This window comes from Chroicocephalus ridibundus, chromosome 6 (assembly GCF_963924245.1).
Source record: "Chroicocephalus ridibundus chromosome 6, bChrRid1.1, whole genome shotgun sequence".
Taxonomy (NCBI): Eukaryota; Metazoa; Chordata; class Aves; order Charadriiformes; family Laridae; genus Chroicocephalus; species Chroicocephalus ridibundus.
This window is the reverse complement of record NC_086289.1, coordinates 28,797,683-28,901,167: the sequence shown is the minus strand read 5'-3', so window position 1 is coordinate 28,901,167 and position 103,485 is coordinate 28,797,683. Positions and strand designations below refer to the sequence as shown.

The 103,485-nt window shown below is 40.0% G+C and overlaps 2 protein-coding genes across 2 annotated transcripts; one reads left to right on the top strand and one right to left on the bottom strand.

Annotated features, from left to right (window-relative positions):
* Positions 1–18,034: 18,034 nt before the first annotated feature.
* Positions 18,035–57,365, top strand: LOC134517201 (rap1 GTPase-GDP dissociation stimulator 1-like). The gene is made up of 14 exons (XM_063338470.1): positions 18,035–18,039; positions 18,411–18,595; positions 33,850–33,963; positions 34,805–34,927; positions 35,102–35,227; positions 37,360–37,488; positions 38,729–38,854; positions 39,222–39,365; positions 43,426–43,560; positions 46,749–46,874; positions 51,149–51,288; positions 52,204–52,330; positions 53,401–53,529; positions 54,783–57,365. Exons 1-14 carry the CDS (start codon positions 18,035–18,037, stop codon positions 54,914–54,916), a joined length of 1,743 nt encoding a protein of 580 aa, XP_063194540.1. The 3' UTR covers positions 54,917–57,365.
* Positions 57,366–58,124: 759 nt separating this feature from the next.
* On the bottom strand, positions 58,125–101,167 carry TSPAN14 (tetraspanin 14). The gene is made up of 9 exons (XM_063338536.1): positions 100,808–101,167; positions 83,643–83,740; positions 74,312–74,362; positions 68,973–69,119; positions 68,009–68,179; positions 65,175–65,300; positions 63,457–63,501; positions 62,835–62,954; positions 58,125–60,937 (listed from the first exon to the last, which is right to left on the bottom strand). Exons 2-9 carry the CDS (start codon positions 83,721–83,723, stop codon positions 60,866–60,868), a joined length of 813 nt encoding a protein of 270 aa, XP_063194606.1. The 5' UTR covers positions 83,724–83,740; positions 100,808–101,167; the 3' UTR covers positions 58,125–60,865.
* Positions 101,168–103,485: the final 2,318 nt, after the last annotated feature.

The following is a 103,485-nucleotide window of genomic DNA, read 5'->3' as shown; positions in this document are numbered from 1 at the left end:
GCAGAACTGCATTTTCATTTGGATTTTACGACACAGGCATATAACCTACTTTAGCCATGTCATTTACATAAAAATATTCTGCTATAACCTACATACTACAGGGGAAGAAAGGAGGGAGGTAATGCACCTCTCCCCTAAAATAAAAGGATACAATTAAGAAAAAAAAACAATAAACAGAAAATATGCAATCCTATGTTTTCCAGACTGTGAACTCCATAGCCTTAACCAATTTTTTGTGCTCTGTGTATTTTTTTCTATTTTTAATTTTTTAAGAGGAAGCAGCGTACAGTATCTGAGTTTATCAAGTCCTGCCGTGTCAGCGTGAAAAGAGGAACAGTGGAATCCGGAATTGAATGGTGTGGGAGGGAGCTGAAAACGTGAAAGGGGAAAGGTAAAATTTACATTTGTTTGAGCCCTTCTGCACCCTACAAATCTGTCACTAGAAAAGCAAATACATTAGGGCACTCACCACAACAAACCAGTCCTGTGTCTTATTTGCACATTGCAGTCAATTAAAAACTAGGAAAAACTAAACCAATTGAGAATCATCCCCTCCCCACCTCCTCTATCACAGACAGATGTAACAAAACCTGCCTGTTTTCCTCCATTTCTATAGTCAAGTCTGTGGCTCCCTCTAAGGGCTAAAACGAGCTCCTCAACAGCACAACCTGCAGCTGGATCAGAATCATCATTTCCCCGAAGCTGCTATTCCATTGCAAAGTATCACAGAGAGCAAGAACGAGGGTACGTTCTTCCAGGCCTTCCTTTTCCATACAGCACTAATATCAGTAAATCAGACAATTAAGTGTTTTGGAGCATGGATGGACTTTGCGTGTTTGTCATCTTCTCTGTACTGGTTCAAGACTGATATTTCTACAAAGCACTGCCATAATAAAATGAAAAAAAAAAAAAAAGAAAAAACTTGAGGTCTGTATAGCAAAATAGGAATTAAATAGATAGATTAAAACCTCATCTTTAAGAAATTAAATGCAGCAAAAGAGCTACAAACCAATTAATGAGAAAAGATGTGTTATCATCCTGTCAGTCACATAGCTGTAAGTGAAGTGACGCTAATAAGATTTTAATGGTGTAATGATGATTTACAGCGGCAGAAGCCTCATCAGATAGATAGCTGTTTTTTTCGAATTTCAAATCTGTTACTCCTCAGCCCCCCACAGAAATCAGACAATCCCAAATATACATAGCACTGACAAGAGGGTAACAAAAGGGACAGGAACTAACCCAGAGAAAGCAGTATTTGAAGTCCAGGGCTGCAGACAATAGAGCAATCTGTCATTACTCTACTCTCCCAAGGTTAATTCTGTACTCTGCAACATTACTTGCCCTTCAGAAGAAGTCACATCAGTGATTATTTTTGCCTGGTGGCGTGGCAATCCTACCCAGCAAGATTACTTTCGGTCTATCCCTTTGTGTTCTGTGCTACAGCTGTTGTACACACGATTACACTGGAGCCTCTAATGCCTTCATGGTTCAGCACAATTTATCAGAGATTTAGGAAGCTGGGTAGAAAGGGCAGCACTCCAATTTTTCTTCAAGTTGATAGTAGATATTTGAAATTCTGACCTACGTTACAAAGGTCTGAGGTTAATACAAGTTTGTCAACTTTAGGTTTGGACTTGTTTTAATTTTAATACCTTTATAGTAATAGACATGGATGCAACCCAAACTAGAACATTACACACTTGGTGTTTATTGCTATTAATACACTCACAAAAGCAAAGTACATCAAAGAGCTGGCAAGTCTCATTGTAATTCTTCGAATGGAGAATGAAACATCCACCATTAAAATAATTCAGAGTGAAAACGAGTAAACCAAACAGAAAAAAGTTAAGCTTCCTTGAGAGAGTTCAGCGAGAAAACATGGTACATAGGCTTGCAAGCAACAACTAGTGTCCCGTAAGCCAAGCACTGTCGAGAGATGGGGCAGAGGAAGGGCAGGAAAAAAAAAGGCAAAACACTCACTCACACTGCAGTTAACTAAAACACCTCTCGGAACTCCACCATCCTCTCACTCAGATTGTGCTGTCTAATTCAATTGGTATATATCTTATTTACAAAACAGTAATCAAGCCCTTCAGGTCAGACCCTCAGCTACGAATGGGGTGTACTTGGTTGGCAGGCAGCAGGCTCTCCTTAGGAAGCAATTACAGCTCACTAAGTGTCTGTAGGGACATAGATTAAAAGGCCCACTGGCAACAGTCTCCAAGGAATTTCTTACTTCAAAGATATGCAGAATGCACTGCCCCCTGCTCTCCTATTTATGCTTCCTTGCTCATGTCAGATCCTGATGTTATACCTCACTGTATTAAACACAGCGTGTGCTTACACTGCACGCTGCAGTTCAGCTTTGTGCCGTTTAAGTACAGGGTACATCATCCACCTGTTTCTCAGCAGAAGTCTCCATAGCTAAGGAAGGCCATCCAGGGTTCTTCAAAGCAGAACTGGTTGCCTTTCAACTCCTGATCTTAAGGCTCTCCACACTTTTCCTTTTTATTGATTTACCCCTCCCCGATCTTTATAATGAACTGTTAACCTAGGACAAAACTCCATGTAGGCAGCTACCTAAGGAACAGTAGTACAGTCTGCTCTTCTTCCCCTGCTCCTCAGCACACACCTTTCCAAGACTCAGCTGTCTGCGTAGTGACAGGATACATATCTTCAAGCAGGAATTCAATATTCTCCTTTATACAGATTATTTGCTTTGTGTATCTGCAAAGCCCAAGAGAACTTCGGATTCCATGACCTAATTGCTACATGAAATTATTCCAGCATTTGCTACATTTTCAATGAAATTCATTACAATAAGCTACCCAAGAGAAATCACGCTCTAAATTACGTAAGTTTCTCCTCTCAGATATATATCAACTTATGAAGATGCTCAGTAAGTTCACCTTTTTCCATCTAACCGTAAGTGCATCAAAATGTATCATGTGAGAGCTAATTTTCTTTAATATACTCCCTGGTACAATTTAGCTGCATTATGTATAATGCAGCAGTCATATCCTATCAACTTCACATCATATTAGACACCGCATTATGGCAGCTAAATTGATTACTTGTGTAATTGAAGGCCACCAATAGGAAAATTTTTAATCATTTAAATGACTCATCAGCTTTATATACAAAATGTCTTGCTTTAGTGGCATCATGCAAGTGATTTTCTTTCAGGGCATAGCATTTTGCCCATTTAAGCCACTTCTTATTCTTGTCATCTTCGTTGGCAATAAAATCCTACAGATTTACAAACAGCAGAGCATATTCTGCATGCAAACTAGATAGGATTTCTTTTCACTATCAGACTCTCATTTGCAAGACCTGATCCAGCTACACAAAGCTAGTTGCCATTCTGGATTGCATCAACAAACTTTTGATGAATTTCTGTTTTGGTTTTTGTTTCTGGTGGGTTTTTTTGTGGGTTTGTTTTGTTTTTAATATTTAACTCACCATAAGAAGCCAGACTTCTCTCTGTTTTCGAGGGTCAGGTAGAAAAATCCACAAACGCTTTAGGCATCACGTTGTTCTTTAAAGCCCTTTAATTTTCAGCTTCACTTGCTGTCCAGTTCCTAAGGTGGCAACGCTTCTGGCTGCAGGAGACTCCTAACTTTCTGCTGCAGATCATGTTCAGCACTTTCCATGTCTTCACACTGAGGTGCTGTTCAAAAGGTTTAAAAAGCAGTACCTAAAGTATTCTGAAAATCCCTCCCTTTTACTTCATAGCCTTTTTAAGACCTTCTCCACTCCTGTTGTATACTGTGGGACAAAGAACAGCTCAGGACATTGTTAAGCCTTACTTGATTTTTTTTTTTTTTTTTTTTTACTCTAATCATCTTCACAGTTTCAAACCACAAAACCTGGATTAAGCCCGCTGACTCATTTTCACAATACAAGCCTTAACGGCTTTAGCATTCACGTCTGTGCTCCGTTCGCCTGACAGAAAATCCACTCTTCAAAGCTATTTGCAAAATCATGACAGACCCAAGTTTCACAACAGGGATGTGCCTCTATCAATCCCTTATGGTGGACTCACAAAGTAAGAACAATTCTATTTCACCTCATCCTCTCTCCTCTTGTCATATACTCAGTCGTGACAGTCACCTCCTCATTTTCCAACAGTGCCACACAGTGCAGTGCTTTGTGCTTTTGTTTATTTTCTCCCTTCCTCCAAGCTTCTGCAATTTAGATTTCTAATGCTGCTTCCAGCACTAAGCCTCTACCCACAGGCAGCAGCTACCTCCTGAGAAATTGGACCAGCTCCGTAAGTTTGTCCCCGCCCCTCTCACTGCAAGAGAGGTCTGTACTGTCCTTGTGGTATCCCACCTTTGCCCTCTCCCAACAGGAAGATTAGCTCCTCTACATTCCCAATGACTCAAATACACAGAGGTAATACACTTTATTATATGAAATACATTAGATAATATAGCCGCAAAATGACTAAAGGACTGAGGTGATTGAGGAAGTTCTTCCCACAGAAACTCTTGCTTTGGAAAAACTGCCACTATACTATACAAGCTAGTTCCTGCAAAGAGACACCTACCATACGTTGGCCAAATTTTCTAGCCATTCTTGACTAACACTGTATTCAAGCAGGTTATGGCTATTGCTCCAGTTCTTTCCTTTTACTAAGTCATCTTAAGCCACCTACACACCCTCAAAAGGATATTCAGAGATTTCCAAAAATAAGATTATCTCCAATTGCCACATAAGATTATTTTTATGTGCTCATCTTAGAATCCTAATTTAGGTACCTCTTTATCTTACCATCAGGCAGTGAGCATGCCATCCAGGCGGGAGACAGTATACTTACTCCTGTTTCACATTTTCCCCTCTCAGTGCTACCTGTAGGGATCAGCAGCAGTTCAGATCTCTTCCATTCTCTGCAAATTATTCAATGACAGAAACTGCTGCCAGCTGTCCTCAGAAATCCGGAGTAGGGCTCAGTTAGCTGCTGCACCTCGGTTATCAAAACATGCTCCAGTCATGGGCACAGTCACACCTGTAATAGTTAGTGTCTCCATTTGAAAGTCACTAACAGGTCACTGCAGCTGCCATTACAGCTGGAATAACGAGAGCTCCTTGAAATTTGTTAGCACATCACTGGTTCAGGTCCTGTGATATTTTCAGGATTCTGATGTCTCATGCCATAACTCCACACTAGTAGCTGCCATGCTAATAGGTCCTGTCTTCTCTTCCACAGCCCACTTGCCCTAACTGCACAACCAAGCAGCTCAGAGTAGCTCCTCCATCCCGATTGCCGTGAACTCCAGAAGCCTTAACTAAATGTTCTGCTCCAAACTACAAAGAAACTACAAAGGTTTTTTCCCTTAGCTTTCTTTCAGTCCTCTCCTCACAACTCCAATGTCGAGGCCAGGCTGGCACACAATCTTATGACCATTGTCTCCATACTAGCCACAAGGCTGGCCCTTCCATAGAAGCTGGGCTTACATTGCCCTTGAGTGTGTTGCTACCTCCCAGCTAAACCCATTAGGTAGAAAAGACCATTTATTCCTCATGAGAGCAAGCAAGTAGATCAGATCAGTTTATGGAAGTAAAGATGAGGCACCCCGGAATTTAGTCATTCCTCAGTTCTCATAGTTAGCATAATGAACTGCCACCTGGCTCAGAGTTTCAACTATGGGGGAAGACCTGGTCCCTCTGATTAGGCTGCTCAAATGTGATTTATTTACTAGAGGAGGGAATTTTTACATTAATACTGTTGTGAGTTTTGGCTGAGTCATCCAGTAGGTTACATCTTATAGATACAAGCAGTTCTTTGATTAAATTATACTGATAATCATTAGTCTCACAGTGAGACTAGTTATACACTAACGTGAAGCTGAAGGCCCAGGTTCACGGCAAGTTTTTGATTTTTCTCTACTGGCACCACAACCAGTTCTTTGCAAACTAAATTAACCATCAACTCTGAGTGTGAGAGTGCTCCAGCCATCCCCATGAAGCCACTTCATTTTCTCCTATGGAATTCAGAAAAGTCATAGATCTGTTATATCCAGCCTTAAGAACAAATGCCACATGGATAACTGGGTGAAGTTCTAACGGCCTGTGATGATCAAGATGATCTAATAGTCCCTTCTGGCTTATTTACTATGAATCTATAAACTCACCCAAGAGTAAGACAGACTGCTCCCCAAGTGGAATTGTCACCAAATAGCACAAAGGAGTTAGCACTTAAACATGATAACTGCCAGAAGGCACTGGAGTAACACAGTACTTGTGTTGATAATTTTATTTAGTCTTTACTTTGATCGTATAAATTAATAATCCTTATAACCGTAACTATTATAAGAAATTAAAACAAAGCAGCTTTCTATCCCTCTCCAAAATTTATTGGATTTGCTTGCAGATTTGTCACCAGCAGGGTCTCCTTCCTTTGTTGGCCCAGCTGTTAATGAAAATACAGACTGAAGGAAACACTTAACTTCATGCTGTACAGTCAACTCTAGTAAAGTCAATGGGATTAGCTAGAGTGTGTAATATTAAAAAGCTTTGAAGGTCACTGAAGAAATGGGATCAGACACTGCATCTTCCATGAAAAAAAGCCCAGTAAGTCCAAGGGAGTATTATGCGATATGTAGGGGAATAGGGAAATCCCAGCCAAATTCTTATCCCCAATATAGCTCTTTGGAAGCCACAGGGACGATACAACTAGTTTAGCTACTTTCTAAAGGACTCTCCATTCCATAGGTTGTGCTGCTCCATACAATCTATAGAGCAGCTCACAAAAACAAGCAAACGTATCAGCTGAAGGGCAAGCTACAAGGCATCGGCAGGATGCTATAGAACAGATGGCTTATTTAGAGAAAAGATGCATAAATGCAGGTCCCTTTGGGCCAAGAAAAAGTAGGTAGAGCATTATAACAACCTTGAGGCTTCTCTAAGGCTACACAGGAATTTGAACTGTCGCAACTTTGCTCCAGGCCCTTCCCACAGAGCCCAAGGCTATACAAAGAGTTCAGCTCAGCTAAACCGAAGACTAAGTCCTTGCGATTGTCATTTATTGCACTTTTTCCTTTCTATTTCAGACCCTTTTCATATGATTCTACAGAAATATTCAGAGAACATATTTCTTCAGCTGTCATTGTTCCATTACAAAAATGATGCATTAAAACTTCTTATTTTCTGGAAATAAAATCATAGAATCATAGAATGGTTTGGGTAGGAAGGGACCATCTAGTTCCACCTGCCCGGTCATGGGCAGGGACACCTTCCAATAGACCAGGCTGCTCCAAGCCCCATCCAGCCTGGCCTTGAACACTTCCAGGGATGGGGCATCCACAGCTTCTCTGGGCAGCCTGTTCCAGTGCCTCACCACCCTCACAGTAAAGAATTTCTTCATCATATCTAATCTAAATCTGCCCTCTCAGTTTAAAACCATTGTCCCTTGTCCTATCATTACACTCCCTGATAAAGAGTCCCTCTCCAGCTTTCCTGTAAGCTCCTGTTAGGTACTGGAAAGCTGCTATAAGGTTTCCCTGGAGCCTTGTCTTCTCCAGGCTGAACAACCCCAACTCTCTCAGCCTGTCCTCGTAGCAGAGGTGCTCCAGCCCTCTCACCTTTGTGGCCTCCTCCGGACTCACTCTAACAAGTCCATGTCCTTTTTATGCTGGGGACTCCTGAGCTGGACGCAGTACCCCAGGTGGGGTCTAGTAGAGCAAGATGGGCAATATTTGCAGTCTCTAGGAGTGATACTACAGACATTCATTACGTAGAACAGGTACTAAATAGCCTATTTAGAAGAAAAAAGCAAGCTGCAGGAAGATGCAGATGGTTGATATAGGAAGTAATTTTGAAGTCAGAGTTGCATTTTAAAAAAAAAAAAGAGGGAGAAAGGAACAGCTAACAGCGCTTACGAACTAAAAGAAAATAAAGGGAACAGACTAAACCCCAGTTTAATAAAGCTAGGTACTAGATTTTAACCACAAAAATAATACTGTAATCTGGACTTGCAATTAGAAACTTCTCTACTAGAGGGATCCCTTTGTGGCTTAAGGACTACAGTGCTGGACAGGTGGAAGCTCTGAAACTGCAGCCAAGATCCAGACTTCCATGATGTTTGCTTCCCAGAAATTCATAAACTTCTAGATTTACTATGGCCTGTTTTCCATTATGAACACATTCTCTTTTTTAATTCAACAGCAGGTTGAATACAAAGGCGGTTCTCCATTACTGATATATCTTTGTATTTTGCAGCTGTTATATTTGAACAAAATAACTCTTACCATTAATGATACCTGATCTTCTCGTGAGCAAGCGTATTTTGTGGTCTTTGCTAAATGTTCAATAAGCAAAGTCATATATAAGCATATGTTTCTGCGTTTACACACTCCTTTATCATACAGGTACTGTAAAAATTTATATATACAAGTCCAGTCTAAAAGAAAAAACCCTAATCTCAACTTTTTATCTTCAATGATATACAGTCATCACCAAAGTGGAATGAGATGAAGAAAATCCGCAGCAGTCTCAGAATACAAGCAGTTCTGAGCATCCTAAATACTTGCACATACCCTTCCTTTGCCTTTTCTAAGTTCACATGTACCAGCAACAAATCTTTTTTGTGGATTTACAATGCATTTTACAGGCTCTTCTACACCCTATGAAGTCAACGGTTCAGGTAGTCTCAATCATTTCACATGTTTCCTTTAAAAGAAAAATATATGAATACCAATTAAATTTTTTTAAATTTCCAAGTGATTTTATAATACCATAAGCATAATGCACCAGCCCTTTTCTCTGAAAAAAACCTGCTACTGCATTGCTTTATTGCTCTTCAGATATCTATTTAAAAATAGGCAATTATTCTCTCAAATCATTTAGAAGAGTATTCCATTAACAGACTCAGGAAGATGTCACAAGGAACAAGCTTGATTTGGGTCTCTGTATCTTCTAGAGTTCCCGCAAAGGTCAGCTGGAATGATCCTCCAATATCTTTAAGGAAGGACCCTGGTCACTTTTTATACACCTGAGTTGTAGGATCTACCTGCTTCATTCCCTTGATGTTACAAGATTCACTGCCTAACAAGGCAGAGAGCTGGGATAGAGCCCCTCAAGTCAGAAATCTGTCTCTTCAGCCTCAGCTTGTGCAACTGAAGAAGAATCAGTCTAAAAAAAAAAAAAATCTCTTAATGAAAACTACAGGAAGCAAACCCTCAAATACTCAGAGGACCTAAGAAAAGAATTGACACCAAAAATTAATCTCATCAGCGAGGTTCTCATTTTATGATGGAAATCAGAGGAAAGAACAGCAGGATTTACACAACAATAGGTAATTAAAAAGTAGCATAGAAGATATTCAATATTTCAGTAGTGTTACTTATTACAATGTTCTTTGAATTCTGGGGTCAAATATACAAGTTCTCTGAGCCTGACAGAGATAAAGTACAAACAACTGAATCTAATGGCTGCTTTTAAACCTTTTCCTTGAGCAATTAATGTACTAGTTGTAGAAAGCAGGATCTAGCTTTCCTTTTGTGCTGTACGTGCTGTCACACGTGGACAGAAATAATTAGAAATTATCAGAATGGTTTTGACTAAAAAGAGTTCTGTGAAAGACCAAATATTTCAGAGACTTATCAATAAACATTTCATTAAGAAAGGGTGGTTGGGGCTAGGTCTAAGTGTGAAAGGGAGACATTCTCATTGCATCGGCCCTAATATTGAACTTGTTCACGTACCTGGATGAATTCTTATTTAAAACCTACTTTCAGCAGAGAGCAGGCAGAACAGAAGTGTACATTTGCTCATTCCCAAACCACCTTTACCAGCCTAGCTGGATATGTACCCACAGTCTTCTAATATAAATCCCAAGGTTTCAGTTCCAGAGATTACACCCCAGTGTACAGGTCTGATTGTAGAAACATAAAAATGAAGCCAAAATCTTCCCAGCGTAGAAGAAAATGAAGTGTCAAAACCTCAAAAAAACTTTTCAAAAACCAAGTTGGTGTAGCAAGCTGCTATTGTAAACTTGTTAGGAGGCAAATTATCTTTTTACTGGACCAGATGTGAAGAATGAAAAATCTATAGCTAATTTAAAACCTGCCTGGTACACACAACACCCAGAATAGTTTGCAAACGCGTAGTGGCAGAACAGTTCTCCTAAACAAGGGATTTGCTCACTTACCCTCTAGATCATTAGCAATATTCCTTTAACCATTCCTTAGTCTGTAAAAAGGAATTAGAAAGTTCATCAATTTTCTCTCAGAAAGTTTCTTGACCAATGTCCTGAGGGAAAATGGATTTAAAAGTGATTTATATGGAAGGACATGACATCTTCCAGCCTCAACAATGCTAGAGAACCTGTAGAAAAGTGAATATCCCTTCTCTCTCTCTGCTTTTTTTCCCCTTTCTTTTTTATATAAATAAACTCTCACAGTGAACCAATGACAACCTAGGATTTCACCTATGCTATAAATTACAGCAAGAGAATCAAGGAATGGAAATCTGACCTGTATTTATGATAATAAAGGATTCCTAGGTAAAAGAAGGTTGCACTAGTTAGCAATTATACCTGTCCTTTGGTCACACAGTTCTTGTCTCACTAGCAGAGCTCAGGAGCATGCACATTAAGACTGCCTAGGCTTTACTACCTTAATGCAATTCACGGATTTCTAATTCACTACAAGTCAGTTTATTCACTGCCTAACTAATAAACCCTCAATATTCCAGGGAGAGGGGAAAGTATTAGCCCTGTTTTAACCCCTTTAACTAAAAACTGCAGAGAAATAAATCTTATCACAGAGCAGGTCAGGAGCAGCTCCCTGGGTGCAAGTCTATGCAATGGACTTTCAAGCAGCCTGAGAACTTCCACTGGCAGCCCCTGTACAAAACCACCAGACTGCCAAATAAACATATACAACAGCAAGAAACAGTATCGCAATAAAGGCTTGTGCTGGTCCACTATAACAGGAGTACAAGACTACCAAATTCAAGTGAAACTCAAGAGTGTGAACAGCCTTCTGGGCTGAAATCACAGCAACCATTTTGTCCCAATACCACTCTTTAAAATGGGAGTGCAGGATAATGAATCCAAATCCAGTATGCATGGAATAGAGGAACACACAATAATTTGGCCACCATGCTGATATTAGTGGCACTTATGACTTAGAGCTAAGTTGAATTTCTTCTGTGACACTGCTACAGCACCAAATAAGGCTAGGAATAGTGTTTTGACAACTCGGAAACATTAGTATGTGGGCCTCTTAAAAGTGACTCACATAAAATAAGAAAACAGAGCATTACATCACTACCACCAACTTGAATCTTCACACGCAAGCTTCCTGACTAAACTTAAATCCAGCCAGGGTCATAAACTACCACGTCTATTCCTGTTAGTGATTTCTTTGCCTTCCAGAAGCATCTCTTTAAAAATGAGGACTGAAATGACTGGTATTTTTCATCTGTCTTTTATTAAAAAGGAGAGTTCCTTTCTGGTCCCCAAAATCACGGACTTCAATTCCTTCAGGTCTCTGTCCATAATAGAAAAACTCCAGATAAGCTGCTTTGAAATGTGAGTCAAGAGAAAGGGAGGATAATGGTGGTGGGGTGGTTTTTTCTCAGTTGAAGATACTGAGGCTAAGTGACACGCCTCTGCTGCTTTTCTATTTTCATTTGGTATATTCATTCTGCACTAAAAAGCATAAAAATCTGTGGGCGCATGTATATTTTTATTGCACCAGCACCCCACAAAACAGGAAGCAAAAAGTGGTGCATAAAAACTGTAGCAAGGGAGAACAAAGACAGACAGAACTATTGAAAAGTGAATAGGCTTGAAGGATCTAGGTACTTCATGAATGCACAGAGAAGGACAACCCCCTGGTCCCTGAAGTACTACAGAGTGCATTCAAGTAGTAAAGAAGGAACAGTAAACAAAGACTGACTTGAGTACTAAAATCCAGCTTTTCACACTTAACACTTCATTCACTAGAAGATATCATCCTTTTCTACATCTTATTTTTAATCATTTTGGTCAAATGCTTTTCCTTGTAGAGTTCCCTGATTATTCATTGTCAAGACACAAACATTGAAAGGATTAGAGAAGAGTTGATAACATCAGCCCTTACTCTTCTCAGTAGATAGTCATAAGCAGACTTTCAAAAGTAATCCGATCTTCAGCAGAGACATTACCTAGAGGTATTCACTAAGGTTCTCAGTCAGTTTACAGCAGGTATAGACACCACCTTTTCCAAGTAAATATGATTACTAATCTGCTTAAAACTGCATGGCATTAAATGACTCCTGGACCCTGGATGATTATTTATACAAAAAGTACAGTCATACAACACAAGAAGATGAAACCGTATTACTACAAATTTATCGCCTCCACGTTTTCATATGATGGGAAGACCCTATTCCAGGGAAAAGTAAAACCTACCACATGGACATGGGACACAAAAAAAAAAAAAAAGAATCCACCAAAAAAAAGCCACCAAAAAGCCACCACACAACTTGAACATAACCGGAGAGAAACTTTAATGACCCAAAGTTTGAAGGGTGTATCTCTAAAGTGAGTAAGACACTTAATTACACATACAGAAGGAGAGGCAATCACCTTTTTCTTGGCAGCCAAGGAATAAAAAAGGTCCAAAGAGATTCCACGGACAGTTGAACTTGTTTACGCTGAACCGTGGCCCCAACTTAAGGCAATCCATTTTTAAGAAATTCATTTAAAATCTTTGATAGGAGTGTCTCCATTACGAGCATAAGAGTTGCTGCTTTTAATTTAAATTAGGAATACTAACCTAATTAAGTCTGAAAGAGAAATACGAGTATTCAGATGGCCCACTGCCTCAGTTTCATAAAGCCAGGACTTTTTAATGCATAGGTAAGCTTTCAGTAGCCAAATTCTTACCATAATATTGAAGGTATATCGGTAAACACTACTTGAAAAGAAGTAGCAGTGACAGCAGCAATTCATAGACTCTTTCATTGACATGTCCTTTTTTGCCATCAGGAATCATAGAATCATAGAATCATAGGGTTGGAAGGGACCTCTGGATATCATCTAGTCCAACCCCCCTGCCAGAGCAGGGTCACCTAGAGCAGGTTACACAGGAACACGTCCAGGTGGGTTTTGAATGTCTCCAGAGATGGAGACTCCACCACCTCTCTGGGCAGCCTGTTCCAGTGCTCTGCCACCCTCAGGGTAAAGAAGTTCCTCCTCATGTTTAGGTGGAACTTCCTATGTTCCAGTTTGTGCCCATTGCCTCTTGTCCTGTCCCCGGGCACCACTGAAAAGAGCCTCGCCCCATCGTCCTGACACCCACCCTTTAAGTATTTATAAGCGTTGATAAGGTCACCCCTCAGACGTCTTTTTTCCAGACTGAAGAGACCCAAATCCCTCAGCCTTTCCTCATAAGAGAGGTGTTCCAGTCCCCTAATCATCCTCGTAGCCCTCCGCTGCACCCTTTCCAGCAGTTCCCTGTCCCTCTTGAACCGGGGAGCCCAGAACTGGACACAGTACTCCAGGTGCGGTCTCACCAAGGCAGAGTAGAGGGGGAGGATGACCTCCCTTGACCTGCTGGCCACGCTCCTCTTGATGCACCCCAGGATGCCATTGGCCTTCTTGGCCACAAGGGCACATTGCTGACTCATGGTCATCCTGTTGTCCACCAGGACTCCCAGGTCTCTTTCCACAGAGCTGCTCTCCAGCAGGTCAGCACCCAACCTGTACTGGTGCATGGGGTTGTTCCTCCCCAGGTGCAGCACCCTACACTTGCCCTTGTTGAACTTCATAAGGTTTCTCTCTGCCCAGATCTCCAACCTGTCCAGGTCTCTCTGTATGGCGGCACAGCCTTCCGGTGTGTCAGCCACCCCACCCAGCTTGGTGTCATCAGCAAACTTGCTGAGGGTGCACTCTATCCCCTCATCCAGGTCATTGATGAATATGTTGAACAGGACTGGACCCAGTACTGACCCCTGGGGAACACCACTCGTCACTGGTCTCCAACTAGACTCTGTGCCCCTAATCACAACCCTCTGAGCTCTATCTTTCAACCAGTTTTCTATCCACCCCACTGTCCATTCATCTAACCCACACTTCCTAAGCTTCCCTATGAGGATGCTGTGGGAGACCGTGTCAAACGCCTTGCTTAAGTCAAGGTAGACCACATCTACCGCCCTCCCCTCATCTATCCATCTAGTCATGCCATCGTAGAAGGCTATCAGGTTAGTCAGACATGATTTCCCCCTGGTGAATCCATGCTGAGTACTTCTGATAGCTTTCCTTTCCTCCACGCGCCTTGAGATGACACCCAGAACGAGCTGTTCCATCATCTTTCCAGGGATGGAGGTGAGGCTGACCGGCCTGTAGTTCCCCGGCTCCTCCTTCTTGCCTTTCTTGAAGACTGGAGTGACATTGGCTTTCCTCCAGTCCGCAGGCACCTCGCCTGTTCTCCAGGACTTTTCAAAGATGATGGAGAGCGGCCCAGCAATGACTTCTGCCAGCTCCCTCAGCACTCTCGGGTGCATCCCATCAGGGCCCATGGACTTGTGAATATCTAGATGATCTAATTGGTCCCTCACTCGCTCCTCCTCAACCCAAGGGAAGTCGTCTTCTTTCCCTGTTACTTTATTCAATGCCTGGGACTCCTGAGGGCTGGGCCGAGCAGAAAAGAAATATTGTACTTAATTTGAGAACATGATTCTTAGGTATGCCCTAATACAACCCTGACCAAATTGCCAGAACTCCAAACATGGCCCCTAAATATGCACAAATTGAGTCTCCAGCATCTGCATTATGACCAGAGCGCTCCAGATACATAATACGTTTTTTCCTGGATTTAGGGATATCTGTAGTCCACTCATAGCTGGAATTACAAGAGAACTGTAAAGCACCATAAAATCCAAGACAAACAGCATGTTCAGGTCATGTCCAGCGTGCACAAGAGCATGTATAATAAATCCAGAGCACAGCAGATGTGTCTGCTTCTTTCCAGGATATCTTGGACAGAACTCCAGAAACTGTGGTTACTTTTTGTTTTTACAGATAAGAATAAATAACCATTTTCATAACAAATCAAAAGTGTACCTCTAAGTTCAGTAATGGTATTTGCTAATATGGATTCCCCAAAGTACTTCAGAGTAATCTGAATTGCAGAGAGTAATAAATCTTTAATGTCCTCTACACAGCTAGAGCAGCACTGCAGCACACTGGGAGAACTGCAGCCACATCTCTCATAGCACTGTGATGTTGTGCACTACTACCTGTGTGATGATATGCCCCCATGAAAAGAATGGGACTCACTGTGGATCTTAATGGGATGTTGTACATCAGCTTATTTCCAATTCTTTCCCCCCAGAAGTTTCCTGAAGCACAAGCACAGGCCTTAGCTCTACCCTCTGACATTCTCACCCTCTGATTCAACTCCTCTGCTTTCCCTTCTGCTCTGTTAGGTTTATTTTCATCATAATTACAGAAATTTCATGCTGAGGAAGTAAGCTGATGATAGTTCCTTTTCTAAAAAATCTTCCAATTTTCCCCAAATAACTGCATCTACTAGACCTGTGAACCAGATTAAAATACCCTTTCACTAGCATTGAAAGGCAGAGAAGAAAAACAGTACCATATACGGAAGCACTGTGTATTCCCCAGTGTAAAGAGTACTTTCCAATAAGTCTTTTTCTGGTATTTTATGACTCGGATCAACACAGGTATCCACTGCCTACTTTTTTTTTTCCTGAAAAGAGGTAAGTTTACTTGAAGCCGCAACCAAACAAATCACATTTCCACCTTGTAAAAAATTAAAGCAGTAAATTAACCTTCAGATGAGAGATACATCACAACTCAAAATATTCGGTTAACTTAACTTAAAGCAATCCATCAACTAAGAAAGAAACGCTCCTCCATTTATTCTAGATAATTTCTTTCACTGAAATTTTCTCATTGGCATCTGCAGAGAAAATAGTTTCTCCATGTCTGTCAGTCCTGGGACGTGCCTAGAACAGGAGGCATAAACATACCTCAGGTCCCCTAGGCAGAGTCCCTGATGGCCAAGCTTTATTTTGGAAGCTGTACAGGCACACGCTCAGTCTCACACCCAAGCACATTGTCCCTCTCAGCAGTACTGCCTACCTAATGCTTCACTAGAGCAGACCTTGGGCTTCCTTCACCTGAGGAACGCTGCTGGGTCTTCTCACCACTTCTACCACTGACCCTCCACCAGGTTACTGACAAGCTATCTTCTGCTTTTTCAGTTTGTTTGTAAACTTTCCCAGCACAAAAATACTGCTCACTGTGCATTTGTACAGCACCTAGCACGGCCTTCTGCAGTGTCTCTTACAACAGGTTTGCAGGATTATATTCAAACAGAAAAAGAGCATTTTAGCTCGACAATGCTGTTCTATAAATTTGGATTCCCATACTGTCTTATTTTGCCATAACTGATTAGTTTGCGTATAAAAATCACAGTTCATTTGGCACAGGATTTCCATACCTGGCTGCTTGTCAGTGCTTTGTGCGATATTACGAACCTCTGTTTTCCCATTAGTATTCACTGCAGCAAGATGATGAATGACACTGAAGATGGGTTTATCTGATGTGATTTCTTACTTGTCTTCACCCATTTACTGTATACCTCCTTTTGTTTCCTTTGTTGTCTTCAGTCTTTTACAAAGGAAAGCTGTTAATTTTTTTTTCATTATTACCATTTTCTACACATCCATGAGCCTGATCCAGTGTTCCTTTGAAAAAAAATTCCCATTGACTTCAAAAGACACTGGAACTGGCCCCTCTGGAGGCTGAATGCTTCTGACATACCTAATACTGCAGTAATACCACCTACTCACCCCCTCTGTATTTTGTCTCTTTTGGGGCATCACAGTTTACCACGTCTGCCCATGAAATGCTAACATTTACCCCTCTTGCTTGCATTTCAGAAATGTCACAACCTCTGCCCGTGCTGACAGCATGCGGCAATCCTGTTTAAGGCTCGGTCTGCACTCTAACCTCAATCAACAGCAGTACCTTTGATATCCACAAGTGCTCAAGAACCAATTCTTCTTGTCAATCCCTAAACTGGCAGGAAGCTCTCACCATTTTGTGACATGCAGTTTAATCCATGACTGATCCTGGCCCCTTTTAAGCAAAAATACAGGCTATATTTCTCCAGTATCTGTAGAACACTTTTTTCTGAGTGTAACAATGCAAACAACTGATACACACGTAAACAATTTTCCCCATTACAAGATGTAATGTAGCAAAATCTTTACCTTAGGATTTCTATTTTCCAATTCATTTGCAATTTTGCAAAACATGCCATTATAATTGAAAAAAAAAAAATCCAGAAAGCATTCAGCTCACCCTCCCTCTCCATAAGCCCAGCCAAAGGGACCAGCTTTTTAATTATCTAGCAACAGAGTCAGTAAAACGTCCCAACCTCCTTAACAGGATCCTCAGGCTCCAAACTCATTATCAGATCACGTTTTATCTTTAAGAGTCAGCGATTTAAACTCCCTCCAGTGTTATAATCACCACAGTGATTATAGCTCCGTGGTGCAGTGAAGTTTTAGAAGGCTCCAGACTTGGAGCCCACTGCTACTGCCGCAAACACTGCAACACACAGCCACCGCCAGGCAGCACCACACTGGGAAGCTCAATCTGCTTGCTGGAACAATCTTTAAATAGTATTAACCAGCAGACAGTGTTTCCTCTAACTCATACTGCAGGGGCACTAGGAGGTTGTAACGCATCCTGAAGAGAACAAAGCCCTTCCTTTGTAAGCCATCCTAAAAATGTCTATTTGTTACAGGTTCAACCCTCCAACAGAGTAAAGTGGGCTGACAAAGGCAACAGAAAAAAAAGTATATTTTTGAAACTATTGCTTGAAAAACAGCATTTATTTTTTTTTCTCGTAACAATTACCAAAAAAAATGGAGAACATTTAAGAAAACATTCTGCTTGATCAGAAACAGTAAGCCAGAGATGACAGCTTCAGGGTCTAATGTCATCTTTGTGGAAAAGAACACTCTCATATGTTTCAACCACCCAATTTGAAAGGTGAGCATGAAGTAGGATAAGATGAGTTTGGATCAGACTTTCTCAAGTCCTTAGCACCCACCCAGTAAGATTCAGGCATTGATATAGTCTAGTTAGACTTTAGAAGTAGCTTCTAGGAGCCAAACATTTTTAAAATGTGGCTAGTGTACCTAGATGCCAATGAGGAAACCTCATTCCTTGGAAATCTGTCCCTTAGATTCAATAATCACCCTCCTGAGTGACAGTAGAGGGAAATTCAATATAAATTATTTTGAAGATCTGAAAGGTTCTCTCCCAGCATGATAATGACTGTGTTTCCATTTCTGTTAATGACATGTAAGAACTGGAAACACAAGCAGCGGTGGAGGATTAAGTAATTACGGAGTATTAGATGCGTTTGAAGAGCAGGGTCACAGAAAAAGACAGAAGGAGAAGAGAGAGTGAGCGTGCTGTGGGCTGCTCATCAATCTGAAAGCTATAAAATATCCCCCCCTTATTCACTGCTTGCTAGCTGTAAAGGACAAAGGCTCCCAGTACAGATCAGCTATTCTTTATTGTCCCCATTCTGGAGAGCTACAGCTTTTATGGGTAAGTAAAGCTCTTGTTAACTATACATAGATATGATCTCTAATATGTGGTTAATTTTCTCTCTTATATAGGAATTGTATGTGATAGAAATAGAAAACTAATTTAGGATCATTTAAATACAGAAGTGTAGTTCTGTGATAAATGCAGTACTACAGGTGACCTGAAATTCTTCTGTGTCCTATTTCAAACAAAGCTTAACACAAAGTCACATGAAAATTAAGGTTTGTTTAAAGAATACTAGAAAATTATGAGAGTAGCAATGAAAAATTAACTTAAAGCATTGGAACATAATGTATTCTTATGAATTTAAGTATTTTGAAGGGAATTAAAAATTCATCGTTCTCTACTGACAGAGCAACGTACATCAAAGCAAAGCTGCTCACATATGCCTCTGTGTATTTATTCCACTTTGTCAAGCGCTACTGAAAAGACTGGCACTGCATTTAAGTGGCCTGGCCTTTGAATGTGTTTCTCTATGAGTCAACTGTTAGTCTAGGTAAAGCTGGACTAAGCCTTTAGCAACGATCATTCCATGTGAAAGGAATGACATTCACACTGGATTTAACATACACCTTTAGGATTTTAATTTCCATTATTCTCCAAATCATTCAAAGGTATCAGGTAACTGGATCAAAGGGTTCAGCCTTCCACCTTCATTCACATGATGGTAACTTACGCCACAATTAGACCTCATGACATCAGTGGAACTAATCTTAGTATTACTCAACATGTTTAATGGTGAAATAATCTGTCTCTAAGTAGAATATGACAACTAAGCAGCCATTTAGAGTAATTGCCTTCCTAGTCAACTAAAGAATTATTCAACCGAAGTTAAACATCAGTTTAGGGACACTGACAAAAAAAGCAGGTAAAAATTCAATTTACACACACCTTAAATAGTCAGAGAGATGGACACAAAGTGTAGGTGGACTAAACCAGTGTTACACAGGTATGTTGGCATTGCTTCTGGCTAAATCAGCTCTATTTGTACAAAATTATTCCTGTAGGATTGATTTTCTATTGTGATTCAGGTGGAGATAACTGAACTACTTCTCCTATTCTTACATTGTTTATGTGTACCTGTCCTACTTTCCAAATGATCTGTTCAGAAGGTTTATTCTTTTGAGATATTTGCCGATTGTGGCTCACACTTTATTTCCATTTTTGTTAGTGCCCTTTACAGCATGCATTTGGTCACACAGCACTGTTTCTGTTCCCCAAGTATGAAACTTTGGACAGGACAATAATAAATGACGAACAGAAACCCATACACTTCTAAGCATGGATTTGCCAATGTCTTTTACAAAAGAAACATTCATTCTCATAAAACCATGTAACAATTCAGGCAATTTTTAGATGTAAGCTGTGTTACCTTCCTTACAACTCAAAATATTAAGGCTAGCCTGCACAATATTACAAACTCCTTGCGGTTCTCGGCATTCCCCAGCATCTTGCTATTTGCTTCAAAAGCATTATACCCTTAATACGTCAATACCATAGGGAAATCCCACAGCTGCTGCTTGTAATTCAAGGTGGTTTTTTTCTTATAGATTTTTAAAGCATTGTGTCAGATGCACTTAAATAAACTGGAGTCAACAAAGCGTGTTGCTTTCCCGTACCTAATGGAAATTCAGCCACTCTTGTTCTGTAGAATTAGAATCTAGACTGCTCCAAAGCCAACGAAGCTATCCTGACCTGTATGGGCTGAAGAAGGAAAGACAGTCTCAAACAGCGCGGTTTTGAGCAAACTCCTCAAAGTCTTTCTGTGTCATTTCAGCTACATGTTCTTTGTGAAACAAAGCTCTTGCATTTGAGGCAAGACACCTGTTGAAGGCCCATACCCGGTAGCACTTCACTATCTGTGTTTCTATCTTTCCTTCTTTGTTTCTGAACACTTGTTTGCATCACAAGGTCACCTACAACCTGAAAACAACCACTTTTTTTGCTCTGTGGCAATCTGAGTAACTTTTAATATCCATTCACGTAGAACTATCGTTCCCATGCTTTGGGATCCCTCCACCCTCATTTAAAAAAAGCTAAATTAAGTAAATAAAATATAGTGGCACTTGGAAAGAGCTGAATTATCTTTTCATTTTTCTAATATAAAAATCTAATTTTGGGGGGGGAGCTTTTTACTAATGAAGAGCCAATTAAAAACAAAATCTATTCAGAAAAAGAGTACTTCATTCAGCACTCAGTCCAGCAAAAGTATAGTGACAGTATATTCCTATTTATAAACTGGTATGGGGACTTTGCTAGGGCCCTTTGTAGACTAGAGTGTAAAACTACTGTCCTGTTTGGTCTAAAAATATTTGGGCATAAAAGCTGCTCAGCTTTACTGAAAGACCCCTAGAAACTCCTTCAAAGACGAGAGTTCCAGAAAGAAAAAAGTAAACACTTATCCATTTAAGACAAATTAGCACATGTTACAAGTTAGAGAATATTTTACTTCTAAGACAGTAAAAAATACTAGAAATAAGTATTTGGAATCAGCACTGTCCAACCCATTTGTTGAAACATCTAGCAACCCAAAAATATTTCATCAAAAGCATTTTATCATTCTTTAACTTATCTGTGCAAGAAAAGTAAAACAGGAAGAAATCTAGTCACAAAAGTAGACCAAAATGCACAAGCTCACTACAGCAAAAGGATCTTATGACTTGTTCAAAGACACTCCCTTTCCCTCCTTTGTTAAATGTTCCCTTTTTTCCTTTCTCCAAATCCCCTCCCATACACTTTGATATACATTTTGATATTGAGATAATTTCTAATGATTGCAAGCATTTCTCCCAGGCTAATAAAGTGAGACAACCTGCAAAGACTTTTGGACCTGATAGTTCTAGGTACTCTCAAAAAATCGTGTATAGCATTATGTAAACATAAGTTTGTGCATGAAAACCTTATTGCAATATTCAGCCCAGGAAAAGATACCCAAGATAGAAGTTATTCATGTTACCTCGTACAGGCCGGAGCTATTGTAGACATTAACTCTGTCTAAAATGCTTTACTACTGAATGTGTGCTAACTGCTTTATTGAATTTTATTCATTAATACATTCAGGGTTTTCTTAAGATGTCAATCTGTAGCAGTCAGCTGCCTTTCAAAGAGAACTGTTTGATATAATCACCCTCTTACATTGGCAGCGGAGAACGGCTGCTGGGAGGTCCCAGAAGTGAGTCCTCCGCAGAACTCGGGCTGCATTCCAGTCTTCCCTGCATGCCCCTCCTTCAATGCCCAGGCAATGCCAACCCACTTGTGCAGCAGAGCTCAAGCCTATTCGTACAGCACAGGTAACTCTAGGTCAACCTAATTAAGCTAAAACAAAAAAAAATTACCAAAATCAAATTTTCAGAAGTGGTAGGACACCTGTGCCTTTCTACATACCTTTAAAGTCTGATCCTTCTCACTCCACTGGGAACGTGCACAAAAGTAACACTTTATAGGAATCAATAAAGTAATGTACCAATAAACAGATTCTGCTGAGCAACTCCAGTTTTGGAGCACAGCTCTAAAATATAGGTCATATATTACAGCAACCCATTACTTGTATTAAGCACTGACAGATCTTGTAAGGTCATAATTTTTAAAATGTGTGTCAGGCCTCAGAATGACTCTTTTTTCAGTATGAGGTATCTCATACTGCATAAAAATAGCCAAACACACTCACCCACACTAAATAGGAAAAAAATAAATCCTAGCACATCCATTATGCAACCAACTTCGAGGCTATCTTCCAAGGATCTTCACGTTCATATGAAGTTATAAAACAGATCAAATACACGTTAGGCTTGACACTATAATACTGATCACTACAAAAGATTCAGACAGTACTGTGGAATAAATACTAAATTGGCTAAAAAATACAAAAGTACAGCATTGTTCACACATTAAGGAAAAGTATAAAATCAAGAGGCTTCTGAGGTAGAAAATAGCCGCAGCTGGCATGAAGGACACAACACCTGTGGTTCCCTGATAAGCTACATGGGGTACGGGATGGGATGCAATTATTCCATGGCTTTACCTTATGATGTATAGCAGATACGGGAATGGGATGATACCATGAAACAGATAAGCTGCCAATTAACTGCCCGCTAGATGCTCAGAGCCAACATTTTGTCAAATTTTGATGAAATGCTGTCCTTTGTGCGAACTTTGCTCATTATAATGTCATTATAATACCAAAACACACCTCCATCCCGAAGGCTACCCGCCTCCAAGGTGCGACCACTCCTTCTTGAGTCTGCGCCCTGAATTTCTCGTAAACTATACCTTTAATTGTGAAGCGAGAAAAATTTACACCAATCATGATAGAAGTATGTATGACTAAAGTCACTCAAACTCCACCTTGAAGATAACACATAGTATAAAAATAGCCCGAGAGAGGGGGGATACCCAGGGAAGACACCATCGCAAAGAATTACATCACTGACTTCTGGGATCAGTCGACGGGCTGAGCCTCTCTTCCCCCACATAGGGACGCCTTTGGGTAAGACTTAGATTATACCGAGTGCTTCCTCGGGAAACTTAGAAATTTCTCTAGAGACTCTCTTTTCTACATTTAAAGCCAGGCTGTATCGTTTATAACTTTGTCGCGCATTTTGTATATGTAACAATACTTTCACTTGCACGTGCTTTGCAGACAGTGTATTTATCACTGGCAATCCTAAGAACCTATATATCTGTTGTTTAAATAAATTGCACTTTTTTAAGTAGCTAGTCATTTTGGTTTCTCACTGAATGCGACCAAAGACTCAAGAGTGGCTGTGCTAGTTCATGAGCATGACTAGACTGAAGGTGCAGTCCACTATTAGTGTATCCAAATCGTAATAGTTTAATACATATTAAACACGATTGGACTGATAGTGCTGAATTGGGCATCACTCAGAATTTAAACCTAGCCGCACCTAGCCTCCCACCTCGGTGAGGAGTGTTAGAATGCAAGGGGGTTTATCTTCTGCCAAAACCGCTTTGCCCCTTTTCACGCAACAAGTACCCACAGAAAAAATTGCCAGAATTTACGCAGTTTCCCACTATAGACTGCTTTATTCTGGAAACCTCTGAGATTAATAAGGAACCTCACTAACTGCACTGTAGCTCATGTGACACCCTTATTTTACTCAGCAGTGCAGAGACAAGATCCTCCTCTCTCAATGGCTTTATCCAGATCTTAAGTGAAGTCATACAAGCAATTAGCAAGGACAAGACAGGTATAGGTAGAGGATGAGCTGCAGACAAAAGCTCTGTCCTTTCGAGAACTACAGAAATATACTTTTTTTTGGGGGGGGGGGCATTGTACCAGAGACACAAAGGAGAAAGGAATGTACTTTCAAGTCTGACAACATAGCTTTGTACTACAGCCTCCTAAATCTACATTATTAGGTGAAGTCTAAGCATAAAAGGCCAATAATTGCGTTTGCCTCATTACTTGTCACCTGTCCATGTAGTTCCCACACTACTGGGCTCCCTGGTGGGGCCTTCTTGCTCCATCAGCCATGCCACGCAGCTGGGTTTCCCAATGCAGCCAGTTCCTATTTAAATAGCAGTTTTTATTCTCTAGACTCTACCTGGTGCTGCTCTCTTCACTGCAGACACGCATTCTGGCTTCAGCTGTGCATTCCCATGCCCCAGCAATACCTACACACCAACTAAAAACATCTACAGCCAACCAGCTGGCTTTGCAAGCAGTCCCTGTGGAGAACCAGATTACATGCGCTGCCATGGCCAGGGATGAGACAGCAGACAGCCGGAGGTCAAGGATGGCACATCATCTTAGCTATCTCCAGCCTACTGTTCTGCGGTCTGCCTCCAACACCTGCCGACATCTTTTCTTACGACAACACATGCTGGGGTCTGGACACCACCAGCTTTCTTGTCACTGTCTCTAACATCCACCTACACTCCCAACAGACCGTTTAGCAGCAATAGTTGAGGACTGGGCTGATGCTTTGATATCAGCACAAAGGCTTATTTTTCCACAGCTGTTCTTCTACTTGGCTGAAAAACCCCTTGTAGGAGTTGTCAGCCAAAGGAAATTAGTGTTTTCTCTGCTATGGAGTCTAATTGGTTTTTCCTCCACTGACAGCTCTTCAAGCTAAATCTAGGAAGCCAGGGAAATTAAACAGAATGCTATTTGGCTGAGACTATGGCCTACTTCCCATACAAACATAATGACGAAAGCAAAGGGCTCCTTTAATTCATTTTGTGCTGCAAAACTATAGAGTGTGAGCAAGTAGCAGGCCCATCATATAAAAGATAATCTACTTAAGATGTATATTAACTGTGTGATCAAAGGTGCTTTTAGGAGACCAACATCATTCATAACAAACGCAGCAAACTAGATCTCCAGTGAGCAAGGAAGACAGAGGGATTTCATTCATTTCCATAAATGAAGTCAGTCAGTTTATATGCAGCTGCCACAATTTGTCCCATTACTAATCTGCTCACATTGTTGTAGTCAGCACGTAGCTTTGCCAACTCTGACAATTTACCCCTGTGTTTCACAATACTTGGTCAAATCAACACCTTTCGGAACTAAACTATGGAAAAAGCTGAACTTTGATTTAAACCATTAGTTCCCTGACCCCTTATTTACGAAGAAAAACTTGAAAACATGACCCAAACACAAATTGTTGTTCATGGAGAAAGTGAGTAATTTTTAAGTACATTACTCATTGCTTTTGAGCATAGTACATTTGTTGCTATTCCTGCAAGTCTGACTTCCAAACCTGAAAGCTAGTTTTCCCCTTCCCTTGAGTAAGGAATTAAAGCATCTGGGAGCTCAGGCGAAGCTGACGTATGTCAAACAGGCCTATTCCATAAGCACTATCACAGTTAAATTATCAGGCACATAAGAAGGCGCATAGTCGTACACAAGATTACAACATTGATTCCTTTACACTAAAGTGAATTTTATTCCTATTCTCCATCTCTCAAAAAAAGAAGTAAGGTTAGCAGAATAAGATTAAGCAGCTTTTCATGCTACAGGTCACCTCACCAGCACATATGTTCTCCCTGACTGGACTCGGCTGGCTTTATTCTGACTTATCTCACTGACCCGTTTTAGGTTATCCTAGGATAATCACATTTTTCCTCTTATCTGTTCTCCGTCAGAGTTCTGCACCCAGCTTTCCTGTTGACTCCACAGAGCACAGCATCAGCCACAGGCCAGTAGGATCTGCTTTCTACCCCTTGCCTTCCACACACACATACTCTTTCCTGTATTCCCTCTTCGGTGGAATTCAATTATCCAAGAATAAATAGGCAAAAAAAAAATAGTTGTTTTCCCACTCCAAATCAATCTCCATATCACAATCAATTGCCATTTTTCTCACCAGCAACAATGTATCAATTTGTGTTACGACAAGGAATAACAGTATGACCCTTTTACCAGGGTCTCTTCCTCTGAGCCTGAATTTCTCTACTAGCTTTCTGCAAATATAATCTTATGATGAGGTGAAGCACAGCAGAGTCTCTTACTGTTAACAAAGAAAAAAGTCTTTGTTCGTGACTTACCGTTTTGCACTTCAATCACTGCACTGTGAAACTCTAAGCTTCAACCACGTAATTCCCACCCAAATAATACAACATTTCTACTCTTCTTTAACTGTTTACATTTTCAAGTTCTTCACTCACTTATGTTTTGCTCAAGTTAAAACTATGCACGGGTTCTCCAAGGATAAGTGTTATCAATTAAAACCCCTTGCTGCATCAGCACACTCCCTTCTTCTTAAATCTCTCAGCCATATAATGAAGTTATCTTTCACCACTCAGGGCAGTCACACTGTTAGTAAGACCCTTGCTCATACACAAACCACTCTGGTCACACATCTGTTCTCTGATACCCGCTCTAAACAAGCCTGGAAACAAGCCTGGCATCAAAGGCCACAGGAGAACTCAGCTTTCTAGCCAAACTGCAGGCCAAACATCAGAGAAATGGTAGGAAACCCTACAGAAATAAAGGCTGAGCAGTGGTGATCAACAGCTGAGAGAGTAAGGAATAGTCCAAGGCCAGCTAATGCACGTATTGTAGACATACCAACACCATCGTAAACTCCAATACCTTCAGCTCCCCATCCCCTTTGCCATGCTCTTCTGTCTAACAGCGGTGTTCAGGCACTGAAAATTCTCTCAGTATCCACCCATAGCAACCAGATGCTGACCATTTATGTTCTATATCTATTTTCTTTTTCTGCTTTACTGGTAGGTGGTTACTATTATTCTTTACCTTGTTTTTAACCATTTTCTGAAAAAAATTAATGCCACCCATGACAACATGTCAGAGAAAGAGCATTTGTGGCTGTCCTGGCTGATCTATGACAATTAAGAGAATTTTAGATGTGGATTATAGAAAGTTTTTTTTTTTAAATCCTTGCGATTAATAGAGAACATTTATGTAAGTACTAGACAGTCAGGCTTAAATTCCTGTTTTCATCATCCTTTCAACTTGCAGCTCAGGCTAAACAATAAAAATCTCCTTAAAACCCCGCCACATTCTCATGCTCTTTGAGTAGTAAAATGTTCAAAGGTGCATCCCACAGGATTACAGGCACTGAACAATGCTCTAAAGAGTTCAGGATGGGTCAACACAATCCAAAAATGCTGCAAAAGCAATGGGCAAAGGTTAGTTTTTGTGGACAAAACACAGTGGGCTTTCCTCTGTTTTCCAGTTATTGCCACACGTATTTTTAAAGCATGCTTAGAAACTGTATGCATTTGGCCATTAACATTGAGAATATTTACCAATAGTCTAGACAAGGAAAAAAGAATATTGGGGAAAATATGGCTCTTTTCAGAGTCTGATAGTGGGCAGAAGGAGAGATTTCAATTCCCAGATAATGACATGGCTCCAGCCTTCTAGGACTACCTCTACTAACCATCCATTTCTACCCCTTTCCTCTTTGAAGAGGGTTGCTGAGGGATGCAGGGGCAAGGAAGATACAAAGGTTATATACACCCACTTGATCGTAAACTACAGGACTGCCCAGGGCTGAACAAATTTGGAGTAGTGTTGGATGCCATTCCAAACAACATCTTGGATTTCAATCCCGTGCTACCATACATACTGGATCAAGGCTTAAGCTCAGTTCAGTTTAATTAGACCAAGGACATTCCAGTGAACATCCACCAAGAGAACTGCAAATTAAAATCCCGTCTCAAGCTTTCAAAAAAGTTTCAAAGTATTTCTTCCTGCTTTTCTAATTTTAATAAAGCAGATGTGTCCACAAAGCAGAATTCATTTTTTGTCCACACTTTCTGTCAAGCAACTTCCATGCAGAAAAGTTTTAAAAACCTTAGTCAAAGGAAACCTCAAAATTAACTTTTATTGTGAATTCTTTACAGCTACAGAATAGACATGAGTAATCTAAAACACTGTGTAGAGAAACAAGAGTAAAAAAAAAAAAGCCAGGTGAAGAGTTGTTCATAATTATATCCCTGTCATCCTTAGGATATTGGTTTTAAATTCTCTCCCCAGCTCCTTTTTAATCTAATGATTTTTCTCCTGCATCTCATCACCCTTCAGTGCAGTGACAAAGACACAAACCATATCTTTTAACATGGCTGTAAGTGGCTTTTCATGGAGACATAGATAATAGCTTATCTGATTTATAGGACAATTTTCTTGCCATGGGTTTGAAAGTCTGAAGAGATGGAGGATGTGTTCCTCCAATACTTCTCTTCATGCAGTGAGATAAGATAGCTCTATTGTAAAGAATATGTCAGCCCAGTCTCAAGACAGTTGCATGCCTTTCTAGAGATGGAATATAATAATTCACCACTGAAGAAATTCAAAAACCTTTCCTCACATTGAATTACACCTTTCTCCTCCCTTCCCTGATAGGGACACCAAAGTCAAAAGACGCAGCTTTTGCTTCCCTTGGTTACAGCAAACCTGCTATAATCATATAGCTGCACCATTAATGGGCAGCAAGAACATAAGCATTTGATCTTATAGACTTTACTTGCTCCTAACACACACACCCCCAGCCCTTCTAGATTTACAACTTTTTTATATTTAACTACGAAATAAATATAATATCACATTCCCAGACATGGAGACCTGGAGCTTTGCTTCTACAACTATTACTGACTCTTTTACTTGGCATGCAGGCTCATTTGTTACCATAGGTTTATATGGGAGATGCCATGGAACAGGAATTAGTTTTATTATTTCAGGGAAAAGCGTTAAAAATACTGTGAGAAAACAGAGACTTAGAGCTACATTATTTTGCAGGCAGCTACGTGAGTAAGATTGCAGGTCAACACTTCATTTTTATTTTTTTTTATTATTAAATTGCTAGACAGATCCAACAGCTATTTTACGGTATTATGACTTGAAATTTTAGTTTCTTCAGGACTCTTCTTATGCCTTCCAGCTAACTCGACCTGCAGAACTCCAGCAGTTTATCAACATGGACTCTTATCCCTCAGCTGTAACACATTATGTATTTAACGGAGACTTGTGTTCCCTGCCCTGGTGATACAGTATGTTTCCAGAAAACTAGAGCCAAGAGAAGGCCAGATTTCAACAGGAGAAAATAAGAATGAATTATTTTCTCTCTCTCTCTCTCTTTGTTGAGCTCATCACCAGTCTACATTCTGGAAGCTAAATTACAAACAAGATCAAAATAAATACTTTCATGAATTCAGGTGCAATTAAACAAGACGAAGCTTCCAGCAAAGAAAATCCCATAGGAGTTGATTACTAAAAGTTGAGAAAACATAGCAGGGAACAGATACGTACTGTCTTCTTTTAATGTTCTTTCATCATCTATTACCTGAGACATTACACTGAGCTGAATGGACCTCTACTGTAAACCATTACCATATCTTTATGTTCTGGAAAAACACATTAACTTGTTTTTCAGCTTTGAATAATAATAATAATAGTAACAGTCCATGGAGGAATTTTCTAAAGTACACTAAAAGTAAACAGCAGAAGAATCAATTTAGTATGTGAAATTACGGAAGGAAGAAGCAGCAGTAGACACACAAGGCCAGGCATTTAGCTGGCGTAAATTGTTTCAAAGCCCTCAAATTGGATCATACTGATTTCACACTGCTCAGGATCAGAATAGTAATAAATTATACCAAATGCAGCATTTAGTATTGTAAGAAAAAAAATAAAAAATAGTTCCTACACACGTGAAAGGCTATAAAATGACAAAAACCAAATCAGGTAAGGCATTGCCATTTTAGGGAGGGGCACAATCAGTCACTGAAAGAAAGATGTGTGGGATACCTTCTTCCTCACTCCCTGAGGGCTCTATAGGTCAAAACTTGTGCTGGGAACTGACACAGCAATGGTCCAAGGGGTCCAAAGAGCTCATGCCTCCTGGCTCTTTCCCCACTGCAGAAGCCAGATGAAATCTCTGTGGTGCAGCATGTTTTCTGCATTATTGTTTCTGCTCTCATTAGGATGATCAAAAACCAACTCCCACTGCAGAAGTCTGCTTCCTATGTCTCTATTCAGTAGCTTATACGCAGATTTATGCGTGACTTAATAATCTAGCCCTTCAAGCTCAGGAAAAAAGCCTTTTGTACGTCAATCTCCAGAGATTTCTAAATTCAGACCCTGCAGGTAATCAGTGAGAAAGTACCATTAGACTTTCCAGACTAGAGCCTGAGTCTGCTTCCCCTGCTTCTACAGCAATTTACTAAAGCTGATCAACAATATTCTGACAAAAATGCTGATTCAAGAGAAAGAAAAACATTCCTTGAGAACATGTTTATTCCGCTAAAACCCTCCTCAGAAGCCAGGTGGGCAGGCACTCCCCCGCTGCCCCAGCAGCTGGCGAGCCTGGCTGGCTTCTTTCCAGCTTGCCTACCAGCCAGGTGGGCAGCGGGCCAGCACGCCAGGCAGCATCCCCCTCCGGGGGAAGAACTACATTTGCAAAAAAAAAAAAACCAAAACACCAAAACAAATTGTTCTGTTTTGCCTCAAATTCCACCATGTCAACATTCTGTTTCAGCATGGGATGAAACAAAGTGTCAACAACCCAGAATTTTCTACAAAACAGAAATACCCTTTTCTGGACACTTTTAGTCACAACGTGTACGCGTGCTGTTAATTATTGCCTCCCCACAAAAATAACCGGGTCTTAGAGTGTCCGCTTCAATCCCACTTCAGAAGCATGGACTTAAAGACAACGAGTATTAAGGAATCAGTCCCATGTTGTTTAAATTAATCACATTTTTATAAATAACATACATGATAAAATTCTGAGCATCTGAGAAAAGTATTCAGTATTTTAAGAGTGTTACAGTTAAATACTGCCTTCTGCGAGACTTTTATAAAAATAGTCTTTAGTCAGTTACTTGGTCGATTCTGCTGCTTATAGCAATAATTTCACAACACTACAGACTGTAACCAGAGGGATATTTTTCAAGGACTTTGTCGTCATGCATATGGTGTTATTCTACTGATCTATTCCCTGGAGAAATAACAAAGCACCTGGATTTCTAATTACCACTATCCCAACCTAATGAGTGACCAGTAATGTAGACTGTTCCCTGCTATTTGTAAAACAACCTCCTCCAACTTAAAGAGATCCAGTTGCCTTTTCATCTTTCTGTATGTCCTAACTTCATTAGAAATGTAGCTGCAAATATGACTATTGCTCTAATTAGAGGATAGAGTACTGAAAAAAAAATAATCAAATGCATTACCTCATGCCAACACATTTTGGATCTTGATAAGAATGAAGTCATAAAGTTCAGTAAATAATTCATTCTCATAGGCTCCTAATTTATTTCAGGTTGCTCTATCAGCCGTTGTAACCTTCTGCCCACTCCCACTAGATCTAGTTTAAGATCAAAGCTTATTCGACTGTCAGGTTGCTCAGGTGATTTTTTTTTTCCCCCTAAGAAAATTGAATTCTACAGGTAATTCTTTCATACAAAATTATTCATTCAGCAAATTGTGGCAGGAGGACTGGACAGAAATGGAAACCAGAGATTAATGTTAACTTTTTTAAGCAGGTAAAAGGAAATCATCCTTGTACATCTATCTATTCCAGAAGTTTTCAGCCTCTTTTCATTAATAAAGAAGGCAACAAATTCAAAGTCATCTATTTTTTAGAAATACATTGATCTCCTATCAACTTTATGCCTGTGTTGCCCTTAGCACGTAATTTTGAAGAGGCCATAGTTACTTTCAACTACAAAGACTTTCCAAGAGACATCAATACATGCAGCCTCAGTTTCTTACTCTGAATAAAAAATATTGAAGCTTCCCCATATAGGTTTTTAACCTGATGAATCCAGACATTTTTCTAAAGATGGTATGTTGTTTAAAGCACAAAACCAAAATTGTCGCTGTTCTAAAATAATTGCTTTTAATTATTTAAGCCAAAGAATTTTTCTTCTCAAAGGACAGTAACAGCCTTTAATGATGTTCTACTTCCCCTCCCTTTAACTAATCCTCTCTTCAAAAGAGCTCAAGACACTTCTGGTTCTTCTGAAGTAAATTCCTGTATGCATGAAATTAATGCATTCAAATTTAAAAAAAAAATCTCCCATTAACTAACGGACGTATTAAGGAAAGAGAAAATAGTGAATCCAACAAACAACAAAAATAAATTATGCATTATCTTCAGCATCTCAGCTGAAGAATTTCTAGGTCAAGACTCACGACTCATCTTTTTCAATTAAATAGTTTGTGAAATAGAAATGCTATTTTACTATAGATTTGGTAACATAGAATCATAGAACAGTTCGGGTTGGAAGGGACCTTAAAGATCATCTAGTTCCAACCCCCCTACCATGGGCAGGGACACCTCCCACCAGACCAGGTTGCTCCAAGCCCCATCCAGCCTGGCCATGAACACTTCCAGGGATGGGGCATCCACAGCTCCTCTGGGCAACCTGTTCCAGTGTCTCACCACCCTCACAGTAAAGAATTTCATCCTGATAGCCAATCTAAATCTACCTTCTTTCAGTTTGAGGCCATTACCCCGTGGTCCTGTCATTACACTCCCTGACAAAGAGTCCCTCCGCATCCTTCCTGTAGGCCCCCTTTAGGTACTGGAAGGCTGCTATATGGTCTCCTCGGAGCCTTCTCTTCTCCAGGCTGACATTATATTCTTACTTAATAATACTGTAATACTCTCCTTACATTATATTCTACTATAGATTATCCCCTTCAGCCATCAGTTTTCCATTTCTTACATTCATTTCAGCCACTTTAGGTCTTTTTGTTTTCAGGAAGTAGGTGAAGGAACCTTTAGATTAAAAGGGCAGAAGATTGATTTAGAACAAGCCAATAAAATAAATGGTAGCCAGTTGTGAGGACTGGATGTTATTCCCCAGAGTTCATACGGAATTAAAAAAATGAATTGTCAGATCATTAGCTATGACATGCAGAATGCCATTTAAATCAACTACAGGATTACCTGGGTGGAAAGCAGCAAGAGTGGCATGAGTTTACAAAAACAGTTGCAAGGAATGCGGGAAATCACAGAAATCTGATCTCTGCATAAGGAAATTGTAGGATTATAGTAAAGCAGAGAATTACTAAACACAGACGTGATTAAGGAGAGTCTATGAGAATCCTGGTGGAGGAAAGTAATACTCAGTTTCTCTCTCTTTAAACATATTTTTAAGGAGCTGGCAAGAAGGTGAATAAAGGAGATACTGTTAACAATGCATTTCGATTTCTACAAACCTTTCAATAAGGTTTATTATTTAGGCTATCTCAGGATATGAGAGAAGGTTATCTCATGAAGTCTGAAGGGCAGAATAAAGATTGTTTTCACAATAAAGAGCCATAATTATTAGAGGTTACCTTTGCTGGAACCTATGTCATTCAATATATTCATAAACTATCTAAAAATAGCAGAATGGTAAAGAGGTTTTGGATTATGTGGAGTACTCAAAATTGAAACCGACTGTAGAGAGGTGCAGAAAAATTTTATCATCCTGTGTGACTTGGGCCACTATCAGAGTAGATATACAGCTAGTTGAACTGCAAGTATTATATACTTGCACACAATTATTATATGTTATTTTTTTTTCCCAGATAGAATTTATCTCTGCATATTTATGCCTGCCCAAGAGCTATGCACTGTCTGAGAAGTGGACCAAGCCTTTGCCCTCATGCCTTTGGATTAAATGAGTTATTTGATGAGCATATTTAGATCTGGACCCTTCAGGAGATGATCTTATGGTCAGCCATTGTTACTGAAAAGAAATACCAGAAAGAACTGAAAATGTTTTCCATACTGGCTCACCACATTTTTCCATCCCATTCTTTCTAGAAACCCTGAGTCAGCACCTGGAGTACCTTGGCCTCTGTGGAGATCACATAGAAGCTGAAGAAGACCAGATCCTTGAAAGTCTGAATGGGATTCTCCTGGCTCTTACTGAAGATAGCTAAGTATCGCTCCAGATCACTTTTTAACCATTTGCACAATCCAAAAGCACTCACTAGAGGTTTTCATCCATTGTGATAATGCGTAGTACAAGAAGTGATTGCTGCTGGAACTATAGCTGTCCTCAGCCTGTTTTGTTGTTTTCCTTCATATACTCACAAATCTACCTGTGACCAGATGAAGCTACTTGTCACTAAAGCACCTGAAGCTGCAGAGACATTCCAAATTTAACATTCTATTTACTACAAAGCAAACTCCTAGGATTAAACTGGAGGTGATCCTATCAGGTCAGGAATTTCAGAAGTATCTCAGTCTCCTTATAAGAAAGTCTTTAAGGTCTCTGCACATCCTCCTGAGAAGACCTGCATTTATTTGAATCTCCTGGCAGACGACAACTTACTACCTTAACGACAATTAGCTGTATTTTTGACACAAAAAAGGGAATTGATGGTTCTAATTGCTAGTCTAATAAAAGATGTTGTGCCTACCTACAAAGTTAATTGCTAGGCCATACCTCAGGAACAGAATCTTAATCCCTAACTTCCCATGCCTTACGCAAGCATCCTTTTACAGTCAGAGAAGATGAAACTGCTTTCCTCTTTGCTTTGCTGCTTGAGCTTCAATTCAGCACGAAGCAGAATAATCAGCTGGACTACACTTGCTGCAATTCAAGCAGATGACTGTTCCTATATATTTAAGGCTGAGACAGCCTTTAAGTGCCTTGTTAAATCAGAACCTTGAATCCCACAGATATCCACTCAGAACTCTAGGAAACAAAGCAACATGTAAATAATGAGTTGCAAACCAACTGCATATATTGTTAACATTCTTATCATTACAGAGCAGAGATCCTTCAGCCTACTTAAAGAGAGTGGGATCTTCCTAACTTTGGCAAAAATCCTGAAGGGCAATCCACGATGCGCAGTGAAAGCAGCCCAGGTGCTTTCAGAGATAGCCAAAAATGGTATGTTGTACCAAAGTGTTACTACAAGGCATATTACAGCACATTAGCTGTATGTTTCCACTCTTGTTTTGTTTCATGGCTACCAGCTATTGGTCTTGCACTTGCAATTGTTTTATTTAAACATGGAAAAAAAACCCCAAAACTACCACAAGTCCCTCTCCTTTACCCACACAGAGGAAATGAAGAAGCCATGTATTGAAGCAGATTTAGTTCCAACTTTGATACCTCTGCTGGAGAGCACAGACCAAGAAATGTTGCTTCATGCTGGGAGGGCTATTGGCCGTATCTGCTATGATAATCGTAAGTATTGACTTGAGAGAATGCTATTTTCCCTAGCTGTAAAGCATTATTTCATAAAGCACTGTAACCTGTAACTCATAATAATTTTTTTATGAAACCTGAGCACACAACGCACTTCAGCCTCCAGTTAGATACACAATTCACATAGCTCACAGACACCAGGCTGAATGCATCCCAAACACCTCCTAAACTCTGGGCTTCCCCCTATGTTTTTGACTTCAAGGTGACACATCTTTGTCAGAACTGCAGCTGCAACTACAAGAGTAGCAGAGCCTCATACATATCTTAATTTTGCAGAACTGCTTTGGGCTCAAATACTGAATCGCTTTCTCTTCTTCCAAAGTACTAACAGCATCTATAAAGCAAAGCAAATATTTAAGAACTGCATCAGAAAAAACATACTCTAAAAAATAAAAAATACTGAGATACCTATCTATGTAAGAAATGGTCTTCTCTGAGGACCATTCCTTGCATACAGATCTTTGTGCTACAGATTTTTCCATAAAGCCAGTACACTAGCTTGTCTGCAGGTCTCACAAATTAAATATTTATTGCATACAGGAGATAATATGGAAGTTTTAACCCAGTATCTTGTATCCATTTCCCTCTGCCTTCCACCTACCCTCTCTTATCTTTCTAGTGTGAACCTGTGTAGCTTTATCCAGAAAGCTATGGGTTTGCCTCCCTGCGCTGTTCCTATGAAAGCCAAGCATGATAGGTACCTGGTATAGATTCTACTAGCCCCCTGCAAATTAGAATGTATTTGCCAAGGAATACCACCTCATAGTGTAAAAAAACCCTTCCCCATAGGGCTACATGCAAGGCTGATACAACTACTATACAGCAGCACTACTACAGCATATGGCCATACTGCAAATCTGCTTCGCTTCTCCGAGAACACAGGCCCAGCACAGATTTGACAAGATGACTGACTTTTAATAATTTCTATTACTAACACAGCAATAAATACCTCATAGAAAAATTAATTTCAGTGATTCCCTGATTGAATTACAATTGTATATGCTACAATAGCACCCAGACACTTTCTGGTATCTGTCATACATGCTGTCACCCAAGTTGCAGTCTAGCTCTAAGCAAGACACTGCTGTAAAAGCGGTGTCACTGTACTGCTAAGCAACCATCACTTGTATTTCATAGTTGGCATTCTCAAAATCATTTTCGATATTAAGCTTTCATTCATTACAAGACAAACTACAAAAAGAAAGAAAACAGTTATCAGTGTTTTCCTGGGCAATTCTGCATGCGGATGGAGACAACTGTAGTTAGTATACTAGAACCAGGACCAAATTAATTTTTTTACTTACTGTACTTTTTTGACTTTCCTTAAGTCACATGAATTTACACCTGCTTGAGAACATTACTCAGCCTATAAAAATTCCAAAGATACCTTGAATTCAAGCTGCATGCTGAACAACTAACATTCAAAAAAAATGGAAGACGATGATTCCCCTAGATGAACTTTAAAGCAGTCTGTCTCTCAGTATCCTATAATAGCCCAGGTACTGGTAAATTGTCTTGTTTTACAAAGAATTTTTTAAGAAACAAACAAACAAATCATTATTCTAACATGCAAAAAGCAGGTATATGGACATTTGCTATGCAAGTCAGAACACTGTTGATCCCTGAAAGCGGAGTTGTCACTAGACTATGTTTTATCTTGGGTTTCCAGTCCCTTCCATCTACCTGCCCTTCAGAACAAAAGAAGCCATAGGATAATAAGGCTGAGACTCCAATTCCCTGAGAGAAATAAGCCAAAAGGCTGGCTATTCCTCATTCAATTTTCAGAAACATATCAAGAGATACAGTCCACCAGAACTTGCTTTAGAAGCTGCACCAGTAGTAGATATGCTTGTGCAATTGTCCATATAGGTTCTTACAGTGGCTTAATTCTTCAAGTCAAAGTAGAGCCAGGAGGTCTAGCAAAACTGTCCTGAACTAGCATTTCCCAAACACCTAATTAGCCTGAACCCACAGCACCAAAGCTGTACAAATTCTAACATTGTGAGAAACAACCAGATTATTTTTTGGCAAAGTACCTCAGTTGGATCCTTTTTACTGATTTAATTGGTCCCAATTTAATCTCCTTTAACTTCTATGCTTACTATTCCCAGGGAATCTTCAAGAAGACCTGGTGAAGGTAGGAGTAATCACATCACTAGTCCGAATATTAACCGATTATGCAGAGAGTGAACCACTTGTCCATGTTGATCTATTGGCCTTATGTAATCTTGCAGAACTTGGTAAGTAAATGTTTTCGTATCTTGGAGCAAAACATCATCTTCATGCTGTCACTGCCTTTCCATGTCCATGCAGAACGCCCACATGTTTATGGGGGTTTTTTGTTTAGTTTTTTGGAAGGTTTTGTAAGGGTTTGGTTTTGTTGGGTTATTTGAGGGGGTTGAGGTTTCTGATTTGGGGTTTTTATTTGTTTGTTTGGGGTCTTGTTTTTTAAACACTACTGATACCTAATCAGGGACTGGCCACAGTACCTGTGTTAGAGAAGTAACTACTCTTTCCTGGAGTACCAGCAATTGCTCATACTATATTAAAACAATTAACATTTAATAGACAGGTTTTGATCCAGAAAAAGGTATGGAGGCCGTAACTTCATGTGGTAAATGTACAGTTTCAACTACTTCAGATATGATACATTAAATACTTATTTATTAAAAATTTATTTCTATTTAATAATTAAGTTTATATACCTTAATGAAACAGCTTTCCTTTTCATTTACATAATTTTCAAACCAAAGCCATTTACACTGATTTAAAATAAAACTGTCCTTCTTTACACGAGTCGTAAGTAGTGATAGAAGAAAAAGACCAAGTAGAAAAATATTACCACACTTTGTGTATGGTCTGACTACAATTTGGTCTACTGCTTCTTGCATTTAGCAGGAGAGGCAGGGAAGGGGGTATGGTATCACACTGTCGCATCATCCTCTAGTGAGCTCTGTCCTTTACAGATCTCTTATATTACTTAATACCATATTCCATTCAAATGTGTTTTATGTCAGACAGCAGCAAGCTTTAAAAAAAAAAAATAAATAAAATTGATCTTTGTTAACATCCATCTTGTAGATGTTTAGGATTCCAGCAAGACTAGAACCATCTAATCAAGGCAGAAAATATACTACTACAGCAAACTGGAATGTGCCAATTTGATACATTAAATAATCATACTACAGATGGATTTATAAGAGCCGGTGGAATTAAGCCAGGATTAATTTGGCAGCTATTATAAGGTCATAGCTACAGGAATTACACAAAAATAGTGTTAAAAGAAAGAAGTGGGGAGGGAGAAGGGGTAGAGTTTTGCTGTCTCGGTGCTGTCGAAAGGAACAGAAGCAACTACAAAAGCAGAAAAAGTATTCAAAAACAAAGTAGTGTCTAATCACTTCAGATTATAGGGAGATATGCTTTTAACATTTAATCAGATAAAAAAATCCATTTAAAATCATGACTTTATCGTATACACAGATACAGCTAAGGAAGCTCTAAGCAAGACAAAGGTTGCTGAACAGCTGGTGAAACAACTGAGAAGAGCAGAGAACCATGAGAGGCTAGAAATTGTCTTTGAGGTCCTGCAAGCGCTTGCAGAAAATGGTAAGACTCCTTTCAGCTTGGGGGAATGAGGGGAGAAGGTGTACTGGTACTTAGCTTACGCTCTGGGTTTAGAGTTTGCCATGGGTTCCTACTAATGGAACCAGCAATCCCTTCAGTGGGAATAAGCACCGACAAGAATCTGCTGAAAATATCTACATACCTGATACAGACTTTAAAGAAATGAAAACTCATGACTGGCAACACAAGAAACGTCAAAAGATCAATGCAAAAGATTTGCTCATTCTGCCTTGGTGTCATCCTAGCACCAGAATGCCTGTTATGAACAAAACCGAAAAAGGTGTCTGTACCTGAAAAAAGACTGGATTTAGCTTCCTGCTTTGAAACGCTTCAACTGTGATCTCTACAGATGCTCTGAAAGTGCAGTTGGTGGAGGCGGGCGTGCAAGAGGTGCTGTCTGAGATCCTGCTGAGGCTCCAGGGTAGTTCACAAGCTGAAGATACATGCATTGTGAAGGCTGCATCAGATCTCATTGTCTCTCTGCTTCTTGGAGGTAAAAATGGGAATACTGACAGTCCAGATACATAAAGAAACAACATCAAAAAGTCCCCTTAGCAAAGGAGTTGCCATCTGCGCTGTCACTTTCATTTCCTTAACAGGGACACACCTGCAACCTGTTTCATAACCCTTAGGGGAATTCTTCTAAGACACCGCACTTTCTCTAGGAGTCTATTGCTTGCACTGCCATGCTTCCCCTTCAAGCACATTCTATGATTCTACGTACATACACTGCCTCAAGTCATCTAGTACCACTGTGACTGCTCCTGCACAGAACATAGACAGAAGCACAGGAACTTCAGGCCATTGTAGCTGTACCTCGGGTTGTCAGTTCGCACCCTGCTTCTATAACTTTACTTGCAAAGCTGGCCTAGGAGTCAGTTTAAAATTGAAAGCTAATCATCAGATTAAGTTCACATGGTATTGAACCACTCTTGTTTCCTCATTGACTATTCAAAATCTGTGTAGATAATTCAATCATTTGGATTAACAAGTGAAATATAAGAACTTTTCTTGTAATGCAAGTTCTGCATGTATCTATTAGGAACAGACTACATGCACTGCTGACCTAGATTTTTCACTAAGTCTTTAAGCTGGTTGCAGGAACACCACAAAAAGGCTAAAGATCTAACAGCAATTTAGTTTAGTTGGGCCTGCTATGTTGTATTTCGGGCAACCGATTAAAGAATAAAACATTAAGAACTGGACACCTACACTGCATCCCACAATCCCAAACACAAAGCAATCAACAATTTAAAGGTCTTAAATTATTCACCATCACAACAATCTTTAACACTCATCATTGATTTGAATCTCCCCAAAGTCAGACAGAACAGTTCACTTCAGGGATAATTATACACAGACATGAGATGTTCTCTCTATTTATCATGCAACAGATAAGTACATGCACAATTTTTTTGCTAAAGGATGTGGCATCACCTCCCAGAATATTGGTATTTCATCATATCCAAATACATGCAGCTACAGAGACAGGAGCAGAGGCTATTGCTAATTTTACAAAAAATGGTAAGGCTGGCTATTCAGTGTCCTTCAAAGATGGAAAGCCACTGCTTTTGAGTGGAGAGAAGAGCAATACTATTAGATTTCATTGCTCCCTGGCTCCAAAACATTAACATTCTTACTTTTCTGCAGACTGAAGAAGTGCATACCTTTAAGTCACAGATGCTAATGATACTGAAGTAGTTTGAGGGACACAATTGTGAAAAACGGGGTAGTCAGGTATGCAAGCTTTTGCACCTTTTATTTTTTTGCCTAAATCACACATTATTAGAGGGGAGACTCTGGAAGTGTTTCATGGCAAATACATTTGTCACAAATATAAAAAGTAATATATGGTTATCGACATTTTAGGTTTTAAATCACTTTTAGGAAGGGAGGGTTACTCAGACGCATCAGGGGGAAAAAAATAAGTCTCAAGATAAGCCATTTTATCTTTCACACTTTCCTATTACAGAAAGCAACGAGCCTTAGTACTATGCAGAGAAAAATACAGAAAGGCTCTTATAAACAGACTCCTGGAAGGCATGCTGTGCTGAATCAGTCAGCAGAAGATAACCCACCATGTTTTCTGTCCTTTCTCATTGATAGCTACCGCACTGGGTTCAAGTTCTGTTAACAAAAAGGAGCTTCTTCAACATTGTTCAACTTTCTGCATTAATATGTGATTAATTATCATACAAGATGCCCTCACATCTGTCTGTTTAGCTAGTCAGTCTCATCTGTTTTAGGTTTTTTGTGTTGTTTTTTTTTTTTAAAGCAAGCTATCATGCACATACCTCTCCACCTCCCCCCACATCCTTTCTAGACTCCCTTTCTCCCTTGTCTTATACCTTGCTCTGAATCAGCCATTGTGCATCACGGTTCTACAAAGGCTACAGAAATGCCCTCAGTGCCTTTAAACTGGCTATCTTCAATTTATTCAGCTGAATGGCTTGCTTTGTCACTCGCTCTTCTCCCTCCATTTTCCCTACAACCCCATTAGATGTGGAAAAAGTGAATAATCCCTTTCAGGCCCCAGTATGTGCCACTGATGTATGCACAGCCTTTAATCTAAGAGGAAAAAAACATTCTATGGAAATCTGGTCTCAGCATCAAATGACTTCTGAGGCAATGAAAAGATGACAGACAGCTTTTGCAGCTATGAAAGTGGCTGTTCCTATCAGACTTTAACTACGAGCCATTAAATTGAAGGTTCTGCTGCTATCCAAGCAAAAATCCATAGGAGAGAGAACCAATTTGGAGCTCTATGACAATCAAAGCAAGGCAACCACTAATGGGTTCTCCCTATTCGCACTTCACTACAAGAGAAAAAAATGCTCTGCCATTCTTTTGTTTGAAAGGTGGGGGGAGGAGAGAAATTAAGTTCAATTAAGGTTAGTCTATACGAAGATCAAAGTATTTCGCCTGTAGAATTTTGTCAGATCAAAAAGAAATGGTCTGTTTCCAGAGAACCTATTCCCCAAAGAGGACTGGGCAATTTTCCTGATCTCCAAAGATTAGGACCAGGCAAGAGAACATTTGAAGAATCACAAGCAAAAACATCAGCTTTAGAGAATGTATGCATAAATTGATATCAAAAGATTTTTGCATGACTAGAATTCAAACTATTTCACAGACTGACAATTCTCATGAAAATATCCACTTACATTTTATAAGTGTTTGACAAACTCTTATTTAACAAATGTAGTAATACAGGGGGAAAATATGCTACTAGCTGAAATGCTAAGAGATTAAAGAAATAGTAAGCATTGGTTCAAAAGATGACATGGAGGAGTTTCTACTACTTTGCTGTAGAAATAACATTCAAACCAGCAAAGGTGTTTAAGTGACTAGAGCATTTTTAAGTGGTATATACACAAAAATTAGAAGTTTGTACGTCTTAGGTATGCAGTTAGTACCATGAGAAGCACCTAAAGTTACTTTTGGCTAGATTCTTTATTTGTACGAAGTCTGCATAGTTCCAATGATAATTGTTTACCCCAGGTGAAAATGTGGTTTTCCTATATAGCATTCACACTCTTTTGACATGTTTTAACAAACAGCATTCACATGGTAACAGCACAGCAATAAGGAAATGCTGACTGGTGTCAGGAATATGCTTCTCCATGTATAATAAACTGCGTAAAATAAAATACAGAAAAATATTTGCCAAATGGCATCTTCAAAACTACTCCTTCAGGAATGACGCAAACCATAATATGCAGGCTTTCCTTTTGCTCTTTAGGAGAAACACTTTCTTGTGCTTCTATCAAGGTGAGCTAAGTAGCTTCTGATACCAAAAGGGCTGTCACCTCTGCAGAGTTGTCAGACACGCACTGACAAAATATTGCAGAGCATATACTGGGCAAAATGGTAGTTCTTTGGAATGTACAAATCTGCTTTCACCAGCATTAAACAGATCAGACCTCTCTAGTTCAACTCATATTTTCCTTTCTTCATATGAGTGTAACACAATTAGACTTCTTGTTTCAGAAAGCGGGTTTCTCAAAACAAGTAAGAAAAACCTAGGCCTGATTCTTTTAATAATTAACGACAAATTATTTGATTGAATACAAGGAGTAAGAGTAGTACAAAACTAGTAATCAGACTCCCCATTGCTGGACAAGATCCCTGGTCTCACAATAGCCTCTTAAATCAGTAGAATACCAAAATTGTAGTAGTGAAGATATCCTGTGGAGAAATGGCAAGTGTCACCAGTATTCCACCACACATATAGTGGAAAAATAAAGCAGCATTGAGGAAGAAATTGACTGGAGAACATGTGGGTTTGAATTTGACAGTGACTGTCTGTAAAAAGTGCTCTCAAGCTAAGCTTTACTAGAGGATGTCTCAGCATCAGTTCACAGGTGGCTGATCCCCACTTATCTCTAGAGAGCTGAAGGCTGTAAAAAACAATGCAAAAGCTACAGTCTCAATCTTATCAAGACATGAGAACAGTCACAGCAAAGACTCCCTCAATTCTCAATCTGCATGATTAATTTCTATCATTGTGCTTCTTATCTCTCTCACCTGCTTCGTTTTGCCTCTTTCTTCAGATGGCAACTGTGTACGAATGGTACAAGTGGGAGTCATACATCAGCTTCTGGATCTTTTGGAGAAACACGTAGAGAGTGGGGACGTCTCTGTTCAACATGCTGCACTCAGTGCACTTCGAAACCTCGCTATACCAGGTACAGAGTTTGAAGACGATTGACTTACTGTGATTCTTTGTAAAGATGGGTGATTTAATGGAGATCTATGCAGCTCTAAGTCACCAGTTCCTTGTATTCTGAGGGGCAATTGACCTTTTTTTTTCCTCCTGCAGAGACATATACATTTGAATAATTCATCAGGACTTCTAATCTACATAAAAGGTCTAAATATAATAAAGTGTGATCTCATTGCCAGCTGCTGGAATGTTTTCATATTAACAGCATACAGCAGTTCAAGACAAAAACACAGAACAGAGTTTTAAGCTTAAAATACACAGTATGTGGTGGAGCTATCACATCACAGCTGGTAGGGATTTCATAAATCTGTTCCTCTTCTATAAAGCCAATATTCATTGCAAATTCATCCTTTGTAACACACTTAAGAGCTACAACACTTAAAAGGGGCATACAAGGAAGATGGGGACAGACTTTTTAGAAGGCCCTGTTGCAATAGGAAAAGGGGTAATGGTTTTAAACTAAAAGAGGGTAGGATTTAGACTAGATAGAAGGAAGACATTTTTTGCAATGAGGGTGGTGAAACACCGGAACAGGTTGCCCAGAGAGGTGGTAGATGCCCCATTCCTGGAAACATTCAAGGTCAGGTTGGACGGGGCTCTGAGCAACCTGATCTAGTGGAAGGTGTTCCTGCCCATTGCAGGAGGTTGGACTAGACAGCCTTTAAAGGTCCCTTCCAAGCCAACCTATTCTATAATTCTACTCGTGATCTTTTGTTAATACGTTTCAGAAAATTGCACTGCTTCTCATCTCAAATTTACTGCTTCCATGTGAAAGTGCATTTCAGGCCAAAAATGCTTTGCTAGAGACTCAACACTACAGCACCCTGCAACACGGTCCTTACACTGCTATACAGTACTCCAGAGAAGAGCACGACACCAACATTACTTTCTGAAAATAAACGAACTCGAAGTTGTCTGCCAATTTTATTATGTAAGCTAGCAAGTATGCTTGGCTTAACAGTTTTATACATATCGTTGCTTTGAACAAGTGAGAGCCCAGAATATACTAGTTGCTACTTAGCCTCCACTACTTCCTTTTAAAGCCTGATACTCCCTCATTTCTTCTTGCAGATAGCTCTCTTCAGAACTTCACCTATTTCTTTCAACTTAGTTTCGATATGCTTGCAAGTAATTTATTTATAGTTTGACTTACAGTATTATCATGCTCTCTGGATCATAATAGCCAGCCATGTCTGTCTATTCACTATTTTAATAAACATTTCACATCATAAGCCCCTCACTGCTTCTAGGTATATTTTATTTCTCTGTGAAGAGATTTTCCACCACCATCCACATCAGCAGAGGCTGTGCAAATTGCTTTTTGGTACTAATAGAACATGTAATATTTCAACCATTCATGCCAGCTACCTTACATCAGTTACAGCCTAACAGAGATATTAGAAGATGATCACAGAATCATGAAAAATCATGGACAGCCAACCCGCTGAAATTAGGAGAGTAACTTACTAGGCAAAACGTAACTATCTTTATTAGAATGAAAAGGTGGATTTTTTTCTATAAGCCTAGGAGCGTACCATGCTTAGTTCTCATTAACTTCACTCCTGCAATATGTACAACAGGATTTAATGATTGCAACCAGCAAAGATACCAATTAATCTCATTTGAAAGATAGCAGTTTTGACGTAGTTTCCCTTGACAAGAAGCAGAGGTGATCACATTCTAAGTCACAACAGAACCCCTTCCTCAATGAATACCAAGGCCCACCTTTTGCAATGCCAAGCCCAGGCATACCTTGGGAGTGCCTTAACAAAGCAATAAACATCCTGATCTTGCAAAGATTATAGGATCTAAAACTCCAGAAAAACATGGCTGCAATGTCCAACTTCACCCCTATATCACTGCCTGCTACGCATAGCACCAGCAGATCTTAGTGTTCTTTACAGCTGTACTTTAAAAGGCTCAACTCTGAATTATAAAATATCCATGTATCAATACAGTGTATTTTGGTTATCTGTCCTGCTCTAGTCTATTACAAACTATTTTAGATCTTTCTAAGTGCGTAGGCAATACATAGCACTTTAAATTCTATTCCTACACTGTGCTTTTCCTCATCAATTCATAAAAATATCAGAATATGGAAGCTGTAAGGCATTCCCTCATAATAATACATTACTTCCAGAAATACAAACTGTATCACTTTCAACAATACAGTCTGATACCTGGGGAAAAAAAAAAAAAAAGAATGAGTGCAAATCCAAATCATAAAATAAAAATTAATTAAATATAGGCCAACACTTGCAAATGGGCACAGGGGAAGTCTTCAAATAAAGCAGTGATCTTAAAAGAGAACAGGTGGTTATAAAAGAATTTGAAAAAAGTTTTATTATGCTTTAGCGAACGGAATCTGTCTATGCCACTGAAAAACAAGGACATTAAGAGCAAGCTACTTAAGTGTCTGCTTCTCAATTTGCCCAACAGAGGAAGAAATAGAACAGGTTTCTCCCTATTTCACTGTCCCGTCACATCCCACTGCCTCAAAAAAAGGTATGCAGAAGATGGGAAGAAAATTGCTCTGGAGAAAGCAACTTTTTGTAGCACAGTCAAGCAGCATTAGGACTCTTTCCAAGCCAAGAGACAAGCTTCTGATTGTTACCAGGGATTACTGCACTAATGACTGGAGCAGAGGTGCAAGAATTAGGAGAGGAATGCATAGAAACAAAGGCATGAACAAGAGGGGATTAAGTGAGCTCAAATACAAAAAGAAAATTAATTCTCAAGAAATATGGTTATGTAAGTCACTTCTGCCACCTAGTTCAGTTAAGACCAGCAAGCATAGGAAAGGCTTGCTCATGTGAGTGGGTGGGTGGATGGATAATCTATTACAACTAGAAAAAGGAAGAGAAACAACAATGCTGTGTTTATCCTTTTTTATGTAATTCATTACAGGCAAGGCTGAGATCAAAAGTAATCAAAATCATAACAACACTTCATAGGAAGTTTTTAGCTCAAAAGATAAGTTTAAACAGTTGGGTAATCCTGACTTCATTTCAGAGTGCTCTAACAAGTTGTATCTTTTGCTAAGAGCAATATAGAGCATAAAATTCAGAACAAGTTATGTCATATCTATATTTTCAGATGTTTGTCTAGTTACTGAGCTCCACATGAACACCTTTTTTTCCTATTTTCTAGTTGTTAACAAGGTTCAAATGCTGGAGGAAGGTGTGGCAGATCGGATTCAGGCACTTCTAAGGTCAGAGATGCCTCCTGTGCAGTTTAAACTTCTTGGAACACTACGGATGTTAACAGATGGTCAAGGTAGGGAATTACTAATGTTTACTGATGACAACCATGCACCCCCCTCATCCCCTCCCCCCGCAAGAAAACGGATCTGCAAAGAGACTACAGACTAAGTGTTTTGCTAACCTAATTCCACTCAATCTGGAGAGGTTCCAACAGAGATGCTGGCCAGAGGCTGCAAGCCTTCCATGCTGACCCAGCCAGCCTCAGAGGTAGATGAGAAAAAGCAAAAGGAAGAATCTGAGAGCAGTCAGTGAGAAAAGGCAAAGGCCTAAAAGGAAGATGTTTTCCACCAGAGATATATCAACAAGGCATGAGCATGATGGAAAAGAGTTAGGCTAAGGATTTACAGTGCTAAAAATCACAGGAAAGCAAATTAATAGAAGAACTGGAGAGTATAAAAGGATCAAAGGGAGCTGGGGTGGAGAGGGGCAGGAGAAATGAGTCCCTATCAGGCACCCCAGTCTCTCTCTACATGTTGCCACATTTACCTTGCTGGTATGGCTCAAATGTTGAATTTACTTCACATGTTGAAATATGGGATTGCACTTCATTCAGTTTTACAGAGGTGGATATACAAAGGCAACAATATCACTCTGTGCATGTGATTGCATTTTGAGAAACAAGCAAAATGTCCGAATCACGTTAAGATCTGCTATAATATCTGAATTTATCCTTGGACTTATCTAGCTTCTTACCAGAGTATAAAACAAAACAAGTGTTGTGGGGTTCATTTTTTTAAATGATAAGTGTTCTAAATCTTTCATAACACTAGAGCAGCTGCTCTAGAGCACTACTCATTACAGACCACCATGATGTGCAATAACAATAAGAAATAGGTCAAAAACAGAATAATAAAAAAAGTTATTACCATTTTGTGATGGGAACTGACAGCTGGTGTGGAACAATTACAAATCACAAATTCATTAGTTATATGGAAGGGAAAAAAACCCATACTCTCCTACACTCCATGCTGTAATCATTTACACCACTGCAGACACCCCCTTGATACGACAGCTGCTTGCATCATTTTTCAAATGAATATGCATGATATAAAATTTAGATCTAGCACTCATATTAATTTGCACTGATTCCAGTCCAGGAAAAAGCTGCTTTCACTTATATTTCACCATGGTAGGAAACGGACGTTGCAAGATATACAGAAACTTAGCCTCTTTTTCCTCTCAGGCTTTGAAGGAAGTTATTAGAAGGTCATTTAGCTGAAGTTATACCTAAATTGTGAGGGGGGAGACCACTTAGCTTTTAAAATTGAGACATAATAACACAGATCTAAGTTATCAAACACTAAATTACGTATTTTTTTTTTTACTCAATGCTATTTACCAGCCCTAGTATGAAGCCAGAATTTGGCACAAAATGCTACAACTTCTGCATCTGAAACAATACGGATATGAAAGCGTAGAGTAGAAAAAGTTGTAAAAGATTATTCAATGTTTACCCATTCCTTCCTGTAAGCACACAATTCCCCCACCTTTAACTACTTTTTATCCTGTTTACCCATGAGCTAACATTACCATTAATTAACTCAGCCTGAAACTCTTAGAATACAGGTCTAGTAAGAAGTCCACACTAAATAAGTTCATTGCATTATCTAGTATAAAATCATTACTCTGACAATCACTGGGCATGCTGAGGCCTACAGACTAGGAATAGGTAGGTTTCTTTCTACCTATAGAACACTGCAGTCAGATCTGTCAGCTTCATTACACTAAAGTGATGTTAACATTAACTCCTGGTTTTTCCACTGTTGTGCTTCAGAGGAGCAGAAGAATTTGTGCACTTCAACAGCCAAAGGACTTTCAGCTCAACTGAAAGTTCAGTCACACACACAATTTATTCAAATTTGGCATTTTGTAAGTTAAAAGGTCCTCCTGTTCCTTTTAAGAATAACTAAATGGTTTTATCTCAAAGAGCTCTATTGCTGATAGATATCAGGAAGCCCCTGTCAAATTGGGTCCACACACCTCCTTTGAACAACCCTCTTCAACTGGTTCCATTCACCACCCTCTTACAGCTTTCGGTACTAAATTGGATTACCATGATCTCCTCAGACTAACATGTAACATCTGACCTAGAAACAAAAGCCTTTCTGTTATGGGAGGTAATACGCATGTGGTTGTGCAATGATAAGTAACTCTTATCTCAAAACAAACATGTTCAACTAGGCTAGAAGCTCCCAGATTCCTTTTGGTATTTTTACATGTGGATTATTCCTTAGTGTACTAGACAAAGAAAAAAAAGGAAGAGTCTGTCCTTGCCCAAAATAGAAAGAGTATAGGTTGACTTACAGTTCCTGTAAAATATCCAGAGTAATCACGTGGTTTATTGACACAGACCTTCTGGTGCACGGTCTATTTGACACTTACCAGAATACCTCTAAACAAATGCAATGCACAGAAAAGGACAGTTAAAGAAACAGGAGCAGGGTGGTGACCCTATAAGCCAAACCTATCCCTTCCCTTCCAGATGTTCTTCCTCAAGTCTTTGCTTCAGCAAAGCTCCAAGAGAAAAACTTCTCAGTATCTTAAAACCATGCAGACTTTTCCCCACATTATTCCCCTTTCTGAATTTGCTTCCAAAGGAACAGGGATCTGCCTGGTTCCCTTCTTTCACGTCTGGAACTATTTTAAAAGACTGGAAAAGCAGAAAAAGATTGGAAAAAGCCCACAGACCCTTTATAGCCCTTCTTAGGCAAAGTACACTTCCCACATCTTTCCTTCTTCAGAACACGCAATATGAATTTCATGCTTATCTGCTCTGGTCCAGCATCGAGGGGTGGGGGCCAGGCATGGGACAGGACTCAAGATGATCAAAATGACATCAACAAGAAAACCCCTGAATTACAAATAAGTACAAGAGACTCCTAAATTTGAATTAAATCTTATAACCACAGTATATTTTTGCAAACAGAATAACTCTACACCAAAAGTGAGCATCTGTCCTGTGACTATGTTCTGTGACCTCTTGCCTCTCAGTTGCTACATCTGGTGCCCAGTGGGAAGTGCTGTGCATTTATATCCTCAGTTCATGATCAACTGGAACATGTGGAAACAGCAGTTTAGCAGCTAATAAAACACCTCTGTGCTCAAAGCCAAAAGGGTGAGCACTCAATTCCTACAAAAAGACAGCTTAAGTTGTGCACGTTACTACTTTGTCTTTCTCCTGGCACCCTTCACTCACAAGAAAATTCCAGTTGAACCAAAATGTAGAGTTTTGAAGACTTAAGTATTGAACAGAATCAACTAACAAATTACTGAAGCAGTATATACCAGGATGTTCTCAGGGTAGAACCCCTGTTTAACACACTTGGTTAAAATTGAGCATTTCACAATTCTCAGCACCCTTATATCTGCATTTTTCCTTTGCTTAGGAAATCACTTTTGACCCACAGCACTTCGAAGATGTGTTATTAAACTGCAGCTAGATTCATGTGGAATCACGTGTTTGACTGATGCAGTATTGAGAGAGCATGAGTAAAGTTCCTTTTGCTGCTGAACTTCTAAGAGCTTTGGGAGTAGTCTCCCTTAGTGGCAACAAGCCTTAAACCACAGTATATCATTATAGTTCTACTTAGGAAGAGTTATCTAGTGATGTTTTTTCCAAATGTCAACCACACGGATTAATATTTTTAGCAAGTATTGAGATAGGGTTCCTGAAACACAGGGGAAGGCAAATTAAAAGGCTCCTCCAAACTCTGGGGGAAGTTTTGATGATGCCTAAGATACACAGTTGAGCATATAAATTCTTAAGAATTGAGACACGCAGTTACAGATACACTGCAATTCTGTACTAAGGCTTGGCTTCCCGCATGCTACCAACCGTAATTATCACCATTACTGAGAGCACTGAAACAGCAAGAACAGTCTCTGAAGAGCCCATAATTACACTTGTGCAGGGCTCCAAGAGCAAGTGCAAGAAAACAAATGGGAAAGGGACAGCCCTCATGAAGATTTCAGTATAGCAACAGAATATTTGCTTTCAAAGATATGAAGCTGCTCATTTTAAGCGTTGCTTCAACAGTCTCTTATAAATGACAGGTCTATGGGAACAGCTTACTTTGTTCTTTACTTCCAAGAGTTGCCCTAACACAACTAGCATTCCTCAGGTAAAGACTTCCAAGATCCCTTAAAAGCCCATTACTTTCGTTACAGCTCTTCAAGAGCAATGAGCTCAGTCCTGTGGTCCTGGCTACTTCTACATACACATTTACGTGACAGAAAGACTGAGAAGTCTGATCTTGAATGTCTCCTGATGATGCTTTTTCTCCTCAGCTGATGCGGCTGAAATCTTGGGCCAAGACCCCATGCTGCTCAACAGGCTTGTGCAGTGGTGCAATGCTAACAACCACACCGGCATTTGTGGAGAGGCGAATCGGCTGCTAGCATCAATCCTGCGTCACAACAGATCCCAAGTATGAGAGCTATTGGTCTGATATTTTTCTACTTTATCCTTCTCAAATATTTTTAAAGCTTGTTGATATAGTTAGGGGTTAAGTGTTAAACAGCACATACAGCTTTATAATGACCAACATGAAAGTTCACAGTAAAATCCCCTCTAGTCTGCCTCAATACCACTAATGGGAAGGTGAGCAGGAAAGCAGTGCTCTCTATAGCCACAGATACCGTACAGAAACAAGCAACATGGTTACTTACTGTCACTTGTCAACTTCTACCCTGCTTAAATAAGGTTTGACAAATGGTAAGTAGGTAAAGCTTTTCTATTTCCATAAATATTAGTTTCAGTTTTCAAATTAAAATGTCAAAGATAACCCAGACCTGTCCTGAACATCAGTCCTCCAGAAGCTCCAAAGAGCCCACTTATCTACCTTGTGATGTATGAATCTGGCATGATCTGTATCTGCTGGCATATTACGACTGGCTTCTGTTTCTTGTAAATCTTGCTGTTGTAACACAGGCATCCCAACCGTGCTTTACTTTGAGGTAGTGATAAAAAAAGTAGATAATATCTGCACATGCTTTGATAAAGTAAAATCAATCTTTGCTAGTTTGAGGGCTTGAAATGAAAAATTGGAATAAGGTAAAATTAAAACTCTTGAGACAAAATATATGTTTTTCTTATAGATATGCATATACATAATTGTAAGTATTGATAGTCCAAGTAAATTAGGCCAGCCCTAAGCACACCTGTATTACCACTACCAAAACAAATGTTACCGCTAGTCTTCAAGTATCATCAGTTTGCACTGCAGCAGGCAAATCATCTCCCTCTATTCAGAGGCTGAAGAGTGCAATCTCATTTGTCTCTTCATTCCACTTTACTCACAAGTCAGATTTCCATCTGTGATATTTTACCTCTGCTTTGACAGGAAGTGGTCAAAGCCATCCAGGAGGCACAAGGAGTGAAGCATCTGGTTTCCATGACAACAAGCGAACATGCTGCCACGCAGAATGAGGCTCTGAATGCCTTGGCAATAGCATCTGCAATCGATCTAGGTATTTTTCTCCTAAAAGCATTTATCTGTGCGAGATCCTCATTAAGAAACACTGTCATGCTGTTAATTCTACATAACACTTAAGCGAAAGCCTGTTTCTTATCTAGATTTAGCTCTTCAGCATTAAATAAAGGAGGTCAGCCATCCAGAAGATCACAAAAGCAACAGGCTTCAGGAAGTGCCTCAAGATTTTTTGTTTAGGGTAGAGTCAACTGATCGGGTTGTGTGGACAGGCACAATCTGTTGAGTAGCATGGTATGATGCTAGAAACCTACAGGGGGAAAAAAAAAAAACCAAACACAAAAGGCAAGTAAAGGTGATGAAGGCTAGAGAAAAAGATGAGAAAGTCTAAATGAAGACAAAATCAGGGACAAATTACAGACTTCAATGGTCAATGAAGACTATAAATGGAGGAAATAATGTTCAGAAGACAGACATTTGAATGCAGGAGAGAATAAAGCATAGACAACAGGGCCTTGTAGAAGCTGCAAATGAAACAAGCAAGAAAACTATAAAGGCTCTACCTGCTTTTAGTGAGCTGTTTTTCAGAGAGATCAAGTATAATTTTTTTTTAGACTTTTCCTGTATGACTGATCAGATTTGAAAATGGGTCTCAATTTATCACAATAAAGACGGTCACCACAGCAATCTACATACATCAAAAGCTAAATTGAAAAGAAATAGTTGACTCGAAATTTGGAATTTCTTATACCAACAAGCACGACAATAAAGAGCCATTTTACTCCTTGTCCACCATTAAGGCTCTCAGACTCAATTGGGCAACAAATGTGAATCAATATTTCTAGCACTGATCCCTGCAAATTTTAATCTATTATGAGCTTATTTTATACAATCTATAGTATACAGGTTCTGTTTTCCAGAATGAGGCCAGTGAAGAAACACTGTACTGAAAACACAGAAATTCTCCAGTAAAGAAAACAGATAACCAAAATATCCCTGTATAGCCAATGTGAAATTAAGCCAGTCAGGAATTTTACATTTAAAAAGCAAGTATGTTAACTTTCTAGCTTCTTTTCAGGTAACTTTTAAATTTGTTTACTTATTTTTCAGAAACCCTTGAAGGATCTTTTAAGGAATCACAGCTAGTTCAAAGCTTACACAAACTTCTACAAGATGATAATACAAGTCCTGAGGTGAAATATAATTCAATGGGTCTTTTGTGCAGTCTTCTTAATTCAGGTAACTTCATTTTAACTTGTCTGTGATGAAAGGACAGATATTTGTGATGAAAACACAAGCGTTTTCTCTTACTGAAGTGTGCAGTCAGTGAATAGTAAAGGATATTAAAGAGATTCAGTCTTTATTGATCACCAAAAATCCCAGTCAAGTAGCTTCTTTCTTTATGAAAAGCTGATTAAACCATCAGTTGAATGAAAAAAGAAAGGCTTTATTCCAGTGAGTCAGTGACATAATCAAGTCCTGAAATAGAAAAATTAAAGCCTTGGAATAAAGGCATCTTTGTCCAAATTCAGCATGCACAAATGTCTGGCAGTCCCACGTCCTGTATCTACCACAGCATTTTGATGTTCAAAGAAATAAAGAGTCTGTATCATCTTCCACAGCCAGGCATACGTTTTTTCTGCCTATGCTTAAGCCAATCAGAAGCTGAGATAAACCAGCAATTTTTGCAACACTGCCTTTGCCCAGCAACTTTTAGTAAAACACATGAAGGATACAACTTCGGTTTCTCTCACTCCATGGTCAGGGAAGACTTAAAACGCTTTGAATAAGATCAGACTCATCCTGGATGTGTGGCACTAACTGTGATTGGTAGTGACTAACTGAAAACCACCACCTTGAAATCAGAAGTCCAAAGATCTTGTGCCAGTTTCTCATATCTTAATACATAAATCATGTAAATTGAAAGTAATTATTGTGCTCAGACAAGGATCTGCCACAAGGGGAGCTGCATTTCAAATTCTGGAGCCGCCCCGTATTAGCAAACAAGCTGGATTTTGCAGTATACTCTATTTTTTCCCTGTAGCCACACAGATATTGGAATAGAGATAAGCATTTGCATCCTCCAGTGCTATTACAGAGTATTGACACGACAGATGTGATCCATAAGACTTTTTTCCAGACGTGTATATACTTGGCTCGTTATAGACTAACACTAGGAGTTGAATCTTGCTAACATGAGTGGCTAACAAAAAGCATACAGGCAAAAAAATTGCTGGAACTTGTCCTGTATTACATTTTCAAAGGGCTTTTCTTCTGTTCAACCAGTTCTTGGAAGTCAAACAGGAGAAAAAAAAATCTTAACCTGTTCAATACTTTCAGTGGCTGAAAGGGTATCTATTGAGAGAAATTTATGTAAATTAAAGCAGCTCATTTTAAACAGCAAGTACTCCAAACTTTTATCTTACAACAATTGTTGGGAGTCACTATGCCATGGCATGTCACTAAAAGTCAGCTTTTCATCTCCCATTCAGGTGATCTGAGACAAGAAATAGAAGAGGACAAGATTAAAGAAACCCTCGAACAGCTCTGCAGTCACAGTAACGCAAATGTGGTCAAGGAAGCTGTCACAACTTTGCAGGTTTTGAGAGGAGAGGCACCCCACTAATGTCCCTTCTTCCCTGTAGCAACCCTGCGCTGCTGCTGAGGCAAATGCAATAAAACACCAGCTTTGCCAACCCTATCTTGCATTTGTTATGCTGACGCATAACCAACACTACTGAAGTCCAGATACAGCTCCTGCTTTTAAAGATGTACATACAAAAACAACCCCTCTCATTTGCTCATCTATTTGGCCTACAAATACTTGCATCACTGCTGCGCTTCACCAAGCCACTAACACACAGCAGCAGGAATAAAGTCTGTCAAGCAAGTGGTCTTAGAAAACATCCCATGAGAAGCATCAGGCAGTTACCACTTCTGTAACCCAGTTTTAAGCTGCTTGGTTTTGTAAAACCAGGATATCATTTGCAAATTTTTCTTATATCAACAGGACTTTAAAACCACTACCAAAAAATCTCAAGCTTATATCACGCAAGCTGAAACATCAGAGTTTTAGGTTACGTGAAAGCTGTAGCTTAAACAATGCAAAGGGTCCAACCGTTAACATGTTAAATCCACCAAAACTGTACCTTTAAACCAACTCCCCCTTCAACTTCCAATTTAAAGCTCATCTCTGAGTTTTTACCTCCTAGTGTCACCAGCTATATTCCTAAGTATCTGAGGTCAGTCAGATACTTAGGAATTTCAGAGTTGCAGGTATTGTGATCTGGAATGAGACTCAGTAGAAGTAAAATTTACATGAAACTGCAAAGTCCACACAATGCTTGGACAAGAAACAAATTAAAGCTAGTTAGAATTACAAGTGGGCACACATGAATATTTGGAAACAGCAGCTGGTATTTCCTTAATTTATCTCTGGTAAGAGAGCCTAGGTTTAACTTTAGATAATGAAAAACTGTAGTAAACCAAATGTTTCTGAACATTTCTGCAGAAACCTTTCATATTTAAAAATGGTCACTTGATAAAAAAGGTAAGAACAGGACCTATTGCACAACTTGTTCTTATGGGAACTTTTTGAAGCAGTTGTATGTCACAGAGTCACACTGTCAAGACACAGGAGATCAAATTGTTAAACCCTGTAGTGGTAGATACCGAAGAGCTAGGGACCAATGACTTTTTTAGCCAGCAGTTGGAAAAGTACTGACCTTTAAAAAAATTGTTATAAAGCAGAAAATATTAAAGTCAACAAGGCATCCTGTTCTCAAACAATTTGAGTATAACTGGATTATGTCTGCAAACAAACGTTACAACTTTCTTCCTGCAAAAGCTTTCCCACCTGCAAAACATGTTAGCAGTATTTAGCCCACTATATTTGACACCAAATATCACTTTCAGGAGTACTCTTGAGAAAGGGCATTTCATAAAACCACCCAAACAAGTCACTTGGTGAGTAACATACAAGCAGGTTTTGACCACAGAGTAGGAAAAAAAGAAAAATCAAGAGCTGAACCACATACTGTTTTCTCTAGCTTAAAGCACGCAGTGATATGGGCATCCCACACATTTCCAATGTCAAAATGAGAAAAGAAATTGCTTCAGACAATCGTAACTTCAGAATAAGATCTGCAGTTGTACCTAAACCAGGCATTAGTATAAGATACATCAGGATCTATTGTAAGTTCTATATATACACACACCAAATAGCTACGTTCAAGTTAAGTCACTCTTACCAGAAATCATCCAACCTTAACATTCTACATTATCCAATTCCAGATACTGCATGATTTTAATATAGCCACTATTGGTTAAATGTTTCTCTGACCTTATTAAAATTAAAATCAGGTTTTAATGCATTAAAGAAATGTTAAAATGGTCAAAGCAGCAGACACAAACCTATTTCTGCAAGCCTTATCTTCAAATCTGGAAGTTACTTCCCTTCTGCACTTTGCAGTAGTTTCAGGAACCTTGCTTGGACACAACAAACCATAGACTGTGCAAATCACAAGACAACTGCGGATAGTGGCAGTCAAAGTGCAAACAGCAGTTTTAACTTTTTGGGTGTCCAGAGACTTAGTGATTTCTCTACACCATTCTGCAGCTCTTCACTTGTTCACAGCTTTCCATTAACAATGGAGGGAAAAGCAACAGTGTTATCTATTATTCAGCAGCCCAGACTGAAAAAAAAATAATCAAGAATTAGTTTCAGCAAAATATACACACGAACACCAGTGGACTTTTACCATTTTTGTAGTTATCCACAAATTCCAGTCTCAGTAGCCAGTCTAAACCTTAGAGAGGGAAATACTAGCGACTAGAAGCAACAAATCTTAGAAATCAAACTCCAGGAGTACAAAACATTAAATTTTATTTAATCAAATTTAAGGCTTGAGAAAAAAAAAATATACTGAAAGTCATTCAGAAAAAGCCATCGCAGAAGAGACAGAACCTCCCCTTCCACTGGCTAAACAATGTTCAAGCTGCATGATAACTCACAGCAGCAGGGGGAAGGAAGAGGAAAGGATGAAATGGGGAGACAAAAAACAAGGCAATTCTACTTATAAGCCAATTGCCACATCAACCTCAATGGACTGAAGGTACGAGTCTATCCACATGGCACTGTATGAAGGTCACCAAAACTAAAGACCCCTTGGGAAGAAATATTCAGGTTTTCAGGAGGCTACCAAAGCTCCTTTGGTCACTGCACTTTTTTCAGTGCTTATATTCATACTCCTTTTCATGTACAGGGAAACTGTGTCCAAATGCAGGTATATTAATAGAAACAAAAGGGCAGTTGCACTGTCAACCATACTGACAAATAAATACATTGCTTCACAGAAATAAATTGCGCTTGTTTCTGCAAAATAAAAGTGATCACACTGAAAAGTTTCTTTCTCTCAGTCTAGTTATTCAAGTCTGATCTCGTATTTGACATCTTCATTAAAAACTTTATTTCCATTGTAGTGTTTGTGGAGTTGTTCCAAATGCAACCACTGAAATCCCAACATCAACAATTTATCAAACCTCTCTGTGAGATCATTGAATTGCTTCTCCTTCAAGGCTTTAGAAGCAGGCTCACACCCAACTGCTTTTGCTGACGAGACCTTTTTTAAACCATAACCTAAATCTTTAGCCATGAAGTCACTGCAGTTCCACAGAGAAGATGCTAAATATAACTACAGTAGAAAGTGGTAAGGAAGTTTTCCCATTCCAAGTCTGAAATTACACTATTCATGCGTACCACCAATGGGGGTGCACTTCAGAACCTCTAGGGGTAAAGCAGCCTAGAGCCCCAGGGTTTTAAAAATGATACTGAATAAGCACAGAGAAGTTTATCCACAGTGAAAACAAATCACTCCATGAATTTATAGATCCTGAACTTGCTCTCTTGAATTCAGTTCCAAATAACTGGAGCATTGATACAAAGCTGGTGTTAATACGGCCAAAGCCAGTAAGAACAAACTGTGGAAAGACAGCACTTCAATTAAATTCTGTTTTGCATACAAAAAGTACTTCAAAAAGAAACCAAGTATTCATTTGTCTGCAGGCAACTTGGCAAGATTTGCAGACACTGGAATCCAGATCCATGACAATGGCTCTTGTCGGCAGCTAATTTCAGTGCATGAACTCCACAGATATCTTAGACACCTTGATGACGTTCAACAACTGCTGAAATGACTTCCCAGCATCAGGAGATTTCTGTGTCAAAAAGTGGCAAAGGGAAACATACTCCCTAGATGCAATTTTCAATGCAATGTTTTACAAATAAAAAGTTACAAATAGAAAGCATCCTTCTCCAATTTTACATACATCAGATTATTACAGATAACCTTAACAGAGTAAGTTGGTCGATGAGGTGTTGTAGTTTCAAGCACCAGAATTTAAAGCCAAGATTGCTGGACACTGCTTTGCTGCTTGCAAAGTAGCAGTAACAGCAGTGAATTTTTGGCTGCTCCTAATGGACTAGATTCAACAAAATAAGTAATACAGGCCCCAAATTCAAGGTTCCACAAAAGAAATGCCTCTTGCTCTCTGCTCAATGATCTCCTGTTACTGTTTCCGTGTTGTACATCAAAGCTAAAAAAAAAAAATTAAAAAAAGAATCACTGCACTTCTCATGATTTTACTTTCACGTTTCTCAGATGAGTAATAGCAGGCTGTTTTCTGCTACTGTAAGGAAATCAGGCATCCTTAGACAAGCTTCCTTTTCCTGTTGTGTCTCAATCACTGGCCAGAAAAAGAACTATGAAAGCTGAACTGAAGTAGATGAGAAGTACAGCACTGTCTGTGAACTGCTTCACAGATTAAAAGCTAGAAGGACGACTGTACAATCAATACAGACACAAAGATTCCTGCTGTTGATCAGCTTTTGCCAGTGAAATGTTTGTTAATACATGCATAATAGAAAAAGCGACATCAGAGCGCTATTTAAAATTTTGGCTTCCTAAGAAAGCCGTATACTTTGGAAATACAAGTATTAAATCCTTCAGGCAGACTACATGTAGTAAAATATCATTATAAAAATATATACTTTTCTAAAATTTACACTATGTTAGGCACTGTAAATAAACCTGCTCTCCCTGAAAAAACTGGTGTCACTGGAAGCAGTAAACAATGTTAGTTATATGGCCCACAGTAAAATTGACAACTACAGCTATTTCCAAGAACTTTTTAGTCACATACTTCTATCTTAAAGCTAAAGATACTATGACAAAGTCTTTCAGAGAAGACTTTAGAGAAGAACTAAAGATCCATCTATTGAACTCCCAAGAAGGGAGGACAGGAAGAAGCGAGTTTAGTTTTCTTCCAATAAAAATAATAATAATAAAAAAAATTACTTCAGCAGGAGCAGTTCAGTTTGATGCAGAAAACTGCAGTGAAGAAATTCTGGTTCACCATATTGTGAGCGGCATTTGAACCATGTATTAGAATACAAGCAGAACTGGTGATTCAATAGCTTTACAGAAGGTTTAAAAAGTCAACAACTCTAATCTTTCATTAAATGCGCATTTCCTCATTCAAAAAACAAGTTACAGGAGGGATCAATACTGAATTTAAATGTTTTTCATCAGTCTTGATATTAGCAGTTAGGACTTGTGAAGATCAATATAGCAGTTGAGAGAAACTAGAGGAAAGGCAAAAACCATCAACAGCTAGCGTAGCGTGCTTGCTACCTACTGAAACACGCTGCATTTTGGAATTTCTGCAGACAGCACTTCTTAAAGACATTACTGATCAATAAAAAGCTAAGCATTTTTAAAGAGGTTTTTTTCTTCTATAAATAAAGAATATTTACATTTTTTCAGACAGGAAACAGCACCAGGGATTCACACCCCCTTGCCCAAAATGGAGATTTCTAACATATAATGCTACAGATAGTCGGATTTTTCCCCTCTTGAGAAAAGGCTTGTGTTTTTAAAATGGCATGGGTTACTGAAGCTCTGATGCTTAGCACAAGTTCCTGCTCTTGAGACATCTACGTTATTCCCAGTCAAACAGAAATATCCCTACTTCTGCACAACTGAAAAGCAATTAAAGAACTAGACAATCTGTGACTGTTTTCTTTCCGATTTCCAATACCATGATGATTACGGTTGCTGGGTATCTTGCCAAAAAATGACCGCATGAGTCTACATGTAGAGATTAAAATGATTTCAAGATTCTGAAGAAATCAGCACACCTTCTGAAAAGATTATGTTTTGAATTGATGACAGTTGGGAGTGAAAACAGAACAATCTTCAGGGTAATCCTTCAAGGAAAGATTTTACAGCAGTTTCATGTCTCCTTGCTACAATCTTTACAATCTGTTCTGCCAATGTCTTGAGAAATTCCATTTCTTCCTCAGAGATCAATGCTGGTGCACTGAGTTGTCTCATTAAAAAAAAGTAGACAGATGTGTATTTGGAGATCTTTTGTATCGGCTTCTAACAAAAAGCATGAGTGGGGTAAAATCCACATAAGGCTTTTAATAACAGGAGTATTTCATGGTGCATTTCTTCCACCTTGGTGTCCAACCAATAACTGTAAAATACTTTTTGCAACACGTCTGCTTTTATGTTCAGAAGGCAATACCTGCCTTGACAGCTTCAATATCAGAAATCAATGTCCTGGCTAGGAAAATCCCAAAAATCTAAAAAGACAAAAAACCAAACCATTTGTGAGATTAAACACTTGTAATGTACCAGTCTACAAGAAGTTTTTAAAAATTAGAGCCTATTACCATTAATCATTATTGCAGAATGAGAACCTACTTCTTATGTGTTCCTATTACACTGTATTGATGTCAGTGCAGCTACTCTTGTGAATAAACATATGCACTCATAAAGTGTTTGCAGGTTCAGGTATCATTTCATAGCCAGGATCATCCATCAAAGCATGGCTATTACTAAAAAGTAATAAAGGCAAAATCTTAGAGGAAATAAAATTCCTGAGAAAAAGATGTTTTCATGTAACACTTCAGGAGCATCCAAAATAATAAGCCTCTAGATGCCCTAGAGCTGGAAGAAGTCCACTTTGCCAAGCTTACTTGAGTCTTATAACACTTACACTTACCTACTGTTAAAGTTACAAGTCAGGCATTTTCATTCATTCCACAACTTTGGATAATCCAGTCAATTTTCTGATCAAGTTTTTTAAATACATTCAGAGTGTACAGTTACCTGTACTAAAATGAAAATCTTGTCACAAACAGTAGTGAGAAGAATCCCAGATTATTCTGAGACATTTAAATTTTAAATTTTAACATTGACTCAAGTTCTTGGGGAAATCTTTCTTTACAAATTGAAGATAAATTCCTAACTCAGCACGTTTCCTGAAACATTCTTAGAAAAACGACGAAAGATTAGGGTGAAGTTTTAGAAGAGCCAAAAGGTTTTTAGATGTAGACAGAGTACATCTAACTCTCAGTCCCACCATGAAATAGTTTAACGCACAACAGACCTAATTTGAAAATACAAGTGATCGTGAAAGTAGTTTCCGAGAGACTCAAAACACGAATAAGAACAACACCACCAAGTTACTGTCAGTCACCACACTGCCAAAAGATTATCTTGAATACCTTCCTAACTGAAGGTGGTGTTCTCAGGACAGTATCTCTCAAAGCCATGGAAGCACTATCAGTAGGTGGTGATAAAACACCAAAAACCAAGCAACAGAGGGCAATATTGCCATGGCTGGGAAGAGGTATTTTGCCAGCACTCTATGCTTAACTATTTTCAGTCAAATGGAAAACACATTCTGTAGCAGATTTACAAGTCTGTTATTTCCCACTGAAGTGATGCAGTATCATAGCAAAGAAATTTTGGTAAGTGTAAACAACTGCCACAACGAAAGCAGGATCCACCTTGAAAGAAGTAATCTTATATGTTTTACTGAGAATTTTGGTTCTTTTTCTTTGATGTATCAAGCATCAACAAGGTACTAAAAGAAGTCACAGCAAGTCCTTCACCTGGGTCTGCTAATACCACGTTTGCAACTTATTCACCAATTTCCCTCCTCAACTTTTTTTTTTTGAGCAGTAGGCTACACGTCACTTACAGACAGCTGAATGTTAATTTTAGCATGAAGGACAGAACTGTATTTTAGTGATTTTACATTTGTGAGAGAAGGCTGTAGTTCAGACCTACCAAGTAGATGACCAGATCTTCACTCCCTCATGGCATATTGAAATGTAGAAATATATTATTGTATCAATTATATAAAATGATCATATATTAGCATATTGCTATATTAATATATAATAATATACATCACAATCATCATATATGGTATGTATTATAATTGTATTTTTATAATGACCTTCACTACTTTGAGGAACATAATTTCAACAGAGTAAAATTATTCTATCTCAGATATTCTCACTCTGTCCCCCACCCCTGTAATTTTTTCCCATACTAGTCTTATAATTAAAAAAATGCAGTGTCAAAATATTTACTGTACCCCTCTCTCCATAAAGTCTTTTACCGTCAGCAGGTCTGTATCTGCAAACTTGAAACTTTTTTCAAAGTAGCATAACAAAACCAACTAACCTGGAGCAGTGAGATAGCTATGAAGACACCTGCAACAATGTAGATATTTCGGGGTAACCAAGCTTCAAGAGCAAGGATACATCCTTTGACAAAAATCTGATTCTCCCATTCGCTCTTGCTCTGAATGTAAAGAGGAAGAATAAGAATATTACTTTCCGCTCAAGTTTATTATAAGATCAGTCAATCACATGATACAGCTAAACTAATGATTTGTCACTTATGAAGTAATGTTTTTAACCAGGCTCCAGAAATACATATATGCCCAGATTAAAGCAAGGAATGTCGGACAATGATGTTAGTATCTTCCTGCAATTCCTGCTATTAGAATACTTTAGAATTAGCAGATAGAAGCATTCAGAGTCAGACTATTAGAACTAATAACTGAAATGCACCTCCTACCCTTTTTTGAAGCACACCTTTCCTTTTACCTGTTCCGTCACTTGTTTTCTCCACCCTCCCACAGTACAAGTCTACTTTAAACAAAGGAAAATCTCTACTTGTGGTAGGATGTAGCACAGTCAATTAATTCTCACAATTTTAAGCTGACATATCTATCAGCAATTCCACAATTTTGCCTATGCAGGCACAGAACGAGACAGACAACAAGATCCCAGAACCTTACCTTCTTTCTGACATCATAGCCACACTGTGTATTCACAACTTTTTGCTGCAAAGCAAAAGAGATTTAAAATAAATCAATTGAATTCTACTAATTTCTGATCACAGGAAGTTTTTCTGTCTTTTAGATTCACAGACAAACCAGGACTGCCTGAACCAACCTTTTTAAGAAGCATTTTTAGTGAAAATGAGCAAAGCACTACCAGAACACAAGAAAACTAATGACAAAGCAGAGGTGTATACTAGCAGGAAAACATCCTCCACCGGAAATCCCAGCTTCTTTTATCGCTTGGATTTTAACTAGCAAGGACTTTTAAACATGAAGTGTAGCAACTGTACTGCCAGCATACAGGTAGGACATCTGCATTTCCAAGATCGGTTTCACGTTAGCTATTTCACAGAACACCGTCATTGTTACCTCAGTGTTGAGGTATCAGGCTCATTTATTTACACCTGCTGTACAGGAGAAATATGCCTTACAACTCCATCATTTCAAGTGGTACACAGCTTGCTATCCCAATCAGTTAAAACAAGTAACAGCTGCAAGCTGCTTGAGCCCCCTCAGTCAATAGTTCCAACTCTCACACACAACCCAGCTCCAAGATATACCTAGTCTCAAAGACAAAACACTCCAGTTGCAGATTCAAGTAGGAAGACCATAAACACCTTCCAGATCACAACCCCACGTAAGCCAATGACAGTATTTATCTCCAAAGATACAAAGACATTCCTTTTAAGACATTTTTTGTTTTCTCTGTATGAGACTCATGAAAACATGTATCACACAATTATAGCTTAATTTACACAATGCACAGTGAGTTATATTGAAATATTAGGAGTAGAATCTCATATTAAAAAGATTTAAACATACTTACATCTCCTAAATACAGCACCAGCAACAGAAAAAGTTGCAGTACAGGAATAGTACTGCTCCAAATTAAAGGAGAAAATAATTACTGGGGAATCTGAACATGGAGTATTTCCCTGACAGTTTTTTCTTGCCTGATTTCCAAGAAAATCAAAAGCCTTAGTATAACCTACCAAGGGCTATCTGCTCTGCACGAGGATTGCTGGACTGATTTTGAGCTGTAACTATTCCCACTAATACTATAAAGCATGTTACTTCCTACCTCCATATTTTGGCTTCCACTGAAAGGGTCATATTCCTAAAGTTTAATGAACAGATTCAACCAATAAGCACCTAAATCTTGCCAAAAACAAAGAACCAACTCAAATACTTTAAACTGAGTTTGTGCACGAGCACTTCAGTTGCTGATAAACAATCAGCAAATGGAGTTACTTCTACCTGTCTGGCAGAAGGGTGGTGTAACATGAATTCTAACTGGGGCAATCACACTGCTTAGACAGTGCTCTCGGGTCCTTACAAGCTAGATAAGAGGCCAGAAACTCAATGAAACAATGTATTGGGAATAAAAAAAAAAAAATTAAAAAAAAATATCAGCTACCAATACTTGCAGACTCAAGCCATACAACAATAGCTTGAATTCCTGGTGACAAATTTTCAGCTGTATAATAGGTTGCCATATTTGCACTCTAAAAAGGACGGAAAATAAACATGAAAAGAGTTTGTCTGCGCAACAGTAATTTTTGATTATTTAGAAGACCTTTTAAAGCCCCAGTCATCACACGATATTCAGGAAGTACTTCCTTTCATAACTCTCCAACAATATCAGAACAATACAAAGCCCGGAAACAACTTACTGCAGGATCAGGTATACAACAGGAAAAAGGAACGCCGCACTTCTCACGACTTTTGCTTTCACTGCTGCAGTTAAAGTATATGTTAAAATCCCAGTCATCTGGACCTTGGGCACCACAGCAATGGTTCTGCAACAGATATACAAATGCTTAGCATGTGGAGGTATTTTAGAGACAACTGAACAAGTTCTCTGGAATGATATTTGTTCATCATCTTCCCTTTCTCTAAGGCTGTGCAGAATCAATGGCAACATCACAGTAAAAATATGAGTAGTCAACACTGTGGCTCTATGAAATCAAAGCAATACATTGGGCACACTGCTCCTGGAAATAAGTGTCAGCATGACAAGCAAAATCATAAAAATTACCACTTTAGGTGTAATTGCCAGATGTAATCAAGGTACGTCCATGAATAGTGTGACAAAATAGCTTATACAAATGCTTTGTACCCCATTATTTCCAAGTCAACCAAAACCAGAAAAACTACAAAAAGCGTTCCTTCGAATTTGTGACTCCATCCTTAAAATCTTCATGAATCAACAGGTTTTCTTCTCTTTTACTGTAAAAAGTGGATCCAAACATTTGTGAATGTACTTCCTTTATTTTAAATGAGAAGGCTTTCATATCCAAATTAATTAACCGGTAAAGTCTCACTAGCTCAAAGGTCTGTTGACTCTAGAAGTGTTTCATGTAAGTTTCTTTACCTAAACAGCGTATTGTAATTACCACAACTGCAGGTTGGGGAAATCCCAACATTTCAAGGAATGTTCAATTCCTGGGACTAATGAAAGCTAGTTTCTGATTGTTATGTTTTGCAGTTTACTGGCCTAGATATTTAAATGAGCAAATCTTTCTCTATAATTTGAGTACTTGAAATGTTATACCATTGTACAGATCTTCCTGGTACCTCATGAAGTTCCATCCTCTTAGGATATCTCTACCATCTCTCCTCCGCCCACTGCCTGTCTTCACAAACCTTGTAAACCTAACTGTCTGTGAGACCACCATAACTTGAAGTCAGTAAATGGATTCAGAAGTTAAGTGGTGACAGACTGGATGTGAACAGAAAGCAGAATTGTTTACACAGTTTTCACAGGAAACATGACTGAAGAGTTGAACAGAATGGTCAGAACAGAAGACACACCAGGAAAAAAAAAAAATGATTTAAAGTCACTAATACATTTACCATGAAAAAAGTAAGAGGTTCATTTTTGTTTTTCAAGTCCCTCCTCCCTCACATCTACACCTTTGTAATAAGCCATACCACCACTAACATGCTAATCTACCTTAGGTAAGGTATTACTTAGAGTATGAGATCACTTACACGCCTGAAAGTTCTATAATTAGCCAGAGCAAGGAGCTGCCTACAAAAAGCTCTCTGGGTCCGAAGGCACACACTGAGAACAGAGCAAGTCAGCCAAAGGAGCATGGCTCTTTAGAAGATGGGCATCAGTGAGGCATTTGAACACACTACTGCACCTTGTTATCCAACCCTTGCAGAACTACACCTGCTACCCAACATTGAATACTTCCCTCCTTCCTCCGTACTTTCAGGTATGAATCAACGACAGACGGATTCAGAGATTTTTCAGGTCTTTCCTTTTTCAGGTTTATTAGCTTGTTAATCTGTCCAGTGAACTCCTTTTAGTAAGCTCATCCTTTAATTTTCATTGAAAAGTATTTAACTGGAGTTCAACTGTAAATCAGCTTAGCGTATTAGCCTGTCTGACTGCACTGAAACTAGATGAACAGAAAGAGCAACAACAGAGTAGACAACACTGAGACAATCACTGGTGGTGACGGCCAGGAGGAGCCCTACCTTACAAAAAGGTTCCCTATAGCACCCAAAGCTAAAGCAAAAACAGCACTGAAATCCACCCAGGTAACTTAAGAGGATGCTTCCATAACAACGGACACAAGAGTGAATGAACAGGATATCTAAGCTTGCTGGAAATATACAGTTGACCAAACTGGTATCCGCTCTAGAATGCGCTTTGCTATCAAACTGAGCTGTGAGTACTGATTTCTAAACATGATCTTCTAGAAGATGGAAGACAGACAAAAAAAACCTTCTTTCCTAAGGGGGGGGGGGGGGGGATATACATAAGGGGGACAACCATTTTTCCTCTTCATGAAGTATGCACCTATGTACTCTGTTTCTCACCGTATAGATTTTTAAACCACCGTCTTGGTGAAAGAAGAATCACCCTCACTGGTTGTTTCCTGGGCATGATTACAGAAGCAGCTGATGGAGTGAAAGCCACCAGGCCCTTACTAGCACAGGCCTTGTCCTCTCCTGGTGTACATCACTGTCTTCTGGGCACTGAAGATTTTAGGACCACAGGAGTGTAAAATTTCAACCTTCCTTGACAACTGCCTGACTAGAGACTAGCCTTTCCCAGTTAAAAATCCTCTTTTGCTTCAAGATGAAGCACATCTCAGAAGATAAGAGGCCCTGTACTGCTTCCCCGTACAAGACTACACTGCCTCCTAAAATAAGAGTGCAGACTACCAGCTCCATTGCACAATTTTTTCAGGATAAAGACTTTTTTTGTCACTCACTTCTCACTTAAAATGGTGCAACACTGACCAGAACCTAGAAACAAGTCAAGAAGGTCAAAAGGCAGATGGATGCTTGTCAGAGCTTCCACATTTGCAGCACTGCATCCCAGAATATCCTGCCTCCCTGATGCTTTCAATGCAGAAAGAACAAAACAGCACACCTGTAACATGGCACCATTACTACAGAATGTTGTAAATCTGTGATAAAAAGGAAAACCTCCAAATCAACTTATTTTCCTAGAACACATACAAGAAGTGACAGGATATGAACTTACAATTTTCTGTAGCGAATCAATGAGGTTCTGGAGGTCAATATCGTCTCGGTAGGATTTAATGTTATTCTCAAAGAATTCCTTGACCCTGTCCCTCACCCAGTCCTGGAACAGGAAAGCCAGAACTGCAGCTGCCAGCTCCAGCAGGAATATAAACATAATTGCTCCACAGAACTGTAAAAAAAGTTCCAAATTAGAAAACATACATTCATTTTGAATGCATCCCTACTCCAACTCCACCAGAAATGGACACAGAGAATAGGCTAAAATTCTCATTCAGTACAGACAGTGTGAGAACACAGCTTGTTAAATAAGAATACAATGTAAAGAAACTCCCAAGAGGTAGGGTTATCTTTTTGGTTTGGTCACCTGAACTCCAAAGTAAAATGAGCACCATACTACAGTCTTTATGCACAGCAGTGAAAATATTAATAAATGAGAATCTGCAAAACTGGGCTAAAGTAGTCTTGATGTTACTTCTTGGATCGTTTCCAGTTTTAGAATGCTTTGTCCAGCTTAACGGTTTTCAGATCTAATGCAAAGAAGAAGCCTCAGTATAAAACCAACCGTTTAAGAGGTTGCACATCAGCCACCAAAGTCCAAGTTTTGCTTAAATTTTTAAAGGATTTTGTTCTTCTAAGTCACTATACCATCTCCTGCAGTAATTCTTGACTAATATGTTCCAGAACATACACAATGTTAGATTCTGGCGTACATACTATAACAACATCACTGTATAGCAGAATGCACGAAGAAGGGAAGAAACATCTTCCAGAAAGAGGAAGAAATACATAGGTTTGAACCTATACTGCTTTTAATGTCATTACTCAGAGGCTTGTCATAAGTTTACCATATATACCGTAACAAACCAAATTCTGTAAGTTATCTGGGTTTGCTATTAGTTCTTTACCCATCATTCCCAGCTTTCACACACATAATAATCCACTCATATAATGATATTACTTACAAACTTCAGTAGGCAGATGTTTTCTCTCAGTGCTCCTACACAACCAGCAAATCCCAAAGTAAACATCACTATTCCCACCACTAAGACAAGCACCACTGGGTCCAGACCATGAAGACCAGTCACCTTTGTCAGATCAGATAACACACCCTGAAAGAGAAAAAACAGGAAAACAGAAAAAGGTGACCACTATAAGCATATTTTTCATTTAACATTCCTTCTGGATGCCCATGATTTCCACATGATGTCAAATGAATTGGTTGCAAACCCTTGAGCTTGCCAACAGCAACCCACATGGAAAAGTCTTGTAAAATGGTTATTGACAATACCTATTCTCTTCACCCTAGCAGAGGAAGTATTAATGCAAAGTTATAGCTATTAATTTTTCTAATAAGTAAATCCAGTGCAGTCAACTTCTCAGATTACATTCTCCTAGGTCTATTTGCCAAACAATCTTCCACAAGATGGTGCCAAAAGCTTAATACTATCACTGAATCTTCATTTAGCTTCAAGGCAAAAGAATTAATGCTTTATATTAATTTGAAATACATTAATCAAAGGCACTCCAATTTTAAAGTCTTTTAAAAAATTAAGAAAATAATTTTTCCAATCCTAATGTTTAGGTGGCAGAAAGGGAGAGATATTCTAACTACAAAGCAGGTTATGGGTGACATTATAAGAGCAGGGAACAAAATCTTGGTTTGGTTTTCAAGGCAAGCAAATTTTTCCTCTCAACATTTTAGTTATACCCTTTCTAGTCCTGAATAGTCTTTGAAATGCTCCTCCAAAATCTTGCAAAAACACAGAAATATACTCTAAATATTCCCCTTTCACCACACATAAAATTCTTACACCAAAAGAAGTTATCTATTCCCTATAAGATATTTGCAGTTTGCCTAATTTAGCAGCAATATTTTCTTTTTTATTAACTATCCAGAGAAACCACTTGTCTTGATAACAATCCTACTGATTAAGCCTGTCTGCCCAGATCTTAGGACAGAATTTCTAAGTCTATGTAAATGTAATGCTAACACAGTGAAGCCCTTATTTCTAGATTAGGTTTTAAAGAAACTAAGTTTATATATCAGCTGCCATTAAAATTCCATCAAATTCTTCTTCTCATGTAATGTGCAAGAACAAGATGCAACATACAGAAGACAGAAGGGAAAAACAGCTGAAACTCTTAAAGTTAACAAGAACAATCTGTAGGGACACCCCTGCAGCCTTGCAACAGTCTCTGAATGTTCATCATACACTCATCAGCAATATGTAGGCATTTTAATAAGGAAATACTTTCCCGTTAAAACAGAGAAATAACAAAAAATCAACACAGTACAATGTCCCATAATTGTATGTTTACTGTCTTTTGGTTTTTTCTTTATAAAGTATATTCTCAAGCTAACTACATTTAGCATAAGAGAAAGATATCAGAGAGACTTGTAAAGTAATTCACATAAGCAGTCTATTCCTGTCAAGGGAACGTAAATGGCCATCTTGCTACTCAGGTATTTGTGCTAGAGTTAAGTGCAAAGAATATACATCCTAAGAGAATACCTTGGAAAAATCCATATCACTTCGTTATTTAAGTGCTCCCTTAACAAAAATGTCTTCAAAATACAGCATTAGAAGAAAAAGTGCACATGGAGAAACATCATCAGCTGATGAAAAGACACTGATTAACAGTACTATAGTGATACACAGGAGTTCACCTTCTTTCATAATGTGTTCCATAACAGATCTTGTTAGAGTTGTTAATTTGGCAACAGCAAGACAATAGAGTTGTTTTTACCAAAATTGGCTGGAGGCATGAAAAGAAAAAAAAAGTAATTGAACTGTAGAATTCAGAATTGCCTTGCAATAGTTGGTGACTAACAGTTGAAATAACCTATTAAAAAGTGGTCTTGGGAAGCAATGACTTTTCTACTTAGTGTCACCAATGATACATTTCCTTTCTTACAAACTGTAAGACCTCACAGCTAACTATCAAACTTGGTCTACTGGATTAATTATGGTAGTTTCACCTAATCAAACCTTGGCTCAGACCTCACAATCAACGAAGCCAAGATTAGCTAGGCTAATTCAGTCTTTGTAGAACCCATACACTATGAAAGTAAACATTGTGTGACCAGGATGTTGAAACTTTCACAACTGTTTCCAGCCATCTCCTTCCCACACCCAAACTCAAGCTTTTTTTTTTCCAGACAACCTCACTTGCTCAAGCAACATCTTTTGGAAGAAAACTTCCTCTGATCAAAGCATGTTATGAAGAAGAGTTGGCAGGAACTGGGCTCAGATGTTGCTGGTTCACAACAGTTTCTTCACATTCACATTTGATGTTTACAACATTCTCTTTCAAAAACAAGGTTGTGGGTTTTTTTTGCCTAACAAAAGATGCTAAGTGAAAAATCCTGAAGTAAGTAAACAAGAGAATTAATTCAAGGGACTATCTCTTTCCACCTTACTCATCTCTCTAAGGATGCTTCTGCCTGTGCCATCTGCAGGATGATAAAAACTCTTTGAAGCACAGTTGCCCTTTACAACAGCACCTAGATTTCCTACAGGTATACAGAAATGAAGTCTGATAACTGAAGTCAGTGTCAAAAATCCAAGAATAAAACTCAGCCTTTAAGTTTTCCTTTCAGTCTCTTAGAACAGTGATTCAAGAATTCAACTGTACATGCTTAACTTGCTTTCCATTTTCTTTTAATGTTTGTAAGCATTATGCCATCTCAAGTGAAGTGGGTTGGCAACAGAGGGCAAACATGGATTGTCTTTAAAAAAAAAAAAAATCTCTAATACAGCTCAGTAACAAATGCCAACCCAGTTACTGTTTTGAGATACGCTAGTACAGCAACTACAAAATACACCTGACAAGGACAGAGTTGACTTCTTATAACGAAGTTCTGTAAACTGGATGTTGATTGTCACAATATCACAGTGCCACTAATTATAACATGAGTTACATGCATCTACCTTTAGGCAGTTTACCATACCTCTGTGTATAAACATAAAGAAAGATCAGCGGATTAAAGAATAAGTACACTTAATCATAGAATAAGTTGAGATTGGAAGAGACGTGTCTGACACAAAGCACCCCAAACTGGACATAATACTCCAGACGCAGCCTCAAGTGTGATTAATGTTGTTGGAAGAAGCCCCTCCCTCAACCACTGGCCACATCAGTGCTAATATAGCCCAGCATGCTGTTGGCCTTGACATGAAGGCACACCTGATAGTCAACTTCCTGATCAACAGAAGCTCAAGGATTTTCCTCACAAAGCTGCTTTCTAGGCAGTCAACCCCCAGCTAATACTGACGCATGAGGTTACTGCATCTCAGGCACAGGATTTTGCATTTGCTTTTTTTTTTTTTTAAATAAACTTTCATAAGGTTCCTGTCAAACGATTTCTCCATGCTCTTGACATGCCTCTAAATAACAGTCTTGCTTTGAAGTAGAATGACTGCTCCCTCTCCATTTGTTACTCATCATGGACTTGCTGGAATGAAGTTAGGCTGACTAGCCTTTAGTTTCCCAGATCTTCCTTTGTGTCCTTCTCAAAATGGTTTTAACAATTAAAAAAATGTTTTCCTGATGAGAGGGCTCAATGTTATTCACCTTGCTTCTATTAACAGTTTATTCACTTTCTCTTATTGATTTTTGCAGTATATCTTGGGTCACATATATTAACATCTATCCAGTTTTTATTGAAAAGACTTTATTTTTTTTTTGCAATTTAACTTTTATATGACTGTTCAGAATATAAGATAATTAGGATAGGCCAATTAGATACACCAGTTAAAGAGACTGGATTTGACTCAAACAGGGAATGCAGATCAGGATGGGTAACATTTTTACATTAAGTATTTTCAACATTTCTCACAAACCAGCGTTCTCACTTTGATATATTATCAGCTAAAAGACACAGAGGATTTACAGCCAGAAAAAAAAGACTGCTGAGGAATCAATCTGAAGTGTAGTCCTAGTGGAAAAAGACAAAAAAAAAAAAAGAGAAGTTAAAGGGACCCAATGTACTTCATTTTGCACTAAGAGACAGGATGTTCAAAACTCTTCCACCACCTGCAGTTTATCTTTGGGTTTACGGCTGCAGCACAGCTTCTGGAATATTTTTCCTGTTACTTCCCATCTATTGTTCACCAAGATGTTTATCTGTAAACAGACAGATCCATACAAGCACTATGGCTGAAGAATGGCACTAGTATTAAAGACTGCCCACATAGCACAGAACAACAGACATGAAAAACAATGTACAGCTTTCAGGAGCCATTCAGAAGTTCAAAACCACAGGAAAAGCTTTGAAGCACTTATTTGCAAGACAGGACAGAAAGCAGAAATAGTTCAGGCAAAATTTAAGAAATCAAGACAGAAAGAGTCTGGTTTTGCCTTTTAGTAAATTCAGTGTACCATAAAGTCCATTTGGCAAATGGTGGTTACAAGTTAGTCATTTCCAACCACACAGATTGTACGTCCTTCTTTACAGAAGCTAATGTCTGAACATGACAGAATACAAATTCAAGACAAGTTTAACACCATCCCAAAGGGCTGGAAAGAAAGTCCTTTTATAACAACAGAATAGGAGGTAAATGCATTTGTGTGTGGTACTTGTCACTTTTTCCTACTGCTTGCTGTAATATTGAAGCCATGCTTTTACATTCATAACAAGGGGGTGAACCATTCATTTCTATACCTATACCATCTCTTCTCTTGTAAGAGGTGAACTCTGTAGGTACATGCCTGCACAGACTTCCTCTGACTGAGGAAGTTATTCAGCTGAAAGAAACCATTGCCAAAACCAGCTAGATCACGTTCCCCAATTTTGTTCCTCTACATGGAGACACAATAACTTAAGCAAATCCATGTGGAATAAAGTGGAAGACAACAGATGGCCGGAAGACTAAAATACTTCAGAAAGATGATCCCAAAGATGCATGGGTTTGGGGTTTTTTTTAAATATAAAAAGAGATATCTCTTATTTTCCTCCCAAATGCTTCTTGTTTTTAATAAAAAGAGGTAGGTAGATAAGTGTATTTTAGAAAACATGCTTTCAAAAGAGAACCAGTTCATAAAGACTATTCATAAAGATTAAATTCTCCCTAGCATCCTGCTTTCACAAGTTTAAAAAAGGTCTAAACATCAAGGGCCACAGCTTAACACCTGATCAGGGATGAGAATGCAACTCCGACTGAACTCAGTTTAGATCATTTGAACATGGTCCTGGGGTCAGATACTACATTTAACCTTTGCTGCTTCCTGAGGAAGTAGTTTTACTGGAGCAGAAGAGGCAGCCACCAAACAAAGTAAGATCAGACATTTCTACCCTTACCTTTTCACTCCATGCCCACAGACCAGCCGCAAGGAAGGCCACCCCAGCTAGCTAAAACAAAGAGAAAAAAAGTATATTAGATGTACTAATCAAAAAATTCTCAAATGCTTAGCCAGTAGCACTCTTGCTCAAGTAAAACCAATATTGTCTGGGATCTCAGACAATAGTAATAGGACATTCCTCCCCATGAGTCAATCTCTTGCAAAAAGGACTTACGGCACTTTTATTCCATAGCATTCTTGCATTTTATTAACTACTTTTAAAAAGTACTTCTATTTGATTATTCATGATTACTCAAGAAGCACACGGTACTAAATTAATAATTCCACATAGTAGCACGCAAGTGGGAGTTATCTTTGTCACAATGACTTGCTCTAAACCTTCTGCCTGCACATTAATGAAGATTTCAGAATATTTAATGCATTTTGAGGTTACTCCCTATTTAGCCACTTTATAGTACCACCCCCAGACAGTAGCCATGCTTGACTCTTCATAACTTCTCAGTGTCAAGGCTCATTATATTAGCCTCTTCTCTAATTAGATACAGTTTGTCTTCTGAAGCCTTACCTTGTTTTAAGCCCTTTTGATTTAAGCTGATGTAATGTTCCACCCACTTAGCTTCAATAAGCAACAAATCTAATTGACAACGTACAAACCTTACACGAATTCATATCACGGAATCTTTCAGAGTTGGAAGGGACCTCTAGAGATCATCTAGTCCAACTCCCCTGCTAAAGCAGGATTGCCTGGAGCATGTTACTCAGGACTGTATCCAGGCGGGTCTCGAAAGTCTCCAGAGAAGGGGATTCCACAACCTCCCTGGGCAGCCTGTTCCAGTGCTCTGTCACCCTCATCGTAAAGAAGTTTTTTCTCATATTTGTTCAGAACTTCCTATGTTCCAGCTTGTGCCTGTTACCCCTCATCTTGTTACCGGGAGCCACTGAAAAGAGTCTGACTCCATCCGCCTTAAACCCACCCTTTAGATACTTGTAAACGTTAATAAGGTCTCCCCTCAGCCTTCTCTTCTCCAGGCTAAAGAGTCCCAGCTCTCTCAGCCTTTCCTATGTTTTTATAATAAATATTTCTGAATTATATTCATCCATATAAAGGAAGAGATCCTTGTTCTAGTCTTTTATTGCCTTTCTCCATTCTCAGGCAGTTTGCATTTTCAATAATCAAACTAAAATGACCTCTCTACAAACTGAGGGCATCTCGCCCTCACTATCTAAAATGGTATTCTACCCTGCTATGTCCATGTACCCTTAAAAAGACATTGAGGTGCTGAAGCATGTCCAAAGAGCAACGAAGCTGGTGAAGTGTCTAGAGCACAAGTCCTGTGAGGAACGGCTGAGGGAACTGGGGTTGTTTAGCCTGGAGAAAAGGAGGCCAAGGGGAGACCTTATCGCTCTCTACAGCTACCTGAAAGGAGGCTGTAGAGAGGTGGGTGTTGGTCTCTTCTTACAAGTAACAGGCAATAGAGGACAAGAGGAAATGGCCTCAAGTTGCATCAGGGGAGGTTTAGATTGGGTATTATGAAAAATGTCTTCACCAAAAGGGTTGTCAAGCACTGGAGTAGACTGCCCAGGGAAGTGGTTGAGTCACCATCCCTGGAGGTATTTAAAAAAATGCATAGATGTGGCACTTAGGGGCATGGTTTAGTGGCGGACTTGGCAGTGCCAGGTTTATGTTTGGACTCCATGATCTTAAAAGGTCTTTTCCAACCTAAATGCTTCTATGATTCCATATAAATGACTTAGGTTGCTTTCCCCCTAAGCCTCATACACATTGACTAGTAAATTCCAACCACTAAAAATATGCCTTGAACAAGGGGCCCTTTCCTGTAGGAAATGCAGCACCTCCCATGAACTAAACAGTCATTACAGGCAATTCCCCACACCGCAGGCAAGAAGCAAAAACAGGACCCTTTTACAGTCACACAAGAAAATATACATGTAGATTTTCAGTACTGCTGGGTTCACTGCCTGCTGACCCTAAACTGCACTTGAGACAAATGAAGTTGTTCTGGGTTTACTCTGCTGGGGGGAAGTAGGGGAAAGGAAAGCCAAAAAGGGCTGCAAGTGTCATTCATATAATTTTGTAAAAATCACTCAAGTGATGTTATACACTTCTGTCTAGGCATGAAGTATTATATGCCATGTTTTAGGGCTTAAGCACACAGATTAACCAGCGAAATCCACTACTAATACATGGAAAGAGTTACAACTAGGCAAAGCAGTGCTAAATAAGTTACGTTTCCAGATGTTGTTTAATACGCAACAGCACAATGACTATGCATCTCAGACTCTGAATACGTTAAGTACATTTAAAGTGATTATTTGGATCAAAGCAGCACAACTTAAAAAAAATACTATTAAAAACCACACGGATATAAACAGAATATTGACCCAGACTACCCTTAAATGTTAACTCAGTGTTTTTTCAGATGAAAAAGCAAAATAGAAAAAAAAAATAATCAATAACCAAACTTGCATGTCATTAAATTACACAGTGCATGCAATTGATGCATCCTTCACCCTTTCTCATTCCAAACACTTCAGGAATGCTGGGAGACAGGTGAAGACATCTGGTATAATTTGCAGTAATCAGGGTAAATTACACAGTAGACACAGCTGGATCTTTGGGCAACTTTTCTAAAGAAATGAAGAAAAAAAAAAGGAAGACACACATCTTCTACACTCTATATACAAACTAATGTTAGTGTAACATTAATACTGTGCAATTGAATATACAAATAGGGTGTCCTCTTCAGACTGGCTGCCTTTCATTATAATTGCCATCTAAAATTGTAATAGATTCCTGATTAAGTCGATTTTTCACAGTAGTATGCTTCATTTTCACCTCTGAACACGAACATTGGTCTCATGTTTTTATAAAGTATTGTAAGAAAGGCAGGTATTGTTTTTGAAACTGAGAAAAGCAGAGTTTCTGAAGCTGAGAAACTGAGTTTCCATCAGAGGTGACATGATAAGGGAATGACTATGACAAAGAGGCTCCAGCAAAGGCTTGTAGAACATATCTTATCACACAGACAAAAGGACAAACTGATTCATACCAGATTAGTGTCTAGAAGGGTAGTCAAACATTTAACCAGGGCTAATGACATCGAGAAGTTTTACCAAAAAGGAAAGAAATAAACTAGTCAGATAATCCCTTTTGGCGTAGCATAAGGAGAAGTAAACAGAGGCAAGACATCCGGGAAGGATTTTAGGCGTTCTGGACAGACTGTGAACCCTGGAGTACCTAAGGAAAGGGAAACAGGGGAGGCAAAATTCAGCCGGGATTAGGAAATAAATAGGTGTGCTTCAAGAACCAAGAGTGTGCCTACTTGCTAGGTCACCTGTTCTTGCAAGAATGTTTAAATAAAATGTGCTTCGTATCGTTCACTGCCTGAGCCATTGTTATTGGATAAGGAGCATTTCTCACAGTGTTCAGTTTCACAAAACTACACTGTTTTTGAAAAGTTATTTCTACGCACACCTATGCAAACTACCTACCAGTAAAACAGAGTTTATCACCAGAAAAATAAACTTAAGTCTCATAGAATCAACATGGATAAATCTAAAACTTAAATTCAGCTAACACACAAGTGATTCATAATTCTCACTAGAAGCAGCCAAACCACACACACACATTAGGTTTCTTTAGCAAAAAAAAAAAGTGAAGTATGATGTACTTGAAGAAACAAAGCGATCAGCCACTGCATTTACAGACACAATTACCAAGACAACCAGTTTGCAAGGAAGTACAATGACAGCTATTTAACTGAATGAGATTTCTTTGCCTTACATACCATTTGCAAGATACTTCAAAGTATCTCACGGAAAACTATTGTAAAACACACCATAGTGATAAAACCACCTCAAAAGTTAGCATGACTGAGCATACCCAATACAGAGTTCTAAAGAGAATCAGCACCAGGAAAATATCCCCTCTCTTTATCACTCTTGCACAGAGGCATTCAAGTGAGGCAGACCAGGGAACTGATCCAGCCTGAATTGAAAGAAAGGTTTTAACCTTCACCAGCTCGCTGAACTATGGGGCCACGTGAATGGGAGAACAGGCAGCTGAGAAACAGCAATGCTAACCGCAAGTATTCCCAAAGGGCGAGTGAGCAAACCAGCTATTTCAGAAGAGGGGCATTTTGAAATTTGCCTTTCACCAGAATGTCTATGATGTGTAAGAAAGAACGAACTGGAGTACTCAATTCACTTCTATGCCATAGAGTCATTTAAGCCATACACTGCACAAAAGGTTAGATGGAAACATACACAGAGCAGTTCAACTGCACCCCTTTGAACAGGAAACTGAAACTAGTAAGCAGCATTTGGTCATTTCCTGCTTTAGAACTGAGAAGACTACATTATTAACATATTGCATCAAGCCACAAGCTCTGCTCAGGAGACATAGGCTACTGACACCAACCCACAGACACCATGCACAAGACCACTTAGCTTAAGCACTAGCTGTTCCCAACCACACTTTGAATTTCTTTCACTACATTATTAGCATCACCCTACTAAATGAGAAAACCATTCTAATTTGTTTCTCAAATCTAGGGTGCAGCTAAACATAATTCTTGCAAGACAACCCTTGCACACAGACTGATTTTGGGTCAGCCTGCCTCAAGGTCTGATTAGAAGCAATGGGAATGCATTCCTATTGCGCTCAGTTTTCGTAAGCACAAAATGTTACTCTTACAGAGAACACTTTTCCAACCCCCTGGACAATCCTATTTTACATCATAGCTCCACCCATGCTGGTGCAATCAGCAGCCTACAGCGCTTCCTTCCTACCCTTGTCTCTTCCCAGACTCTTCCTCTCAGGGTCAGGAAACCACCTGGTGGTGGATTCTTTCCCCTTCCTGGCACAGCCTCATGTTTTAGATGTTCCTAAAAAACAACATACACTACAAAAGCTAAGAAAATCTTATGCTAGCCTGGGTCTTCTCTTACTTCTCAAAAATGAGAAATGAGCTGAGAATTCTTTTCCAGAACTTAAGAGAATTTTTGCCTTTCATCATCACGTTCAGGGCAAAAATGACACATCTCCTATAGCATGCATGAAGTTTCTTTTTTTTTTTTCCCCTCCAAAAACCCTCAAGAGACACACACAAAACTACAGAGCATTAGAAGAGAAATCAAGATGACAGCAGCTAAAAGCTATTTTACACTCTCTCCTCTCAACTCATCTGAGAGACAGTGAGTTCACATGCAACCTAAAAGGCTTTGGCAGAGCACACATGCAATCCTTCACTAAAATAGCTATATCCTGGCTGAGGTGCAATTCTTGGACTACCCAAAAAAATCCTTCAACTGGAGACAGAGAAGCAAGCATCAGAGACAGGTGATTGAGACACCTCCTTTTATTCCCCGCGCCTTCCCAAGTGCAGGCTAGAAGGCACAGAGCAATGCTGCACCCCAACACAGGGCACCCCTGCACTCTCCCTGGGGCCACTCATCCACCCCCACCTCCTTCCTCCACCGGGGCTTTCTCAGGACTCAACTGCAAAACGACTCTGAACAGAAAGGTGCTCTTCACCTTGTATTACAGCAGCCTTTTAATTTCATTATGACAAATGAAGCTATTTGGGGGAAAAAAAAAAAGCTTTAAAACTCAAAAGCCGGTCCAGTCTTGCTGTTAATAAGGTAATTTCACTTAAACTTCCGAGCACTCCCTGCAGGACTGTCTTAATGGTTGCAATACTGCCTCATCACTACTCATTAAAACAAGTGTACTTTGAGAAGTTAAATCTTATTAGCATGCTTAAAAAGCAAGATGAGTATAAAGTTATCCCACATTAAAATGCCTAGAAAGACACAGCCTCCTTATGACCTCCATTCCCTTTAAAAGGGAAAGCCAAGTGCAAAGAATAGAGAAATGATTTTGCTAGCCAGTCCTATAAACTAACTTAAAGTCAGCAGAACTGAACCTTCTATTGCCAAGTCATCTATCTGGGAAAAAAAGATAAACTACCTTCCAAAGAATGAAGATTTACATATTTCTAAAGGCTGATAAAACTGTGAGCTTGCCATTGTTAAAATAGTCATATTTGTCCTGAGTTCAATATTTTGTTTCACCCCAATCCATGTGAACCATATTTGAAACATGACACAAACTGAAGTAACAACTCAATAAAAAGCTTAAATATTCTGTAAACTAAGTCACCATATGCTTTAACTTTAAAGCTTATGCAGTCACTGATATTATCTTTAGAGCTACAATGGGGAAGTCAACATGCATCTTTCATAAGCATTACACAAGAACAAATGCAACTCCTTATTTACAAGCAAATTACTTGGTTGTGAATAAACTGTCATGAGTTGAGACACAGGTGGGCTAACGTAATACCTCCAGTAACAGCTTAAATGGGCAAAAGGCTGTCTGCACACTTATCTAAATATCATCCCTCATACCAATTATATAGTGGCCACCCTCACTAACACAAAACAAGCTACTAAAAAGCACCTGTCCTGCAAGCCAAGGAAAGCAAATCAAGACTAACATTCCCTCCTTAAATGCTGCTTTTTCAAGTCATGGCTACATTTCCCTTCTGGTTATTATCAGGTCAGCCTGATAATAATTTCTCAGTAGAAGCCTCAGACCATCCGTTGAGCAAGCTACCAAGACTACTAGGTACCTGTTCAGAAAATCAATTCCTTCAGCCAACACATCAGCTGACACATACAAGCTGCATTTCAAATTCTCCTCAATTTTTCTGCATCTCTTCTTTAAAAATGATTCTTTAAGGAAAAGAAAAAAATCCTTGGATCTTCATCATTAATTTCAAGAAAATACAGTAAAAAAAGAAATATGAAAAAGGTGAAATGTAATGACTCTGCAGGGGGAAAAAAAAGAAAATAATCAGAGATAAAATTAATAATTCTTGATAGTCTTCCCAGTAGAGAAAAAAAAAAAGACAATCATTTTTTCAAAAGTTATTTACCTATCAAAAATTGCAATAGACCCCACTTCATGAGACACTCACTAGAAAGAAAGCAGAGTTCTAGAACAATCCTAATACATTCACGAACAAAAGAGTCTGACAGTTTCTCATGTATCCCACACACTATCTGCTGAAGAGCATCCACCCAGTTCCAAAGTGATTTCTCTGAAAACCAGAACAGCTTGATGAATATTCTTCTTATTGCACCACACTCCACTACAGGTACGTGGGAGCTGTGGTATATAGAAGAAAAATAACTACAGAGCTGCTGGCCTTTAAGCACATACTTTTTCAGTCGCGAGGCCATGATGGGAAACCTCATTTGCCGGGGGGTGGGGGGAGAAGTCATCACTAAAGAATATTTGCATTATGGCAATATTGTGGCCAATTAACCCTTACTGAAAAAAAGTTTCTACACAAGCCACACGCATCTCTTCTGTCCTGCTATCCACAAAAGGATAAACTCCCTTGAGGCTTAATGCTACAGTGTCATGTTAAAACATTGCACTAGTAAACAAGAAGCGGTAACAGTAGCAAAACTTCAACAGCAATACTCAGACATTGCAGTCTCAGTATTAGTCGGCCTTCTAACATTTTTATTATACTGAAGACAGCAGAAAATTGATGAGTAATACGCTCACAAGACTCCCAGCTCTTCTCTTTGAGCAGTGATTTCCTACCCCACAGGTCTTGCCTTCAACAGAAAATCAGGTCAGGTGACCCCCAGAAGTTCCACCAAACCTAGACTTTTTTATGATTCTAAATTAATCCAGAGTTTTGTCCATTATACATGCAGCTTTCAAAAAAGCTTGTTTACTGCCTTAAATACTGCCAAAGCATCCAAGATGTGCAGAAACACCAACCTAGTTTACCAGAAGTTTATGTGGGTTAATCAAGCAAAATACCAAGCCATTATTGACAAATACAAAAAAGATTCTGCAGCCTGCAATTTATGTTCAGACAATAAACGCCTTATTTTACTGAAGTTCAATACAGATTTGGGTAACTATTCCATATATCTTAAATTGTAGGTTGTGAAAAAATTGACATGGATGGTTTAACGAATCACAGTAAATAAATAGAATTAATATAGTCTTCTCTAGCGAGACTACTGATCTCAGACAAGTCAAGATCAGGAGAGTCAATTTTTACTCTTAAACAAGTTCCTTCAGCCACATACCATACTACCATTCTTGCTATCTGACCTTTTTGGCCTTGAAAAAAGTCTAAAAATCTTTAGAAGCGGTTATCCATACTAAGAAATATTTCAACTCTGAATCAGAACATTAATCCAAGCTGCTCGCACCAGGCAAGTCACTGGATCTGCACTTCTCCATGACTACCCATGCCTTTCCATGACTGCAGTTTTCACGCCTTCAGGTGCAAACTCCCAACTGTTTGGTCTGCAAGTTCTGAAAAGAATCATCAAGTTTATCTGAACTGCATCCTTACCTTCACTTCTCCCTCACAGACACGTTAACTCTTTCTAATGCAATGCTATGCACTAACTTTTGCATTGCCTTCTTTTCCAAGGTAGTTAGGTGCTTCAGTGATCTTCACCATCATACACATCTAAAACCACACACCTGTTTTTGTACCCTTTTCACGTTCACAATTCTAAACAAACATTATAGGCAGGCTAGTCCCTAGCTAAGTATTTCAAGACAGTATCAGACAATTTTGTTGCCCACAGAGCATGACATTTAAGATCTTGACTATGTTGTAATGCCAGCTGTTGACACATCTCTGGAGCAGTTCCTTTCTTCTCTTCTGCATAGTGTATTTACAGCTACACCACCCCAACACAGAGACCAAAGATGATCTCAAAGGAGACATTAGAAGAGACTTCTTTTAACAGGGATCCAACTTAACATACACTTAAGTGCACTTGAGAAAGGTAGCTTTAACCTTTGCCTACACACAACCAGTATTTAATGGCCTCCATCGTTCAAAACACAAAGGCCTTGTCAGCAACAGTAGAGACTATACTGTTTTCTTTTGTCAAATCCTTCAAGCAGATCTTTCCTTTCTCCATTAAAAATAAAACAAACAAGAAAACCAGTGTTATATGCTTCAATCCTTTATCTTCACTCAGACAGTAAGATAGGAGGAAGGGACAAGGAAAGGAAAGATTGTGAGGAATTATCCATATCATTTTCAGTAATAATTACTTTCTTACTTGGGATAGGCTTGTTCAATTCCAAAACACCCGGACATACCATAAAAAGCTTTACCTGAAGAAGACCACTTACCTGAAAGCTTCCTGCCTTCAGGTAAGTATTTCAGCCTATTATCTCGAAGAAACATGCAGGCACTTAATAAAACTGATATGCCTAAACTATTTCTGTCTCTACATTTTGTACTCACCCAGAAGACAATGTTGTAGCTGAAGAGCAGGTATTTGTACCAACAGCTGACTTCTGCATTAGAATATCGGTAATAGTGCATCTTCTATAGCACAGCGTCTGCACAGAAGAGAAATTATGAGAAGAATTAGGCAGTGAATGATTTTAAGAATAAAGGATTTTTTCCATATCTCTTTTGCTTTGTTGAGAAAGGGACTGTAGTAGCCTGTATCGTATGCCATTCAGAAGTATGTGCAAAGTCAGCTCAGAAATTTCTGCTGACCATAAACTCCCTTTAAGTATTTGTTGCTTAATAATCCTATCTTCTTTAAGCACCCTTAAGTGGCAACAGGGAGGGACACCCCAAAAGGAAACTAGCTATACAGTTAGCCTAGGAAGATCTGCATCAGCAAGTTGAATTCATCTGCCTTCTCACTCCTTCAAAACCATTTTACTTAAACTGACAGCTGCTTGGACTTATGCAAAAGTCTAAACACCCACCCTGTGGATTGCACATCCAACAACCCAGCTAGAAGTGGTTACCTGGAAAACCTACAGATTGCCAAATACAATAGGCAGTTCTACTCTGTCTTTTCCATACTTTAATGTTTCTTTACCAAATCAGTCTCCCATAAGAGGTTTTATTCCCAAGAACAAAAGCCTCACCATTAAACAGCTAATCTGCTCTGCAGAGTTTGTTTTTTTGGCTTCCTTACATACACTAGAGATAAGGTTCAATTGAAACTGTTGCTCAAATATTTCAGAGAACTACAGCTTTTCAGGGTATCATAACTAAACCACCTCTGCAGAAATGCCATGCATAGGAAAAAAACAGAGCACAAGCTGTTAAATCAAGAGCTGGAGCAGGGAAGACAAACACTCCCGCAGCCCTCGCATTCTAGAGAACTGACCACACAAGTGCTGCCTACGACAGACAACAAGCAGTTCCACATTTCAACCCTCCGCGCACTTGAGGTAAATGTCTTCCTCCCATAAAATGTCAGTGAAAGGCTTGCAACAGGGAAGCAAGCATAGAGAATTTTCAAACACCTCATGACTAAGAAAAAGACTTCAAGGACTATGCTGACCCGGACAGTCACAGACAGCATTCAAAAACCAAGCCTACCCATCAAAGTCTGAAACCAAGCACCATGAGTCCCTTCTTGATCCAGACACATCCCCTGTCCCTCCTCAGCGCCCCACAGGAAGTTTCTTTACTCCCCAACCAAACAGAAATAGTTTTCAGAAATACGGAGACCATGTAACAAATATAAGGAGGGTGTATTTTGGTAGAATACTCCATAGCTTTAAGTAGTTATGGAAAAAAACAATTGGAAAATCACATGACTTAGCACAACAAAGCAAGCCACACTGCCCAAGTCACAGAAGGCAAAGGCAGGGACTGGGAGAATGAAAAACTGCCCACTGTAGGAGAAGACCAAGTTCAAGATAATTTAAGGAACCTGAAGGCACACAAATCCATGGCACCTGATGAGATGCACCTGTGAGTCCCAAGGAAACTGGTGGATAGTGGCTTAGCAACTTCATCCATCACATTTGAGAAGTAATGGCAGTCTAGTAAAGTTCCTGCTGACTGGAAAAGGGGAAATAATACCCTCGTTTTCAAAAAGAGAAAAAAAGGAAGACCTGGGGAACTACAGGCCAGTCAATCTCACCTCTGTGCCCAGCAAGATCATGGAGCAGATCCTCCTGGAAACTCTGCTAAGGTACATGGAAAATAAGGAGGTGATCGATGACAGTCAACATGGCTCCACTAAAGGCAAATTGTGTCTGACAAATCTGGTGGCCTTCTATGATGGGGTTACAGTGTTGGTGGATAAGGGAAAAGCAACTGATGTCATCTACCTGGACTTGTGCAAAGTATTTGACACTGTCCCACAGTGAGACATGGATTTGAGAGATGGACCACTTGGTGGATAAGGAATTGGCTGGATGCTAGCACTCAAAGAGCTGCAGTCAACAGCTCGATGTCCAAGTGGAGACCAGTGATGAGTGGAGTTCCTCAGGGGTCAGTACTGGGACCAGTGCTGTTTGACATCTTTGTTGGAGACATGGACAATGGGACTGAGTGCACCCTCAGCAAGTCTGCCAATGACACCAAGCTGTGTGATGCAGCTGACATGCTGGAGGGAAGGGATACAATCCAGAGGGACCTGGACAGGCTTGAGAGGTGGGCCCGTGCAAACTTCATGAAGTTCAACAAGGCCAAATGCAAGGTCCTGCAAATGGGTTAGGACAATCCCAAGCACAACTACAGACTAGGTAGGGAATGGATTGAGAGCAGACCTGAGGAGGACTTGGGGGTGGTGGTTCATGAGAAGCTCAACATGAGTCAGCAATGTGTGCTTGCAGCCTAGAAAGCCAATTGTATCCTGGGCATCAAAAGAAGCATGACCAGCAGGTCGAGGAAATATGAATACTTTATAAATACTTATGAATACTTAAAGGATGGGTGTCAGGAGGATGGGGCCAGGCTCTTTTCAGTGGTGCCCAGCGACAGGACAAGAGGTAATAGATACAAACTTGAGCATAGGAAGTTACACTTAAACATGAGGAGGAACTTCTTTACTTTGAGGGTGGCAGAGCACTGGCACAGGCTGCCCAGAGAGGTGGTGGAGTCTCCAACTCTGGAGACATTCAAAACCCGCCTGGACATGTTCCTGTGCAACCTGCTCTAAGGTGACCCTGCTCTGGCAGGGGGGTTGGACTAGATGATCTCCAGAGGTCCCTTCCAACCCTATGATTCTATGAAGGTGATTCTACCCCTTTACTCTGCTCTGGTGAGACCCCACCTGGAGTACTGCGTCCAGCTCTGAAGCCCCCAACATAAGAAGGACATGGACCTGTCAGAGTGAGTCAAGAGGAGGACCACAAAGATGATCAGAGGTCTGGAGCGCCTCTGCTACGAGGACGGGCTGAGAGAGTTGGGGTTGTTCAGCCTGGAGAAGAGAAGGTTCCAGGGAAACCTTATAGCAGCCTTCCAGTACCTAAAGGGGGCCTACAGGAAAGATGGAGAGGGACTCTTTATCAGGAAGTGTAGCAATAGGATGAGGGGTAACGGTTTAGAAACTGAAAGAGGGTAGATTTAGATTAGATATGACAAAGAAATTCTTTACTGTGAGGGTGGTGAGACACTGGCACAGGTTGCCCAGAGAAGCTGTGGATGCCCCATCCCCGGAAGTGTTCAAGACCAGGCTGGATGGGGCTTGGAACAACCTGGTCTAGTGGGAGGTGTCCCTGCTCAGGGCAGGGGGGTTGGAAGTAGGTGATCTTTAGGGTCTCTTCCAACCCAAACCATTCTATGAATCTATAAGATCGCAAGATTTGCAGACAGAGAATAATTTCTGCTTTTTTCAAGCTAAGGTGGCTTGCATGCGCATAAGAGGAGTTTTCAGATCCTACTGAAAGTTGGTAGGTATCACACAAGTCATACTGATCCACTTGACATGAAGTAGATTAATTTGTATATAATAAAGCCTGACATCACCTAAGTAGCCTTCACGCATACGCTACTTACGCAGGTTGCTTAAAAACACATTACCCACAGGTGACTCTAGATTCATGCACCTGGACAGACACATTAGCAACAGAAAAATCACTAAAAAGAAGGACAAATGGAGTACAACCAAGTTAAGTCAGAACTAAAACTTTTTTTTTTCCTCAATAGCCCCAGTAAAGGGACTGAACACACAGAATGAAGTACTTAGCTGGCTTCAGAGAAATGAGAGTCTAGAAAATGATTAAAGGACATATTGCACATTCTTACAGAAACAATACCTGCAAAAAAAGTGGTGAACATTCACCACTAACACCTGAGTATATTTCCACAGTTCAGATGCTGATTTCCATACATTTTTAACCAAATATTGAAAACAAGGGCTTTTTGCCTTCCAACACCTTGTCTTACGACTAGGTTCTAATGCTCACATTTATATCAAAAATGCTCATTTATATCAAAAGCAATTAATCTTTATTAAAACAGAGAAAATTGTACTTTATGGCAGTACAGGCAGTGACTGAAAAGGACTTTCCTAGATGTGACTCAGTCATATACGTAAGCTGAGTTTTGCAATGTACGTTCCTAAGATGTAGACAGTTTTGCTTCCTCTTGCTCTGGTTCAGCTTTACTTACTGACCTTTTCAACCCATCCAGCTTCACAGACAACATTCAGGAATGTTACTACGATGAGACACAGTAAAGAAAACCTGTTGAAACACCACTCTCCTGACATGCTTTTCTAAGCCTGCAGCTGAGAGAATACAAGAGAAGGAACAAATGCTTGGTTTTCCCAACTTCTTCATTTCAGTCTCTAGTTCCAAATGGCAATTTATATTTCAACAGTCAATAGTCATACACTTGTCCAAGTCAGTAACTCTGATGGGTCTAGGGAACAGACAGAAAAGAGGGGACACTAGGAGACAACAAAGGAACTCTACTAGTCTGAGCAGAGTTCAAGACTCCATTTGCATCAGTGTAAGCCTGTATTACAGCAATACACTGGCTGCCAGTGCAAACATTCTCTGGATACAGGTACACAGAGGATTCCATCACCATTCTGCCTCCCTCCCTGCGAAAATTAGGATCCTGGCAAAAGACAGGAGCGGCAACTGATGCACATACTAGTAATAAGAAACACTGCTTTTGCTGCTGCTACCACTACAAAAGAGGAGGCAGCAAGTGGCATTTAGCTAGCACATCATTAAATTCCATAAAAATGGGCTTCTACTAGACAAGGCGGCTTAAAATATAATCTGAGGCAGAAAGGCAAGCCTAACTTTTCAGGACCAAAGCCACAAACATAGTCTGAAATCTTAGTTTTTGTTAGGTTGCCCTCCCTTGGTATTGGGACTTATATCCATCCTACTGTTCAAGTCCAAACTTCAGTTCAGTCCAAACATTCACAGGAATAAGAGCATCAGAAGTACCCTTACTGATAAACACCATTCCCCACCCACCTCATTGTTTTGACAACCAGCTTGTAAGACATTTCTCCCCACTTCCCTGTACAACTGGCAAGATGCCCCAATCAATACCAATCACAGTATTTTCACAGAATGAAAAGGCAAAATGCTTTTTTATATGCTGTTGAGTGACAGGCAGTACTGGTTCCTTGTTGCAAGAAGCCGTCCTGTAACAGCACAGGGCTCCCCAGACAGATGTTGCCTTCTGAAACATCTGCCTATACTAAGAGCAGATTTGACTTACTCTCTAAGCTTATCCTCATCAGTTTTTCGTCTCTTCTTGACAGACCACTAAACACCATATGGAGTATATCACTACTGCTATGGTAGTGACATTCTGACATAATAAATCTAACGTGTAAGTATGTCTGACTTTTTACCCTAACCTTACAAATAAAGAGACCAAGCAATCCACTCAAGGCCACACAGCTACCTTTCCCGTGTTTATACTAAAAGCAGTTATGTTTCCTAACGTAGGAGGCATCTGTTACCAGTCTAGAAATCTGCTACATCAGTATTTCATTTAATTTACATCACAGGCTACATAACTATGGTTAGGCAATACTACAAAACACTCAGAAGATTAAAGTAGTATGTGGGCAGCATAGACTAGTAACTTTCTCTACTGTGTTTCAGACAAAGCAAGTCACATTATGTCAGCTGACAGTTATCACCCACTCATGACAACGGGAATTTCTAAAACTTAAATACAGAGCACTGCTGCTTTGGTAGAACATATAATTTCATCTTGGTATTTACAGCTTTAGTGAGGGGAAAAAAAATGTAGTTGTTTATCAAGAGGCTACTACCATTTCCAAAGCACTTCTTCACCCACAGATTCCACTCTTACCTTGAAAACGCTACAGCAGTGATATTCAGTCTATAGATTTTAACACTCATAAAACAGAAGCTGCGGTATGTTAGACAATCTAATTTGGATGTGCAGGGAAATCCTCACAGATAAGATGTTAAATCTAGAAGAACAACTGGAGCACTAATGCATGTCTCTAGATCTAGGTCACAAATTTTCTTCTCAGGGGGCATTAATGTTACACGGCAGACCTAAGTCACACGAAGTTCCAGGTTCAGCCAGCACTGATGCAGTCCTGATCCCCCTTCCTGCCCCCTCCTAAAATCCACAACCATTAATCATCCCACTCAGCAGAGCAAACAATCACACAGCAAATCTTCAGATCAATCCTGTGATGTTGTACCACACTCCAAGAAGAAAACAGTTTTAGGCCTTCCAATTTACCTCCCCAGAGCTCACACAAATGCCAGTGTGGGTGCAGTCAGGAGGTGGCAGGAGAACAAGGATGGGAGGCCAGCAGCAGCGCTAGCTTCTGAGAGCGCTCATGGAAACCCAGCACCCCTACAATGCCAGCCTACACCAGCACCACAGGCTACACCACACTCGACGCTAACACACTGCAATGGATTAAGCGGGGGAACAGGGGCAGAACTGAGTGAAGAGAAAACAAAGAAAAAAAAGATTTCATTTTGTCAGCTGTTGGCGGTTCCCTCATCATTCATCTATACGAAGCATCAAGTCTATATGAAGCTGGTAAAGCAAATCAACAAAGTCAAAAGAACAACGCACTAAGGAACAAGAAGAATTTTTAAAATACAGCAAGACGTGTACTTTAGCCTATCATTTGTTTTGATACAACTACTTAATTCCATTACTCCATCAACAACAAATCTCTATCAGAAAGCATTAGTTCATTCATTTAAGACACAGTGCCATTAAAAATAATTGTCATATTCTTTGGAGGTGCTAAATCAATACAGGGTTTTTTTGTGAAGTTGAAAGTAAGACTCATTCCTGACCAGGGACAGTTCAGAGATTTTTCATAGGATGTTCTGAAAATGGAGCAACTGAGAGGATTGCTCTTTCCACATCCCAGGGAGGAGGTGACCACCGAGGGAGTCTCAAATGTTCAGTACAATACCTGGGTGCTGGGCATCAGATCTTCATGTGTAAGGACTGAGCTGGTGCAACACAAAGGCGAGGAAAACTGACAGGATTTGGAGCTCTTACAGGCCACTCTGTTCCTGGAAACAGATAGTAGCCCTGCAGATGATTCAGGAACTCCCTGCAAGCATGTGTCATCTTTATTTTTGTAATTTTGTCTCCAAGGAACTCTGACTGGAGCCTCACAAAGCAAATACAAGCTTCTCTTAAGGAATACGAGTATAGTGTATTTACCTCTGCTGCAGTCCATAAGACCAGAGAAATATTTGCTCATTCTTAGAGAAAACATGAGGATTATTCAACAAAAGGGTATTTTTAACCTGAACAACTCATGATGCAAGACAGATATTGCTAATCCATTGTTATCCCTGTTTTACTAGAAAAATAATGGCAGATAACAGATCTCTGAACTCAATGGAAAATGTGACCAAAGCCAGACAGATTTCTTAAGATTTCATCTTTTGGGGTTCTTATTTCTGTAGCATGCTGAAGACTCAAAGTCCTCAAAGTATTTGAAGAATATTTCAAGCACAAGTTGCTCCAATACAAACTCTACAAAACAATCCCTCAGAGCAGATCCAAGCCCCTATACATGGGAAGATTCTCAGGTTTCAGTGACCAGGCTTTATTCACCACTGCACAAATTGTAACTTAGGAAAACACACCAGTGCTCCCAAACCCAAAACAAGAAAGCAGCGATTCAGAGGAGCTCCACTCAAGCTCTATAGACAGCTCACACTGAAATTGTGTGTGTGCTTTTGGCCAAGCCACTACTTTCACGTGGATGAGTTGCATCTGAAATACCATGTAAAAGTACTCTGAACTTAGACTACATTCAGAATATAGACACCTTAAATTCTGAAAAATAATCTACATGGGCATCAAGAAGCATCAACTCTTTACCTCTTCTGAACCGCCCACTTGACTAACTTCACCAATACTTTGGCACAAAAGCTCAATGCTGCACAACTGTAATTCAACCTATCATTCATGGGATATTTTCAGCTCCATTTGATTTCTTAAACTAACAGAAATACACTAAAGGAAGACTTGAAAAGACAAGCAGAATTGAGGATTGCTCCCACAGCATTTAAAAAAACAGTGACAGAGGACACTAGCTTAGCTGTTATAACAATTCCACTTTCCACGGTTCTTCACACCAAGCTACCAAAAGATATAGTTCGCTGGCCTTGCTTTCACATGTTAAAGTCTTTATTCCTACTTAGTTACAAAAGCTACTAGTAATGCTAAAAAAAAAAAAAAGCCAAACCACCACAAAAACAAAAGCAGCTCCAAAACCTCCCAATTTTCATTTGTACAAACTAATCAGAATAAAAACAAATGACACTGTAGAACACAAGTATTGACCATGTAAATTCAAACTGCAAATATTTTTAGTTATTGACACTGAGGAGAGGTACAACTCTACTCAGCTATGGACTGAATTTTACTAGGTTTACACTACTTCTGCTCCACTGACCTCAGGTTCACTGAAGTAATAAGTGAACAGATAGAGACTTTCTGCTCCAACATACAACAGTGCTTGAGAAAGGCACCAGCTAAAAGGCACAGAACTCTTACCTAGTTCAAGAGAAATCTGCTCAAAGCAGCTGACTGCAAATAAAGTGTATACTCCATATTCTGACTCAGAGCAAGAGAGAGCGCAGGAAGCAGAAAGAAAAGGAAATGTCAGAAGTAAATTGAATTCAAACACCAGCAATTTTCCAAACATGAGCATAAGAATGAAAGACCCTAGAAGAGAGAAAGACCTTTTTGTAAGCTGTCAGGCTCTTTATTTTTATTTATTTATTTAAGAATTGCAGGCAATAGCAGAAGCATAGGATATAGGGCCTTCACTTCACATCCTCCAAAGTACTATGGGATAACCCATGCTCATGCAAGTTAAAACTCAGACGGACTACACCAGAATAAGTGAAACCAACACTAGACATTGTCACTACAGTTCAATGGATAGCTCATTAACATCTTGGGAAAGTTTGGAAAAATCTTTCACGTCTACGAAAATTTTCTTTAAAAAAAAGCTATTGACCAATTTCACCTGAATAAGAGTTTGCCTGCGTTTAACTTACTTAAAATAAACAACAAATCACAAGCTATGTTTTCCTTGTACTTTGCAGAAAGTTCAGGTATTGTGAAACACATAGAAGTGTGTCAGTCATTCTGACCAGGAGTTTATTCACTCTAGGGAGCAAAGCCTGTTAGAACAAGTAGCCAGAATAATCTTAGCTGATCAAAACTCCTCAGCTGCTTTCTACTACCTCTCATGAGAGCAGATACATACCCACTCCCTGTGACATCAACAGTAGCAAGGCAAAACTCAAGGTCTCAAATTAAAGCAAGCATGTAATTTGACTTTTTTTTTTTTTTCCTTCCAACAGAAGGTTTTGGAACCCTAACAAAGTAAATATTTTGAGGAGCCAGAACTTCCAGTTTGGGGAATAATTTTATTTCTATTTAGCGTTCAGGGAATAACTTTATTTCTATTTAGTCAACCAACAGTAACAGAACCTATTCCATACATGTTGTCTGCTCCCCCCCATACCTCCATGCAGACCAAAATGCTTCAAGAACAGAACAGGTCCCCCATTTGCAACATCACTTTATATCACAAAATAAGTCATAACTTAGAGGAAAAAAGACAGGAAGCCACCAACTTTCTTTGCTGACAAATCCACTCTTTCTTCAGAGAGCATTCTGAACTTTTAGACATACTGTGGCTTTCCTCCATTTCCAGGAATGCCACTTGATCAAGTTTCTAGTTACATTTCTGTCAAAAAGGATATGCCTTTGTTTCCTTTTTTCACTAGAGGAAAAAAAGAAGAGACTGATTATAGTAATTTACACTAAAGAAATGATGAGCGTATAATTTGTTTTGGGTTTTGTCTTTTTTGTTTGTTTGTTTGGGGTTTGTTTTTGTTTTTTTTCCCTAAAAACGTTCCTTGCTTCTGGTATAACATGAAGTCTGTCCACATTCACACCATATTTCTTAGCCTCTACAGTGAACGGTCCTATATATGTGTTCGTACAATATATAAATGTATATTATGTATAATAAAATAGATATGTATTTTAACAATTTAAACCAGATCACGGTATCTCTTAAGTTGTTAAAGAATTCCAGCACTGACATCTGTTCTCTGGCAATGAGCATGCTAAGAAATGAATGCATTTGTCTATACATGTTACATTTATCATCTGTTCTGGTTAAATAACACTGTCTCCTTGTCATGGAGACATGATGTAGAGCTGAATCCATAACAAACCCAATTTTTTCTCCCGTCCCACCCCAAATAACAGGACCCCTGCTTGCAAACAGCAGAGGAACACTCATTCTAGATGAGGCACTCTCCCAGCACCACAGGATATTACTCACTGGGGGGACAGGGTGCTAATGTGTGTTGGGTTTGGAGACAATGCTTTCAAAGCTTGCTTTCTTTTGCAGCCCTCCACCTCATGCACCAGTTGCATTCACAACACACTCAGAACCACCTTATTTTATCTGCTGACCAGGACAATCACCAGTTCACAGGTCACAAGAGAAAAATAGCTCTTTGTGGCCACGAAGACAGCTCAACAACCATGTAATTATTCTTCCTACCAACTGATTTTTTGGTAAAGAAATGCACTTGTGCAACTCTCAAAAACCAACTAGCAGGTAAACCTCTAACACAACACTGGAAAACATTACAGATGTGACAAAATGACATTCACCAAATACGTCACGATCCTAACCACTGCCAGCTCTTTAGCAGACTAGACGTCCCAGCGCAAAGATACAGAAATAAGCTAACACTTCAGGAGACGCAGCAGGTAGGTTCGCAGAGCGCCCTGCACACACTACTGCAACACAAGAAAAAAAAGAATAAAAAGAGACAGAAACCAAAGCTGATCCAGGCCGCCAAGCTCATGCTTGAACAGCTCCAGCCCTTCCCCCAAAGCCAGTGCTCAGGCGGGTCGTGAGAAACCCTCGACTGTCTCACTGGAAGACTCTGCATCCGCCTCAGGGGAAGGAGGAAAAACAGGCTTTCCACCTCTCAGGAGTATGCCAAGAACAACACCGTGTCACTAAGAGATCAGGGCAGCAAAGGCTGTGAAGTGACACCGACAGAGCTCCTTCCAACACAGATGTCAGTCTACACTAGCTAACAGCAAAAGCACCAGCAGAATCAGAAGGTTCAGAGGTTAGACACAAACACTTCCTAATCCCTGCCTTTAATAAAAGGAAAAAAACAAATACCTCCAGAGAAAAAATAAAATAAAATATGAGAACACAGGAAACTGACATCTTAACAGGCTGACAGCATGACTGGTTACACAAGCAGCACAGCTCAGAGAAAGAGAGCTGAACACCACCTTCCCTTCTCACTTGTCCCAGCTGGACAAAGTCTTCCAGTAGTACTCCCTTCTGCTGTGCAGAAGCAGACAACTGCTATGACCACTCTGTTAAAATACCCTTTGCAACCTCAGCACGCTGTACACTTTGCAAAGAAAGGCACTTTGTTGTCTTCTGTGAGTCATCTCACTAATTGCCTATCTATTAGTTTCAAGTCAGACAACTTTTTAGATGAACCTTCCTCCTCCACTGGCTTGGCGTGCAGACAGAATTAACTGAAGACGCAGGGCAGGGTAGAAAGCTTTGCTGTTTTTACCCTTTATTATATATAGCTATACCACTGCATTCATATTCCACACAACATTAAGTACTTCCCTGAGCACCATTTAATAACAAATTGTTGAGGGGAAAGAAACATGCATCAATGGAATCAGCTCTATATCCCAGTAGTCGGAAGCCTGCTGTCACATAGACTCCAAAGTCCAACATCTCGGGTGTCTTCCTTCCCATTCAAGTCACTTGAGGCTATTCCCTTTATCAGCTATTCCAGGAGTTTCCAGATGTCACTGTACATGTTTAAGCACTGATCTTATACCCCAAAGCAAGAGTAGACAGCTCTCACCAAGCAGAACAAATCACGATTTCTTTGAGATATTAAAATTCACAGCATTCAGCTGCCTCTGAATACTCTGCTTCGTTCTGCTTCCTGTAGCTGCGACTGCAGCAACTGGAAGCTGCCTTGTTCCCTCCAAGTCCATCAATTATTTAGAGAAAACACCTTTCCAGAGAGACTCAAGTATCAATTATTTAGTCTTTGAGCAGGAAACAAAAACGTCTAAAACAGGAAAAAAGATTTCTGGAAAGGGCTGTTGGGCCACATGAACAAATTTGGTTTTGTACCCTAGCAACCTGTCTGAAACAGAATGAAAAAGCCAAAATAAAATAACCCATAAAAAAAAAAAAGCCGAACGCTCATATGCCCACACAAGCTCAGCAAGTACCTGACTCTATCAGAGCCCCAACTACATCAGTGGGGCTTCAGCACAGGTCTTCACATGGAAGACCTTTATCAATTTCTTATAAATGCCTGCTCTCTAGACTGGGAGTGTAAAACAGAAAAGCTCCTTTGTAACACCAGGACAAGATTCAATAACACTTACTGCAAAGATCAAGAGGAAGCAAAGCCATATGTTTGTTACATCCTTGCCTTTCACGTTCAGGTTCAAATTAAGGATGAAGACGGCCCTAAGATTTTCAGCTTTTGCACAGACTTCTAAAAACAAGGACACAGAAAACAGCTCTCAGAAGAAACACATATAAGCAGGCACTCTTGATAAGAGCAGAAAGTCATTCACTTACACATATCATTTATGAGTTTTACTACAAGAAAAGGGATAAAACACCGTTGCTTTGCTCCCAAAAAGGAAGAGAGAGACAGGAAACACTGAAGCAAAACAAGTGCTAGCTCCCCCCTTCCAAATGGGGGCTGATGCACACTTTGAACCAGAAAGGAAAATAAACTTGCTTTTAAACTCTGCTAAGAGCCCTGGGTTTGGATAAAGTTCCTCGTGCAGTCAGCATATTTTATTTTTATTTGCTATAAGTTTTTTGCATAAATGATAACAGAATTCAAGTGTGAATAATCAAGCAGAACGATACTTCTCTCTCAAAGGGCTTCAATTCCAAGATTTGTGTCAGATTGGTAAAGAAGGTCAGCAAAAGCCTGGCCATTCAGGTCAGTGGTTTCAACTGCAAACATTGCAAACCCTTATCCTGTCAATATTTGAGGATCATCATTCTCTGCAAGTTAAATCCTGTACTGTAATTCTCAACAGTGAGATGCCTAAAATAGAAGAATTTACCCAACGATCACTTTTCAGCTCACTGACCATACTGAAAACAAGTTTTGTTCAGTCATCCAGAATAAAGAGAAGCTGTTTTACAATGCAAAAAATCCAAATACAAAACGTTCAACTATATTTAAGTAATTATATTGTGGCTGTTTTCAAAACTAAGTCATCTGAACCTAGACGCTTCAGTTTGTTCCACCTCTTTTTTTTTTTCTTTTGATTGCTAGATTAAAACCAGATCTCAGCCTTTTTTGCAGTGACCTAAACTATTAAACTTTAAAACCCACACATATCTAACCTTGATGAGCTTTGCTCTGATCATCTCTGACATTGTTCTTAACCTTTCCTTTATCAGATGCTTTTAGCTGAGCATGAGCCAAAGGGTCAAGGAGAAGGATCCTTTTCCTGCCCAGGCTGCGCTCAGGGCTGGAAGGCTGTGCCAGGACCCCCACAAAAGCTACCAACACTACAGCTCTAGAAGAGCCATTGATTTTAGGACTGTGCAATACTAATGAGGAAGACACATGACCATCCCTTGGACGTACAATCAGAAGCCACCTGGAAAATGATCATTGCTTAATTCCCCCTTAGCCTGCAACATTTATTCTGAAGTAAAGAAAATTCTTGTTTGAGAGTTTGATTTACTTTATCTGAGGTATTTAAGCTTAAAGCAACATGAGAACCATAGCACATTCATGGATTTTGCCAAAGTACATAAGTCCGTTCTACCAGAAACAGGAAGTTTTGACCCAGAAAGGCACAGCGCAAAGCAGCATGGCACAAAGCCCACAAGTAAAAACATTCTTGATTCACATGTGATTGAGGCATAAATGTCTCCTTTGTCTGGTGTCTGAAACCCACATATTTTACCATACCCCACCCAAGTGGAAATTTTTTTTTTGTAAAAGCAGAAAATGACATAAAGGGAGGACCTGTAGGAACAGTTTTGACAATAGCTCTGTGAACTCTGCTTCCCACACACACACACCTCAATGAGACTTCTCATCTAAAACAGTGAGATTAGAACAAGAATTTAATTTATTCACGCTCAGCAGTGCTCAAACTGTGACACACCTAATACAAAATGGGAAACTTGATAGAAGACTATGAAAATTAATTGTAGGCGTTTGTCAGCAGAAAAATCCCCCTTCCCCACTTTCACACCCTCCAAACATCCATTTATAGGCAATGGCCAACTGGCAGCCGCACACCAAAGCTTCATAAACTAAATATAACTGCCCTTTAAGAAAAATCAGAGGTCAGCCTCAAGACAAAACAATCTATAAGGGATCAAAAAGCATACTCCTCAGTTACTCATTAGAAGTTAGCCTACAATTTAAACCTCCTCATTCAGATCATCAATACATTTGCATCCGGACATGACCAAATTCGTAACACACAATTTTCTTGCTACATGTAAGAGTAAGAAGTTCAACACCGAAGAAAGTGCCCCATTTAGATAGCATTTTAGGGCTCAGAGCAAGGGCTTTTTATGATCCTTTCATTCAGTGTTACAAGGCCTAAAGCTAGCCCAGAACATACCCCATTTTAGTCCTGTCAGATATGTTACCTATATGAAGGCTCTTGCACAGATGTTGCTCCTAACAGAAGATAATTTTTTTTGCTTTTCTGTGCCCGTCCCATTCCCCCCCACCACCTTCCCCCCGCAAGGGGGCAGGGAGAAGAGGAAAGAGGCTTTAAACAGGAAATCAGCATAAGATTTATTATTCTACAGTGCACTAAATGTCAGGAGAAGCCTATGCCCAGAAACAAGAATAAGACTCAAATGAGGTTTCTTCTGATTTGGTCTTCTTACCTGGTGACTGGAGATAATGTTTCAACACAGAAGCAGCTAACTGGATCAACTTACAATAAATAAAAGTCATACAGAGCACACCAGACAGAGAAGAGCAACTTTCCATGATTTTGATTTAGTTCTAGACCTCACCTTTCGCAAGACCATGTATGAAAAAGATCAACAAAATAAAGCAAAATTGTCAACCACATAACTTCCTTGCACATTGTTTTTCAACACTATTATAAATATATTTCCAAATTTTTGGGAAGCTATTTCCAAAACCTGATGTTTCGGTGACACTGTAATTTTGAACATGAAAATCTTTTAAGGACAGACAATATCACAATGTTCTTCCCTCCCCATCCCACAGTAACAGAGATAAAAGAACATACATCACACCTTAAAAGTACCTTCTTCCAGTGTCATTAGCCAGCGGATAAAGAACACCATTCCAACAACACAGGTGTCCCGGATTTGCTTAAAATAAACAACTGAAAAACCAAAAGCTGCAAAATATTTTCCCCTACAGCTAATTCTGACTTCACATCGATGACTAGACTTGAATTCACACCTGATCCCTTCTCTCCCCACACTCTCCTCTGTCCAGCAGATATTGGTAGCATCTCAAACATCCACACCCAAGCATTTAAAGTTTTACGCTTTTATTGTAAGTGTGAAGTGGCTCAGGAAGTCATAAGAGCACGTGAATAACGATGTCTAACTTACAAATGGAAATAGACAGAAAGCTATCCCACTGAGCATATATGAACACCATATACCCTGTACTTCCATTTTCTAGCAACTGGTTTCCTTCTATTTTATCCAGATCTCTGGGTCACAAGCTTTATGCCCCTATTAAAAAAAAAAAAAAAAAAAAAAAAAAAGCAGCGCAGCAGTACTGGAAAAATCTTCCCTCCACCACCACCTTTGAAGACTTACTAAGGAAGGGAAAACCCAACACAAGTATCTTATTTTTACAGCAGGTTTTTTTTTTATTTAGAAAGGCTCAAAACTGTATCTCACATACTCAGTGGAGACTTGGTGGTTAAGTCAGACATACGCTTAACAATGTTATGCAGATAACTCTGAAAGCGTAAAGTTCTGGTTTGTTCTACACAAAAAAAAGAAAAAAAAGCCAGTACAGAAGTTAGGCAGGTGTAACGCCATGGGTCCTGAATAATACCAAGCCTTTTCTAGCTTAGCTTAAACTTTCTCCCTAGAAATGCACAAGGGCCATTCCATCCTTAAAAAAGATAAAAGTTTACAAAGGGGAAAAAGTTTACAACGGGAAAACGGTTTCCCCGCATAAACTGTGCATAATACATATTACTTGAACTCTCCTCATTGGGTCTCTATGCAGCAGCTTCTCGGCAGCGTTCTGTAGCAGTCACAGACCAGAAATAAAACATTCACCTGAAACTATGAAGACAACCAGGTAGAAGGTAAATGGCCAAATGGGAACTGGTGATATGTTAATTATCCACCCCGGATAAACACCCTCCCTGGGACCCCACAGGAGCCCAAAGGGGCCCGGACACCAAGCACGGCGTCACCTGAGGTGAAACAGACGGGCCTACTTCAGCAGGAAGCCGAAAGGGTGTCAGAGAGGTCCCTCGCTAATGCAGGTTACAAGTAATTAAAGTTACAATTAAAGAAGAGTTACAGGCCTCAGCCCTCGCACAGACGGAGCAATTACTTCTGCCAACAGCAACGCCTGGGCTGAGGGCAGACAGTGACACGGTGGAGTACAGAGCCGGCAAACACCGCCCTGCGGCTGCAACAGCCCCAAAAGGCCTTTTTACTAAAAAAAAAAAAAATATTGTTTTTTCTCCCTTGTAGCACCTCACTCAACGAAACAACTTCGCGTGAACTCCCAGAGGAAGCCTCGCCCGGTCTCTCCGGCTTCCTTTAATGGATAAGGACAATGGCAGAGGCTCGCCATAGCCCCACGTTTTCGGGAAACTTAGAAAGTCTGAGGGCTGCTGCCCGCCCCTGCCGAGGGAGGGCAGCCGGGCAGCGCTTGCTCCCCGCCCGGTTCAATGGCTGCCAGCCCCCAGGGGATGTTGCTGGGGAGAGGCGTGCTCCGGGAGGGGGGGGACACAAAATGCCGGTGCTTAAAGACGGGGAGGGGGGAAGAAAGGGCATTCCGTGCGGCGGGGAGGCGGCGCGACCCCCGGGGCGGCTGAGGAGGACGCCCGGGCCGGCAGCGGGTCGGGCAGGGACTCACCGGGGCAGTAGCCTGCTCGCCAAGTTTCACCAAGTTGGGAGGAGGGCGAGGCGGCGGTGGTCAGCGTACTCGGGAGTCCCTCCACTGCCTCGGCTAGTCCATGGACGCGGCGCTCCCGGACCTTCCCCGCCCCAGCGCGGCTGGCCACCAGTGGCAGGGTTCCCTCTCCGCCGAGCCGCCCCGACGCTGCCGGGGGCCGAGGTAGCGCGGAAATGCCCGCCCGCCCCTCTCGGCCCCGCCCGCTCCCCGCACGCAGCCGTGCTCCACACAAAGGGGACACGCAGGAGGCCCAGCTCTCCCTCCAGACCCCCGGCCCTCCGGGCAGCTTAGCCGGCTATGGCCCCCACAAACGTTCCCCCGAGCCGGCGGGGGAGCCCCGGCGCCCCACCAGTGCCCCTGAGGCCGGGCGGAGGCTGCGAGCCCCAGCGGCCCCCGCCCCGCCCCAGTGGCGGGAACGGCCGCCCCTCACAGGCCCTCCGCCCCCTCCCCGTGGGCTGCCCTCCGCGGCCCTCTTCGGCGGCCCAGCGTGGGGAGGCCTGTGGCCGCTCACTAAGGCCCTCAGCTTTTTTTTTTTTTTTAATTCTAGACTAGTTTTCTGGTCGAGATGGCGGCGCCCCCCGCCCCGCGGAAGAGGCTGGGGAAGCCGGCCGGCTCCGCCCCCGGGCCGGGCTGAGGGAGCTCGGCTGCTGCGCGCCCGGCCCCTCGCCGGCGCGTCCTGCCTCGGGGGCTCTCGGGGCGAGAACCGGTGTGTCAGGGGCAGCGCTTTGGGGGCAATGCTGAAGGCACAATCGAACTTTACCTGCAAAGCCAGAAGGCGAAGGGAAAAAAATGAAATAAAACGACCCCGAAGAGTATTTTGAGTCTTAAGGCGTCCCAGGGCTTTTAAATCTCGAGGCGCTGGGAGGATAGGCGGGAGGGGAAGGAGGGGCTGACTGGTGGTTTTTAATCCCATGTGGTGAGGAAGGCATAGCTCACACCTGAGGTAGTCACGGGCTACCAGGTGGGGAGATGGCCGTCCCTTCCCGCCGTCAGGCCTGGCCACCGGGCAGCTGCCGGAGCCCCTGCTGAGGAGTCCCCGGGCATGGCTGCAGCCTGCTGGCTACCACCGCTCCCCTAGCACCGTCCGGGTTCTGCGTCTCCACCTCCCTGTCCTCCCAAATGACAGGAGAAGGGGGCTCCAGTCCCTCGTGCACAGAGCGGGAGCATTAAGGCTGACTTTGCGCACGGATTCCAGGAAGCAGGCTGGGGATACACGCTGGGTAACAGCCATAAAGCCAAGGGCACGGACAGGAAAACAAAGCTTCCCTCAGCAGTAGCTCTTTGCACCCCAGTGTCTAACTTAGCTCCTAACTTCCGTACACTGCTGCCGTTCCCTTCTTTTCCATACCTTATGATCTCCCTTGACATAGGGAAACACTTCTGTCACCTTCATTCTCTTCCTCATACATAGAGCAAAACTGTTTTCTTCAGTGCCTCCCTAACTATGAAAATACATTTGTGTGTAGGAAGGCAAGGCCAAGGAAGGCGGCTCAACACCAGAGGCATTATCACAGGTCACCTCTGATTCTCCACGCTTCCTTCAGCTGCTCCAGGGCTTGGACTTTGGGTACTTCCTCATTCCCCCTGGGTCAGGAACACACACTGCTCACAAACACAGCAGCAATACCACTGACTGCTCAGCTAAAGGAACTGGTGAGCAACGCCTACATGCAGTTGCTCAAAGAAATGTTAAAAAAAAAAAAACGGGGGGGAGGGCAGGATTTGTAGGCCTCCCTGAGCTTGATCGAGGCTTCTTAGAAACCAAAGTAAAATTGAATTGGCTGGTAAAGCTGAAAGAAAATGCTAGAAGAATAATCACCTGAATTTTAGGGAGGATCTAAGTGAGGAAGGGGAGCTAGGAAAGGACATTGGGTTATCAGGTGGTAAAAAGAGCTAGAAGAGGTCCTTTCCTCATCTCAGAAGTACTTGTCATCTTATAGAGCACCGAGTCACACCTCCAGAAAGTCCAGAGCCAAGGAAGAAATCTCCAGCACGCTGCTTCTGTAAGATATGGGAAGACGGAGGGTGCAATAGTATCTGCTAAGATTCAGCAGGGGAAATCGGATATTTCAGGGAAATCCAGGTGCTTTAGGATGTAAGGACTATGGAATTAGGAAGGGCGTTCGTCAGTAAAATAAGGTCCTCTTGCAATTTAAAATAGTCTTGTAAAATGGTTAGTGGTAGCAGTTTGCAGAGTAGTTGAATTGACTGTGTTCACTGTTAGCACAGAGTTCGAACAACCTCTCTATGTCCCATTTATTTGCCTTTGACATTATCTCTGTTCTGTGTGCTTCACTGTGTCGCCAAGAAAATTAGGGTACAAACCTCATCCATCACAGAAACATTAACTAAGTGCTAAAGCAAATTGGAAGACTTTTAAGACAGTCACTTCAGCAGTAAAAGGGTGTAATAATACTGCAGGAATGAAAATGGAAAATCTGATTTTTTTAGTGAACTTGTGCAGGCCAGCGTTCATGTATGGTTTGTCAATGCTGTTTCTCCTCTGACCACTACAAAACATTTATTGAAATTAATGAATGATCCATTATGAGGAGTGTCTGGTGGAAAATGGCATGACCAGAGCTATTCACCAATTCCCCTGTATCTGCTCAGTGTTATCATTATCATCACACACAACT

What these genes read in the sequence shown, in the direction of transcription:
- LOC134517201 (XM_063338470.1), top strand. An exon ending in TGCGTCACAACAGATCCCAA is followed by an intron (nt 51,289 to 52,203) that starts GTATGAGAGCTA and finishes CTGCTTTGACAG; the next exon opens with GAAGTGGTCAAAGCCATCCA. An exon ending in AGCATCTGCAATCGATCTAG is followed by an intron (nt 52,331 to 53,400) that starts GTATTTTTCTCC and finishes CTTATTTTTCAG; the next exon opens with AAACCCTTGAAGGATCTTTT.
- TSPAN14 (XM_063338536.1), bottom strand. Translation starts at nt 83,723, where the DNA reads ATGCACTATTACCGATATTCTAATGCAGAAGTCAGCTGTTGGTACAAA. An exon ending in ACATCTGCCTACTGAAGTTT is followed by an intron (nt 68,180 to 68,972) that starts GTAAGTAATATC and finishes CTTTTTTTACAG; the next exon opens with TTCTGTGGAGCAATTATGTT. An exon ending in GCTATGATGTCAGAAAGAAG is followed by an intron (nt 62,955 to 63,456) that starts GTAAGGTTCTGG and finishes CTTTACATTCAG; the next exon opens with AGCAAGAGCGAATGGGAGAA.